At 40.0% G+C, this 140894-nt stretch overlaps 14 protein-coding genes across 24 annotated transcripts; 10 read left to right on the top strand and 4 right to left on the bottom strand.

Moving 5' to 3' along the window:
- Positions 1 to 11389: 11389 nt before the first annotated feature.
- Positions 11390 to 13119, bottom strand: LOC104422260 (expansin-A10). The gene is made up of 3 exons (XM_010034524.3): positions 12862 to 13119; positions 12464 to 12776; positions 11390 to 12346 (listed from the first exon to the last, which is right to left on the bottom strand). The coding sequence occupies exons 1-3, from the start codon at positions 12986 to 12988 to the stop codon at positions 12043 to 12045; spliced, it is 744 nt and encodes a 247-aa protein (XP_010032826.2). The 5' UTR covers positions 12989 to 13119; the 3' UTR covers positions 11390 to 12042.
- A 26069-nt stretch (positions 13120 to 39188) lies between these two features.
- On the top strand, positions 39189 to 41516 carry LOC104422258 (pentatricopeptide repeat-containing protein At4g20740). Its single transcript, XM_010034521.3, has one exon. The coding sequence runs from the start codon at positions 39349 to 39351 to the stop codon at positions 41479 to 41481; it is 2133 nt and encodes a 710-aa protein (XP_010032823.2). The 5' UTR covers positions 39189 to 39348; the 3' UTR covers positions 41482 to 41516.
- A 24-nt stretch (positions 41517 to 41540) lies between these two features.
- Positions 41541 to 45225, top strand: LOC104422255. 4 transcript variants are annotated; one of them, XR_005547100.1, is made up of 8 exons: positions 41541 to 41710; positions 42007 to 42135; positions 42273 to 42534; positions 42650 to 42922; positions 43003 to 43181; positions 43720 to 43820; positions 44177 to 44874; positions 44962 to 45225. XR_005547100.1 is itself a non-coding variant. In XM_018864082.2 (7 exons), exons 1-7 carry the CDS (start codon positions 41579 to 41581, stop codon positions 44328 to 44330), a joined length of 1140 nt encoding a protein of 379 aa, XP_018719627.2. In that variant the 5' UTR covers positions 41541 to 41578; the 3' UTR covers positions 44331 to 45225. The 4 variants fall into 4 exon arrangements, 2 of the variants coding, with proteins under 2 accessions (XP_018719627.2, XP_039159691.1); XR_005547101.1 differs by lacking the exon at positions 44962 to 45225 and having other exon boundaries at positions 43003 to 43204; positions 44177 to 44198; XM_018864082.2 differs by having other exon boundaries at positions 42650 to 42832; positions 44177 to 45225.
- Positions 45226 to 46460: 1235 nt separating this feature from the next.
- LOC108955752 lies at positions 46461 to 47548 on the bottom strand. The gene has a single exon (XM_018864083.2). The coding sequence runs from the start codon at positions 47394 to 47396 to the stop codon at positions 46584 to 46586; it is 813 nt and encodes a 270-aa protein (XP_018719628.2). The 5' UTR covers positions 47397 to 47548; the 3' UTR covers positions 46461 to 46583.
- Positions 47549 to 50639: 3091 nt separating this feature from the next.
- On the top strand, positions 50640 to 55003 carry LOC104422254. 2 transcript variants are annotated; one of them, XM_010034516.3, is made up of 9 exons: positions 50640 to 50848; positions 51191 to 51322; positions 52841 to 52943; positions 53088 to 53147; positions 53367 to 53429; positions 53532 to 53732; positions 53818 to 53929; positions 54048 to 54253; positions 54665 to 55003. In XM_010034516.3, the coding sequence occupies exons 2-9, from the start codon at positions 51213 to 51215 to the stop codon at positions 54755 to 54757; spliced, it is 948 nt and encodes a 315-aa protein (XP_010032818.1). In that variant the 5' UTR covers positions 50640 to 50848; positions 51191 to 51212; the 3' UTR covers positions 54758 to 55003. The 2 variants fall into 2 exon arrangements, with proteins under 2 accessions (XP_010032818.1, XP_010032817.1); XM_010034515.2 differs by having other exon boundaries at positions 50641 to 50848; positions 51183 to 51322.
- LOC104422253 (pentatricopeptide repeat-containing protein At5g56310) lies at positions 54665 to 57716 on the bottom strand. 2 transcript variants are annotated; one of them, XM_010034513.2, is made up of 2 exons: positions 55771 to 57716; positions 54665 to 55690 (listed from the first exon to the last, which is right to left on the bottom strand). In XM_010034513.2, exon 1 carries the CDS (start codon positions 57580 to 57582, stop codon positions 55963 to 55965), a length of 1620 nt encoding a protein of 539 aa, XP_010032815.1. In that variant the 5' UTR covers positions 57583 to 57716; the 3' UTR covers positions 54665 to 55690; positions 55771 to 55962. The 2 variants fall into 2 exon arrangements, with proteins under 2 accessions (XP_010032815.1, XP_010032816.1); XM_010034514.2 differs by having other exon boundaries at positions 55805 to 57716.
- Positions 57717 to 61490: 3774 nt separating this feature from the next.
- Positions 61491 to 66241, top strand: LOC104422252 (transcription factor Pur-alpha 1). The gene is given in 6 exon segments (XM_010034512.3): positions 61491 to 61571; positions 61574 to 61816; positions 61914 to 61961; positions 65091 to 65231; positions 65484 to 65729; positions 65818 to 66241. Coding segments are annotated over 6 exon segments (897 nt in total). The 5' UTR covers positions 61491 to 61505; the 3' UTR covers positions 65971 to 66241.
- A 5110-nt stretch (positions 66242 to 71351) lies between these two features.
- LOC104422251 (gibberellic acid methyltransferase 2) lies at positions 71352 to 75498 on the top strand. The gene is made up of 3 exons (XM_010034510.3): positions 71352 to 72081; positions 72874 to 73167; positions 75024 to 75498. Exons 1-3 carry the CDS (start codon positions 71476 to 71478, stop codon positions 75384 to 75386), a joined length of 1263 nt encoding a protein of 420 aa, XP_010032812.2. The 5' UTR covers positions 71352 to 71475; the 3' UTR covers positions 75387 to 75498.
- Positions 75499 to 78197: 2699 nt separating this feature from the next.
- Positions 78198 to 80152, bottom strand: LOC104423769 (L-ascorbate oxidase homolog). The gene is given in 4 exon segments (XM_010036220.3): positions 78198 to 78585; positions 78706 to 79795; positions 79798 to 79814; positions 79905 to 80152. Coding segments are annotated over 4 exon segments (1656 nt in total). The 3' UTR covers positions 78198 to 78284.
- A 2235-nt stretch (positions 80153 to 82387) lies between these two features.
- On the top strand, positions 82388 to 84381 carry LOC104423768 (L-ascorbate oxidase homolog). Its single transcript, XM_010036219.2, has 3 exons — positions 82388 to 82632; positions 82869 to 83978; positions 84081 to 84381. The coding sequence occupies exons 1-3, from the start codon at positions 82388 to 82390 to the stop codon at positions 84379 to 84381; spliced, it is 1656 nt and encodes a 551-aa protein (XP_010034521.2).
- A 1623-nt stretch (positions 84382 to 86004) lies between these two features.
- LOC104422248 (alpha-ketoglutarate-dependent dioxygenase alkB homolog 6) lies at positions 86005 to 89883 on the top strand. Of its 3 annotated transcripts, none has more exons than XM_010034502.3 (8): positions 86005 to 86137; positions 87395 to 87511; positions 87602 to 87662; positions 87784 to 87822; positions 88575 to 88687; positions 88916 to 89165; positions 89260 to 89306; positions 89479 to 89883. In XM_010034502.3, exons 2-8 carry the CDS (start codon positions 87404 to 87406, stop codon positions 89644 to 89646), a joined length of 786 nt encoding a protein of 261 aa, XP_010032804.2. In that variant the 5' UTR covers positions 86005 to 86137; positions 87395 to 87403; the 3' UTR covers positions 89647 to 89883. The 3 variants fall into 3 exon arrangements, with proteins under 3 accessions (XP_010032804.2, XP_010032805.2, XP_039159023.1); XM_010034503.3 differs by having other exon boundaries at positions 86022 to 86137; positions 87403 to 87511; XM_039303089.1 differs by having other exon boundaries at positions 86022 to 86137; positions 86858 to 87511.
- A 473-nt stretch (positions 89884 to 90356) lies between these two features.
- Positions 90357 to 94075, top strand: LOC104422249 (bifunctional protein FolD 2). 4 transcript variants are annotated; one of them, XM_039303104.1, is made up of 5 exons: positions 90357 to 90777; positions 91667 to 91986; positions 92312 to 92548; positions 92744 to 92795; positions 93278 to 93676. In XM_039303104.1, exons 1-5 carry the CDS (start codon positions 90594 to 90596, stop codon positions 93364 to 93366), a joined length of 882 nt encoding a protein of 293 aa, XP_039159038.1. In that variant the 5' UTR covers positions 90357 to 90593; the 3' UTR covers positions 93367 to 93676. The 4 variants fall into 4 exon arrangements, with proteins under 4 accessions (XP_039159038.1, XP_039159037.1, XP_039159035.1 ...); XM_039303103.1 differs by having other exon boundaries at positions 90363 to 90777; positions 92628 to 92795; positions 93278 to 93668; XM_039303101.1 differs by lacking the exon at positions 93278 to 93676 and adding an exon at positions 93757 to 94075 and having other exon boundaries at positions 90366 to 90777; positions 92628 to 92795.
- A 7386-nt stretch (positions 94076 to 101461) lies between these two features.
- LOC104423649 (UPF0481 protein At3g47200) lies at positions 101462 to 103304 on the top strand. Its single transcript, XM_010036112.3, has 2 exons — positions 101462 to 102164; positions 102447 to 103304. The coding sequence occupies exons 1-2, from the start codon at positions 101958 to 101960 to the stop codon at positions 103182 to 103184; spliced, it is 945 nt and encodes a 314-aa protein (XP_010034414.2). The 5' UTR covers positions 101462 to 101957; the 3' UTR covers positions 103185 to 103304.
- An 18849-nt stretch (positions 103305 to 122153) lies between these two features.
- LOC120288757 (bifunctional protein FolD 1, mitochondrial-like) lies at positions 122154 to 124068 on the top strand. The gene is made up of 3 exons (XM_039302901.1): positions 122154 to 122208; positions 123111 to 123427; positions 123751 to 124068. The coding sequence occupies exons 1-3, from the start codon at positions 122163 to 122165 to the stop codon at positions 124066 to 124068; spliced, it is 681 nt and encodes a 226-aa protein (XP_039158835.1). The 5' UTR covers positions 122154 to 122162.
- The last annotated feature ends 16826 nt before the right edge of the window (positions 124069 to 140894 follow it).

Raw genomic sequence — 140894 nt, 5'->3', positions numbered from 1 at the left:
ATGATAATCCACGAAAGTAAGCCTCTAGTCTTATATCACCATTAAGACCTATAAAACTAATACAGATATAACAAAATATTTGAAAATAGAAAGGACAGAGATGTGAAAAAAAGAGAGGGATCGGCCAAAGAAAGAAGTAAACAAAGGTGAACAACATAGGGCGGCTGCCTCCGGTGAGGCTTTTGGGAAAATCTTCGAAAAATACAAAGTATTTTAGATGAAGGAGTCGGATTTTTAAGATATGAGCGTTTCGCGACATTTGAACTGAAGGTTTGTGCTTCGTGATCGCTGTTCGGGACATTGAAAGCGGCCGTGCAGAGTCAGATGGTGAAGGGACTTGAACCAAAGGACAGAAGAGCGTCAAGTTGAAGACCCAAAAGGCGCTTTTATCTGGCTTGGTAGGATGATCGGTTTTCGCCGGCTTCATCGCATTCGTCTTCGGTAGGTTCCATTCCAACTTCAACGAGCTTTGGCACCTATTTTGGTGCTTATAGCATTCTTTGCTGATATCTAAATGTAAATTCATTGCCTTTATCCTAAAATTTTCTTAAGATCATTGTCAATTATTCTAAAATTTAAACTCTTAGATGGAATATTTAAATTTAGTATCACGTGAGACCATTGCCAACCACTTTTCCTCCAAAATCATTGTGTATATTCGATTTTGTGTTAACATGTTGCTTTCCTTATGTATGCACACTTAAAGGAGCACAACTTTCTCGCTTTATATCTCATGTATGTATCGTGGAAAACAATAACGTATCAGTTAACTACATGTACGACCAGTTTATCACAAATAGACTCAATCCGAGATGGAGTATTGATAGAGGTGGTGATATTAGACATGAGCTGCTTGCATAACTTGGACGAGAGAGGTAAAACACGAATTATAGAGAAGAAAATCCAAATACCACACAACATATTCTACTTTATACATTGTCACAAAACGATACTGATCAGCACATTTTCATCGTAATTTAATTATTTTGCATATATAATCAATTTAAGATGTTTTACGAGCATCATAAGTCAATACGCTCCATGGATATGGGGACAGCCGAGTGGATTTCTAGTCAAATTGTTCGTAAAATCCGCTCTGTCTAGTTAATATTATTTCTTCGGCTTAAAACGTTATGCTTATGTGGAGAAAGTGTTTTTGAAGGATATGATTAATTGCTTATACTTTATGGATTAATTAAAATGGGCATTCAAGCTTAGAGAATGATCAAGAATTTTTATCATTATCACTATTATTTTAAGTGAAGGGACGAGCACGAGAAAAGGTGACTAGTCGATATGTCTCAAATTTAAACTTGTGAAGATAGCTTGATGCAAGTGAATTTCCTAAAAGAAGTAGCTTTTATTGTTTGGAGAATCTTCTAGCTTGAGTAGGTTTACTAAAAAGTTTTCCTTAGCATTTGGGTTTTGTCTCGGAGTCTTTAGAGTGAGACATTATGAGATAACCCTTGTCTAGTTTTGCTTTGCGCATAATTTAGGTTTGTAAATTCTTAAGGCTACGTTTGGTAGTTATGATAAAAGTCACGATAGAATAAAATTTATCTTATTTTGTGTTTGGTTCCTATGCCAAATTGGATAAAGTCGGATATAACGAGATATAGCCTAGATAAAAATATTCCATGAGGAGGTTGGGATAAATATAAATAAGATTTCTTGTCTTCATAGTATAAAAGAATTTTTTTTTAATGGCAAACTTCTTAACTTAAAAAATTAAATTAGTAAAAATAAAATAACGTTTTGATTTTAATATTAAATAAAATTCAAAATAACCATAAAATGATGATTTTTTTCATTTATTTATATATATTTCAATTTCTTTATATTCTATAATATATATTTTGTGTGAATATATATATTTAATATCTATATTTATTACATATTTTAGGTATATTAGTATGTTTCATTATTTAATAAATAAAAAGGAAATAAAAAAGGTAGAAAAATAATTAAAATTTATAAAAATGAAGGGGGAAGAACTCCGATTTTAAATTAACAAATTTAAACTTGAAACGGATCTTTCTAATTCTCTTTGTTTCCTTGTCCTTTGTATTTCTAATTCATGTTGAAGCTTCATGACTCTTCCATAATTCTTTCTTCACATCAAACTTTCATGAAAACAAAGAGAGAGTCGAAACTCCTTATCCTTCGCAACTCTCTAATTCATGTCAAAAGCTCATGAAAGTAAAATTTCGGATCTCCTTTTTTTCCATAACTTTGTGGTTCATGTTAAAGTTTCATGAAAATGTTGAGAGAGTCAAAATATTACATCTTTTTGGAATTGCAAAGATAAATAATAATGTTCTCTCTTTTATTAGATTTGGCATGTTGATATACTTCATTGATGTTCCAATTGCCCGTTCATTTTTCTTATCACAATCGAACCTTTAGCCCTAGAATGTTGTAGTAAGCTTCTTTTCTTTTTAAGATGTAGATCGTACAATAATCATGAATTAATTGATGCAAGTTATCTTTGTTATGTGTATTTGTGATTTCTTTAATAGTTAACAATAATAATTTTCTTACGTTTTCATTTATGCATTTTTATGTTCATTTACATTGAATATTTGGTTTTGTTATTACGATCACTAAATAATGAATAGGAAATAGCAAAATCTCTAAATTTCATATATTTTCCCATTTAATTTTATCTTGATTATATATCCAAACAATCAAAAATAGCCTAAACGATTTAGCAATTGTAACTCTATAACTTCCAAATTTATAGTGGATTTCTTAGTAGAAATATCTTGTTTCGGTAATTTTGTTTGATGGTATTCTAATCATGTGTAATTTTGATACCTAGCCATAGAACATGAAAAGATTTGAGCTCTAGACCCATACAACAAAAAAGTTTTACATGACCACTGTTGACCATTCAAAAGGTTAAATTTATAAAAGAACGTGTGATTTTATATTTTGATATTCTAATGTTACTCTAGAGCATGGGAGAATTACCAAAAAAGTCTTAAACCTATTGCAATTGTGCCAATTTAGTCATAAACTTTTTTTTTGCCAATTTAGTCCTAAACCTTTTACAATTGTGCTAATTCAATCCATCTAGCCAAAATTGGCCGATCGGCATCGATGTGGACGCCGATCGGCTAGTAAACGATTTTTTTTAATAAATTTATTTTTTCGAATTTTTTAAATTTTTTTGAATTTTTTTCCTATCTTCTTTTTCCCTCGGCCGGCGCCGGCCGGTCGGCCAAAGGTGAGGGCCGGTGAGGTCAGCCTCGCCGGTCACTAGTGAGGCTCGCCCGGCCGATGGCGAGGCCACCGTCGCCTAGCCAAGGTGAGGCTCGACCTCACCCAGCCATGGCGAGGTCGAGCCTCGATAGATCTGGCAATAGCGGCCTTGCCGTCGCTGGGCGAGGCTTGCCTTCGCCAATGGCCGGTGAGGGCGAGCTTCACCTAACGATGGCGAGGCTACGTCGCCTAGCCAAGGCGAGGCCGCCGTCGGCGGGTGAGGGTCGACCTTGCCAATGGCCGGCGAGGCCATCGTCGCTAGATCCGGCGAGGCTCGACCTCGCCATGGCTAGGCGAGGACGAGCCTCACCTTGGCCGGGCGACGATGACCTCGCCGTCGCTGGGCAAGGCTCGCCTTCGCTAGTGGCCGGCAAGGCTGACCTCGCCAACCCTCGCCTCTGGGTCGGCCGCCGGCGCGCCGCAGGAAGAAGAACATAAGGAAAAAAAGAAGAAAAAAATTAGAAAAATTAAAAAAAAAAAGTTAAAAAATTCGAAAAAAATTAAAAAGAAATTATTAAAAATCGTTTGTTGGCTGGCCGGGCATCCACGCCGGGCCGATTGGCCAATTTTGGCCGGATGGACTGAATTGGCACAATTGTAAAAGGTTTAGGACTAAATTGACAAAAAAAATAAAAAGGTTTAAGACTGAATTGGCACAATTGCAATAGGTTTAGGACTTTTTGGTAATTCTCACCTAGCGCATTGTATCAATCGTCCGGCGGCAACAATCTTTTTTTTTTCTTTTCTTTTCTTTTCCTGCTGTATAGATTAAGGAAGTGAGCCGTTGAGAGTGCCTTCGGTGAGATCTTTTGATGACTACAAGGCTTGGAACTTCTGGGGTGAGATTCCTGCTGCTCTGCTGAAGTCGTCGTCATCGGAGGGCGAGGAGAGCGACTGCGGTCGCGTCTATTCTCTGTTGAAACTAACCAGATTGGGGGTCGACGAGGAGGTTTTGAGGATCTGGATGGGAATGGTCCATTGGTCGAAGAAGAGGGAATTGAAGGAGAGGTGGCAGCAGTTGCGCTCGTCCGAGCTGCAGAATGCCGCCATAGAGCGGTGATAATGTATGATCTGGCTAATCTTTACATCGATGATTAATGTCAGATCAAGGCAGCACTGGGTATATGAGTGATGATAGGCGATTGTTAGGCCTCTTTTTGTGGTCTTTGTTGAAAGATTTGTTGGCATACATGTCTTAATAGCTGATTTTCAATCAGTTTCGTAGTGATTAACGATAGAATTGATGAATGGAACCGATTTTCTACAAGTACTATTTTTTATATTCATTTGTATTTGATGTGGATGAATTATATAACTGCATTGTTTTTGTTTTAATGTATTCCAGTTTCACGAAAACCATCCTGTCTATCGATATGAATCGTAATCCTATATGGTTACATGCATGACGGACTAAAAATCATAATGTAAAATGTTATATAATTGCCCAAAAATAATATATAAAGAAAGACCCAAATGTAGTTCAAGTCTCCCTATCCTGAGCAATGGGGGCTGGATTTACAGGCCTAGCTCATGCCGCCATCTTCAGGCAGGCCTTGTTCTGGGGTCGAGCCCATCTGATGGGCCACTGCCTTAGGCCCACTTCTTATTGCTTACATTAATAAAAGCGCACCAATTAGAATAATTATTTTTTAGGGAAATACCGCTAATGCCCCCTCTAATTCGAATACCTCGAATCTTACCAAAACCCTCATATGATAAAATTCATGATAGAATAAAATTAATCAAATCTTGTGTTTGGTGTTTGCTTGAGAAAAGGGTAAAGCTGGATATAAAAGAGATATAATGAGGATATAAGGGAGATATAAGCCGGATAAATTATCCCATAAGGGAGGTGGGATAAAAATGAATTAGATTTCGAACATTCATAATAAGAAAATTATTTTTGTCAAATAACAAACTCTTAAATTAACAAAACTAAAATTATATTTCAATATAAGTAAAATTTGAATTCTAATATAAAAAAATTCAAAATAACAAAATATTTAGTTATTTTACTAATTTAATCTTATTTTTATTTTAAATTCAAATTTAGTTAATTTTATTATATAAATTCAATATAAATATATATTTATATTTATTACATATTTTAGGTAGTTTACTATTTTAGGTATATTAGTGCATTTTACTATTTAATAAAAGTTTATTAGAGAATGATGGAAAAGGAAGGAAGAAATAAAAAAAGTAAATTAATTAAAAAAGAGAGGAAAATAAAATTAAAAAATAAATAAAAATAAAGTAGGCAAAAATGTCTCTTTTACCTTCTCCTCCGTTGATATAATATGAATATATCCAATTTATTACTATAATCACTAAATAGTGGATATGATATAACAAAATTCTTGGATTTCATATCATATCCAATCTAGTCTTATCCTTATTAGAAATCCGGACAATCAAATATTGTATCGGTGCAATAAGAATACCCTTATGTCTACCACCAAAAAAAAAAAAACCATGAACTTTATCGATTGTGACACTAACACTCCAAACTTTTCTTTCGTGTCATTAGTACCCTAAACTTGTATTGATACAATAAAAAATTAGTTTTTTTTTTTTTTTTGTCCCACTAATGCAAGTTTTGGCATAGAAAAGTTTTGACCATTAATGCCATATTGTGCATAACTTAAGTTTTTTGGTGACGATATGTAATTTGAGGTATTGGTGTCACACTGAGCATAATTTAGAGTTTTTGTTGTTATCATCCATAAGTCTTCTTTATGTAATTGTTTTTATTTTGCCAAAGTGTTCCTAATACATGTCAAGTCGAACCAATCTGACTAACCGGAGTATATCTCGATTAGGCAATGGACAACATCAAACACCACGAAGTAGTAATATTCCGGTCCGAGTATTATTTCAGGAACTATCTCGAGGGACTCCTATTCAACTTAGGAAAGTGCAAAATCTATTGGGTCAAAAGTATAAATATGTTATATACATCTAAGAAGCTGTGAATAGAGAAACAGTTGACTTTGACATGGAAAGAAGCAGTCAAAACCAGTGTCCTCCAGGAGTTCTACTTTCCCTATAGAAGCCAAAAAAGTGCTTCAGGCAGCGCTGTTCCTTTCCATATCGGAGCACACCGGCGATCCTGTACCTAAGGGTGACGAATGCGTGCAGTCGGAGGACGTCCAAGCAAGCAGTTTGCGTGCCCCGGCACGCAATCTGGACCCTCAGCTCGTCCTGCACGTGAAGGCGCTGATCGACTCTACGAGGCAGTGCCGGGGGCTGTTTGAGAAGGGGGCGACACAGAGCGACGTCATGGACCAGCAGAACCGGCTCATTCTGGCGAAGGAGCACGTCCGGGAGTTTGTCCTCCCGCTGCTGAGGGCAGGCAACGATCTCGTGAGCAGCGTGGAGGTGAAGACGTTCAATACGGAGGGAAAGACGTAAGGTATGCGGTTCAAGATATGGTGCGGCAAGGTATATGTCCTTACCAGCGATTGGAAGGCGTTTGTCATGGAAAATAAACTAGGAGTCTCGGATGTCCTGAGGATATGAGCGTTTAGTGACGTTCGAACCTAAGGATTGTGCTTCGTGATTGGTCGCCGGAGGTCTCAAGCCGAGCTGGACGGAGAAGGGGCTTGAAGCGAAGGACAGGAGCAAGGTGAGTTGAAGCCCCCTCAAAAGGCGGCTCTTTGTTCGGCTGGGCAGGAGGATTGGTTTTCGCTGGCTCCGTCGCATACATCTGCAGTCGCTTCCGTCCTGATTTCATTGGGTTCCAGCGGCTATGCAATGGGCATGTTATGTTCGGCTATTATCTAATGAGAATTTTATGAGAGGACTGACAACTGTTTTAAAAATTTAAGCGGTTAAATAAATACATGATTTTAGCATTTGGATGTTCTAACACAATCTCTCAACATAGATTGGACGGAGGGAAGTGTGTCCAATACCATGTAGAATTTCATCTAACCACAATCAATTGTTCTGAAATTTCAATTGTTAGATGATTGCCTAATCTAATGTTTGAGACATTTTGAAATCCATGCCATGATATTGGTTGCCTGATTTAATATCATAAAGTGTAGAAACTCCAAGATCATTGTTGAATGTCTAACTCTCACTTTCGACTTTTGTGTTAACGTGGAAAAACCTCATTTGAAACTTTATGATTCAAACCCCACCCCTCTTTTGAATTCTAAAAGAGCGTGCCTTCAAGATCATTGTTGAATGGTATCTAACAAAATTTTTACGTGAATTCTTAAAAGAGTAGTTTATCAGGAGTTACTTGTACGATCTATCGATCATAGATGTAGTTGATCTTTTTGTAGATATATATATATTTTTTTTTTTTTAAATATTTTCTAAGTCTTGTTCTCACCTATTTTATATCTATTTTACAAACTACTGTGTTTGTTTTGTATTGTGTGTAGGTTGCAAAGCCTGTTCCCTCACTCATACGTCCCATAGGCTTATATGAGAGAAGTAAAACATGAATTATAGAGTTGGCAATGCTAGATACGATCCTTCTACATGGGCTTATATGAGAGAGGTAAAGTATGAATTACAAGGAGAAGATACATATACGATATAACATGCCACGTCCAATTTTATTTTTTGTTATGAATCAACATGAGCGTAATTCAATTATTTTATATGTAGAATCAAAAGTAAGATGTTTTTGGCCAATTCAAATTAATATGCCAACACAAATCACGAGGCCTAGGTTTTGGCTTCATGATACTTAGGCGAGGTTGACCTCACCCAGCCACAATGAGGTTGACCTTGAAGGGCACTAGCGAGGTTGCTCGCTCTCATCTTTGATTGGTCACTAGTTAGGGATAAACATGGTTCAGGTGGATGATTTCCACCCTAGAACTGAAAACTGCCATTTAAAGACCAATTCTGAAAAATTGAAATCAAGAACTGCTCATTGGTTCCATGGATCCATCTAGGAACTAGACCACCGGTCCGGTCTGGTCCAATTCTCGGGTGGGTCCATGAAGCCGGTCCCATCAAGTTTCACACATTTAGTGCAACAATTTTTAGCAAGCCAAAATAAAGCAAAAAAACAAAGAACTTTCATATTCTTAGTTGTAAAATTAGTAAAAAGATTGAACTCATATTAAAAATTGAGAGTCAAGGCCGTAAGTCAATGGGTATTGAGCTTGAAAGGTGAGACCATGAGTGAGAGATAAATGGACGATTTAGATGAGATAAGAGTGAGGCAAGAAGAATACTTAGATAATGGGTGTTGAGTTCCAAATTAAGTTTTAGGGTTTTCATTTTTCTTAAATTATTTTTTGATTGGAATTTTTCTAAAATATTTAAAAATATTTATATTATTAGTCATTCAAAATCGGGAACTAGACCATTACCCATTGGTTCCAATAAATTGAACCAAGAATTGAATCGGCTCCCTCCGGAACAACTGGTTTCGGTTCAGTCCAATCTAGTTTCGGGTGGTTTTGGGGGTTCCTACTTCTTTTGCACACCCATGTTGCCAGCCATCCTTGAGGCCGAACAATCGACTTGAGGAAGAAGAAGAAGAAGAGAGAAAAAAAGAATGAATATACAAATCTCAAAAAAATATTATAAAATTTAAAAAATTCTACAATACAAAAAATTAAGGTCGTACCAAGTTTAATCATGTTCCTTTCCTATTCTAGGAATAGAAATTTTGTGTAGTTACCAAACGCGTTCAAATGCTCAAAACTTATCTCTATAACATAATCAAAAAAATTATTTTTAAGTAGAAATTGTTCTCAAAAATGAAATGATTACCAAACACACCTTTAATCACTAAATTCCTTTTGCAAAGTAAAATTTTGATGTCTTGATGTTTTGCTTAGTTTGGTGGCTCTTGGGCAACAATACTTTGACACTTAGGGCTTGCTTGGCCAAAAAAAATTTTGTTCCTCGGAATAAAAAATTATATTCTTTGTCCTGGGAACAAAAGAAGAATAGAAACGCGTTTGGTAAAACTTTTGTTCCCAGAAATAGATTTGGAACAAAAATAAGAAGTAGAAAAAGTTTTTTTTTCTCGGGAACAATTTTTCTCTCTCCTCTTTTTTTCTTTTCTTCTTCTTCCTTTTGGCTAGTCGTTAGCCTTGGCCATGGCCGGCATCGACCACCAGCTAGACAAGGGCCGGAGACGCAAAGCGATAGCGAGCTTGGCTTTGCCGATGGCTAGGCGAGCTCGGCCTCGCTGGCCGGCATGAGGCTCGGCCTCGTCAGGCTAGGGTGAGGCCGACCTCGTGCCGCCTAGGCAAGGTCGAGCCTCACCGATGGCCTTGGTTGCTAGACGAGTCTTGTGAGGCCACTAGCGAGGCTTGACCTCGCCTAGGCTGCGCGAGGTCGTTCTCGCCGGCCCAAGGCTCACCTGGCCACCAAGGCCACCAATGAGGCTTGACCTAGCGAGGCTTCGGCGAGCTCGCCGAGATCGTCGATCGCCGGCCACGGCGATGACCGTTGATCGGCTACAAAGAGAGAAGGAAAGGAAAAAAAGAAGAAAAAAAGGAAAACTATAATAAAATTATTGAAAAATTAAAAGAAATAACAAAATTATACAAGTTTACTAAACGCATTTCTATTCCTAGAATAGAAATTTTTTGTAGTTACCAAGCATGCTCTTATACTCAGAAATTATTTAGGAATAGAAACAAAAAAAAATATATATATTTTGTTCAAAAATTATTTTCGGGGAATAGAAATAGGGCGTTTGTAACGTTTATGTTCAAAAATTGTTTGGTGGAACTCCCTAGAACAATTTTTATAGGTGTTTTAAACTTGTTCCTAAAATAGAAAAGAATAAACACATTTAGTAAACTTGTATAATTTTTTTGTTTCTTTTAATTTTTTAATATTTTTATTTTTTTTTCTTTTTTTTCCTTTTTCCTTTTGGCTAGTGACCAACCGACGAGGCTCGACGGCCTTGCCTAGCGAGGCCAAGGCTTTGGGCTAGCCATCGGCAAGGCCGAGACTCGCCGTGACTAGGCAAGGCTCGGCCTTGCTTTGCTAAGGCGATGGCTCGCCCGGCCAAGGAGGTCGAGCCTCAACGGCGTGAGGTCTTCGCCGATGGATGGCCGGGCGAGCTCGACCATGACTGGTGAGGCCTCGACGGTGGTGAGGCGGCCAAAGAAAAAGAAGAAGAAAAGAAAGAAAAAAATAGAATAAACAAAAGAAAATTGTTTTTTGAAAGTGTTTTAGAAACAAAAAACAAGTTTTTTTCTACTACTTGTTTTTGATCTAAATTTGTTCTCGAAAAAACAAGTCCCGAGGAACAAAAAAGTAAACAAATGCATTTATTTTTTTTTTTGTTCCCTGGAACAAAAAAAATAAAAATTGTGTTCATAATCAAAAATAAAAACACAAACAAACCCCTTAATTTCCAACATATGCATTTATTTAAAAAACTTCATGATAAAACAAAATATTTTTCATGAATATCATTTTTACATATCAATTAGTTTCCATCATTCAAATATTGAAAAGTCAGAAAATAACTTCTCGAAAATAGGTTTTATTCTAAAACAACATCGTTCTAAAAGTCATGCTTATGTGAAGATAGTGTATTGAAGGATATGATTGACTGCTTATTCTTTATGGACTAATTTAATCGACCATTCAAGCTCAGAGAATGATCGCGAGTTTCTTTCTTTAATTGTAAGCAAAGGGGGAGCTCGCGGAAGGGCGACCAGTGAAACTATTTAGAATATGTCTTAAGCTTTGAGTCAGTAAAGAATACCCATTCCAAGTAAATTTCCTAGTTTGAGGAGGTTGTCTTGAGGGTGAGCACTAGTCCCGGCCCAACACAGGAATCGGATTGGCCGGTTTTGCGCGATTCTCTATTTCAAATTTTTGCAACTGGCTATGACCGGTCGCGTTCTCATTCTTTGTGTAGAAACTGACCAATCGGACCAATGACCGGTATTTATTCATTTGTTTTTTCTCTCTCTAGCAGCGCAAAAGCCGCATTACAATCAAAGATCTCACGTGCATCTGCAATCGCAGCGTCCCAACCCCGAAAATACCCTTGAAATAAACTAACAAATTCTCGCCGCGTCGATCAAGACAATCACGTGGATTCCTCGTTCGAACACCCATAACTCAAAAACAGCAGCGAAAATTTCGGAACTTTTAACATCAGACAGCAACCAAGTTACACAGAATACATTAGTTTATATAGAGTTTCAAGTACACCATCATCAGCTGATCGGCTGTGTGAAAAAAAAGTCTTGTCACTGCTCAGCTTAGTGCCTTCCTGAGCTCCCGAAACAACAGAAGAAAACGAAGAAAAGAAAAACCAAAGCTAAAAGCAAAGTCTTCTTCCACAACCTCCTGCCTCTTGCTGAGAAGCGAAAGCCTTGGAATTTTACAATCGACAGTTGCATTTCATTTCATTTTCCTGGGCGGGTGACCACTCCTCATTCACCTCAGCCTAATCGATTCTTTCCGGTATATAGAAAAGTTATTTGAAAAGAGAGGCCTTCCACGCTGTGTAGAGATGATCTCCGGTGTGATAGTTATGACACAACATGACACGACACTGTGTCACACCCGTTTGAATAGAGGGCATGAGCACAAGGGGGGAACAGACTTTCGGGGCCGCTCCTAAAAGGCCTGCCCGCCCACAGGGGACTAGGACACCACATGACCAACACCACGCACATAATAAAGTCACATTGTTATGTTCAGTAGCCTATATTTGACTAGAGGAAATTAAAATTGGGCCCTTCATTGGGTTAGAAGGTGTAGATTTTTTTTTTTTTTTGGAGTTAGCTTTTCACGGTTTTTCCGGCCCCAGGGTCGGGTTTAGAATTGGGACCCGCTGAATGTCTGGCCGAAGGACCAGTTGGGCGGGGCGGCAGCGTTGGAGATTGAGATGCGGCCGTCGCTGGTGGTAACCTGGAAAGAGAGGGCCTGGCCGTTGAGGTACGAGTTGCTCTGCCAGTTCTGGCCCCAGTTCCTGGACATGGCTTGCCAGCCGGTGTTGGAGCCTTTGATGGACACCGCCACCACGTCCCCAGCGCCACCGACGTTGGTTATCAGGACGAGGTTGAAGTAGGAGTGGCCATTGACGGTGAATCTGATCCCACCCTTCCTCACACAAGAAACCCTGTACGAACACATACATCGTTAGCGTGCTTGCTGATGATGGAAGAGTTGAAAGGACTTCAATTAGTGTTTTCTGACTGAACAGAAAGTGCCATGATCTATTCAACTAGTTGCTCACCTTCTGTACTGAACAGGAACTATTCCGGCTTTGTACTGAGCGATCTGCTGGAAGACCGGCTCGGCGAGGTCGAAGTGCTCGAGAGGGGGATTACACCATCCTCCATTGTCGTTCGGGAGGCTAGGGTTAGGAGGGCAGAAATTGGTGGCAGTGATGGTGATGGAGCCGGACAAGCACCACTGGCTGTCACTCACGCACTGGATCTCGTAGCACGCTCCGCAGCTCTGCCCGTTGTTGAACAGGGCGGTGCTCAGGGCGGCCGTGTTGGTGCCGTACCCCTGGCTAATCAGATTCCCATACCCACAAGCCCCACCTGAAAGCAGATCCAAAAATATTCGTCTTAACTCAGGAACCGAAATGATGTTGCAGACAATGTGATTCTTCTGATGATAACTTACCCATTGTTCCAGAAGCATCACTGCCCCCATAGAAAGTGGCGTGGGCAGAGGTCCATCCGCTCCCATCGCTCTGGACTGTCTTCAGCAATGTCAGGAAGGCCACAATGGTGAATCCGAGAGAACCCATTTCTGGCTTTTGCAGCAAGAATTTGCAGCCCAAGATGACAGAGGGAGAGAGGGAGAGAGAGATGGAGAGAGGGAACAGCTTGGAACTTCTGAGTGAAAGGGCCTGGGAAGGAGAGAAGTGAGGAGGAAGAGGGGCCAGGTCCGTTGCTTATAAAGAAGCGGGAAGGGATGGGGAGCGGTGGGGGAATAAAATAAAGGGAGATGGAAACATGGAGGAACAGTATCTAAACTAATAACCGAAACAGAAAAAACTGCTAAAAGAAAAAAAAAAAATTAAAGCAAAGCGCTTGTCGACATGGAGCGGAGAGGACTCCAAATTTTTTTTAACTTTTCTTTTTTGGAATTCCCCATATTCTGCCTAGATTTATGATCCATCTGAGTGGACTTTTTGACCTTTTTAGTTCGTGAGGACCAAGGCACATTGGGAAGAGCCCGGTGGTTCAGCTGAAGACCGGTCAGAGGGGTGGTGGGCAATTTGGGGTGAGAGAAAGGAATTGAATTTTGATTCTTGAGGGGGGTGGGGTGGTGTTGAGATGCCCACAAGTGCATTTAATTGCAGCATTGTACTTGCTCAACTTGCCCAACAAAGTCACCTTTTAATTGCATTGAGCAGCATCTTCATGATCTCTGTTTCCACTAGGCCTGATGGCTTCAAGTAGCTGCACTAGGGGGATTGCAGTGCATTGAAAACAATAGGATCAAAAAGTGCACGATTGACTCAGATGACCTTATTCTTTTATTGTTGGTGTATAATGCCATGATCCCTATAAACTTATTGGACAGTCGACAACAATCTTTGGCAAAATGAAAAGGAAAGGAGAAAAGAAAGATATAGACTGGTGAGCGGGCTCATTTACGTTTAACAGTTATATTATGTGAAATCTATAGATCATATTGACTTTAGTTGATCTAAGATCACTTCCCTCGGATAAGTGCTACAAGAGAAAAGTTATAAAATAGCCCTTGTGAGGGAATAGGTTGCAGATGAATGGGGGGCATACATTGAAGTAGCTAAAAAGGCTTTCTCCCTTGAGAAATGGCATTCAACTGCGAGCAAGTAAAGAGTTGGTGGGGCAGTTAGCTAACCCTCGAGCTGAAACCGGATAGCCTCTCAACTTATTGCAGTCATAAACCCAATTTGAAAAAGGTTTTGAAGGTCTGGCCTTTTTCGGAGCGTGCTTAGTTAGGTTCCGCAGGGCGGCCGTCAACATTTAATACGATCATAATGAATTCACGTAGCCAGCAAGCGCATCCTGTCAGTGAATAATCGAGAGGTTGGGGAAAGGCATTGGGCCATTCAAGTTCAACCGAAAGGGAGAAAGGATAAAGGAAAAAGCAAAGGGCTTTGTCAGCCATTGAATTGCCATTATTCTTTCCTTCCTTTTTCTTCTTTTGCATGGAATGGTGACAGTTGATAGTTAAAAGGCGCTCCAACTGAAATCCATGTCAACAGATGCTGGAAAATATATTGAAAGAAAAATCAGCAATGCAAAGTAAGAGGAATCCACACTAAAGTTTCAACGGATGAGGGGCCTCTTTTTGGTCGCTTATATTCCTAGACAGATGCTCCAACTCAACGAAATGAGAGGCGGCATTGCGATATTGCAGAGCGTCCATGCTTTACAGTCGCTTTGAAGCAAAAACCAGTGTCATGTGCTGCTTTTCTCTGCCTCTAACAAAAAAGCCAAAAAAAAAAAAAAAAAAAGCAAAAGAAAACCAAAAAAGAGAAATGCAAAGTAGTAATTTGAGACGTAAGCCGCAATTAGCTGCGCAATTTGGACCTAATTAATTGACAACATGCGCAAAACGGTATTCTAATCCCCCTGATTCTTTTTTCTGGATTGAAAATATTATTTATGTGATTTTGGAGTTCTTGAGATTCTGTCTAGCTTGAGTAGAAGGAAAAAAATAAAATGTCATCACATGGTCCCATCTGGGCACATGGGGGTGTTGTGGGGCGATGAAGTATGACCCTTTTTTCTAATCTAACTTTTCATCACTAGCGTCATCAGTTTTCTGGGAATTTGTAAAGAAAGGTTTTATAATGAAGTCTTGCCATCCCCTATTGGAATTTGCACTCTTCTCTTCAAGCGTGGCGAGCCTCTTGACTATTTTTTTTTTCCTTCCTCCCTCCTTTGGGCACCGAAACTAAGAACGAGCAGGAAACTTATTGCCTCAAATTCAGGATCTTCTGAGATTAGGTAAAAAAGGTGGCCTGCATGTGGCAAACCAACCCAGCTTAAACTAAGCTGAACTGCTCTCTCTCTCTCTCGTTTCTTTAAGAGAAGAAGAACCTTTTCAGTCATCTCTTTTTGGCCGCCTTAGCTGTTTCTACATGATGCTTGCGAGTTGCTGTCCTTAGTTCTCTCTGGATAATTCTCCTAGACTCACTCAAGCTTTACAGCGAACTCAAGGCTCCGGCGTGCGAGGATACAGCCATGCATAAGTGCAAATGCCGCGTGTCGTGGGCGCGCACGCGCGAGTGGCGCGCCTTTTCATCCTTAAGCTTTTCGATCTAATGATTATTAGTAGTTGCTGTTAGTTAAAGAGATTGCACATGACTCCTTCATGGGCCATGCCTTGTCTGGAAAACTGGCATCCCGAGTGCCCTTTTTACGGTCGTGTAGTCAGCTTCCCGTTTCTTTTCATCAGGTCATTAATCAGAGATTCGTGAAAGTTGCATGCTCGGAGGAGTAATTTATGCGTTTAGAAATTGGAACGACATCATTTTTGAAGTTTTGCTGGGCAACTTCAGCTCTAATTGTTCTCGGAATGCGTGAGGACCTTTAGGAGGTGAATCCAAGATCGACCCTGAACAAGCGAGACCTTCTGGCATCTTTCTTAATCGAATTCAACGGTCGATCTGAACAACTCGAGATAATCCCAAGCAAGATTACTAGGTGGTGTCCCACGCCTTACACGCCCGTTCGCCACTTTTTTTTTTTATCAACTCTTCCCCCTCCTGCGTGAGACAAGCGGTAGCTCGATGTTCCCCTTGATGTAAAGCCTTGACCGGGGGAATAGTGAATTGAGTAACGACATTTGAGATTAACTAAAGACGAAAGGCGTGGCCGATATTTGCGGGAGCTGCACATGCATCCTCACTCATCCTCCTCATGTAAGGATCCAAACGAGACTTTAGAGTATTGACATGACCAAATTGAATGGATATTCTAAATTTGAAATGGATTCATTGTATATTTCTTGGCAAAATAGCTATAAATGAATAAAATCAAAGGATGAGTTTTATCTATTTATTCATTGTTGCTCTTATTTGAGCGAAGGTTGCATCATTCATAAGAATATGCCTAAACACCACATCAAAGATTTTTAGTAGCAATTGGCCGAAAGATCTACACCAAAGTTTTGCACAAGGAATTAGAAACTACATTAACAAAATTGAAAATTTTAGGACAAAATTGACTTCCGTGTGATAGATCTAGGACAAATTATGTAATCATCCTCTTTTAATATAAATAGCTATGTACTCAATTTGAATAAAGCCACGACTCGTGGCTCCTAACTCAGCCGAATCTTCTGTTTGTGCGGTGCCAATGAAAGCATTTATTCATTGCTACGAATAATCCAACTACTGATTACTTAAATGATTCAAATCATCAGTAGCGGTGCCCAATCGCGTGTTGACCAAGATGTCACATGGAGTTCATTAGGATCTTGTCATGCGTTTACCAATAGATGCTTCCATCAACAGTTTGTCATAAGATCTCCCCTTGATTTCTATTCTCCTTTTTTTTAAGACTACAGTCATCACATGGGAGATATGAAATCATGGACGCATCGCAAAATTCGGACCCAAACACTACTATTTTCTGAAATCGAAAGCTTGATCGTCAAGGTCACATGAATCTTTCAAGAATGTCAGAGCGATCTTCCCTTAATCTAATGCAGACCCTTAAATAAGATCGACATGGAAATGGAACAGATGTGTTTTATCTGTACGCAATGGTACGACGTCGACTTCTCGAAACCTCCCTCAGATCGCATGAAAAACTTATCGTACGTTTCGTTCATGGAGAGTAGCGATCGATTCACATGATCCTCGAGCACCTTCATTTATTGCTCCGTGCCTTCACGGTCTTCGATGTGCTATTTCTCTTTGTTTTTATTCGAATAGAATAGCGAACATCGTTAGCTAGTGGACAAGGTTCCTTGACCAAAACCCTAATCATGAAAGTGGGTGTGTATATATATAGGTCAACGAGCACATTAACCAACATGTTGGCGCACCTAATTTATTAGGAGAACAAGCAGTAAGTGCCATGGAAAAAAAGCAAAAGAAGGGTAATGATATTAGATAGTTAACGAGGAATTCTTCATATTCTCTCATTTGAAAAGTTGCCCCTCCAATAGAGTAGTGACCTTCTCTCTTGCTAAGAAGAAACCTTATTCGACCAAATCGCGGGTTCGACAGGCAATTAATATTACGAGGACTCTACACATAGAGCCGGCCAATGGAGATTCTAGTAACTGGCTAAAGAAAGCCTCCAGGACAAGAAAAAGAGCGCGTGCACGTACTTACACGACCTTATATTCCGTGTGGACATATGTATAAATACGTATTTGGATCAGGGTCCAAGTGAAATGAATCCACTGCAACCGTTAATTGTGCAGGCCTTACATTGAGGGGAGACGTATTGACCTTGATCATTTTATATCCACGAATCTGGATTTGCTTAATCTCATCCACAAGAGTTTGGTGCGATGGCATCAATCAAAACCGGTGGCCAGAGAGACAAAAAATATAGACCATGCAGAGCGAGAATGTCGTGACCGAAAAAGAAATTCTCTCTCATTAACTCAAACACCCTCTTAACTTCTTGTTTAGCCAAAGTTTTCCATATAATAGTTGAGATTTAAACTTGGGCAATACCCTTCTGTTAAGTTAACCAGTGAAAACTTAATGGTTGATGCTTTGAAGAAGGATAATCCACATTTAAAATGGTTTACATAGACATTTTATGCCAGCCCTCCAAAAAAAAAAAGTACAAAGCTGTAGGAGTATAATTCATAAATCACATGTAGACACATTCTCCTTCTAACGAAGGATGTAAATCGTCCTTGAGGCCTGAAGTGACAATGTGAACTCACCTCTTTGTTCATCTCATGCATGAGATGAACAAAGAAAGCTGTGAATTCAAGCATAACATGTCACAACTTCTTTTCAAGTGAAAAACCTCCAGAAGCTTTCTTCATATACAAAACGATATAGGCACGTTGCGTAGCTTAACTATGATCTATCTTATGTGAAGAGACTTCCTAACTGCTAGTATATAGGTAGAGTTACGACGATAAGATCGCTGATCTTGAATCTTCGAATCACATGTGGTGCAAAATAGTTACGGTTTGATGCAAACTTTTTGTGATGAAATCAAAACTTTTATGAAGGGAATCGTTAGCAATAATTGTCCATCCTCACCAAGAACAAAATATAATGCAGGCAGAAGATGTCATGTCCTTTTCTTTGTAAGATAAGATGCTTCCCACAGCCGCCTATGTTCGTTGCATTAACTAGACTGATGTCCATATACAATTCTGAAGTTGGAGGACTTTTGTTTATGGCGATTAGACTTTGTCGACTTTGAGGAGAGGAATATCTCTTACACCATAGTTAGTTGTTTTCATGAGTAATGAAAGAAGAAACCTACGACTTTTTTTTGTTATTATAAAGACCTACGACTTCAGGGGTCGGTCTTCTGTCGTGTTATTAGCTATATGTTATGAAAGAGAGAGAGAGAGAGAGAGTCATGGAGTCATGGGCTTCACATAAAACTTTTGTGGTAGGTTCGCATATTGATTTACTCATGTTCTCCAAGTGATTCTTCTCCTATTTGGTCCTTCCAAGCACCTCCACCTTCTCGCGACCCTCGCCTGTTCGATATCTTGTTCGCCAATTGCAAACTAAGCTCTGCACTAACATATATGTCCTAATTTTAACATTATCCGCATATGAACTTGTTTATGTAGAGGATATTTAGTCTAGACAGTGAAATACACGAATTAGTTTACGCAGAACGTTTTGTCCTCTTTAAAATACATTGAGAGTTTTTCCAAAATTTCAAGGTCACATGAGCTTGAATTGGAAGTCACGCGAGCTTGAAAGTAGGGTTGTGCCCTCTATCTCGAACCGGAGATAGACCTCTGAGGGTGATGGCGCGTCCTTGAAATTGTGATGGTGGTTGTCGCTTTGGTTGCAGGAGGTTTAGGTGTGGCTCGCTTTGGGCCCTATGTGTTTGCTTATCTTTTCAGTCCATTTGTCATTTTTTTTTTATTGACTTCACATTTTTATTGTTAAGTAAAGGTTCCATCTGTTTCATGAAAAATGAATGATTTGATAATATTTTCCTAAAATGATCAATCATGTCTCTTACAAAAATGAATGCATGAATAATGTTTTCATCGTTCACAAAAATATTTGAATGTAAATTGTTGTCAATAATGAAAATATTTCTTATTAACTAATTATTTCAAGCGATATAAACAATCTTATTTAGAAAAATGCTTCCCAAATTATTCATTTTCAATAAAACATTTGGAGTATAAAGCTCCTTTTGTTTTACGAAAAATGCGACATTTTTGGAAAATATTTTCCAAAAAATGACAATATTGAATATTTTCCAATGTTTGGTTGCAACATGAATATGAATTGGAAAATATTTTTCGTCGTTTGGTATAGAAAATTTGATTTGATTCTCTTAAATAGACACATACTATTCAAGTGCTAATAACTTACACATGGGTGATCGATAAATAGGGTATGGGCACTAAGGTCCACGGTCCGGCCTCATTGGACTTTGACCTAGGGATTAGGGCACGATCACCTAGGTCCTGGTGCAACCTCGATGGACCTAAGCATGAGCATTGGAGCCCAAGGCACAGCTTTTATGGACATGAGCGGTGTTGGGGATTTGAGTTCGGGCACCAGTGTCTTAAGCTTGACCTCAATAGACCTAGGTGTAGGTGCTAGGGGCCGAGGCATGGGCATCCAGGTTCCAAGCCCAGCCTCAATGGACTTGGGCCTCAGTGCTTGGGACTAGCGTTGGGGTTTCCGTGCCCATGCACAGATGCTTAGTCATATTTTGAAAAATTATCTTCAATCATATGTTGATTAGAAAATATTTTTTGTTAACTTATTATTTTAAGCAAATCAAACATTGAAAAATGAAGAAAATGTTTTCAACGAAACAAACAAAGCCTAAGATAGGAAAAATAAATATAAATACTTGAGTAATTTTTGAAAACCAATAGCTGTGAGAGAGTTTTCTCTGAAATTTGCCACCGAATTTTCTTTGAAATCTCCTTAATGCGGTAGTTTTGTGTCATGGCCTGGCAATTCCTTAGCCATGGAATAACCCGTGTGGCACTTGGTGAGTGGAGAATACCTAGCCAATCTTCTTTCTGTAGTTGTTCCTAACAAGAATACATTGAATAATATCCTTGTACCAGATTATATCATGCCTAGTTTTGTTCGGGTGTTTAATCCATCGAGTGAGACATGCAAAATACTTTAGGCACAACAATTGGTTTAGATTTGCCATGGCTTCATTAGGAGAGCTATATCAGCTCCCAACTAGTTTGTGCATAGGAGGTTGATCCAGTATTCAAAGTTCCATAGAAATATAATCATTTTTCCTAGAACTCTGACTATCAACTGTCGTGACGCTACTCTCAAGACTAGTTGCATCATCCCATCTACATCACTCACTCTTCAGCCAATAACCCTAAGTTTCACTTACAATAGTACATGAGTACAAGAGAATCCTTGTATCACTCCAGTCCGTGATACTTGCTTCTACGATGGTATTAACTTAGACGAAATCCTTTACAATGCACAAGTCTGCTAGTAAGGTAAGGATTCCGAGCTGTCGTGCTCAGGCAAAAATGGCTACTTACCACCACCAGCAACTGGGATACGAGAAATGGCATAGGATCACGGACAGGTCCACATCGTTCATGCCGATTCAGTTGAAATCGAGTGGGCCGGTTTGGCCAAATTGTGGGCGGTTTCAGCTGCAAACACGGCATAGGATCATGAACCAGACTGGGAATCAGGCCGGTACTTGATCAAACCTTAGTCGGCTGGATCGTGGGGTTCGACAAGAAATTGATATCGTGAGGACTCTACACACACAGCCGGCCGGTGGAGATTCTAGTAACTGGCAAAAGAAAGCCTTCGGGATGAGAAAAAAGAGAGTGCGTGCGTGCCTAGACGACCTTATATTCCACATGGACTGCATGGGTAAATACTTATCTGGCTTAGGGACTACATGGATCAAATCCACCGTGACTGTTAATTGCGTAGGCCCGACATTGAGGGTAGACGTGATCACAACGTATTCGCTCTGCATGATTAATAGACCCTTTTCTCTCTCTTGCCTCGGTCTTGATAGGTGGCATCAGATGCCACCCCACCAAAACTCGTGGACGAGTTAAGCAAATCCGGACTCATGGATATAAAATGATCATGGTCATTATTCACGTCTAGAGGTGGCAAACTGAGTCTTAGGCCCATATATGACCCATTTAAATCATAAATGGGTCATATATGGTTCACTTGTTTTTTGAAGAGACTAGTTAAATAGGTTTAAAAATTAAAGACTTAAGATGTGTGGGTCTTAAGTGGATCTTAAATAGGTTAGATTTAGAATTCATTTTCAACCAAACCACCCAATCTCCTCTTCCCTCTTTAACTTTATAAAAAAAATATTTTTTTTATAAAAATCGAAATTATAATTATTTTTTATTTTAATTTTCTTCTTTTTTTTTTTTTTTCTTTATTCTTCCTTCTTCCAAAGTGGTTGGCACGGTGACCGACTAGGCGAGCCTTGAGCTCCGGCGTCGGGCGAGCTCGAGCTCGCCGGATCGGTAAGGCTTGAACTCGCCGATGTCCGGCGAGGCTCTCGAGCCTCGCTAGATTCGGTGAGGAGCGAGCTCGAGCTCACCGAATCTAGCAAGGCGAAGGCTTGAGCTTGGCCGAACTCACGTCGGTGTCGGCGAGCCAGGCAAGCTCGCTTGTGGTCGGTCACCATCTGTCGTTGTAGTTGACAGCCAGCCAAAGAAGAAGAAGAAGAAGAAAAAAAAAGAGAAAAGGAAAAAAGATTAAAAATTATATTCTCAAAAAGTAAAAATAAAAATATTTAAAAATTAATTTTAAAAAATAAAAAATAATTAAAATTCGATTTTAAAAAAATTATTTTAAAAATTATAAAAATTTCCCATTAAATTTGTGTTGTATAACAACATTTTAGCAATACCATTTAAAATATATATATAGATATATATATAAATAGATATATATATATATATATATAAATAGATATATATATATATATATATATATATATATATATATAAGTTTTTTTAGATTTCATTAAATGGGTTGGGTATGGGTCAAGTGTGGGTTGAGTCGGGTATTGGTCGGAGTGCGGGTAAGTCGGGTATGGGTCAAAATTTGCGCTGTAATAAATGGGTCATAAACGGGTTAAATGGGTCGATTTAGGTTGGACCATTTTTGACCCGACCCAAACCAGACTCGACCCAACCCACCCGTTTAACAGGTCTACTCGCTCTTTGCTTTGGTTTGTTCTTGCCTTGGTAATTGATTTTCTTCTTCACACGTCCACGAATGATGCCTTAGACAGTACCTCGTCTTATTAAGGCAATAAGAGAAGTGCTAATCAACAACTTTAATACAAGATTTATCATGCGTGCAGTAAGTTTTCCACTAATAGGAGTATTGAAATAACACGTACGGCTGCATTGAAAGAGCTAAAAATTGTGTTCTCGTATAATTAGTCTTTGGTTTCTTTTGGTTGAGCTTTGTGTCGAGCTATTAATTTTTTAATAATGGAAATGAATCTTGTTCACCAATATCTTTAGAGTTATAATTGAGGACAGATAATTCGATTTACTTGTCTGTAGAAAGTAGCATTTTCTTCTTATCTGAAAGTCAGACCCTAGCAATCCAAACTTATATTTCCACCTCATAAAAAAAAAAAGTGGGCGAAAAAGTGGTTCTAAATGTATCGTTTACTGATAGTAGTTGCCTCATACAATTTTTCCTCGTGAATCGGGGGACTATTTCATGGAAAATGGTTGATTTCTTTGTATCAATTGAGTGGATGTCGGCCGTCCCTCAGTTCTCAACGTTCTAATTTAACCGGTGTCCTAAACCTCTTATGCTTGCCACGAGCCCATTTCCACAAATTACACCCCAAAAATTTAACTCCTCGGTCATTGAGAAGTGCCCCGTTCTCGCCCTTCAGCAGTCAAATCTTTCATAACAAGAGTAAAATCATGTCAAATGCGATGAAGAAGCCATTTTCAATTGAAATCAAAAATATAAAAAACCACCCATATGCATCATCTTCCATGACGGTAAGAAGTTGGGTTTCGTTGAAATCAAAACATAAATACGCATCCGCATCTACATTTGATTTTTTTTTTTTTTTGGTCGAAAAAGAAGTGACTATTACTTAATTAAAGAGAAGTCTTACAAACCACATAAGGGGAAAGATCTGCGCATAATATATTCCATTTGATTGAAAGCAGAACATAAAACTCGTGCATCATCTTCCCAAACCAAGCTAAAGACATTACAGAACTATATTTTTTTCCCCAGATGACAGTTGTGCCAGGCATTTTTGACACTTTCATCTAGCGGTCGGGGCAAGCCAACAACCAAGAAATCCAAGCAGTGGTGACAGTGAAGATGACGAAGTACCCACGGCGAGGGTGGCGTACAGGGCCCGCCTACTGCGGCCTCCCCTCCTCCCAGCGCCGCCCTCTACTTCCGCTAATGGCCGCCTCAGCAGGCCCTCGACGGCCTCCAGCTCCGCGTACCTCTGCATGAGGCGCAGCATGAGCATGACGAAGCTGACGAGGTGGAGGCCGGCAGTCATGAATACCAGCGCCACCACCTTCCAAGCAACCAAGCAGTGCAGCTCGGACGGAGACACAAACACCAGCACGCACGCGATCACGACGTGCAGGCCCGCCATTTGCCGCAACAGTGGCCAGAAGCCACTGATGGAAGCCCTCAAGTGGCGGGCCATGGTTTCGAGCTCTTCCTGGCTCATTGACAACAGCGTTTCCTCCGTCAGCATCGAAAGAGAGATGCGGTGAAACGTGAAGAGAGGCGTGAGAGCAGCAGAGGAGGTGGGGGAGAGAGAGAGTGAGAGGGCCCGAAGGAGGAGGAGGAGGATAGCAAAGTTGTCTCTGCGGGAGAAGAAAGAGAACAAGGGAAGAGAGCGAGGTCAATGCAGAACTGCGCACAGGGGAATATAAAGGGCAAAGAAGCCTATTGCATTGCGAAAAAAGCGAAACCGAAAGAACAGAGGATATGCTCCGATTTTTGTTTTTTTCTTCCTTTTCTAAACTTTGGTTATACTCTCTCAATTCGTCCAAAATCAATCAAAACATTATATATTTACGGTTTTAGACTCAGTCTAAATTTGATTGGTTATCATGGGCATTGGTGGAATCTCAAATAATGAATTGAAATATTACTGTATCGATCAATCTTAAGTATTTTGTATCTTTTAAATTACTTTTTATTATTTCAGCGTGATGAATTATTGAAAACCCATCGCACAAAATTCATTATTTTGCAACAACATGAAAAAAAAAAAAAAAGCGGGCACTTTGATAGTGATAAAAAGAAACCCATTTAATTAAGGGTGAAGTGCACTAAAAGTTCTAAAATTTGTCACGAGAGAACAATTGAGTTTTAACATTTTCAAAAAATGTAATCAGGTTCTAAAACTTGTCTTGTAAGTATAATCGAGTTCTAAAATTTTCAAAAAATGTAATCGAGTTTTAAAACTTGTTACAAAAGTATAATCAAGTCTTAAAATTGTGAAATGATGAAATCAATAGAAAGACTTAATTAGATCAATTCAACAAGTTTAACCATTGGTTTACACTTTTTGAAAGTTTTAGAATTCGATTGTACTTTTGTGACGTGTTTTAGAACTTGATTACATTTTTTGAAAATTTTAAAATTCGATTACACTTACATAACAAGTTTTAACAATTCCAATACATTTCTCACTTTAATTAAAGTTCCATATTTTTCTAGGAGGGTCTATCTTGCATGAACCAATATCATTTGGCACCCACGATGTTTATATGAAGCAATTTGATTAGAAATTAGAAAACAAATCTATGTATCATAAATACTATCAAACATATCTTAGGTGGCATAATTATTGTCAAACAAATCTTCATCGAAAAATCTATGTTTCGACTTTAGAGTACTAGCGCTTGTGGGAGACTACCACTCTATTATTCTTTAATCTTTTTTTTTCCAAAAAATCTACACAACTTTAACGGAAAAAATATATGTGGGACGACCAAGATCTCGTACATTGCATTAGCCTTCTAACTAATGTTCCAGCATTTAAATTTCTTGAGCATTTCACCATTTCCTATTTTTTTCAGTACTTCAAATCAAGTCAGAGATAACTTGAATCAAATGAATAATATTATATGTTATATTTATTATAATAAGAAAATCTCAAGATAATTGTAAAATTTAAAGATTGAAATTCTAAATACTAACATATCAATAAGCTAAATATAATTCATGTGTGTCACCAAGTTCATAACATAATTAGGAATTAAGATAGTTTTAATTAAGGGTGTGAGAATCAAATTGGAAAACCGAACCGAAATTAGATCCTAATTAAATTTTCATGTATTTTTGGTTCAGTTTGAGTTTTGGTTTAGATAAATAAAATAAAAAAACCATTTTCACTGGTTTAGATAGTTTCAGTTCGGTTGATTAACCAAACCAAATTGAAAGTCGCACATCCTTTTGATCTTATAATTTGCATGATCTCTCTCCTTCGTCATTACACCTATTCTTAATATTAAGAAAAAGAAAACTCAAAAATTTACCCAAATCGAGTGTTCAGTTTGGATTACATTCGGTTCGAGATGCGATTCAATTTAAAATTAATACACAGTCAAACAGTTTGGTTCGGTTTGAATTTTTCAGAAAATTCGAACCGTAAACACCCGTAATTTTAATTACACCAGCACACTTCACACTTTAACCCGCCTTTTTTTTTTTTTTTTTTTTCATTCTTTCAATTTGTTCCATCATTTTCCCTCAACAGCTGTCTCTGTCTACCGGCATTTCTTGGACACAGCTGGCCCGGAATCGGAATTTGCGCAGAGGTTTTCTCCAGGCAGTCTAACAGACGTTTGACTGTCCTTTCTGGTGAAAAGATGCAGCGCAATGCTTGCCTTGTGTCCTGACAATGGTCACACAGTTTCCATTCGCGAGGGCAAGATGGAGTACCCCTTGGCCGTTCTCGAAATGGAATTAGAAACTCGATTTTGCACGATAAAGCATGCCAGTGCATGCATGCACCATTCCATTCCCATGTCAGATGAATATTAAAGAACATAGTGATGACCTAATCAATGATAAACTGATTTGACCAAAGAAAATGATTAATTGATTTGGCTTAATAACCCAGAAAGTGGTATCTACAATTTTGAGTTAGCTATGAAATGGTGCCCATTGCAAGAAAATATCAACTTTTCAATTTGCAAACAACATTGTCTATTAAAAAAACATGTATCGTAAATTACCAATTAGGATAGTGTGGAGTGTTGAAATACAAGATCGAAAGAACTTGAGATCAACAATCATAAAAATATAAGATCAAAAGAACTTGAGATCAACAATCATAAAATTATAAAATCTCAAAATTTGGAGTTAGGTGTAAAATGGTGACCGTTTGGAAGACCTTACCTTAGAATCTACAAATAAAATTTTTATATTCAAAGTCCATGTATTGTAAATATCTAATTAGAAAACAGGATTGGTGCATTTAGTTTGCTAACGAGTGAAAGTCCTAGATATTCGTTGGTCAAATAAGATTTAAATGAATATGAGAAGAAGAGCAAAGATATATAAAGTCTCTGAGTTATGATATGAGCAATCATAGGTATATAATAGTTGAGCCACGTCATCTAAGTACTTCACTTACTTGCTTCAATTTTACGTTCACGGTGTTGTTATATAGCAATAAACCACTTCAATTAGCTGCATTAGTCTTGAAAAGTTGGTGATTCAGACTTATCCATCTCTATACTCCATTGCGTGGCAACAAATTGGGCAAGATATGGATTTGTTTTGTGGAGATTGTCATTGCATTCTTTAAATTTCTTGAGCATTTTACCGTTGCCCCCTTTTTTTTGCCGGTATTTCCAGTCAAGTCAGAGATGAATTGAATGAGTAATATTCTACATTACATATATTACATAAAGAAAAATCTCAAGATAATTAATAATGTAAGAATAGATTAAACATAAAAGAAAATAGAAAAATGTTAGGGAAGTGAAAAGAGCATTATTGAAAGCATTATTTACATGAAATATTTTAAATTCCATGTAAAAAGATTAGTTCAAACATTTTTCACACTTATAGTCATGAAAAATATATATTCATCATTTAACAAAATGAATACAATTACCAAAATTAACACTTGAATCCTTATTTATACAACTTAAAGCATCAATAAATTCAACTTGAGCAAAGAAATCTAAGTAAACTCAAAAATCAAAATCATGATCATTTCTAAGTATTCAACATTGATATTTATTTAAAAATTTATAGTATATTGAATTTGTTTGATTACATTTTTTTGCTTCAATTCCCCTTTCAATATTTTACATAGCTTAACCTTTTCATTGTGCTAGCCAAATTTCAATTTACCAGATAAGTGTATATTGTATCTAATAGAGCTAGCGAGGGAAAAAGAGAATAGTACAGAGGGTAAAGATTGAGGGGGTGCATCCTGAAAATTGGAGGGAGGGGCAGAGGGAGGGTCAGTATTGAAGGCAAATACGGAGGGGAATATTTTTGACTGATTTTGACTCCAGAATATGTGAAACAAATTTATGCTAAACTTAAATTTGACATTCACTCAACCATTAGTTACTTACGAGCGATTCAATCGCATCACTAGCCAACAAGTTTCATTTTCAGGGCTAGTATAATTGATATTTTCATAGATTAAATTTTTTGATCAAGAATTCGGATAAATCGAGTAGGTGTTGGACTGCTCAATTGAGCTTTCCAAGTAATTGAGTAACACTCGATTATAATCGATAATCAATGAGATGTATTTTGTGTATGGATAGGCACTGGTCATTCAGTAATGCAACCTGAGCAAATCCTTCTCTTTCACGGACTGGTGATTCTCTGCCAAAAATCCCCCGAAGTCCACATTACCAACTAAAGTAGATCTGGAACTCGCATGCCTGGAAAGCGTCGGCAGGGCCAAGATGCCTACCGATGAAGTTTCTATTGCAAGCTGGGCTTAGCTGTTGGCACCCTCCGTAGGTCCGCCGAGTTGATATTTGCTCCATTTCAGAGAAACGCATACGAACCTTGAAGACTTCTCAGAGAAGGCACAGTCTCAACAGCGCTTGTGCGGCACCATGGACGTCAGTGGATTTGATGAATAATGTATACCATGCAAGGGAAGAAAGAAAGGCTCGTGTTTAGATTTCTCCCAAACAACATTAAAAGAGAATCAACTGTTACGGCCTGAGCACAAAAAGTTTAGAAGCAGCCATGTGCAATGGAGGAACATAAATTTCTAAGCATTTAATTTTTCTTTTTATAATCTAGTTTTCGATAGAACATCTACTTTTGTCGGGGAGTGTATTCTTCAAGATTTATATTGGGCAAGAAAAACAGGACAAATTGCACCATGAAATGGTGACGAGATCCATTTGCTGGGAGACCATCTTTTGGCAGGGAGTCATGTGCCAAACGCACGGCTGATCGCCTGAGTGGGCGGAAGATCAAATTAGAGAGGTCGGTACCGAAGATATCATCGTCCTTTTTAACCCTCTTGCCTTCTTACTTCGAGACAGGAGATCACAAGGACGAAACGAGAAACAGATTCTAGACAGACAAAAAAAGCAATGATTTTCTCCATATACGTGGGCATTGCAGAGAACAGGTTAAAGCAAGCAAAGCTTCTGGTGCAGCTTTCGTTTTCTCCCCACCATTTGCCAACCTTCCATTGGACAATACATCCATGTGGCTCTGGTAAATGGTTCTCCAAGGACCGAAAGTTTTGTTTCTTCTGAATTCAGGTCGAACCGAGCAGCTTAGGAAACGTTTTGGTTTTTGCGAGTGTTCTAGCGGTACCGTCCCATTTAAAAAGAGTCGGTGCCCTGCCAGCCTTTCAATTTGCCAAGGGAATGGGTAAATTGCTTAGCCGGTTTCCCTTGAAAATTTGGAAGGAAAATATCTCTTAAGACTGCGTTTGGCGATCAAGACAAAATTCAAAATAGGATAAAACTTATTATATCATACGTTTGGTGTTTGTTCAAGATAGGATAAAATCGCATATAAATGAAATATAAACCAAATAAAATTATCTCATAGGGAGATGGAATAAAGACAAATATGATTTCTAACATGCATAATATGAATTTTTTTCTCAAATAACAAATTTCTTAAATTAACAAATTAAAATTATATTTCAATATAAATAATATTTGAATTCTAATATAAGAAATTCAAAATAACGAAAGATACAAATTTAGTTTTATAATATAATTTTAGTTTATTTATATATTCAAATTTAATTCTATTTTATAATACAAATTCAATATATATATTTATTACATATTTGGGTGTTTTAGTATTTTAGGTATATTAGTGCAATTTTCCATTTAATAAAATTTTGTTAGAAAATGATAGAAGGGGAAGAAAGAAATAAAAAATAAATTAATTTAAAAAGATAGGAAAATAAAAATAAAAATAAAGTAGACAAGAGTGTCACAAGAGATTTTTACTATCTCTATTTGTAAAATTTGTGATTTATATAAGCGCATATACCAAACAATATATATAATATGATGTGAATATATCTAATTGCAAATCACCAAATAATGGATGAGATATAACAAAATTCCCTAGATTTTATATCATATCCTATTTAGTCTTATTCTGATTAGAAATCCAGCCGATCAAGTGTAGCCTAATAGGATGATCGAGAGATCCTTATACGATAAAGATAAAATAAAGAAAGTGTTAAAAGTGAAGAAAACCAATAAAATACCTATAATAATACAAATTTTATGATTCATAACTATTCTCACGATTACCAATTGAGTGACCATGATCAAGAGCTCATACAAGGATTCACTATAAAGATTACTATTACTAAATTCCGTCACACCTAGCACCGAGTCCCTTTATTCTTCTCTTTTTAATCAATCTCATTTTCTTACAGTAGCAAAATCGCCGAGTTGCTGCATTTGACTAGAATAATCTTCAGCATAGACAAAGAAATCTAAAATTATCCAAATATTTGGATAACTAAAGTAAATTATACGAGAGTTTTAGACTATTTAAAATGACCATGATCATTTTATATCCATGAATCTGGATTTGCCTAACTCGTCCATGAGTTTGGTGCGGTGGCATCTGATGCCACCTATCAAGACCGAGGCAAGAGAGAGAAAAGTGTATATTAATTATGCAGAGCGAATACGTTGTGAACTTGTGAGTGAAAAAGAAATTTTCTCTTGCAAACTCAAAAACCCTGTTGAACTTTAGTCAAAATTTTCCATGAACTAGTTGAGATTTAAATTCGGGCACTACCCTTCTGTTAAGTTAACCGATGAAAAAACATAATCTTTAAATAATTAACATAGACATTAAACCAAGGATATGAATCATCCTTGAGGCCTAAAGTGAGAATGTGAGCTTTCCCTCTTTATTCATGTCATGTACGAGATGAACAAAGAAAGTTGTGAATTCAAGCATATCAGTATCACAACTTTTCAAGCAAAAACATCCAAAGGCTTTCTTCATATACAGAACAATACAAGCACGTCGCATTGCCTAATTATGACCTATCTCGTTTGAAGAAATTTCCGAACTGTTAGCATTTTGATAGGGCGGTGGTGATGGGATCGTCAATCTTGAATCTTTGGATTGCAAGTGATGTAGGGTAGTTATGCCTCATATGCAAACGTTATGTGATGAAAGCGAAACTTTTACGGCGACCCTCAAAGGCAATCGTCAGCACTAGTCATCCATACCCACCACTTTAGCAAGAACATAATATAATGCGAGCAAAAGATGTCATGTCCTATCCTTTCCTTTGTGAGGTAAGATGCTTCCCAAAGCCGGCTCATGTTCGTTATACAAACTAAACTAATGTCAAAAGACAATTATGAAGGAGGATTTTGTTTATGGCGATTAGATCTTGTCGACTTTGATGAGTGGAATATTTATAACGGTAGGATATGTGACCCTTTGCCCTCTAATACCAATTGTTGGATATGTGACCCTTTGCTCTAATACACCTTGTAGGGTATGCGGAAGCGATGTGATAGTTACACGAGAGAAATGTAATAGACAACTCAAAACACTCGTTATACTAAATTGCGATACATAAGACTCTGAATGAACACTCTTACACCACATGTAAAAGAGTCAAAATAAACTAGCTAATACAATCACACTCAATTATTCTATCTTCCCTTCTTGATCACGGAGAGATAACTCGCTCACATAGGGCTACTCTCTCTATCTAGCTGTGTTGCCTTTCATTTGAAGCTTACCTTTGCACTTGGTGACTTGAGGCCCTCTCTGGCCTGAGGATTCTAGTGCAAGCTATCCTCTTAAGTGAGTCTTTGTGTCCCATGCGCCATGCAGAAGTCTCTTAATCTTAACAAGTCAAAAGTAGAGAGATGGCATGTATGCCTCATGCCATCACCCTTTGCCACTTCCAACTCATGTGTTAAATGTTGAGCCCACATGTCTTCATGCATGCTATATTCTCCTTTGTGTTGCCAACTCCTTTCCTTGATCAATATGGGCTTCTTGAAGATACATATCTCTGGCGGCTTGAAGAACTTCATGCATCATGCTTACTCTTGGCAAAAAACTAATAAAAACAAAATCAATTTTACTTATTTTCTAACAGCCTCCCTTAAAATTGATTTTGAAAATCAAAAACACCAAGCATATGTCTTCAATTTTTGGAACGAACCTAGCTTCAATGATTTTGTCAGGATATTTGCATTTGATCTTTGGATCTTCAAAAATCAAGCTCAACTTCACCATCTTTACCAACTCATGAATATGGTGATACTTAATGTTGATATGATTGCTCCTGCCATGAAAAATAGGGTTTTTGGCTAATGCAATTGCCGACTTGTTATCACACATCAATTTAATAGGACCTTTTTGTTCATGCATCAATTCAACAAAGCATCCTACAAAGCTATATCGCTTGACATGCTACCGAAGCTACTGCTATGTATTCAACTCAAGCTGTCAAGAATGCAATAACTTGTTTTTTTTTTTTAGGACCAAGAAATTACTCTTGATCTAAGAAAGAAGGCATATCTAGAAATACATTTCCGTGTCTCAATATCACTTGTCCAACCATTGCTTGTATACCCCACTAAGCTGAAATTGTCAGTGTAAGAATATAAAATTCCATGATCATGAGTTCCATTGACGTACCATAGAATTCTTTTTGCCGCCTACAAATGTGACTGGTATGGTTTCTTCATGAACCAAGTAATAATTCCCATGCCATAAGTAATATCCAGCCTAGTGGAAGTCAAATATCTTAAATTGTCAACAATGCTTTTAAAATAAGTGGAATTTATCAATTCACTTGTTCCTTCTTTCTTCAGCTCCAACCATTCTGCTAGGGGAGTTCAAATTGATTTGAGCGATTCCATATTAAGTTGCTTCAAAATGTCATTACATATTTCCGCTGTGAGATAAATATGCCTTCATTTGTCTGCTTCACTTTAAGGCCGAGAAAATATGACATCAATCCCAAATCTATCATCTCAAACTGATTAGTCATGGCCTAACTTAATTCTACAAACATCTTTTCACAGTTTCTGTAAATATCAAGTCATCAACATAAAGGCATATAATTATAAGATCACCATCATGATTTGACTTGATATAGTGTATGCTCATATGGGCACTTTTGAAACCATGCTCCAACAAGTATGTGTCAATCCTAATGTACTAAGCTCGAGGTGCCCATTTTAGCCCGTACAATACTTTCTTTAGTTTGTACACTTGATTTTCACACCCTTTCTTCTCATACTCTCCACATATACTTCCCCATCAAGGAAACCGTTAAGAAATGTTGATTTCACATCCATTTGATGGATCTTCCAACGATTCTAAGCAAGTGCTAATATCATCCGAATGGTATCCATTTGAGCCATTGATGCAAATATGTCAAAGTAATCAATACCTGGCTTTTGCTTGTAACCTTTCACGACTAGTCTGGCTTTATGACAATCCACCCGACCGTCAGTTTTATATTTTGTCGTGTACATGCACTTGACACCTACAGCCTTCTTACTAGATGGCAAAGAAGTTAGCACTCATGTGTCATTCTTTTCAATGGAGTGGATTTTTTCATCAATTGCTTGATCCACTTCTTATCTACAATTGCATCATCATAGGATATTGGGTCACATTTTGCAAATAAACAAAAATTCACCATCATTTCATTAGTGATTTCATCATCGTCACTATCATAATCTCTTGTAACCACATAATCCTTGAATTTAATTGGCATCTTCTACAATCATTGCGAATGATGAATCAACGGTTCTACAGTCATTGCTGGTGAAGAGGATGAACTACTAGGCAAAAGTGATGGATCTTCAGTTGAAGATTTTTCTGTCTCTTCCGCCAATGGTTCATCTTCAATAGGATTACTTTTCTGGTCAACCTTTTGGTTCTAGTCCTAGGCTTCATATTCAAAAAATTGAACATCCTTGCTAATAATTACCTTCCCTATGACTGGATTGTATAGCCTATAATCCTTAATCACCTCACAATAGCCAATGAAAATGCACTTTTGGCTTTTGTCATCCAACTTTTTCCTAAATACTTGTAGGAACGAAACATTTGGCTTGTTGCCACTCCAAGCCTTTTCTAGAGTTCTTCTAAGAACGCTCCTTATTGGACATTTGTTTAGCACAAATACAGCATAAGCAATGGCTTCTGCCTAAAACTTCTTTAGTAATGCTTTATCCTTTAGCATACTCCTCGCTATTTTAGAAATTGTTCTATTATGCTATTTTGCTGAGGAGTATAGCTAGTAGTCAACTAAGGTTTCACTTCATGAATTTTACAGAATTAATCTAATTCACTGAAAGTAAATTCTTCACCACTATCTAATCTTAACGTCTTTGAATTAAAGTCACCATGTTTCTCAACATAGACTTTGAATTCTTTAAATTTGCCAAAAGCTTCGGACTTTTCTCTCAAGAAATATAACCATGTTTTTCTAGTAAAATCATCGACAAAAATTAGTGTATACCTTTTTTGTCTAACTGATTCCACATCAACAAGACCACAAATGTCCATATGTGCCAATAACAAAGGTTGCTTGGCTCTTCTAGCTTTTCCAACTAGAAAGGATTCTCAATGCTTTTTTTTTTCCAATGAGACATCCTTCACATGGACGATCTGGACTATCAATCAAAGGCGTGCTAGTCACCATCTTTTTCCGGACCAGTAATTTTAGTCCATGAGAATTTAGATGACCAAAGCAAAGATGCCATAGCCACTTGCTATCTTTTGTCATCGCTTGAAAACTCAACAAAATCTTTGTTTGAAGGGGTAGAGGGAACATCCAATTCTTTGTCATCTATGCCGTAGTGATCAACTTATTGTTTACACCTCTGATGGTGCAAACTCCATTTTCAATGTTAACTTTGTAGCCTTATTTAGAAAGTTGCGCAACACTTAACAAATTCCAAAAAAAGTCTCGACACAAAATAAACATCCGCAACAATAACGTTAGTACCATTTTTAGAGCTGATATCAATGTTACCTTTGCCTATCATGGTAATTTTTTATTTATTTCTAAAGTTGACTTCACCACGAAATGTCTCATCTAACTACGAAAATATCTCATTTCAGCCACACATGTGATTATTGCACCCAGTATCGAGGTACCAAATATTAGCGTCCATGGCGCTTGAGTCATTCGTTTTGCATGCTAACACCACGTTTTCATTAGCATCAACATCATGTACATGTTTTGGCTACTCGTGCCCCATATTTGCTCAACATTCGGATTTGTAATGTCCGAATTTGTTAAACTTAAAACACTTGACTTTTGACTTGTCATGTATTTTATACCTTCCAGTGGAATTTAGATTTCCACCATGACCTCAGGCACCATAACAACCTCCTCGATTTGAGTGAGTGACCTGACTTTGTAGCGCTTGCTCGGGGTCTAAATCAATGGACTTTTGATTCATTCTTTGCTCATGCAGGCATAATGAACCCATCAACCGCTTTAACGTCATGGTTGATATATCTTGGCCTTCTTCGATCACCGCAACAACGTAGTCAAATATGTTAGTCAAAGACCTCAAGATTTTTTCAACCACTTGTACATCCTAGAGTTCTTCACCATTAACCCTCAATTGGTAAACAACGGTTTGTACACGATCAAAGTATGCCAATATAGATTCCGAGTCATTCATGCGTAAAGAGTCAAAATCTCCTCGAAGTGTTTGGAGTCGCACTGGCCTAACACGATCATTGCCTTTATAGGATTTTTGCAAAATATCCCACACTACTTTTGCGGTCTCTGCCCTCAATATTTTTTTTTCAAATATCGATTCCTCTATGACTTGAAAGATTACATACAATATTTTCTAATATTTATTTCGGGGTTCACCAACAATTCTTTCTCCTCTTTCCTCAAAGCATTGAATTCTTCTGCATCAACCACTTTGGTGTAGTCATTCTCCACCAGATTCCACAAATCTTGCGATTTAAAAAGAACTTTCATCCATATAGATTAGTTGTTTTCAACTTTGGAAATCACAATTGAACGGAATTGGTGGATGCCATTGTTAGTTCCGAGACCAATTGTTGGAATCAAAAGGATAAAGATTTGTGGAAACTCGCATGCAAAACATAACAAAAAAAGGAGATGAATGAAAAGAGATGAACGACACAAGACAATAAGATGTTTAGTATGTAGTCGGATGCAATACAAAGCTAAGAATAAACTTTTCTCTACAGGTTAGAAAAGTTCACTCTCTCTCGATCTCTCTCTGTTTTTTTCAGAAGCGATCTCTGTTTTCCCTACATCCCTTGTACCAAGTAAACGTATATATAAGGAGAAGACCACCGCCTGGTGAAGCGGCAAAGGTTTTTTGGTGCAGGCTGTCCTCCAAAGTGAGTCTTCGTGTCCCATACATCATGTAGAAGTCTCTCACTGTTGACAAGCCAAAAGTAGAGAGATGACATGTATGCCTCATGCCATAACCCTTTGCCACGTCCAGCTCGTGTGTTCAATGTTGGGCCCACACACTTGTCTTCATGCATGCTATATTCTCCTTTGTGTTGCCAGCTCCTTTCCTTGATCAACGCGGGCTTCTTGAAGACACCTATCTTTGCTGGTTTGAAGAGTTCATGCATCATGCTTACTCCTGGCCAAAAAACTAATAAAAACAAAATCAATTTTACTTATTTTCTAACACTTACGTCCAAGCAAATACTTTCCACATGTCATTTTCCCCCATTTTGCCAAAATATGTGAAATTACTTCTGTTGAAAATTCATTGATGGCATTTCGAGGGACAAGTTAGAGAGTTAAGCGGATGCAATATGTGTCCCTGAAATTGCTTGTTTCACTATTAAATTTTTCGTTTTATTTTTGGGCATTTAGTTCTAATTGCGTCGACACTGAAATACATAAAATACAAACAAAAATAGTGGTTATAGTTATTAGAGGCCCATCTTGTTTTGCTTTCCCGTAAAAATCCAAAATAATATTCAAATTTCAGTAAATCATAAAAACATAATGCGTGAATCTACGTGTCAATATTTGACTGGCATGAAAATTTCAAGAGTTTCGGACTTGAAAGAGTCGTAATGCGGTCAAGAGTTTCGGACTTGAAAGAGTCGTAATGCGGTCACCGTAACATTTCGATCAATAAATAACAAGTAAAAGTTATTTCTTTTAGTCTTGGATTCTTAATTTTGGAGAAGAAAATCAACATATTCTGTTTTCAGTTTCGTTGAATTAACAATTGGTCGGAAACTTGAGACTGAGAGACCTCCTTAATTTAGATAGGAGCTTTTTAGTCTTGGATTTATTTAGAATTTCACCCAAAAAAAAATAAGCAACAACTTTTTTGTTTTCTTTTTTCCAGTTTCATTGCATTAATAGGTTGAAAAGTTGAGACCGAGAGCGCGTGAGTTAAAAAAGAGGTTGGGAAGAAAAAGGGACTCTGAATATTAAAAGAGGAAGACGTTGAGAGGGAAATCAGGCGATGAGAATCAATAAAACCTTATGTTTTCGTTTTCTTTAGCGTTCATGGAGACCACACAAGCGAAAGTCAATAATTAATTATTGAAGATTACGGTTTTTTCTTTGTAAAATAAAAGAGTCGAGAGACGTGACCAACTTAACAATGTCCTCTGAAAAGTTGCTGAAAAGGCCGCCATAAATTCAATACACAAGGTCCAAATGAATCGTTCTATTTAAGAATCGCCGCAATACCACCAAAATGCTAAAAATCTATAAGCTTATTCATTACACGGTATTCATGTGTTATTACTACGAGCAAATTTGACCTCCTAAGCTTGTGGGTTGGAAAGTATAATCATGCATTACTAAGGTACTGGCATGGAAGAAGAAGATTTTATGAAATAGATGGAGGAGGTCTATTGAATTTCGCATTTTTGGCATCATTTGATACATAAATAAGAAATAGAGAGAGATCCCTTAATTCATGAGACGGAGAAAGTTTAATCACGATATCGTTGAGATGGATAATTGTTCAAAAAGTCAAAAATTAATTATATAGTAATTAATTCAATCATAAACATTTTAATTTTATCAATTTTATCATAAGCCTGGCAATTTATCAATTTAGTCCTATATTTTCTAACAAGTTATTAATATAGTTATTTCAGTCAATTTTAGACAAAAATCACTAATAGGAATGATTTTTACAATTTTTTTTCCTTTCCTTTTTTCTTTTCTTTTCTTTAATTGGATTTCCGACATGCAGGGCCTACTTAGGGTGTGTTTCCTTTAAATTCCCAAAGAGTTTTATGCTTTCAAAGCCTCTTGATGAAAATTCTGAGTGTTTGGCAAAAAGTTTTGAGACCTCTTTGGCCGAATGCTGATTTTGGCAAAGCTTAAGACAAGAATGCTACTCCATCAATTAATGAAATTTGACCAGCTGCCTTTTTTGTCCTCAAAATCTTATTAAAAAGTTCACTTTTGCCTCATTTGAAAAAATAAAACCCTACTTCTCTGCTCCCGGTTCCTTTTGTTTCACTCAACGCTTATTTTGCTTCGCAATGTTACCATGCTTGTTCGCTTTCATCTTCTGCGATGTTTGCCTAATTAGAGTGGCCTGTGCTTAGTCCATGTCGTGGCCGCATTTATCCTCATTCACCCACACCCATGTGGTGAAGTCCAAAACTCCCTTTCTGGCCTCAAGCGTGAGAAAATTTCCACCCATCATGGACTGCTATGTGATGTTGCCAATTTCCATGATTTCCCACTCTGGCGCCTTAAGAAATGTTGCCGATTTCTTAGCCGAGAAGTTGGTACTTTGAGGGGAAATGCTGATGAGCCGAAGGAGATCACTCATTCATTAATTATCAATTATGATAGTATCTTAGCTCCTTTAGGTTAAAAGCCTTTGACTTTCCCAAATGCCAAACTAAACACACCCTTAAATTACGTGCTTTGCCATCATAGGCATCGACCATGATTGAAAGAGAATTCAAGATAAGTAAAATATGATAGGTTATTTTTTTTAAATAAAAAATTTCCTCGCATGGTAAAGGGGCGGAGGCGCCACCTATCATTATTACTATTTATCCCTTTTCCCTTCTATCGTCTAGTTTGTTTCCTTGTTACTTTTTAAATTTTTTTCATTTTCTCCTTCTTACTATGATTAATTCCTTTTGATTTTACAATCAAAGTAAGGGCATTGCAGTGAACTTTCAAAAGATCAGGGGCACATTATAAATTTGCCGAATTTGCAGGATGGATGTGCGCCCGCAGCCGACACCATCAATGGGGGAGAGTATGAGATTGAAATTTTTTTGGATGAGAATTTGGCCGAAAGTCATAGTGGAGGGGTACAATTGAAATGGACTCCAAAATATAGGGTGCACATTGCAATTTCAAAAATTGTAAACCTCAAGAAGCAAATTCCTACAACCTAAGCTGCGCTCGCCGGCCGTCTCTCCTCCACTCTCTAAGCCGTCCGACGGCGGCGGCGGCGGCGACGCCACCAGAAGGACTCCAGATGCCGCCCAACCACCGTCCGGCGCCGGAGCCCTTCAAGCCTTACTTCTTCTACGGCCACCGCAAGTCCTCCCAGAACCGCCCCGTCGTGTACGGCGGCCTCTTCTCCTCCCGCAAGGCCATCGCCGCCCGGCGAAGCCCGAGACCCACGAGCCCTCCGGCCCCCTTCCACCTCCACGAATGGGACCCGGACCACCACGGCGCCCTCCAATCTCCGCCGCCGGCGCCCGAGCCTGCCTCCTCCCTCGCCGCCTCGCGCCGCCTCTCTCCGATCGCCCGGTTCATCGTCGACGCGTTCCGCCGGAACCGCGGCGACTGGGGCCCGCCCGTCGTCGCCGAGGTGCTCAAGGCGGAGAATAACGCCACGATCGCCTCCAAGTTCTTTGCTTGGGCAGGTAGGCAAAAGGGTTATAGGCATGACTATGCTGCCTATAATGCACTTGCTTATTGCTTGAATAGGAACGACAAGTTCCGGGCTGCTGACCAGGTGCCCGAGTTGATGGACTCGCATTGGAAGCCGCCTAGTGAGAAGCAATTCGAGATTTTGATTAGGATGCATGCGGATGCCAGGAGGGGATTGAGGCTTTACTATGTGTATGAGAAGATGAAGAAGTTCGGCGTGAAGCCACGTGTTTTCTTGTATAACAAGATTATTGATGGGTTGGTGAGGACTGATCATTTGGATCTGGCATTGTCTGTTTACGATGATTTTAGGTTTGATGGCCTAGTTGAGGATAGCGTCACTTACATGATCCTGATAAAAGGATTGTGTAAGGCAGGGAGGATTAATGAAATGATGGAGATTTTGGCTAAAATGAGAGCAAACTTGTGCAAGCCGGATGTTTTTGCATACACGGCAATGGTTAAGATATTGGTTTCGGAGGGGAATTTAGACGGATGCTTAGGGGTGTGGGAGGAAATGAAGAGAGATGGTGTCAAGGCTGATGTTATGGCATATGGAACCTTGGTTACGGGATTGTGTAAAGGAAAGAGAACGGACAAGGCCTTTGAGCTGTTTCAGGAGATGAAAGCAAAATGTTTTTTAATTGATCGGGCGATTTATGGCGTATTAGTTGAGTCATTTGTTGCATGTGGCAAAGTTGAATCTGCTTGTGGCTTGTTGAAGGATTTAATTGACTTAGGATATCAGGCTGACTTGCGGATCTATAACGCTCTTATTGAAGGCTTGTGTAGTGTCAAGCATGTTGATAAGGCTCACAAGCTTTTCTTTATAATGTTGCAGGATGATCTTTGGCCAGATTTCAGGACAGTTAATCCCATTCTGGTTTCTTACGCTGAGATGAGAAGAATGGAGGATTTCAGCAAGTTGCTGATGCAGATGGAGAAGTTTGGATTTTCTGTGATGAACGATCTCTCCAGTTTCTTCTCATCTTTCGTTTGTGTGGAAGAGAGGATACCAATAGCTTTAGATGTTTTCAGGGACTTGAAAGTAAAAGGTTACTGCAGCGTGTCGATCTACAATATCCTGTTGGGGGCTTTGAAAAAGTCTGGGGATGTGAAATTAGTAATGTCTCTATTTGATGAAATGAAGAGCACCCAAATCAAGCCCAATTCCTTGACTTACAGTATCACAATCGAATGTCTTGTTGCGCTCGGGGAAATAAAAGAGGCGTGCACATTTTATAATAAGATAATGGAGATGTCGTGTCTCCCCTCTATAGATGCATATTGTTCTCTTGCTAAAGGACTCAGCAAAATCGGGGAGATTGATGCGACTATGATGCTCATCCGTGATTGCCTGGCCAGTGTTATGAGTGGACCCATGGAGTTCAAATACTCTCTGACGATTCTCCATGCAACTAAGTCAGGGCAGGCTGAGAAAGTGGTTGAAGTCCTGGATGAGATGGTGCAAGAGGGCTTCCCTCCAAGTGATGTTGCATTCTGTGCTGTCATCTCTGGATTTTGTAAGCATGGGACAATAGAAGAAGCTAGAAAAGTCTTTTCAAGTATGCAACAGCACAAACTTTTGAAGGAATCAGATGCAATTGTTTATGAGGACATGCTGGTTGAACACATGCAGAAGAAGACTGCAGACCTAGTTTTATCGGGATTGAAATTTTTTGGCTTGGAAAGAAAATTGAAAGCAAAGGAATGTAACCTGTTGCCTTTGTGATGATACATGGGTTCTATGTTCATTCTACCACCACTATATTTAAAGGCTTCTTAGCAACGCAATATGGGATGGGCTTCCTAGCTTTGTGATCACTAGGATGGCCTCAATGAAATGCAAGGCAGTTTCTGGATCCTTGAGGTTTCACATTGGTCTACTGCCCTATGCCAGTACCCCTTTATTGAGGGTTGACTTGATGTTGATATCTGCTGCTATTGCACCATCACTTAAGGTGAGCCAACATGACTTTGGAATTACCTATATGTTGCCTTGAAATAGTTTGGTTATTCAATTGACATATATCTTTTATGATCTTCACGTGATTTGTATTGCAAGTAGATGATGAACTGGTGTTCCACACCTGTATCTCTGTTGCAATTGCTTTCGAAGCAGGAAAATGGAAATGACATTACTATCTTTGAATTTATATTCCAAAATGTCATAGAAAGTATTATCTTAGTTTTGCACCTCCTATAGGTTTGCCATCTATGTGGACTGAGTATGTTTCATCCATTCCTTTTCTGATAGAAATTACTGCAAAGCAAGGGACATGATGTGGAAGTGCATATACAGCTCAAGAATGCTTTGCATCCCAAATGGGCACACACTACAGCTGAAGCAATGCTGCAAATGTCGAGAATTATGCACTTGGATGAGGTATGCATGTCTTCTTCTGTGTGGCCCTTTGGCTAAATATTACCTATACTATAGATAAGGGATCACAAAAATATCTGAGTAGGTACTAATGTGAGTGAGTGTTACTAATATGAGTTGATTGACTCTCTAACACGCAGGCTGAACTCTATTTTTGCGAGGATGATAGCTGTTCACCCATGGGATACTACACCCAGAAAAATGAACTGGAAGCTCTAAATTCTATGCTTTCTCATGTCAATAGCTCGTTTCTGGATGATACTTGCTCTCACAAGGACGTCCTGCAAGATTTGCGGGAAGCAATTATTCAGCTGATCTGTGACTTTGGGGAAAAGAACATTACAGAAACCAGAGTCATCAACTCCCAGAATTGTGACAAGGAAAACTTTCTATTACAGTGGGGTGAAAATTACAGAAACCAGTCATTTGTTGTTCATATTTGCAGATTCGGTTTAATGGACTTCTGTTTCACTCTGTTTGGGTTCCTCCTCATCACTCATTTGCTCTATTTTGACAGCTGCTATCATGCAGTATGGCAAAGTTGATTCTGCAACAAACACATTAAAGTTCCGCATGTCAAGACCATGTCACGCAGGAGAACAGTTCTATCTTATTTGCGGGAACTTCTCCAGTTTGCATCTAATTACCTTTTATGGATTCATGCCTCAAATGGATAACCCATATGACGTCGTCCAACTGGGCAATTCCAATTTCATCATATTCATTTGGGATGAAATGTTGTATTTCTTGGACAATATGCAGAATAGTTCTATTCCAAACGAAACAGGATGTAAATGGAAGTGTTCACATTTGCTCCTATTTATGGCTTATATGCATTGGTAGGATGTGATTTCAATCCTCTTTGTGCAGATATAGATGGTTCTCAGGATGTTTGTTCTGATGAATTGGACGCATCCAGTGGCACAACTCATATGGTGAGGGGTACTTGGTTTTCAGACAACCATAGCAACTTCCATTATGGCTTGCCAGTTCCATTGCTGACCCATTTTAGAAGAGCTCGGGAGGATTTCCTGGATGCTGATTCTCCTGTATGATTGCTTCTCTTCTTCCTGTGAGTTTAATTTAATAAGATTTAGCGCGTGGCCTTTTGTGATCCATTGAACCTTTTACCTCAAATGTCCATAAGAACGTGTCCAGTCCTCAACAAGACGATCATACAAAAAAGCATTGCTCAACCATTAACTAAATCCAAATGGAAAATAGAGTGAATTCATGAATATTACTGATTGCATCTTATCCGTCTAAGCATAAGATAAATGCATCTTATGATTGTTGGAATGTATTTTCTACATGTAGGCTTGAGTCTTAAGATATCTCTCTAGTGAGTACCTTTTAGTTTATGATTGCTTCCATGCCAATACCCATTTTTTGAGCTTGTCTGAAAATCAATATCATTTGTAATATTGTATGTGGGTAAGACTACAAGAGAACGATGACGATTGGAAAAGGAAAATAAATAGTCTCTTGCCCATTTGAGTTGGCTATTGATTTGGTGATTAATTTTCTACTGTGACTTGAGTCTGTCATGTAATTGCAATGTTCATTTTTTTCTCTTCATGTAAGCAGCTGCAGGAGAAGCTAAAGATAGAAATTGAGGTTCTTGAGGACCTCTCCTTGACTTTCAGTGGGATGATGGAAAACCTTGGTGAGGTGGATAGTGTGTCCGGGTAAATAGCCTTCTCTGGAAACTCTTCAGGAAACTATTCACCTACTTTTCCAGAAAACATGTGAAATTTCTGGCTCTTAGCCTGTGCATACTCACGCATTTACCCATATGCTAATAATGGCCCTTGTACAATTTGGAAGAAAATCTTGCAAAAGTTACATTTTCTTGAAATCCTTTTCAGGACGTCCTTGCTGATAGAAAAAGTTAATTGGCATATGATAATCTACAATATAGAGTCTTTGAACTGATTTTAGTTAGAATAATTTGACATCCAAGCATCTTTAATATGTGACCACTGTCTGTACTACATCAGGAATAGATTTCATTTTGTGTGTGATTGATGATTTGACTTTGCAGGGAGAAAATGGATTGGGATGTGAAGCTTGCGGTGGAGTACAGAAATCTTCAGAGGATGATTTCCTTGATCTTGAGCTCATGTTATGCCAGTCGCAAGTTGGTTGAGGACGACCGTTGTAAATCGATAGCCAAGGACAACAGTAGCCCTTTTTAGTGGAGAGGAATTGCTTGAATTTGAAAGCGTCGCTCTTTACAAACTGAGCCTTGTCTTCATATCAGAGAAAAGTGGAGGTCGGAACCTAAGGCTGACCTTGTGAGGATCTGGCAATGATTTCATGTCTCATGCCTCATACGGTCATTGTTCAGCACACCTTCTGAGCTACCAGTCTCTGTGTCTCGAGCAGTAAATTATTGCATATGGAGCTCATGGTAGTCAGCACGAAGGCTTGAGTTTTTGGCGATCTTCTCCAGATGTCTGGTAAATGAAGATGTGTTGCTCGGGAGCTTTTCATCTGTAAAACTACAGAGTTTTTGGTGACTGTAAAAATAAGCAGGATATGCACATTCGACCAGTTTTGTCCTCTCCATGTGCTCTAGTTTAAAGTCGTACCCACACCCATCTGAAGATCTTCCTCTCGAGCAAGGTCTCTCCATTATTTTCACCATGGATGTTCTCTTTGTTGACTGAAGAGTATCACCTCGAATTATTTCTTGAATGGTCGACAGCGGAAGCTAAAGCAGTGCTCTCGACATCGGAGGTCCGAAGATTATGCAGGTTAGAACAAGAAATGCCGGAGACATTGCTGAAAAGATGGACTGGGAAGAGTCTCCGGAAGATGGGAGAGGTCCGAAGATTATGCAGGTTAGAACAAGAAATGCTGGAGACATTGCTGAAAAGATGGACTGGGAAGAGTCTCCGGAAGATGGGAAGTACAATAACAGACATGGTGTACAAAAATAACTAAGGAACTTCTTCTCAGAGATGGCAGCCATAACTTATTAAGGGAGACTGTAATGTTTTGACCGACTCTTCAGGATCAGTTGTTAAGGGATAGGTAAAAAAATCTGATAATTCACGCATTAAGAAAATAATTCTCTTTGAATTTTTTGATCCTGACTGAACAGAGTGGTGTAATGAAAATTGCCTCAAGATATCACCTAACCGCAATACCAAAGCCGAAACAGAAGTGACAAAATAGTTATTAAGTCTGGGGGACTGTCCCTTTCTTGTGCAAAAATATTCCTAGCATGTTCTGGAACTTCTTTGTTCTAGTTTTCTGAGCATGGTAGGCACTTTCCACGACGCCATTAACTTGGACGAAACTCGTCTACGAATGCGTATGCCCGCTAGCAATGGTGAAAGGATTGCGGGCTCTCGTGCTTAGGCAACGATGCTGCTAGCCACTGGGACACAAGAAACGGCATAGGATGACAGACCGGTCTGCATCGTCTGCGATTGAAATCGAGCGGACTGGTTTGGCCAAGTTGTGACTGGTCTCATCTACAAACGGCGTAAGATCATGGACTGGATCGAGAGTCAGGCCAGTACTTGATCGAACCGGTTGGATAGCCTGGTTTTGGTAGGCCTATGGGTTTAAAGCCTACAGTATAGAATAGTGATATATTTGGGAAAAGTACAAAAATAAATAAATGTATTGTATTAATATTAATATTAATTTAACTTTTTAATTTGACCAATTTAGTCATAAATCTTTTGTATTTGTATAAAATTAAGTCCGGTAGGCCAATTTTGGCCAACAATCACTAGTATAAACACCAATCATTCTATATAGCATGACCATTACTAATACGGACAAATTTTTAATTTTTTTGAATTTTTTATTATTTTTTGTGGCTAGAGACTCTTGACGGCTGCAATGGAAAAATTAGAAAAGAAAAAATATTAAAAAATTATAAAATTTGTGCTCATTAGGGACAGTTACACCATGTAGGACAACCAGCGTCAATGTCGACGACTGTTTATCAAAATTGGCTGAATGAACTCAATTGACACAAATGCAAAAGTTTAAGACTAAATTAATCAATCAAAAATTTTATGATTAAATTTGTAACGATGCAATATGTTTAAAATATTTTTGGTGCATTTCTTCCCAATATATTCACCAGCAAGAAATAATATGTAACATGGATGTGGTACGTGAATTGCTAACAGAAAAATCGAGGGCGGGCAAACTATCTAATTTCTTTGCTTTCTTTCAAATCCTATGTCCCATAATACATTGCACAAAAATCAGATTACATGGAAACTCCTCGTGCAAAACTTGCACCAAAGGTCAAGCCATGATCGAACAGTTCCATCGGGCATCCACGCAAATTCATTCTATTAGATCAAATCGATCCCCATTTCAGAAAACTGTAACATTCCATATAGGACCTTATAAAAACGACCCCTTACATAGTTTCTGCGTCGCGATTCGCTACCAGTCCATCCGACATACAAACGTTCTTAGCTATAACGTCTCGTCGGCCAGTCCGCGGCGGAAGCGCCCCGGCTCACATCCAGCGGCTCCACCGCGATCGGCTTCATCACACAGTACCCGGACGTCTTAGAGCATGAGCCACCCCTTATCCTCCGGCAAATTTCATCACCATCATGCTTCAGGTCCGTACTAATCTGTCTCTCTTCTCTCCTCCTCATGAAGCTCAACTTCTCTTTACTCGCTTTCCTCCTCACCGGCACCGGCATGGCCTCTAGGCCCATCAGCTTGGCCACCACCCCTGGCTTGCACCAGATCACCCTCTCCCCTGCCAGGATCGGCGGCAAGAGGCTCGGCCTCTCGTACCTGGCGTCGTTCCGGGACCTGTCGCGTGGCCCGCCCCCGAGGTCCCAGTCGCAGCAGACCGACCTCCTGGCCGGCAATCTCCCCTCGGGGCACTCCGAGTTCCGGAACGAGGACCGGTACATGGCGTCCTTCCCATCGAGGGAGAATCGCGGGTACTGGTTCAGCGCGTTCCTGGCGCACCGCAAGATGTCAGAGTTGTTCACGCAGGACATCCTCCTCTGGGGCGCGTCCAGCTTCGCCCTCCGGGCGATCTCTTCCTCCAGCTCCAGCTGCAGTATCATCTCCTCCAGCGTGTGCCCGTCCCCGCCGACCAGGCTCGGGGAACCGATGATCAAGGGCTCCTTGGGGGCGGTGCGGTCGTTCCTGCCTTGGCTGAGGATCGAGGTGGAGGTGTCGCCGTGGCAGAAGGTCCCCACGCCTTTCTTCATCTTGGCACCGAGGTAGTTCTTGAGGAGGAAGAAGGAGAGGTCCTTCATTGACCGAGCGGCATTTGAGAGAGGGGGCTTGAGTCCTGGAGATGGGGAGGAACGTTTTGAGGTTGAAGTAGACAAAAAGAAATTGGAGCTTGTCTAGCTTTGATGATGATGTTCAGAAAGCTCAGGAATTGTGTGAATTAGAGCGGTGTTGGAGGTTGCTGTCATTCACATGACACAGTCACAAGTTGTTTCGCTTTACATTTAGGGAAGAAGAGGGGCTCTCATCTCATTAGATCAACATGGGTTGAGGTGGCTTTAAATGTGACCTTTGAATTTAATTCACTGAAATATTATCCATTTTGATCCGTCTTATATCGAGTCTCGCGGTTTTGTCTTTTGACATACAGGTGAGCACTTACCTAGGAGATCACTCATCTTGGAAGTGCTTCCATTTGAGCACGAAGCTAAACATTGCCATTTACGTAAAAAGACATCTTCTTGAGTTAATTTCAATTTTTACATATATATTTCATAATGATGCTCCACATGTTCAGTACATAATTTGGTTTATATGTGCTCATTTTTCTGTCCTAGAAGTTTGCCAAGAGTCGTTTCTTGTCCGGGCCTTCTAGATTCGACGACTACTCCCAGCCTTTATCAAATCACGTCGTTACATTAAAGACTGTGCGGGCTGAATTTGGTGGAGTGCTATGAAACATTTACTCAGAATTTAAAGTTCTTTGCCTTTTAGGGTGGACCTGCATCAAACGGTGGTTGCATTGCATGTCTCCTCGGACATGTCCGCATCGACGCATTCACATCATCCTAACAATCGGAGGAATTGCAGTCTCCATGATGGTCAAGCTGTGCCCATCAAGGGAGAGATCATTAGCAGCTGCAACCGAATCAGTGTCGTGGGCGAGTGTGAAGAGAGCCTCGCTTGCCTTCGATGCAATCCCAAGCTTATACCAAATTAGGAGGAAACGTTCATTCAAGAAAGGTCTGCATATATCACTATGATAGCCTTTTAGCTCAATGGTAGAAGTAGGGGTGAGCATGATTCCAGGATATACAAATTGGGTTCCAAATTCTAAATATTGAAAAATCCATTTTGATGGATAAGTTCTGGATTCTAAGTAGGTGGAGATTAAAACTTCGATCTAGAGGTTGAACCTTGGAACTTGGAATAAGTTTTTGTGTTTTTCTTTTTTAGTTTCTATCTTTTGATATCCTACAATATTTCATGACATCTTATGATAAGTGTATAATCCGAAATCACTAGTTTAATTTTCTATTTTATGACCGAGACTTTTTTCTTAATATTTCATTGTTTTTGTACGTCTAAATGTAAATTTTGGTCAATTGATTGATTATTAAAAATGATGAATTACTATATTTTTTAATTAATAATACAAATAAAACCTAGGAAAACTGGAATCTAGAATTGACCTTAAAACCTATAAGAGGGTAAGTTTTAGGTTTCAAAATATTCATGATAGATTTCAGGTTTTGAAAAATGATGAATTTACTCCAATAAGTAGATTTTAAGTTTCAGGTGAAACTTATATTGAATGTGGAATCACTCACCCTTAAGTTAAAGGATGGGATCTAAATCCAGTAGACTTGAAAAACAAAGAATTCAATGCAACCCTCTTTGACATACCAAGTTAGTGTTTAGAGTCCTTTTCCTTTTACTTCTCAGCATTGATGCCAGCGATACTAAATCTCACATAATTAACTAAATTATGCGACACTTTTTAAGTGGTAAGTTAAATCGGTTGGCACATTTGAGCAACAAAATAATGCGTAATATCGCTCGGTGAGCACTTTTGCTAGGACGAGATTTAATTTTTTTAACATTGTTCTTCCATTTCTTTTTATTTCTGAGCTGCTAGTTCAAGCGAAGTAACAATTGGCAAACTTCTTTTTCAAAAAAGCATATATGAACATATATATTTAGATGCCATTGAAATTTTTTTAGCATACTGCACTATGCCGATACGCAAAAAAGTGTCACGGTCCAGACTCATGCCACTCTCGAAATCATGGGGCGTGCATTGTCGTCACACGCGAGTTAGGGGCGAACATGGGTCGAGGGGGCTGGGCCTTAAGATTAACTGTCTGGAATCTTTAGGCCCATCTAGATTCCCAATAGGCCTGGACCGAACTAAATGATGCCCGAACTTTTATCTTTTAAAATAAAAAAAAAGTCCAATTAGTTTTTGTTTTTTCTGACCTTAGTACATCTTTTGAATTTACAAAATAAATTAATCCGAGGACCTCAATTTCAACTGGGGTAAAACAATTGGTCCGAATGGAGTTACAAAAGCCGTGAGTAGAATATTGAAATCTCATTTGGAGTCGAATGCCCTATGGCTAAAGGCCAAGGCCATATTTGGCCTCAAAAATCACTTTTTCAACATGTTTTTTTGGTCACTTTTCATAATTTGTACCTTTTTTTGAACAGCGTAATTTGTACCTTTACTGGCACAAAATTTTCTCACCTATTTGATTTTCAATTATTTATGTAAATTTTTTATGACTTTACTAGAGTTTTTTTTGGATAATAATTTCATATATAACTTTTGTTTTCATGTTTCGTATTTTTCAATAAACTATATTTATTTATTATTATTTCGGGCTGGTTTTTTCGGGGCTCCGGTCTGTTTTTCTCTCACCCCCTTTGAACATTTCAAGTGAGATAGTAAATAAAAAGGAGCTTGACAGAGGTTCTTTTAGTGCAAAACTCATATCATAAAGTAATTCAATTTTATTCATTTAAACTTGATGGTAGGAAAAACGACAAAAAGATCTTTTATATGGTGATTACAAACCATTTATCGATGACTTGGACTGAGTCCAATTCTTATTAATTCCCCATTTGATTTTTAAAATTTGATATGAAATTCCCAACACATATATACTAGTAATTTTAAAAATAATAATAATTAGTAGCAAATTGATAAATTTTAATCCAAAAATGATTAAACGTAAAAGCATTTGAGTATTGTTGATTCAGATTTTTGGAATTTCTACTAATTGAAAGGAGAAAATTAATATATAACTCATGACTAATATATTTATCTATTATCTATTAATGAAATTCTTTACGAGATAAAAATTAAGTTTGGAGTAAAATATATTGAGAGCTTATCAATTTGTGGTTTTCATATTAATTGAAGAAATATTTTGTGACAAAAGGACATTGAAATTTTTGCCTTTTACCACACTTTAGCATAATTCCATTTTTTTTCCCCTTGTCCAAATAAATGAGGAGCAACTGAACAAAACGGCGACCTCGCCAGGAAAGATCGCGGGACAAAAATCACAATAAATAAAATAAAAATAAAAAAAAGGAAAATTGCATCTTCCCAGGCTCGAAGCATCAGCAGCTCCTCCAAAATCCATCGGAAGGATTTGCGTGCAAAGGCGCTGCGCTCGTCGACCGACCGATTTCCCATCCCCAATACCCGCGGCGATTGCCATCCCCAATCGCTCTCGCTTCCGCGCTGGTAATCTCTCTGCAATCCGATCTCGTTTCGCCTTCCGACTCGCACTCCATCCGATTCGATTCGATTCGATTCGACACGAGTTGGAAGTTGTCGCAGCGTCGAATCGCCTTCATCTGGCGATGCTGCTCACATCTTATAGGCTCACGTTGCTCGCGATTGATCGTCCAATGCTCGATGATTTCACTTTGCCCCGTCGAGTTCATCTGTTCCTAGATAGATTTCAGATTCGTGTTTTTTCACTTGATGTATGTAATCAGAATCGGAACTTAATCGATCGGCACGTCCATTTCGCGTTTGTCTGAGGATTTTTTTTTTTTGGTGGCGTCGGTTGAAGTTTTCTAGGTTTTTCTGAGGCGTTGGGACGATGAAGGAAGCTTTGGCGGTGGCGTTGTTGTTGTTGGCTGCGCTGATTCCTTCGGCATGCTCTTCGGCTGCTTCCGGTTCTGCTTTTCTCTGGTCCAGACACTACGAACCGTAAGTTTTTCGTGTTTTATGATGCCTCGTCGCACCATTGGATGCAGATGGTGAACTTTTGATTATGTATGGGAAACGGCTTCCGTGACCTTGTGCCTGCAATTTCAGTTCCACCATATCAGTTTTCGAGCTCGCGCCTCTATTTTGTCAGTGTGGTCATTAATTTAATAGGAAATTAAAGCTGGAGAGGAAATAGTTCTGAAGAGTTTGCGTAGTTTATGCTGCTACTTTTTATGCATGTTTACATCAGTTAAAATTTTCTGACTAGATCTTTGCAAATCATGCCATCGATAGTGAGAAGCTGGCTGTTAACAATATTGTTGGGGACCGTGTTCTCTTAATATAAATCTGAAATCAATAGATGAATCAATAGTTAGGGCTGCTCTTCTGTTGCGTGACTATGCTGGAGATAGATAGATACTCACTTGATAATGCTTTGTCAATTCTTCTTCAAATAGTACTTTTATTTTTGTGGCAAATATGCATCTGAATGCTGAATCATTAATAGACATATACCAAGAGAATGTAACTTGACCATGTCTACAATTGGCACAAAATCAAAATACCGTATGTAGATGCCAGTTTATACTGCAATTCAGAAAAAAATTCCTTGGTCAGATCTTGTCTTTTTCTTTTCTTTTTAATCTCTAGCTAGTCAAATCATAAATCCTGCCGTGCTTTGTTTATGTCAGAGTGTTTGTAATTGTCTTCTAAGCTGCTGGTTTGTGCTTCACTGGTAGATTTCTTCGTTTGCTTCTTTGATAAGTGTAAGAGAGTGTGCGTGCACGCGCGTGGATGTGTGCATACTTGACATTCTATCAAGATTTTTATCCTTGGACAAGACTTTAGGTGCAACGCCTTTTAATTCTCTGAGAAACTCTTTAGTTCCTCGATAAACAAAATTTGCCATGGTATTCACCATTTGGGAAAAATCTCTTTCCATTGCCTATGAGCATCTAGATAATGTCTGATAATTGTTTATTGAAAAAGGACTATTTTCACCTCCTTTCAAGTCCACCATCTTATTCTAAGACATTTGAAGCTTTTGTTATAGGGAAGACGTAGACAATGATAATGACATATCTTGAGTGAAAAACTGCCCATTGCATGTAGTATTTGTTGCATAATCTTGCAGCACAAATAAATTGAGCACTTAGGTTTTCCTTGTGGAGATGATACATAATTAGAAGTTAATAAGTTCTCTCGTCCTCTTCTCCCAAAAGTACTTTCCCTTGCCAACTGTTCTTGAGGTAGTTGTGGTTGCGAAAATACAAGGAAGACAGCTGTATTGATGTAACGCATGCATATCTCTTCAAGCATTTTAGATTTTGCTAACAACGATGATTGGATGCTCCTCAAGTGATCGACACATCGTAAAACATTTCCTATATTTTCACCTGGAGAGATTTGACATATTTCTCATTATTTTAACACTTCTCGTGCCTTGTTGTCTTGCTTCCTTTGTGTGGGTCACTTCTGGATATCCAGATATCTTACGGATGTCTATAAATGTCACAGGTTTTCCACTGATGGAATCAGGGAACTTGTAAACTATCAGACCATATCTCCAAAGGATCTGGCCAAGTCAATTCTTTCAAAGGGCGGGTGGTCGGACTTCTTGGTACTTGATTCCTGTATTGTGATTCTTAGACTGATGATGCAACAATAGCAGCTTATTTTTTATTTCTTCTCAGAATTCAAGAAAGAAGTATGTTGTTTTATACTGGTTTACTTACTGCTTTGTTCTTTTTATGTTCCAATGTAGTGCTTGGGAAAGAAAAGTCAGCAGCCTGTGGATGTCGCTCTAGTTTTTCTTGGTAGAGAGGTTAGAATTCTTAAACTTATTTTGATTTGACTTCTCATTTAGAATAGTGGAATTCCTTTTCCTTAGCATGCATTAAACTTTGTATTTTTGCATATGATGCATATAGTTTTCCCTCCTTCAGGCATTTGACATGTCATTGATTTTAGGATGCGCTGCAAAACCTTTTAATATTGACTTTGTGTTGCTCATTTTTGTTATGTTATGTTTATTTTCCAACAGGTGCAATCTTTGGATATCTCTGCTAACAACCATGCGGATCCAGCTCTAGTAGACTTGCTTAAGGTAAACAAGGCCTACTTTGTAAAATGGATATTGTGGCTCGAAACCAATCAGACTTTGAATGGTTCGATTGTGCAGTTGATCAAAAGTTCAAATCTTTAACAGGTCTCTTTCACAAGGTCTAATTTTTCAATGGCGTTTCCCTATGTTGCTGCCATTGAGGAGGAGACAGTGGAAACTTCGTTAATATCTGGTTTCACCGAAACTTGTGGACAAGGTTTAGATACCAGTAGCATTGCTCTTCTGGGATCATGCTCCTTAAAGGGGGACAATTATCATAAACTTTCTGACCTGCAATCACTCAATGTAAGCCAAACAATCATTCAAGCTGGCATTTGTAAATTCCATAACTCCTGCAAATTACTTATGTCTCTATTCAAATGATGAATAGGATTATCTAGCCTCCAGAAAGGAACAGAGGCCTGAGGGGAAGGCAGATCTTGTCATGTTTTGCCATGAGGCACCTGGCCTTTCATCTGAATCTGATGTACCGCCTTCAGAAAGTATGGTTTTAAGGTTTCAAAAATAAAGATATCTTATAAAGATCATTTCAATCTACTTCTATATACTGTATATATTTCCCTAGAGAATGCTTAGAAGTATCTTTTATGAGCTTTGCAGGCGAAATTTTTTCTGAACTTCTTCTATCCATGGAGCAGTCTGGGCAGAAATTCGCTTCTCTCTATGTTTCGCGTCCTTATAGTTCAATTCAGTATCCTTCTTCTCGGGAACTAGAAAGGTTTCTTGCTGAAGGCGGTGCATTGACCAATATAACATGCGATGGAGTTTGCCAGATCAAATCATCACTCCTTGAAGGAGTTTTTGTTGTAAGTTCTTGCAGGTTTCCTCGATGTGCTTGCGCCTTTGTTTTTGAATGTCCCTTTTTTCCTTTTAAAGTTTCATGCGCTGTCGCATTTTTATAGTGCCTGTTGCATGAGAGTATGAATTGAATTGTTTTAGGCTCCATTGCTGCTGTACCTATGATATATAGTAACGATTAGCATGATGCGATAACCCCTCCCCCCTACCCCTTTTTCCTCCTGTTTCTGGTGAATTTTATTTTGGCTTTATGTTTTTCGTTAGAATTGGGGTCTGTCCATCCCATACGATGACCGACTCCAATGCTATCATTTATGTTTAATGGAGATTGCTCTTTTTCTCCCCCAACCTCATCCTCTTAACTCTTTACCTCATTTGAAGTATCACATCTTTATACCAGTGCTTCTTTGGTGCTTCAGGGGCTTGTGTTGCTTATAATCTTAATATCCGGCCTCTGTTGCATGGCGGGCATTCAAACTCCAACAAGATTTGAGGCGCCTAAAGAGTCGTGAGTTCTCAGTTCCAGTCTTTTGTCTTGGCAATGTGGCCGCTGGATGTTTAATGAAAGGTGCCCACTAGGTTAATATTTGTGATTGCCTGTCCTGCCTATATTCGTTAAATGGTTGTATCTGCCATTTTAATTAGTTTGGTCGTTTTGTACCCTTCGGATCACTTAAACTCTATTTCAGGAATCATAAATGAGTATTTGAGGGCCTGTAGATGAAAGAACCATCTCAATATGTCCAGATTGATTTTCATTTTTTGCATTGATCTAAATTTTAACGCTTTGATCTTTCCAAATCCAAAACTGCTGGAAACTTCTACTATTCTCATGTATATTTTACATAATTTTGTGAAATACGAATAATATTATAAATTCGACTGGAAGTACAAAAATACCTTTTGTTTTTGCTTTAAGTGGAAAAAAAAAAAACTTAAAGCTATCTTGGATAAGCTAATTACCTTCAACTTTCTTGCTGAAAAAATAAATCCAACGTGAAGAAATATGGCACTAAAACAACTACAAGGTAACATATGCTTGTGAGTCATTTGGGGACTATTTGTATTGGTGTGTATACTACTTGCCATGTTATTGTCTCAAAAGCCCGTTCGCAGCAGACTTCTTAGCCAGTACATAAGTATATGCTTCCTCATGAGAGAATGCTGCAGAGCGAAAGCTAATGTGAGACTAGTTTCCCCATGCGATGACCAACAAACCAAACAATTTTCAGTTTGACTGGACTTCTGCTGTTTTAGACATGGAAGAGTGCCGTAAATCTGAGCCAGATTGATTCCAAGTCAAGTTGCTCAGACTGATTCCAAGTTTAAGTTTGCACCACCAGCTCCTCAAGCGTGGAAAGTACCCGCCTTTAGCCGCACTTAGCCATTCGGCTGATATGAATCGCCATGGAGATGTCCTTCTTCCCTAATGTTATCCTATATGCCTGAACAATAATGAAAAAAAAGGTGAGCTGGGATTGAGATTAGCTGGGAACAGATAACTATGATATAAATTAGACCCCACCAACTGAACATTATGGATTTCCACGAATTATCACCCCGTCCAGCAGACGCAGCAAGAATGACTACATTGCAGTCAAACTCCAACAGCAGCCTCAACTTGTCGAGCTTGAGCATAGCTATCGGGAGTGATCACTGATTTCGCGGCTTAGAACTGTCAATTCAGCAGCACCTTTAATGACTTTGAGGCAGCAAATCACGTGAACTCATCTGGACCTCCCTCTGCCCTCATTTGTCCGTCTATCGTGCACAGTACTTCATTAATCACATCTGCCGGATGGTTGGACAAGTCTTCTGCTGCAAACTCATGAACTTTGTTGTTCAGTTCTATGGAACTCTTACCAGGCATCTTCTCAGTGCCTAGGGCCCTCATCGCCTTCCTTATCGACCCAGATTCGTTCCATCTTCCCAGACCAGCGTATGTGTTAGATAGAAGTGAAAAGTTACCACTGTTCTCAGGCTCCAAGCGCATCAAATGCTGCAGAGCCTGCTCTCCAAGATCAGGATCGCCATAGACATTAGAAGCAGCAAGAAGCGATCCCCATATGGCAGCATTCGCTTCAAAGGGCATGCTCTTAACCAGCTGCTCTGCCTCTTGTAAATAACCACCCCGTCCAAGTAAATCGACCATGCAGCCGTACTGCTCGATCTTTGGGTCAATCCCGTACCTCAAGTGCATCACGGTAAAGAACCCTTGACCCAGCTTGACCATCCCGCTGTGGCTACAAGCGGAGAGTACTGCCGTGAAAGTGATCTCATTGGGCTTAACTTTAGTCCTTTCCATCCCGGAGAACATTTCCAGGGCTTCTCTTCCCATGCCATGTACGGCCAGCCCTGCGATCATAGTCGTCCAACTCACTACAGTCCTCTCCATCATGCCTTCAAAGACTTGACGAGCCTTCCTGATGTTGCCTGATTTCGCGAACGTGTCTATAAGTGCATTGTTAAGCTGCACAGTTCGATTTAGCCCATGTCGGTCGATGTAGCTATCGATCCATTCACCAAGTGCAAGTGCACCCAGCTGCGCGCAAGCAGACAGCACTGCCAACATCGAGACTTCATCCGGCTCTATGCCCTCGAGCAACATTCTCTTAAAGACTTCAATCGCCTCGCCTGGCCTATTCCACTGAGCATATCCTCCGATCACAGCAGTCCAAGTAATCAAATTCCTCTCAGGCATTCGCTCGAACAACTCCCGGGCACTCTCCAAACAGCCAGCCTTGGCATAGCCAGCGATCATCGCGTTCCACAGCGCGGCACTCCCGGAACTCAATCCATCGAACACCTTCCGCGCATCGGAAATGCACCCGCCCGAGCAGTACATCCGAACGAGGGCCGTGGCCACGTGAGCATCCGAGTCCAGCCCGATCCCCACGCTCTGGCCGTGAATCTGCCTCCCTACTCCGACCGCGGACAGCCGAACCGCAGCTCTCAACGCGAAGGGAAGGGAGTAGGAGTCGGGCCGCAGACCCGAGGCCCGAATCCCGCCGAACAGACGGACGGCCATCTCGGCGGAGCCCGCGTCGGGGAGGGCCCGGATCACGGCGTTGTAGAGGTACACGTCGGGGCGGGCGCTGCGGGCGAAGACCGCCATCGCGTAATCGGAGAGGCCCAGAGAGAAGCAGCGGCCGATGAAGTGGCCGAGGTGGACGTTGTCCCGGTCGAGGCCCCTCGGGACCATGAACCCGTGGGTCCCGCGGAGGCGCTTGAGGTCGCCGCACCGGCGGAGCAGGGAGAGGAGGGACGGAGGTTCCGGCGACGCGGCGGCGGCGGAGGAGGAGGGAGGCGGCGACTTGGGGAGGAAGGGCCGGAGCATCCTCGGCCTCACGCCTAACTTGGCCGCGCCGCCATCGCCAGCATGACCGTCGCCAACCACGATCGCTCAGCCATCGCCCATCTCCTCAAATCGCCATGGAAGGTGTAGACTGTAGAGAACGGAAAAGATTACAGTGTTTGGCCCCGTTTGGTTGGACTTTCCCAAGGGGCTTTGGGCCCCGAAAGCCCCTTGGGGAAAATTTTTGTGTTTGACAAAACTAATGCTCTTTGGTGGAATGTGGGCATTCCACAGGCTGTATCTTTGGGTAGAGAGCTGCTTTCAGCTTTGGCATTCGAGAGTTACTCTTCATTCTTCTTCTTCACGGTCTTCCTTCCTCGTTCGGTTCTTCTTCCCCGCCCGAGTTGGCCGAGTTTCGCGGTTGACGCGCTCGCCCGCAAGAGGGTCGCCGGATGCCTCGCCCGAGGTCGCGCAACCTCGGGCGAGGTGGCCGAGGTCGGGCGACCTCGGGCATCGCCGGGTCGAGCGACCGTGCAACGCGCTGAGGTCGCACGGCCCTGGCGACGCCCTGGGTCGCGTGACTCAGGGCGTCGCCTGAGGTCGGCGCCACCGAGGCAACCTCAGGCGAGCTGCTCCCCGCCACCGCCACTGCCTCCCCGCCACCACCAGCGCCACTGCCTCCTCGCCGCCACAGGCGCCACCGCCACCGCCCGCACCCCCACGATCACCGCCTGCATCTCCTCCTCCCTTTTCGTTTTTCATTTTTCTTTTTATTTTGAAATAGCTTTGCAAAGCATACACAAAAAATTGATTTCCAAACACACTTCCTTCCCAAAATGCTCATTCTCTCAAGGATACTTGGGGAAATGCAAAGCTATTTCCCCAAAGTTGAACCAAACGGGGCCTTGTGCGAGAGAACAGCGAATCACAAGAAATCCATAGAGAACGGGAAGAAAATGGGCATGAACAATAGGATTTTTAGTTGAATTAATTAGTTAATAAAAAATATTTTTATTCTGAATAATAATTTATATTCAAATATTTTTATTAATCTTTTTTTAAATATAAAATAATTCATTTTTAACGAAACGAAAGAAGGTTAATTACCCATACTTTTTCCATTCCATTTTTTAGAAATGTGAAGACTACAAAATATCGGTCTTTTCGGGACTTCATATGATCGTTAAGTTCTTTATTCTTCAATTCTAATTCTAATTGGTTTAGTTGGGACTTAGTTGGGTGGGGGGGGCGGGGGGGATTGACTCCACTCGAGACGCAAAGGAACCACATTGTCATACCGACCCACCCATGATTTACTTTCAAGATGGGCAACTCGGTCCTCAAGGCTAGAGAGAAATTCAAACAGGAGTAACTATGAAGTATGAATCACGTCAACCAATATCATATTTGTACTTTTTTTCCATAAAAAAATATTATTATAAACAATTTAGAGGATTCTTACGCTGCATACATGACTACTGATATAGATAGATTTGATTTACATGATCCATAAATTATTACGATATTATTCTGCACAGGAAGCTCATATTCTAATATTTCTTGAAATTTTTTCAAAAAAATATAAGTTACACACTTCACTAACCACTCGCATGCTTTTATTTACTTTTTATTATTATTTTATTTGCAAAATATCGTTCCAATATATCTCTAGACAAAGCCCTATTTTCCAAAAAATCAAATCACCATGTCCTGTGGATACTTTGCATCTCAAGGTTTGGCTTTTCGATTGAGTTGAAGAGTTTTGAGCGCATGCCCGTAAACATTTAGGAGATTAGGTTTAAGGAAAAAAATGACATTTTTGTAAGTCGAAACATAAGTAGGGGTGATTAATTATCAAGCAGTCTAGTTCCCACCTAAGAATTGGGAATTGGTGGAACTAGTTTGGCCCAAGTCCTAAGTAGGTAAAATTTCCCATGAGATGAATTACATTAAGGGTTTGTTTGGTAACTATTCCGTTTTCATGAACAATTTATACTTAGAAATTATTATTTTTATGCTATTCATTGGATAAGTTTTTAAGCATTTTAAGATGTTTGATAACAGTTTAAAATTTATTTTCTCAAAATAGAAATGCATTTGGTAATTACTCAATTCTTTTGTGTTTTAGAATTTTTTAAATTTTTAAATAATTTTTCCCTTTTTTTTCTTCCTTTTCTCCTTCTCCTTCTTTCTTTAGTTAGTTGTTGGCAATCGGCTAGACAAGGGGTGGAAGCCTTGCCAGAGTGTTGTTGGCCCTCAACAAAACCGAGCCTTATCACCTCGAGTCTTGCGACGACTGGGGGAGACTAGATATCACCTTGGCTAAGTGAGGTTAACCTTGCTTTGATATGGTGAGGCCGAGCTCACCCATGCTCAATTCTGGAGTTATTTCTAAGAACAAAAAAAGTTAGCAAATAAATTTATCTTCTTTTTTGGTTTTAGGGAATAAAAGAATATAATCAAGTATTATTTGGTCAATTAGCAAACAAGGCATAAGTCTAAAAAACAACCCTTTCTTAGAAGCCAAGTGGAAAAATTTCCCTTGCTTGTCCTCAAAGTCCCGGTGTTGATTATATGACTACCTCTTCCACCCCATTTTATATAAACAAAAACCTCTACAAAATCTTTCAAACTTCTCTGCTAAGTTAAGAAAAGATTCAAAAGTATGTAGCCAAGGACTTTATTATGCACTACTTTAGTTGTGAAGAAATTAAGGATTAAGTTTAGCTTGTAGTATTTTATAGATTTGTAATAAAATTACGAAAAGTACAAAAAGAATTAATCCGGTCTAGATTAGTAGTTTCGCCCTTAAAACTTGATTGAAATTCACCGATTTTAATTTTATATAATTGGGAATCGGACTAGTGATCTCGGGAACCTCTCACGACCGGTTGGTTTAGTCCAGTCCAAATAATTCCTTTTGGACAGTAGAAGATGCAAATGTAAAGTGATGTAAATTAATTTAAGCATTCAATATTCTAATAATAGTACATCGATTTTCTCGTAATTATGCAATTTTTGGTAATTGGCATGCTCGCCCTTTTCCTTAATCTTACAGTTCCCCACTTCTTACTGGGAGCCTCTGACAGGCCGCCACGTGTCGCCCCCATTTTCACTCCCCTTGTCGCTCTCCCGTAACTCTCGGATTGGTTAGTAACCGAAGACGAAGATGATGACGATGGCGATGGCGGTTCCGGCTCCACCCGCGCCGGGTCGTTAAATTCAATCGCCGGATTCCAGCTTCCCTTCCTCCGATCGACATCGAATCTCCGAATCGGATCGCCCCTTCCCGATCTCCGTCCGAACGCGTGCATTGGTCCCCGTCGACGGCGGCAGATCGGCTGAATCCGCCGCTCGGCGACTGCGAAACGCGAGAGAGAATGAACGGCGAATGCGCGCGCTCCGACCGTGCGCGGCGACGGCGGGGCGGGGGAGGTGAGAGTCCGACGCCAGGCCCGAACCCACCGGCGCCGTGAGCGACCGAGCGAGCGGCGGCGACGCGGCGACGGCGACGACTTGAGTGGCGTTTCAGTACGAAATAGATAATTACTCATTTTGGATAGAGGAGAGAGAGAGGAGAGAGGAGAGAGAGAGAGTGTGTGTGTAAATAAAAAGCTGGGATTTTTGAGTTAAAAATAAGACGAAAGCGTTCACACTTGGCCATGGGACTTGGTCGTCTATCTTCTTCTTCTTCTTCTCCTTCTTCGTCAGCGCGCTCCTCGATTCTCATCCGAACCCTAATTGGCGACGAGGGCTGCGGCGATCCGGTGGCGGCTGCGTCCTCCGCCTCGGCCCCGCGCCTCTGCTAGGCGGGCTCGGCCGATTCCCGGTCTTGCAACCGTCGCGGGGCGACGGGTCGGGAGGGGGAAGGGAATCGAGGCTTGTGATTCCGTTCCTCGGAGGGTGGGGAATTTAGGGGGCGGGGTGCGGTCGTGGGAGGAGGGGGTTTTCGTGGAGGGAGTGGGATGGAGGGGAATTCGGGTGGAGGAGGAGGAGGAGGAGGAGGAGGAGGAGGAGGAGGAGGGGTTGTCGGGGAGGAGGGAACGACGTGGAATTGATGTGCAAGACGCTGCAAGTGGAGCACAAGCTCTTCTACTTCGATCTGAAGGAGAACCCTCGCGGGCGCTACCTCAAGATCTCCGAGAAGACCTCGGCCACGCGGTCCACCATCATCGTGCCCTTCTCCGGCATCTCCTGGTTCCTGGATCTCTTCAACTACTACGTCAGTACCGACGATCAGGAGGCCTCCAGCAAGGAATTGCAGCTCGACACCAAGGCATTGTTTTCTTTTTTTTTTAATCGGGGCGTTCTGTTCCTTGTTGTCTGTCGTTTTCGGTGTTTGCATTGCTTGAATTGCCTGTTGTTGGTTGCAGGTGTTCTACTTTGATGTTGGCGAGAATCGGCGGGGGCGCTTTTTGAGGGTAATTCCGCTCTTGGGTCTTCATTCGTTTGGGTTTTCGGTGCTGATTGGACTTGCGGTCATTGAATTTGCTTATCATCTTGATCCGTGGCTTTATCTCCTCCGCTTATTGGTTCTAATATGTCTTCAGAGTCTGCAGTTCTGTGATTGCCTTGAGCTGGCAATTCATTTCCTTTTAATTAAATTAGTTGAAGTATAAACTATTAAAAGGCCATCCACAGTCCGAGTATCTAGCCACTGTCACTAAGCTCTTTGGATCTTCCATTTATCAGGCTGAGTAGATTTTGCTTTGTGCATACCGCATTCTTAAATTTGGATGAGCAGGGTTGCATTCAGTAATGGGGCATGTTGCTCCAGAATGAACCTTAATTTGCACCAAATGCTTGTACCTTTAAATGCTTTCTATTGGTGGTATTTTCAAATAATTATGGTTTTTTTAGAGTAATAATAAAACAATGTTAAATAGATTTTCCAAATGTAGGATCTCTTTTAGTTTATTCCTAGAGGGAAGAATAAGTATCTTTTCCTTTTGATAGTTAACATCTTGCAGGCTTAGCAGTTGGCATTTATATAAAGTTATTTGTCTGATTCCCATCATTGTCGGACTATACTTTTGGACAGTCTAGCTACATGGAAGGGCTGGGGACCTCTTACAAATATGGAAGTTTGTTATCTAGGTCTAGAGAAGAGTGGAACTACATAATTTGATAATATGAAAGAGTTCCTGATTGGATGATTCATTGTTATCTTTTCCTTTCGATAGTTAACAACTTGCAGGCTTAGTATTTGGCGCAAATTTGAAGTTTTTGTCTGGTTCTCATTATTGTTGGATTATACTTTTGGACAGTCTAACTACATGGAATTGCAGGGGACCTCTTACAAATATGGAAGTTTGTTATCTAGGTCTAGAGAAGAGTAGAACTATATAATTTGATAATATGAAAGATTTCCTGATGAATGACTCAATGGATAATAGAATTGGATCTACATTATAGTGTTCCTGTCTATATTCACACACTAAATTAGTGTCAAAACTCTTAATATAGTGCATGAAATTCTGACAGTTTTTCGTGCTCTGACTAGAATTGTTTGACCTGCATTGTCACATACATGTATTTAGTCCTTCCGGATTCATATTTCCAAGTTGACATAAATGGTGCTTGGCTGAAAAGTTCTGCAACCTCGGCTGCTGCAAGTCTTTTCCTGATACGTCCAGCTTGCACCTAAGAATGCAAATATGAACCATTATCTAAATAGAATGCATCTGAAATGTCTTAATGAAAGGACCAGTAGGATGATTAGAATGGTAGACTATAAAGGTTCTTTCCAGAAACTGAAAAACTTTGTTGGGAAGGAGGATGATTCGAACATTATTTAATGCAATCCGTTATCAGTTTCTCGTAACAAATCAAAATGATGTGTGACTACATTAGAAGTGAACTTTTACCATTCAAATGATACTGTTTGATTTTTCGATAGGTAAAAAGAAATTGTAAATATGCTCTCTTGCTTTGAATTTGTTCTTTTCCTCTGACCCAGCTAATTGAGACTTGCACTTTCAAAGTTTAGTCTCTTTTATAAGTTTGTATGCAAAGACACGGATCATAATCATTTTTAATCATCATCTGGAATTTGCAAGCTTCTGCTACATGGCACAACCTTTATCTCCTAGACTTTTAGGATTATGCAAAACAATGTTAATGCAGCTGTACTTCCTATTATGTGAGATGCTGTTGCAAGTTTATTTTGGGAGGTTATTTTCTCATCCAGGAGCAGTTGGTCCATGAGTTGTGTGGTAGAGTAGTGTCTTCATGTATCAGGCAGCTAGGAATGCAGTTTTGCTTTTATGGTCATTCCCACTGGCATAACTGTTTTTCTTGCTGAAAGGATGAACTATGGTTTCTAAAGGCATGGTCACAGCAATACAGAAAAGAAAGTAGGGTAAGGAATATTGGTCATCTAAAATTCAGTGAGATAGGGGCGGCCTTCTATGGATATATCAGTTGGAATAAGAGACATCACTAGAATTTTTTGGCAACCAGATATGTCCTGTATGCTGGAATCTTCGGGGAAAGGACCGTATTCTATGGGAATTGAGAAACTTGTCTTTGAGAATATTTAGAGACACAGTGTTGAAGTATGAGTAACATTCATTATCAAAGTCAGGCAATTACTTTTCTTTGGGAATAGCGTGAATGTTGATATTAGTTGTTCAGATAACTTATATAATATGAATTGAACGAGTATTTCAGATCTTAAATGGTTGGGGAATTAGTAGACAATATCTGTTGCCTGCATGCAAGAGAGAGGAAAGAATTAGGAAGAGGACTTAACTAGTTGGTGACCATTGGGTGCCGCATGTTCGCAATGGATAGAACTTATTAACTAGTCTTCTCGGTTGATTGGGAAGGATTATGAGTCATCCTGCTAAAGGTTGTGGTGAAATATAGAAGAAATGAAAAGATTGGTTGCTCCAACTATGCAGGCATGTTAAGATCTATTATGATACTAGCAATCCTGTGCCAGCAGCCAATGCTTTAATTGACTGATTTAGTGATAAATGATTCTGGTTATATCTGTCCACTGGATCCTTTTGCTTTTTGTGGATTTAGTTATTTGTCCTTTTTGGACTCCCTAGTTGAAGATCAAAGATGTTCTTTGGTTTATCGAGATCTCTCCCTATTCTGTTTCTTTTGCCACAAATGTTGTTACTCTTCAGGATGATGTTCAAGTTTTCTTGTTGCGCTATAAGGCATGGTTGGTGCTTGTATGAATTCCGTGAAGTTTTGTAGAAATACTGCCAACTGTTCTAAAAGTTTAAATTGTTAAGATGAAGATGCGGTTTAATAGTTAGATACCCTAGTACTTCAGCTCATGCATAGGCTAGACTTTGGCTTAAGATTAAAACGTGGTAATGTATAATTGTGAGTAGGAATATGAAAAGATTTGAACTCAAGAGTCCTGCTCCGATGCCATCTAAAATTTCATGGGATCATTGCTGACCATTGTAAAAGTTAAGTTATTAGATGAATGTGTAATTTAATAGTTAAATACTAACATTTTTTTTTTTTTTTTTTTTGGGTTAGAGCTTGCATGAAGAAGGAAATAACTTTTATATAATTTTATGTAGGTATCTGAAGCTTCAGTGAGTAGAAACCGGAGCACTATCATTGTACCTGCAGGTAGCACCCGTGATGAAGGTTGGGCAACTTTCAGAAATATCTTGGCTGAGATTAATGAAGCATCAACGCTTTTCATACTTCCCAACCAGGTATAGTATGATTTTGACCCATAAAAAAAAATGGTTATAGTATGACTCGTCATAGCTAGGAGTTCTTAATGACCTGCCCATGCTCTGTTTTAAGAAAAATATGTTGAATTTCTCTTATGCTTGTGGATATTCCATGTTCTTTTTTCCTATTCAATTGCTTTAGGCTTTTTCTTTTCTTGTCTCGAGGGAACTCACTTTTTTTTTTTTTCCGGGATGCTCCCTTGGCCTTCCTGATCATGTGGTCTGAAGCAGCAAAGTTCTGAGCCTACAGGAAGTCTTGTTGGGTTTTCAGATGATGTAGGTGCAGGCTTCATATCTGGTCATAGTGGACAATCTGCCCCGGCTTCTTCTGATTTGAATGTGGACAGATCGGCAGAATTGCCAGCACAGGATGAGATTGGTAACATGGGAGTGTCGAAGGTAATTAGAGTTGACCAGAAGAAGTTTTTCTTTGATCTAGGGAGCAACAACAGAGGCCATTTCCTGAGGATATCTGAGGTAATCTAAAACTATTTGCGATGTGTCATTAAGAAACTTAGTGATATTAAACTAACAAAGTGAGTGTTGGGATGGTATGTGAATGCAGGTTGCAGGCACCGACAGGTCTTCCATCATTCTTCCGCTTGCAGGTTTGAAGCAGTTCCATGAAATATTAGGTCACTTTGTGGAAATTACAAAGGACCGGCTTGAAGGGATGACAGGTGCAATTGTGCGAACCGTGGACCCCCTGCAAAGATGAATGTTTAAACCTGCAGGGTTGGGCAAAGAGTGAAAAAAATTCTGCAAAGGGACGTACTCAAGCTGGAAATAAGTGCTTTTCTAGGGTGTGCTGATGATTTTCTTTTGTTATTTTATTTTCTTGATTCTGTGGTGAAGGATGAGAATAATCTGATTTATGTGTTTGATCAACAATAAATTGGGGGGTGGATAGCAGAAATAACAAGATGGAAGTGTGAATGTGTGGGATGGATTCATTAATAATATTCGTTGCAGATGTGTTTCACTCCTCCTGTAATCATCTTCATTATCAATCATTCAAGATCCTGCACGAGGGCTACGAAAAGTGGGATTTGTAGTTCATGGCTGCTGCATTCATGCCCAGAACATGTCCTTTGCATTCACGTTAGAATGCTTGATTGCAATACCTGCTTCCGTGAATGGCAGGAGCGAACTCGTGGGATTTTATATGTTGCCCTTTACGGGCACCAAGGGAAATGTCTATTCTATCGATCCTATTGATATCACCGACCGCAGAAGTGAATAGCCGAATCTTATTGCTAAATGGTTGTGCTCTTCCTATTCTTTTGGAGTGGCCATATGATGACTCCAACTGCTGCAACTAATGCTTCTCCTCTGACCATTACGAGACTGGTTTTATTCAGATGAGATGCTTCAATGTTCCGATCCAAAGCTCCTCGGGAGTGAGGTAGCCAAGTAGTTGTTGGTGTGAACAGTAATAACTGGTTCCTCCAGGTGTTTCTTATGTCAATGTATAGCATGAGTCTGGCTCATTCCTCAGAGGCTGGATGCAAAAATTGCCGACGGGCCTGTGGGGGTAGGAGGACTCGGTCTAAAAGGCAGCCTCTAACTGAGGAAAGGTTTTCCTTGGTTATTATCCCGTTCCGCTGCTAAATCCTCGTTTTATTCCACAATTCATATGATCCGCTCGAGTGCACGGAAGTTGCTTTTGCCTTCCATAGACCATGAAAATGAAACTAACAATTTATGATAAGGTATCCAATGAATTCGACACGAGAGCTAATACATGCCATCGACGCGGTCGCTGGTGTTGACGGGCCACCAAGTAGTGCGGTGAACTTAGTCACTGGGAGCTAATAATACGTCCAATTGGTCGACAGTGCATTGAATACTTGAATGTCCTAGTCTTCGACCAACTTTTTGTCACGCTCAAAATGTCTTCCACCGTCGACCATGAGCTGGAATTCCAGTAGTCCTATCTTTAGGATTGCTAAGACGGTGACATGGCTGCGTGCATCAGATATGGACGATTCCTCCGTTCTACATCCATCCTTCGTCGCGGGACATCTTTTCGCTCATATAGCATTCAACCTATAAAACATCATTTTATGGCAGCCAAAAGTCATGTATTTTTCCGAACATGAACTACTGCGAACATGCGTTGTTACAGCCATCTTCACCTCGATGGGAACTCAGTTTACTTACGGTTTCTGAATTAGAGTGTAGATTGCTAAAGTTGGGTCTTCGATGGCACTTTGAGTACGTCCATCATTGTAGCCGAGGCAGCAACTAGGTCGTTCAGATGACGGGTAAATTGCACGTTGTTTTGACCAATTAGGAGTATAAACAGAATGCGGCGTAAGATGATTCCTTACGTGATCTCCCTTACTAGACAAAAGGTCCACTGCCATTTTCATGAACGCGAAAAAGGGTTTGTGGGCAAGGTTGGGACCTACCTTACTATCTATTGCCATGTTTGGTATAAGGCACCAAGGAATAGTAAATAATCCACTGGCTAGCCCGTCACTGCAGCCCCACCACGTGCAAGTGGTGAAGCCCAAGACTGGCGATACTCTCATGCTCAAGCCTGTCCTTCGTAGATAATCAAGTTTCCTAAGGTCGAGCGTCGACTGGGAAATCAAACTCGTGACCATCGATTTCCAAATCAAGCCTTGGACCACCCCCACCAACTTGTTGTAATAGTGCTGAAATGATCTCGCAACAGAATGTACCAGGTCTCAAAAAGAATGAAGAGTCGGCCACAAACTTTTGTTTCAAAAGCGAAGATGGATATGTTAACGTCACGTTTCATGTGCATTCTTCAGTATCTGAAAATAAAAGCTGGAAGAAAAGTCAGTTCAAATAGACAGCATTACGGTCTCTCTCTCTCTCTCTCTCTCTCTCTCTCTCTCACATGTGGGGGACCGCCAGACCGGATGCAAAGGACCCATTACAGGAACAAGGAAAAGGATGTGAAGAAAACAGTGGGATTGAGGGGTTAACATTCAAAAGGAGTGACAGTCCACAGCAAATGCTGATAGAAACTGCTCATAAGATTTTGACAATGCCAGTGGAATGATAGAGAGGTACATGGAGCCCGTTCATGGTTGCCATCTCCTGTGTATGTGAGAGAGAGAGAGAGAGAGAGAGGACACTGTGCGCGTGCGTGCGTGTGCGCCAATTAGTTCACATGAGTCTTACAATTGTAGCACCACCATACCAAATAATAGGTGGGGTCAACTCTCTCCTGGAAAGATCCTTTTCACCGGGAGATTGGCCCAAGTACTATTCTGTTGAACAGTATCCAATTTGTCGTAAAATTGGTGTCTCTTTTTATCTCGCTGGAAATGATCGGAGCTGGCATGTTTCCTCTCTCTGCTCTAATCTGCAAAGCAAGTGGAGCGTGTGTACAATGTGCATGTCCCAGCAGTTTCGACTTGTTGAATGATCTGGAAAGACTGGAATGTGTCCCCAGCTGATCACCAGGCCATTTGATTCTCGCCCAAACTTGATGTTTTGCTCTCCACTCACTGCTTTGGAATGTGACAACTCCTACTTCTTAATAAGGGACTCAGGACCACCTCTCTCTCTCTCTCTCTCTCTCTCTCAGAGTTAAATCCCTTTCAAGCACAAAAGTTTTCTCTTCCCCAGCTTTTCATGGAGAATCTTCATGGAACTTCAAGCGCGGCAGTCTTTCGCTCCTTTAGGTGATGTAACATTTGAAAGCTTCGAAAATCAGGATATGAGGCATGTCATGAACAAATAACAAAATCACTTTGATGCGTAGTCTTCAATTTTCACATAATTTGTTGGCTGCTAAAGGTACACTGTCCCTGCAGCATAATCAAGAATTTACAGCTAGGACATAATGCTGTTAACATTTTCATGATAACTTTTGAGTCATTGATTCATTTATTGCAAATGAATACCCATTTTAAGGTGTTTACAACCTGAAAAGAAAGATGGTAGTAGTTGGTCCAAGAAACTTGAATTTTCATCGTTGTGGAATCCAAGGCTTTCTTCACGGCATTGTAGGAGTTTTCCTAATCGGAAATAACCGTGTTTAGCACATCATCCTGTGCAATTGTTCAGAGTTGAACCCTTTTAAGAAGTACTTAAGAAAAACTTTGTTTTATAGTATATACTTAAGACAAATCTTGTGTATGATTCCAACACTTCCTTTCCTTTTGAGTTCTCGTTTTTCCCTTTTATTATGATAGTATAGAACTGGCAGCATAACCTGAATGATAAAAGATCAATTAGGCACCCACGCACAAGCAATATACATCGGACTTTATCTGTATGACTAGCAATCCAGGCTGATCGAAAGGGATTGACATCCAAATTGTTAATGTGACCCTACGAGCTACTGTTCCAACGTGGTGATTTTGCAACAGAGAGAGAGAGAGAGAGAGCTGCTTTATCTAATTCCTGGCTTGCCAGCTAGGCTTTGGCGAAATGCTCCATTTGGACAAAGAACACTTTGCACTACCATGGCATTCAACACCAAGTTGATTGAGAGGAAAGCATCAATATCTACATCCTATCTTCGTTTTTCGTTTTATTTACGCGTGCAAACTGTTCTTCCCTAGTGCTTTTCCACTTAGTTGGGCTTTTCTGTTGGCACAGAAAATTCTTAAAACTACTGATGCCCAGATGTGCTGGTATGAGTTGTTTCTGTCCCAGATATAAATGGGCATATTGCCGTCCTGGAATCTTTTTTTCCCCGACCGTTTCCTAATTGTTCAAACAAGAAGAAAGTAAATGCCACACGGCAGAGCTAATTAACAGATCCCAGATATAAATGGGCATATTGCCGTCTTGGAATCGCTTTTTCCCCGATCGTTTCATAATTGTTCAAACGAGAAGAAAGTAAATGCCACACGGCAGAGCTAATTAACAGCTCACCATTTGCCAAAGTTCTTGGTGCATATGAATCTCGAAGGTAAAAGAAGGCTGGTGTGGACGAACAACGGTACGAGCTGGGACAGAGATCTCATTATTGAGCAAAATACAGCGATGCCTTTGATCCGTTTTACTGATTCTTGAGTGAGCAGAATCTTTGATGCTTGAATGGAGAGACTCCGAATTCTTGTAGGTCCGCTGATCAAGTCTTTCGAAAGAATTAAGAGACTGATACCATATCCAAGGGTTTTAGGCCAAAAATCATAACCTTTTCATGAGATACATAACTTGTTCTAGCGACCTCCTTGGCAATCTGCACACAAAAAAAAATGATCATCAACGAGAAATCTTTATCTTCTGTCAACATTACCAGTACCCTCTTCCAGTCTCTCAGAGTCCTTTAAGTAATTACATTGAATCGCCATGGTGGAATTCAGGCGCGAACATCATTATGTACTGTTAGATAAGAGTGAAATGAGAAAGGCTACTAATATCCAGAGAAGAGTGGATCGCAGGAATCTGATTGGCTCTCTTGATTCCTATGCGATCTTCTTGTGAATGCTTCGCAATACAAACCAGGGAACCAAAAGGCCAATCTCCAAATTGTACGGATTCAGTACCTGAACAGAATCCAACCATTCATTTCACATGACATGTAGTATATGCAGTTGTCTACTCATATTCCCCCATTCCGTGTTTCTTTACGCGAGTGGAAAATCAGATGATCTCGACATCGCATGTAATTCTTCTTGATCCGATCATCTTATGTTTGCCATCGATTAGAGTTTTGTGGAATCTCTTGAGCTGAGTAATTGTATCTTGATAATCCTACTTAGGGACTTCGTAGTAAATAGGCGAGGCGAATCACGAATTGGCTGTTGAGCCACCCAATTTATTCTTTCAATCTGTTCTCTGCTATATCAAATCGATTACAGATCAAGACAGGAGGGGGGTGCTAGATTCGTTTTTACGAGAATTCATATGATTATACATGTAAAATACCATGATTTGTCATGTCAAACATGCGAAATATAAGATAATTTTAGGTACTCTAGAAGCACAACGCATTTATCTACCCGGCCCGACCTGAGTCAGTCATCTTCACCTGTCGAGTGGTTAAAAGTCTCTTTTATCTCTAGAGACAATAATATCTGATCATACATGAATTTAGAGACACCACACGCTATAATGGGACGGTTACCAATCCCTCCTTATATAGAATGACTCTAAAGCAATAGTTTGAGCCACAAGAGTGGGGGAGAGAGAGAGAGAGAGAGAGAGAGAGATAGAGATAGAGAGAGGCTTATACACCTTCCTGAGAGAGTCTTCAGGTGTCTTTCATCCTGCTGAGGTAGAAACAATGGAATCGCCGCCGTTCAGTTCGACGATGGTATCATCAGCATCGGCCAAGGATGTCGCGTCGGAGCCCAACAGTAGTGCAATAGAGTGGCACAGCAGGCGCTGGACGTGGGGAGGGCCAATAAGCCTCCACAGAGTGCTGTGCATGCAAGGCGGCGACGATGATGGGAGCTATGCGAAGAACTCCGACGCACCCGCGTCCGCAGTCACCCTATCGAAGCCCTTGCTCTTGAATGCCATACAGTCCATGAAGCTCTTCCTCGCGTCGAAGCATGACGATTCACTGAGGATTGCCGATCTAGGCTGCGCCACGGGGTACAACACCTTGGCCACGGTCAACATGGTGGTGGAGGGCCTGAGGAAGAGGTACGTGGAGGAGCTGGGGTTCGAGCCTGAGTTTGAGGCCTTCTTCTCCGACCTCCCGTCGAACGATTTCAATTACTTGTTCAGGACGTTGAGTGGGGTGGTGCCTGCTGATTGTAGCAGGGAGATGAGCAGGCGCCGCTACTTTGCAGCCGGCGTGCCTGGGTCATTCTATCACCGCCTCTTCCCGAGGGCAAAGCTTCATGTGGCCGTGAGCTTGAGCGCCTTGCACTGGCTCTCTCAGGTGATGATATTTCTTCACTCTTACCTCCTCTGTACCATTCATAGGCATGGTATCTGGCGTTCAAATCATCAATCTGATTTTACCATCTGAAATCCTCATAGTTTCCCTTACTTCAATGAACTTATTGTCACTATACTTCATAGTCCTCCAAGCGTTTCCCTCCTTCCCGTGGCCTGCAAAATCCATTCGATGTGCATAGTTAAGTCGCCTGAGCTCATCCGTTACAGTTCAGACTATCGTTGCGGATGTAGAAATTTAGATTGAGGAGCAAAATCGAAAGTCAGTAATCGCGCAATACCCTAGCCTCGAATGAAACATGATAACTTCATATGAAATTTCATAGATTGAAGCACAAGAATAAAAAGCATATGCCGGCTGAAAACCGAAGTCAACTTCAAGTGGCCGAGGAGGATGACAGCCCTCGCCAGCCTCCCAAGTTCTGATCGGGCAAATCACACGTAACTCTGAGCAAAAATAGCAAGAACAGCCTTCACGTTTCTTCTTCTTGCTTTGTTTTTCTTTTTCCTGACCAGCCCAAACCCTCCGGTCCCTTCACCACTAGGCCTTGCACCTAGTGGCTTCTTGCTTTCTTTTTCAAAGGGGCATTCCTCTATGATCCTTCCGGGACCGATTCCCTCGTCGCCGCAATAACGTACATTTTATCATAACTCCTGTAAGAAATACGGTAGCATACTTCTGGTTTGAAACTGGGTGGGATCAATGGAAACCTAATGGTATCACTTTTTCAAGTCTGCAGAAGCATAGCTTATGAACTTGTCTCTCTTTAGGCAGATACCAGAAGAAGTCACGAACAAGAGCTCGCCGGCGTGGAACAGGGGGAGGGCATGGATCGACGGGGCCAAGGACGAGGTGGTGGAGGCCTATGCTAGGCAGTCTGAGGAGGACCTGGACGACTTCTTGCGGTGCCGGAAGGAAGAGATCGTGGAAGGCGGGATGCTGTTCATGCTGATGGGAGGGCGGCCAAGCTCCCGACAGCCCTGCGACCAGTTGGGCGATCTGGACTCGCGAGACAAGCACCCCTTCACCACCTCCATGGACCAAGCTTGGCAGGAACTCCTGGACGAGGTACGCGCATCGCCTCTTTGCATATAGTTACGCACGCGCGATTGACTAGCCGACACACACACCGTCCTTGTCATGATGCTGCACTGCGTGCACGATCCCATACGCCAGTCCTATCTCTTGCCGTTTCGCGTCGAGCTTGAAGACATTCGCACATGCATCATCACCGTGTCTTCTCCCGCAAATGCGATGCGATGTCCCTGCTCTGCTTTCTCCGACTTCGTAGCCGGAATGACATCAGAACATGCGCTTTCCTTTGCTATTTTAGGAGTCTTTGTCTCTGGAGAGGCTGTATGTGATGCATGGTCAGTCGTTCGAGGTTTTCTTCTGTCATTCTAGGTTTTCTCCATTCGCGCGGTGCATGGGTATATGACGAGTAATATGCGGTAAATCTCAAGTAAAATAAAGAAAAAAAAGATGTATGTAATCTATTGAAAAATGACCTCTACTTCTTTTTTTTTTTTTTTTCAACAATTGGAGTATTATTTAATGGGGTTAATACCACGAAAAACCCTAAACTTGTACATATACGACAAATCTACTCCAAACTAATTTTTTTTACTATAAAAAATCCCAAACTAGTACATCTTTGACAAATTTACCAAGAATTTGTATATTTATGATAAATTTACCTTTGTTAGTTTTCGTTAAATTATACTGTCAAATCGCTGAGTTAGATAATACGTGACATTTGACCGATATACCAATTTAGAATTTTATTATTTGTTTGTCACAATTGTATCCTATTTTTTTTTAGTTTTTTGTGGTATTAATCCAACTTAATAAAGGGTGCCTTGTCACAAATATACCAATTTGAATTTTTTGGCCTTCAAAAAATTACTATGAGGTAAATTATGTCACAAATGTACAAGTTTTGGATGTTTTGTAGTCATTTTGAGTAAATTATCATAAATGTATTGATTTAGGGTTTTTTAGTGTATGAACTCTTATTTAAATTGAAGTATTCACAATTTTTCAAAATGTAATGATAAATTGGCATAGCATTGATATAGGATTCATCATGATTTTTAATGATTAAACTTTAATAATTACATTAAAAAAATCAATGAATTTTTGTATTGCAAAAGGGAGGATTTTAAAGAGAATTTGAAAAAACTTGCATAGAAACTAAGAATTACACTGAATATCCGGTAGCCAGGGTGAGGCCGCATTTGCCAGCCTCACCGATTTGGCTCCGTCACCGGTGGCTACCCAAGCATAATAAAATGATATTCGAGTCTCGCCGGTAAGGTAACAAACATAGTGATGTATCACCATCTTACACCCAGCCATTGTCGGAAGGTTATTAAAAAGATTCTAAACCTATTATACCGTCATCAATTCAATTAAAAACTTTTCAATTGAGTTGATTTAGTTCTAAATTTTTTTAATGATTTTCCAATATAGTCATTCAAGCCAATTTTGCTAAAAATTATTGACATGGTGTTCTTATTAGCACTAATTATGGCATCGCGGCCCTTGCTTGTGGTTAGCGACCGGTGGAGGGAAATAGAAAAAAAAATAATAAAGAAAAAAAAGAAAAAAAAGGGGGAAAAATAAATTCATAAACCTTTTTAAAAAATTTAAAAATCGTTCATGATATCAATGGTCAGTGTTGATTGGATTATCATGTCAATAATTTCTTGCTAAAATTGATTAGAATGACTATATTGAAAAATTGTAATAAGATTTAGGACTATATTGATTAGATTGAAAAGTTTATGACTAAATTGACGGTTATACAATATTATAACTTTCTAGACAATTTTACTGTCATCCTATATGTAATTTACCTATATGCATTTTCCATACTTTCTCAAATTATTTCAAGAAAATTTTGGCAACTTGGTGTGCAAAAGGGTTTGATAGATGAAGAGGCCAGAGACGGGTTCAACATCCCGGCGTACATGAGGAGCACGGAGGAAGTGGAGAGAGCCATGGCCAAGTGCGGCGGCTTCGAGATCCAGAGGATGGAGTACCGGCGGATCAGGGAGCACTCCGAGGAGAAGCAGGAGGAGTGGTCCCGCGACCCGGCCTCGTACGGCCGGTCCAAGGCCAACCTGGTCAGGGCCACCCTCGGGCCCATCGTCGAGGCGCACCTCGGCCGGCCCCTCGCCCGCGAGCTCTTCGACCGCTTCCAGAGGCGGGTCTCCACCGATCTCGGCCTCCTGGCGAAGACCTGCTTCTATGGGGTTATAGTGGTCTGCGCCATCCGGAAATGAAGACGGTCGAGCTTGTGTTTATTTGTGTTTGGTCGCGGACCATCTAATATTTAATTTTTCGAGGGAGACTATAATGTCGGAATTCGAGAAAAGAAATGGCCAATATATCTTTTTCTCCCTTTCTTTTTTCAATATTTGGAGGGATGCAAATGTCGTTTGCTCCCTCGTTTTGGCGTGAGTAGTAAAAAAGCACAGCATCTTGCGTACGGTCTTTGCATGAACTTGTAAGTCTTTGGAGAGGGGAACACTTCTAGAAAATCGAGGGTGGATTTTGGTATATTATCATACGTGGAAATTGAAATAGCTAGGAAAAATATTGGATTTTTAATAAAGGCCTAATCATGAAAACAAAAACAAAAAACAAAAACAAAACAAGAATGATGCTCATTTTATCAAAGAAAAAAGAATAAAAAAATCGAAATTTGTTCTTGTGTAGTAAATTTACCCCATCTCAAACTTGTATATATATATGACATTTACTTTAAATTTATATTGTGTGATATATTTAGCATATGTTATAATCGTTAACGAAAGTAGGTATAAGTCTTATTTGGCTGTTTACATGGATAATAGAAAGCAAACGCTATTGCTGACAAGATATTCACGAGGTAAAAATATTTCAACTCATCGTATCTCCGCACCTGTCCCTGACCTTCGCCATTTCGAGAGAAAAGACATTCCTCGTGCCTTGTACGAACGCCATGAACGTCGGATCAGTCGCTTCATCGCAAGGTTGGCCAGGAGGGGCTTGCTTTGCATGTTGGGTTGGATTTCCTTGGCCCTTTCTTCCTTGCTACAAGATGGCTGATCTTGAACTTCAGCAATCTTCTTCCAGGCTCCAGAACCACCAGGCCTGAAGTCCAAAAGCTCTGATCTTGACGATGACGAAAGTTCCTCCGTCACCGAGCAGATAGCTTTGGGTCTACCTATTACATGCTCCAAGACAGCCTTAAAGAACTCGAATCTAGTCATCCTGTTAACAATTTTCTGCGTATAATACGGTCGCTGCTGAATTCCATGCTTCGTTCTGCTTGATCTGGTTCCACAAGAATAGTCCCTTTGGCTTCTCGTTAGTGGCTTCCCAAGCAACAGGAATCGCTATTCAGTTCTTTCACCTGTCAAGAATACAGTGATATATCACCATCTTATGCTATTAGTAATTAAACCAAATTCATTGGAAGTTGCCAATTAAGCGAAGAGATTGTTGATTCACTAAATAAGTTGGTGACTTTAATGGCTGTCTATCGGTTACCCGCTTGCAGGCGTCTGCAAAAACAAGGATGGAGCTCTCTTTGATGGGTTTGTGAGCCGGATCGTTGCCTCATCTGCTGTAGTCACCGAAACCTCTACAATAAGGGAAGCCTTGCTCTGGTTGAAAAGGAAAAGAAGCACACGAACTGGACAAGAAAGAGGCGTGCTTGCACCTGCTCAGTCAACATTGTTGGCTTCGGATAGCTTGTCTGCAGTAGAGTTTATAATGGGCCGGGCAAGCAAAGCCAACATGGGCTGTTCAATCTATAGTCAAAGACTGCCAATCTCTGCTAGGCGAGCTGAAGGACGTGGTCCTCTGTTTTCAGCCGAGGATATATAATCAAGCCACTGGGTCGCCAAACCCACTGAACCGGTTCCCTCTTGATGTTTGGATATCGAAACCTTATGTTTTTCGTCAATGCCGAGTTAGTAATGAAAATATCGTTAATTCTGACCAAAAAAAGAAAAAAAGATCGGGCTTGCCAATTTACAAGATCAATTTTGACGTCAGTTCGGCTCTCAATACCGGTGCACGGATTTAAGAGTCTGTATTGTATTGTTATTTTCAACAATATCTTCTTGGAATGCTACATATATTTAATGAGTCATATATCAAATTTATAAGGTGAAATACCAAAAAGTTTATTCGTCTCATTCTCTTCGAGTCGTGTGACTGTTTTCATCTTCAAACATTCTAAATCAACAATTCACCTTAAGATTCATAGACTATCATGTACTCCACATCTTATAGTCATCGCATGCATTTTTTTTCATCTTTTCTCAAATTGTTTCAGCAAATAGTTTCAGGATGGAGGAGGAAGTGGAGAGAGCGATGGCCAAGTGGGGGTGGGTTTGAGATCCAAAGGGCGGAGGTTGGGGAAGGATCGCAGAGCACCTCGAGGAGAAGCAAGAGGAGGAGCGGCCTGAGACCCGCCATCCCGCAGCAGTCCAAGGCCAACCTGGCTGGGGGACGCGCTCGGGCGCAACACGGAGGCCAACCTCGGGCTGTCCCTCCTCCCACAGGCTCTCCTACTGTTTCCAGAGACGGGTCTCCTCCGATCCAAGCCTCCTTGCGGAAACTTGCTTCTATTTTTGTATTCATGAAGGAAGAGAATGGATTTTGAATGCTTAATCAATTTGAATTTAATATGAGGAAGCATAGTTTCCAAAAGAACAGTTGAAGAATGGCTTAGGAGTTCGTGACATTCAAACAAATATTGAGATTCCTAAGTACGTAGGATCAGGGCCGTCGCTCTATTTTGTAGGCGGCAAGCCCTTGCTTGCCCCTCCCTGACCCCGTCCTCGGACATACGTTGCCCATATCGCAAATCCTATGATGCCGCACGGAGCAATCGCAGGGATTCATGCCTGAGTTTTCTTGGGATATGTTAGATCGATGCGCTGTCACGTCGTGGATTCTATGTTCAGACATATCATGTCCAATTTTGCGACCGTACATTAAATTCGATTTAGATTAGATTACAGAACGATAGAAGAGAATGATACCAATATGAAACAGAGATCAGAAAATTGTATTAGAGTTCACATATGCTCGAGAAATATCGAAAAGTGGCTCGATACATTCGCTCTCTCTACTGCCACCACTTTTGTTTCTAGGTACGAGATTCTCAGGACAAAGCAAACACTTTAGATGGTGTAAGGGGCGGGCAGTGGCAAGCCGACGACGGAACCGCAGAGTGGGGCGTTGTCGGGGAGGTTGTACTCGTCCCTGAGGGATCGCTCCGGCGAGAGGACGCTGATATACATCTCCTGGCCCAAGTACCTCCTCTCCAGCAGCTCCGACCTCAAGTTCCACATGCCGGCGTTGTCGAACGTCAACATGATCGCTGCCCACGACTTGGGGAACACCTGGACGGTGTGCCTGCTCACGGCGTCGAGGAGGTTGTAGCTCTTCCTCTTCTCTGGGGTCCACCTACCAGGCTCGACGCTGAAATCACACGAGAATGGAAAACAATGTGAATTGAGTTGTTCAATCAATGTCTGAGTAGTAGTAAACTTGACGCGGTTGTCGTTGCACGACGACGGGCATAAGCGAAAGAGTACTCACGCGACGGCAAAGAAAGAGTAGCCATCGAGGTGCCACGACTGGATGCTCTTCTCGTGGTTCTCAAAGATGATCTCGACAAAGGTCCTGAAGGTGATGTTCCCCACATTTGGCTCCAAGGTCACCAACTTAGGCTCTTGCTCCGGTGGGCTGTCGGGGATCACGTCGTACTTGAAGACCTTGTCGGCAGTTCCAAAGTACTCGGCGAACTTGAGCGGGGTGGTGGGATTGACGTGTGAGACACCATTGATGGCATAGCGGAGCTTGCCGCCAGCCCTGGAAGCCGAGTTCACAAGCTTGATGGTGCGGGTTATGTTGATCTGGCCGTAGTGGTAGGATCCTTGAGGGTTAGGCCTTGCGGCGCTGGCGGTCAAGTTCCATCGGAAGGATCGGAACTGATTGAGCGACCACGCCCAGCCCTCGGGAGCCTTAGGGAGGACAGTGGAGGCAGGTCCCTTGCCGTTGGTGTAGCGGAGGATGCGCGTGGCGGTGATCACTTCCTTGGTGAACCGGGTGGAGGCGACCATGTAGTAGTCACGGGGCTCCTGATCGGCGGTCACGAGCACGCTAAAGCACTGCCCGACGTGGACATCGAGGGACTCGTAGACGTTCTGGACGACGTGTGATCCTTCCATCTCGACCAGCTTCATCGGGTGCCCTTGGATCCGGAAGTTCAGGGAGTTCTTCAAACCGACATTGCAAATCCGGTACTTGTAGGTCTTTCCGGGCTTCATGGTGAAGACGGGCTCGTCGCCGCCGGGGCCTTTCCCGGACTTGCCATTGATGACGACGCCGTCAGGCCTGGCGAGGGATCGGCCGCTGTCCAGGAAGGTCTTGAGCTGTTTGTGGGTCTTGGAGTACCAGTCGCCAATGAGAACGGTGTAGTCGTCCTCAGGGTCGGCATAGGGGACGGGGATGAGCAGGCGGCTGTTCACGCGGAGGCCGCCAAAACCGCCGGCCGCGCGGTGGGTAGAGGTGGTGGGGTAGTAGAAGTAGCTTCCGATCTGATCCTTCACCTGGAAGTGATAGGTGAAGTTCTGTCCTGGCAGGATAGGGCAATTGGTCCCCAGCGTTCCATCTTGCCAGGAGTTTTCCTGTGCTGGACGCCGCTCCTGCATCGACAAAATAACCCGCGTTTAGTCCGATCGAAAGGTTCAGATTACCTGGTACTATAAAGCAAAGGCGGGGAAGCGGGCGGCGACCATGTCAACAGGAATGGCTCGTCGAGGTGGTTGAAGACGTTGACGACAATGTTGTTGTTGGAGGTGGAGTTGATGTTGGGGCCGGGGAACTGGCCATTGATGAGGATGCCCTGCTGGGGGACGCCGAGGGGCGAGATGGTGCCGTACGTGACGTTCCACGTGAAATAGAAGTAGGGATCCTCGGCCCTCGCCACGGTGGCGGCTCCGGCCAGGAGGCACAGTAGCGACGCTAGCGTCACCGTGTTCATCCTCTCACCACCGCCCTCCTTATAAAATCCTTACACCCTGTTACACGAAGGTCGGTCTGTGTTTTTTTTTCCTATCTCTTCTTTCGGAAGAAGAATTATTTCCTTCTTCTTCTTGCCTCCATCGTGGTGCTGAGCCATCCCTATTTATAACGCCCTTTGCCAAATCGCGTCTTGCCTTCTTTACCTCTCGTCCATCGACAATCTCTCCGCGCCTCCCGTTTTTCCTCTCTCTCTCTCTCCCCGTCGTCTTGAATTGCGCTTGGCCGGTTTCGTTGTTCCGCTCTCTAAAATTAGAAAACATTTAGGCCATTGCAGGTCTCGGGAGGAGACAACTATGATGAGGTCAACGAGTTTCGCGACAGGCGATTAGGACTTGATCGACGCCGTGCGCCCCTCCTCCCCCTTGATCGTGTCGGGCGGCGGAACTGACCAGGGATTTTTGTGGGTTCGAATTTGATGAGACGCGAACGAAGATGGAAATGTAATAAATTTTGATTTCACATGATGAGAGAGGATCGTGTAGAATTTAATGTGGATGGAAAGAAATGATGAGCTATCTGAATTATATTGAGCTGGCTCTTGTCAATTAATTTGCTGTCATTTCCTCTACCAAAATAGATTCAATTTGTTGCTAGTGTAGGATACATTTATCATCTCTCTTGTTATTATTTCCTAACAAAAATAGAATATACACGCCCACTTTTCATATTTCATGCGATTGGATCAAAAGATATACGGAGGAAATTAAAATAAATAGATGACAAGCTTTGATCTGACATGCAATGTCATTTTTTCACTTTAAATTGGTGCAACGTGATTTCTGAATTTTGCATAACATGTAATATTATCCTTAAACTTTTAACTTGTTCAATATGGTCCTTGAACTATAGGTAAATGTTTAGTGTAATCCCTAAATTATATAAAAAAAATTGAAAATTTAGGGAGAATATCGATTGAACCAAAATTTAGGGATCGCATTGAATAAAATAAAAGTTCAGGAACAACATTGCATGTTGACCAAAGTTTAGGAACCATATTGATTAAATTAAAAGTTAAATGATAAAATTGTAAATTCAATTAATGTTCATTTACCATTTATGTCATTTTCTCATCGCAAAATGATGACCCCATTCTAGTATATTTAGTCTAACTTATCATGAAGGAGTATCATTAACTTGCTGTCATTTCCTCTACCAAAATAGATTCAATTTGTTGCTACTGTAGGATACATTTATCATCTCTGTTGTTATTATTTCCTAACAAAAATAGATTACGACGCTATACACGCCCACTTTTCATTTTTCATGCGATTGGATCAAAAGATATATTGAGGAAATTAAAATAAATGGATGCCAAGCTTTGATCTGATATGTAATGTCATTTTTCACTTTAAATTGGTGCAACGTGATTTCTGAATTTTGACATAATGTGTATGTTATCCTTAAACTTTTAACTTGTTCAATATGATCCTTAAACTATAGGTAAATTTTTAGTGTAATCTCTAAATTATATAAAAAAAAAAAAATTGAAAGTTTAGGGAGAATATCAAATATTGAACCAAAATTTAGGAACCATATTGATTGCGTTGAATAAAGTAAAAGTTCATGAATAACATTGTATGTTAGACCAAAGTTTAGGAACCATATTGATTAAATTAAAAGTTAAAAGATAACATTGTAAATTCAATTAATGTTCATTTACCATTTATGTTATTTATGTCAATGTATATTTAGTCTAACTTATCATGGAGTATCCTTATACTAGGACTGAATTCTTCCAAGGTAAGCCACCATTTTCATTAATCAACATTCTATCTCGTCTCGGAGAAAATAGATGATCAATAATTAGAAATTCAAATACCTTTTTCTTTCCTTTTATACTTTAGGCACCATGAACCTCATGGGGGAAGAGAGAGAGAGGGAGAGAGAGAGAGAGGTGTCCTAGGTCCTAGGAAATCACGACGAAAACAGATGGTGGAAATGAGAGCACAAGACAGGAGGAAAGGCTAGAGAATTTAGCGGGACTTCAACGGTTGACATTGTCAACGCGTCGGTATTAGTCTCAAATATATAAGAGAGAGGCATGAACTTGGAGGGTAAAAACCAGAGCGAGTCTTCTTCTTCCTGATACCCCCAGATAGAACCAAAGATCAGATAGACAGACAGATCCATGGAAACCCGGAGACGGGAAGAGAAAACCAAGTTCCCGACAAGGAAGCCGAGAGACAATCAAGACATGGGCCTACGGATCCCGATCCTGTTCCTGTGCCTCTCGGCCTGGGCCGCGGTGGCTCGAGGCGAGGATCCTTACTTGTTCTTCACGTGGAACATCACCTACGGCACGGTCTCGCCCCTGGGGGTCCCCCAGCAGGCCATACTCATCAACGGCCAGTTCCCGGGGCCAAACATCAACTCCACCTCCAACAATAACATCGTCGTCAACGTCTTCAACCACCTCGACGAGCCGTTCCTGATCACATGGTAAAATGAACTGACTCCCGTCAAGCACCTAACACGTGCTTGTTAGCGCGAATTCTTTTCATTCAATGCATTTCTTCCTAGTTTATATGTGGTACCATACTATCCCATTAAGATTTTCTTTATGACGTCATTTATAAATAAGATTGTTTTACAATGAAAACATAAATTCGAATTTAATTGGTATGAGATGATAATAATAATTCAATGCTTATTATTACCCTTTTTTTTGGCCCTAGGAACGGAGTGCAACAAAGAAAGAACTCTTGGCAAGATGGCGTGCTTGGGACCAACTGTCCAATCCCTCCAGGAAAGAACTACACCTACCATTTCCAAGTGAAGGATCAAATTGGAAGCTACTTCTACTACCCAAGCACTGCCATGCACCGCGCTGCCGGTGGCTTCGGCGGCCTTCGCATCAACAGCCGGTTGCTCATCCCGGTCCCGTACGCCGACCCCGAGGACGATTATACGGTCATGATCGGCGACTGGTACACCAAGTCGCACACCCAACTTAAGAGCTTCTTGGACAGTGGCCGAGCACTCGGCCGACCTGACGGGGTCCTCATCAACGGGAAATCGAACAAGAGCCGAGGAAAAGACGAGCCCCTCTTCACGATGAAACCCGGCAAGACCTACAAGTATAGGATATGCAACGTCGGCCTCAAGAACTCCCTCAACTTCAGGATTCAAGACCACCCGATGAAGCTCGTCGAGATGGAAGGATCTCACACGGTCCAGAACAACTACGAGTCGCTCGACGTCCATGTCGGGCAGTGCTTCGGCGTCTTGGTTACGGCCGACAAAAAGCCTAAGGACTACTTGATGGTCGCTTCGACCCGCTTCACCAAGACCGTGCTCACCACCACCGCCGTTGTCAGCTATACGAATGGCAAGGGACAGGCTTCACCTGAGATCCCGAAAGCACCAGTCGGATGGGCTTGGTCGCTCAACCAGTTCAGATCCTTCCGATGGAACCTGACCGCCAGCGCCGCCAGGCCCAACCCTCAGGGATCCTACCACTACGGCCACATCAACATCACTCGCACCATCAAGCTCGTCAACTCGGCCTCTAAGGTCAACGACAAGCTCCGCTACGCCATCAACGGCGTCTCCCACGAGGAGCCCAAGACCCCGCTCAAGCTCGCGGAGTACTACAATGTGGTCGACAAGGTCTTCAAGTACAATGCGATCCAGGACGACCCGCCCGCCACCGTCGGCGACAAGGTCACAGTGGAGCCTAACGTGGCCAACATCACGTTCCGCACATTTGTTGAGATCATCCTGGAGAATCACGAGAACTCCATCCAGTCGTGGCACCTCGATGGCTACTCCTTCTTCGCGGTCGCGTAAGTTGACCACAGATCTTCCTATTTTCCCTAACATGTCTCGATTGAACGTTGTTTTCCCGCTGACATCTAACCGTGCGAAATCCAATGTGTTCTCGTCAGGATCGAGCCCGGGAGGTGGACGCCGGACAAGAGGAAGAACTACAACCTCCTTGACGCGGTGAGCAGGCACACGGTCCCGGTGTTCCCCAAGTCGTGGGCGGCGATCATGCTGACGTTCGACAACGCCGGGATCTGGAACCTGAGGTCGGAGCTGCTCGAACGGCGGTACTTGGGACAGCAAATGTACCTCAGCGTCCTGTCGCCGGAGCGGTCCCTGAGGGACGAGTACAACATTCCCGACAACGCATTGCTCTGCGGGATCGTCAAGGACATGCCCAAGCCTCCACCTTACTCCATATAGAGAGAGAGCTCTGTGATTTTTTGTTTTGCCTTTTGGGTTTTTTCTTTTCTAATTATAATGGCGATGGGAAAGAGATGAGGAGTGACTAGGAGGATTGAGAGAACGGAGGGAAGAGATGGGGGGAGAAATCAATTTTGTTCTAATACAATTATCTAAGCAAAAAAGATCATAAGTTCGGTGCAAGAGGTTTTTCGGATGCGTACGTTTGATCTTTCTGGTAATCTCATTCCGGAAATCGTTTGGTTATTCTAGAAGAACGAGTATTTATTTTGTAAGTTCATTGCGTGCGAATGATGGAATTTTTATTGAAGTCACATGCATACATGTATTCTCATATAAAAGTACGAGTATTTTACTAATAGAGTTTTTTTTTATCCGTTACTAACAGTCATATACAATGATTTAATTTACTAGTATCTTATTCTACATTGATTAAATAATTTGATGAATAGACCTTTGAATAGACCTTTGCCTAGAATGCTATCAATTTGTATACTTTTTTTCCTAATGAAACATAGGTTTGAATCAAGCTAGACAAATCAAATGTTAAGAATTCATCCATCATGTTTGATCGATTCTGATTTTTAACTATTGAATTCGAGCATACATATCGCAAGGGAAAAGTCACGACCCCATCGAGATGAATGACGCGATCGCTTAGGTGGGACCCAAGCAATAACTTCTCTCCATATTTTTCTAACTTTATGCTAATGTATTGTCGCATCATTGCCATGCATCAACTTTTGGCGCATGGCAATGTAACTTGGATTCCATCTGATTCATAAAAGTGAATCATTTAAAAAAACATTCTCAAAAGTGACCCATTGTATTGCTTTAAAAAATTACTAAATGAAAAATATTTTAATTATCGACGATAACTTATATCTAAATATCTTTGTGAATAATGAAATTATTTTTCATTTTATTAATGTTTTGAAACGATCATTTTTGAAAAAATATTATTTAAATCTTAATTTTTTTCCGAAAAGAAATTGATTGCACGTATTAAATAAATGAAGATTTAATTGCGAGAAAAGAAAATAAAGGACCACAGAAGCAGCATGGTGCGTTTGTGAAGACTTTTTGAAAGTCCTTGAGAAAATATAAAAGCCTTTGAGTCAAGAGTGTTTTTCAAAATGCAAAATGTGTTTGGTAAATTTATTTGTGAAAGTAAAGTATACATGTGCAAAATAATATTTGGGTAAATTAAATTTGTAAAATACTTTTATTATTAGAAAAAGGAAAGTTGGCCGGCTAAGGCTTCGCCGTGACCGCTGGCCAAGGCTTCACTGTTACCACCGGCCAGCCGCGCCGGTGAAGGGTAGGCGATCCGGCGAGGGTCGCGCGACCCTCGCCGCGCCATCGCGCAACCCACTGTGCCGCGAAGGTCATCACGAGGTCACGGACGATCTAGGTCGCGGCGAGGTCCTAGGTCACCTGGGTCGCCGCGACCTCCGGCGACCTCCGTGACCCATATCTATTTGGGCAAATGGGCTTTGGGTACCCAAAGGTACTTGGCAAAGCTGGTGCCAAATCCTCTACAGAAACAGAGAGACAGAATGTCGCCGTTTCGATGTTCTGGGCCTCCGAGAACTTATTTCCATCCGATTCGCTCAAGGATATCCCACTTTTCTTGATATCTCGCTTTTCTTGATCTCTCTTGAAACCCGTTTGCTTGCCCTCGTTCTCCCAAAGTTTCCAGCGTCGGAAAGGCGGAAGCTTGCGAAGGAATCGGGCACAAACCTATCGTTCCCAGGTTCTTAACTGTGATTCCGCCTACGTCGGTTCATGGGTCGGTCGAATTACGCATGAACGATGGATGTGGAATGGACTGCGGACATGTTGTATGAAGCTCCGAGCAGAGCTGCTGTATCATATGAACGCCGTGGCCAGTGCTCGAGTGTCGTGTGTGATGTTGTTCAATTGGGTTTTTGTTCTCTGCACTGCTCGATTGCGAAACGCGGCAGCTCGTGGGGCTTTTGAATTTTGCCGAGCAATGTCGGAGAAATTAGGAGCATGATTGCTTTTAGTGGATGTCGGACTGATTTTATATGAATATGGGCGGTTCTAGTCTGGATTGACAGTCTGGAGAGGCTACAGTTCTAAGTAGAGTTTAGTGCCATTGTCATTTTGTGCATTGGATATCGGGTTGTCTCGGTTTGTTTCTTGCTTTTCAGTTCGCAAGTAGTTATTTTTTGTGCTAAACTTCTAGTTCTGATTTCTTTTCAAGTGAGAAGTCATCCTACCTTCTTCACAATGCTTTTTTTTAAACCTCATGGATGGCCATATTTGTCCAAATTCATCACTTTGGCACTCGGATCATGCTTTTCATAGCTAACAAATGTCTTGTGGTGCAAGTTCTTAGATATTAGACCAAAATGCCTCCCTGGCTTAGTCTCATTCTCAAAGTTGTTCCTCTTGAAGTTGCAGAAGTCTGCCCTATACCTCACCGTCACCCTGTTTCACTCTCCTGCAGCTGCAGATAAAAGAATTTCACAATAAGCATGCCCTTAAAGCCAAAATGGTGTACTTTTGCGAACATGTGTGTGAGACTGAAAATGAGCCACATGAGGAGGGCTCCATTGGCTAAAAAGCAACTAAAGTCTTGGAATGTTTAATTATCAAACCAATAAGGTTTAATTTTCAAGGGTATAAATGAAACTTAAGAGGGCAATGGGTATTCACATTTTTTGGAAATTGTTTTGGGCTTATTTTTAGAGTGGGTCTTTTGTTTCAAAATTATCATCAAGGGCAGAGTTTCCTCCTTGGAAGTCAAAACAAGTTGTCCATCCTCACGAAGATACACATTTTGGCCATGTCAGAAACTTTCTTATCTTCTGTGTGTTGATTTTATCTTTTGAAGCCTAAACCGTGTGAGAAGTTGGCACTTTTGATCATTTCAAGTAATTTCTAGGGGCAAAAATCTTTTAAGATTATCATCCTCAGGTAGAAATCATTTTTTCAAACTTTATTTGCTTTCCACTGATGTTTCCCCTATCAATTCCTTTGAAAGGTGAGCAGAATGAAATCAAAGAGGAATCTTGATAATTTTGTAGTTGGAACTGTGCCAACTGTCATTTATGTTCCAGACTTTGTCACTGATAGTGAAGAAACGCAGCTGCTAGATAAAGTATGGTTCAATACATGGTTGTTCTATCCTACCGTGCTCATGTCTAATTGTGATCTCATCTGTAATGCTGAGTATCGAGTACCTGTGCAGGTATACAACTCTCCAGCATCAAAGTGGAAATCTTTGAAGAACAGGAGGCTGCAGAATTGGGGTTCGTATATCTACCATATCTGTGCGTGTGCATATCTGCGCATGTGGTTTTTTCATACAAATAAAGATGTTCAATGAATCCTTATGGTGATCATAACATCATTTATGATGGTTCCTGACAGGTGGCATCGTCCATGAAAAAGGTCTTCTTCCCCAAGAATGTAAGTTGAGATCAATTGAACGATGTCTTTGATACCCAGCCCATTCAGAATTCAACTATTGTAATGCATGGTTTTGAGTTATTTTTTTTTTTTTTTTTGGGTGACAAGTATAGATCTTGGGTTTGTTTGCTCATAGCTCACCTTAAAAACTGCCACCATTTTCATTAGAACAGGAATATTCTGACACTTATTTTTATGGCCATATCATGCTTTCTCCTCATAAGTGTTATAATGATGGAATTTTTGTTCTTGCTGCATTTGAGTATGTTTTGAGCTTCAGAGAGTAGATCCGTACTTACTAAAACTGTTTACAAATGTCTGCAAGTATGGATTTAAATTTTGTAAGGAAATTACATTGGTCCTTCTCATAGTTGGCATAAAAAAAAAAAAAACAAGTAGCAAATAGTACTAGAGGTAAATTAAATAGATATAGTTGATTTTGAAATTTCTAAAGTGTTTTGGTGAGAGCAGCAGCTTCAGCATTGTGGTTGGTGGACTGGTGGTCATCATGCAATTATTTTGGGACATCAATAGGAAAAGAGAAAAAAAACTGAATAGTTGAAAATCTCAAATCAAATGCAGGGAAACTGCTGGTAAAGGAGGGTTGTTGCTTTGCTCGGCCTTGGTTGATTGTTAGTTGCTACTCTATACAGGCTGTATTGTTGCTTTGTTCACCATTGTGACTAAGCAGTTTCCCTCTCCCTCCCTCCCTCCCTCCCTTCCTTCTCTCTCTCTCTATCTCTCTCTTGCAGTGCCTCCGTGGTTGAAGAAGGTTACTGAAAAAGTATCTGAAGAATCAGGGTTGTTTCCTTCAACAATAAATCATGTCCTCATTAATGAATACCTTACGGACCAAGGCATAATGGTTTGTACTGAATTTTATGTTTTTTACTTTCAATGATTTAGAATCAATGTGTCGCTTAGAAGATACTGAAATGTTCTATTGAAAGAGCTTCGATACTTTCTACTTTCTGTACTGGGATCCATGACACTGCATAATGTTAGAATGGGCTATTTGTCTGTTTTATGTGTTAGTGACTTTCAGCTGCAAATTGCATTTTACTTATTATCGCCATTTGTTTGTATTACGCAGCCACACCAAGATGGGCCTGCTTATTATCCAGTTGTAGCAATCTTGTCTCTTGGATCAGCTGCGGTAATGGACTTTGTTCCTCATCCTAGTTTGAGGATGTCCCCTGATACATCTGGCGGTGGTTGTGAGGATAACGAGCTTAATGGGGCTTCTGACTCGGGATCTAACAAATGGTTGAATAACCATCGTCCCTTTTCTGTTGTGTTGATGCCTCGCAGTTTGTTGATATTTAAGGATGATGCATACTCCAGTGAGTGCCTAATTGATACAATTCTTATTGTGCGTTTAATTTTCTCATCTTGCTTCCTTGCTGAAAAATCTGACAATGTATACCTGCACTGCAGGTTATCTACATGGCATAAGAGATAGTTCGATACATCAGTATGACGGGGTAAGATTATTAGCTAGGGTGTGTCACTTGACCACAGATATGGGATTTAGTAGTGGATATTACTTTCTATCTGTTAAGAAAATGTCCAAAGTACCATCTTACAGCTGTCCTGATTCGGCAGTAAAATGGTATATGCCAGTTTAGTCTTATGATTTCCTTTTTCCATGTCCAGGCCGTGAATGAATGCGAAGCTGTCGGGCCTCAGCCGCCATCAGTTTCGGAAGAAGGAGATGAAGCTGTGAGCAGTGGCAATGGCAAATGTATTCATAGGACCGGCACTAGAATATCATTGACATGTCGACTAGTGTTGAAAGTTCACCATAAGCTATTCAAGTTTTAGATATCCTCGCTCCACATGAACTCTCTCTCCCTCTCTCCAAACTTAGAAGTATGGTTTTTCATAGCTCAGAAGCCTCTGTTTAAATGAAAATTTTGACATTGTAGCGACGGTCATCGACAAACAGAGAGAAAAAGTTCTTGAATCACGGATGTGTTTACGGTGCAGTGGCCTTCTGGTCGGATGAGCTTCTGCATCTATGGAAGGAATTCTAACTATGCATATATTGGGCCTTTCAAAGTCAAACTACTGGTGACTTTCAACAGAAGAAAAACCTCAGCATGTTTATTTCTGGTTTCCAGTTCATCTTCCTTAAACTGCCCAAGAGTCATTACTGTGAAACGGCATCCACCTCGTCCCTGATTGAGATGCTTAAAATTAGTAAATTGCTCACAAAAAATCCTATACATTTTTCTCGAAGGACATTAATATCTAATTTTTATTTTGTCTCATCAATAATCTTAAGCTTGTACCATTTACCCAATAAAACCTTTCGTTAGATTTTGTTTATGGTAATCGTTAAAGCCTGACATGATAATATTTCTAGATAATATCAAACTAACGAATTTGAGACAGTAACGAACACACATATAGTCACGTGAGATTTTTAATGGTCATGGTCATGCGAGCTGCCACGCCGGATTTCAAATGGCCAGATGGATAGAAAGCATTTTTCGATCATCGATGCAAGTTCGGAATATCCGTGAGTCGAAAAAAAAGTTTAGAATAATGGTGTTCATGAAAAAGGGTTTTGAGATTTTTTGTGGGATTTTTCTGGGAAAAGGATGGAGCTAAAAATTGCCGACTTCCTTCAGGATCTGGAGGTCCCCGTCATCAAGGTTGGAACTTTAGAAATTGCGAAGAAGAACCTGCGACGCCCATCCCAAGTTATCTGAAGCATTCAGTGGTCGAGCGAGCCGGCCGGCGACGCCTATCCTAGAGCGCGCACAATGCGAGGCCTGTGGGCGGCGAGCTGGCGGTCGCTGGGAAGGAAGACCCTCCACTCGTCGACGTCTTCATCATCGCCTTCTTCGTCTTCGCTGTCTTCGAATTTGAAGCTGCTCGGCCCGAACCTCCCCGACGTTTGGATGGTGCCCGGCCCCAGCTCCAGCGCCTTCCGTTCCCAGTCTTCAGGTATCGTCCTTCCCGCGACCGGCCCGCCACCCTTTTTGCCACCTGCGGCGATGAGCCTGGACTTGCTCTCGGGCGTGTGAAACGCGTGTTACTCGAGTCTGTTGGGGTCGCTTCGAGGGTTGACGTGAGTGTCCTCTGCACGTTGCCTCTGCTTTTCCGTTGTCGGAGACTTGTTCTCCATGTTTCGTTCGGCGGCATGCTGATTGCCTTGAAGCGGTTTTTGGGTTCGGGTGTTTTGGCTTTCGACGTCGTAGTTTTGATCGTGAGGTGTAGCTGTCGTCGTCGTCGTCGTCGTCTGTTTCGGATTCATTAGCGATCCTATGAAGTAGAATGGTGAATCCAGTGTCGACTGTAAGTTGTTGAATCCTGCGAAAAAAATGACGGGTTTTTCTTTTTGGTACTAGAAAAAGGTTGGGTTCTTCTTGAGTGAAGCTGAGACACAACTTTCCTCGGTAACTTTTGTGACTTCTGCATATAAAACTTGTTGGGGATAAAATTGATCTGTGCATATGTAGGAAAAGCAGAAGCGAAAGCAAGCGTAGGACTACGTTTGAAAATCGTCTTTTTACTATGCTTTTGTGTCATTGACATATGAAGGACCACAAAATGCTTCAGTGGATCTGATGGACTTTTTCGTAACAAGAGTCACTCTCCAAAAGCACTAAAGATTTCAGTGAGATGGTTGGGGATGGTTTCTATAGAACTCTTTTGAGAATTAGGAATTCCATGCAATCCAAGTTGTAAGGTTGATTATTCTACCTGTGGACTTTTGGTAGCTTGTTTTCTTGTAGCTCTATATACGGTGTTTGAGCAGGACTACTTGCTTCTTTGCTTGCTTCATTTACCTTGTGCATAGCACACTAACCTGTTTTGTGATTTTTACTTGAAGCAGCCAATGGGCAAACTGCTAATGTAATAAACGGGAAGCCTATTGCAAGAGCTATTAGAGCAGGAATAGCCAATGAAATTTGCAGAATGAAGGAAACCATTGTAAAATCCCCAGGATTGGCTATTGTGTTGGTTGGCGGAAGAAGGGATTCACGAACTTTTATTCGTGTCAAGTTAAAAGCTTGTGAAGAAGTTGGGATAACAACCTATGTAGAGGAGTTACCTGAAGAATGTACAGAAGATGAAGTTCTGCGTGTTGTTTCCAGATTAAATAACAACCCATCAGTTAATGGTATTATTGTGCAACTCCCTTTACCACAAGTAATTTCTACAGCTAGACTTATGCTTCATTCCCATTTCTCTTTTGAATCTCTTGGGTAATCTGTATCAAACAAGTCTGCTTAATTCATTGTTGCCAATGGAACATTCGCTATGTTCCGACACATTCCATAGAGTAATTCAATAGTGTAACCTGTACATAATTTGTTTCCAATACTATACTTATTAATTTTCTGATGTGGACGATGATGCAATGACTAGAGCTCCTCATCTACTAGAAAAATTTCAATGAGATATTACCATTCTTTTAACACATCTTGTAAGGAAATATTTACAATTATGCCACCTCAATGTGATGTTTGCCCAGCATGTGGATGAGGAGAGAATCATCAATTTTGTGAGCCCAGAGAAAGACGTGGATGGCTTCCATCCCCTCAATATGGGAAACCTTGCCATGAAAGGAAGGGAGCCACTTTTTATTCCTTGTGCTCCTAAGAGTTGTATTGAGTTGCTGTTGAGGTCTGGTGTGGAAATCATGGGAAAGAGAGCTGTGGTAGTCGGGAGAAGCAAGATTGTTGGGTTGCCCACTTCTTTGTTATTGCAGGTAAGCATGCCTTTTTCGGCGTTTTCTGGTTGTTTAAGGTGCTCTCATATCATCCTCTTCTAATATATTCCTCTGGTAGAGGCACCATGCAACAGTCAGCACAGTACATTCTTTCACCAAAAATCCAGAACAGATTACAAGTGAAGCCGACATTGTGATTGCTGATGTGGGGATACCCAATTTAATCCGTGGCAGTTGGCTAAAACCGGGAGCTGTTGTAGTGGATATGGGGACCAATCAAGTTCAGGTAGAAATACTGAAAGTTCAGCACCAATGGCATTCTCAAACTGTGTGGCCTCACTTGAATGCAAATTTGGATTGTAATGTGCATTGACCTTTATAAGTAAGATATAGGTTATAGGATGCTGTGGCTTCTATCTTTCATGTTGAAAAGATTGGAAAAGCAGTGCAGGACTCTTTTTATTAGGGAAAATTAAAAAAATCACACTAAGCTTTCTCTTGGTTGGCACTTACAACCTCTACACTACACTTTGTGTCATAAGGTGTCATCAACCAGCTTAGACTTTTTACCTTGAAGTTTAACACCATTCCAGAAAGTACGGTAACTGGAGGGTGCAAAGATTAGCTCTTTTGAAACCTTAAGATATGTCGTGTGAGGTCTTGAAATTAGAGGGTGCAAGGTGTAGGATTTGAAGTTAGAGGCTGCCAAGGTATAACTATGGAAAATTTGAGAGTAGTTTTTGTCTTTTTGCCTTTTTATTGTTTCAGGGGGTCTTGTACCTGTGATCTACTCAATGCATGTATGCAGATATGCTGCACTACGCTCAGGGAAGAGGTGTTTGAGGGGGAAGGCTTAAAAGTAAAGTGGGTCTTTCAGAAAAGAAATGATGAGTGAACAGTCAAGGATAGACAAAGGGCAAAGCCTTAGAAGATGTAAAGTCTGCTTGCTGGATTTCCATATGAAAGCTTTGATTCAAGGTCACTAAAATTAGCAAATAGATTTAGAACTGTAAGGTCCTCACTCTGACGGAGGGGAGCTTCAACTCACAGTTAGGTTTGATGTATAAATGCTCATTAAGGCTGATGATCCCATTTAAGTAGCTGCTGTGGTAGAAGTGGTCATTTAACAGGTGGTTTTCTGAGAACGAATGATAGTTCCTCAGTCCCGCTTGAAAGAACTAGCTTGCTCTGCTCCATTTCCATTTTGAGCAATTTACTTCGTAGAATTAAGAGTTTGTAATGTCCAGGATCCTGGCATTGATCAAGGTTTCCACATCACGGGAGACGTTTGCTATGAAGAAGCAATCAAAGTTGTGTCAGCCATTACTCCTGTGCCAGGAGGCGTGGGACCAGTGACAATTGCTATGCTTCTGTCTAATACTCTCGACTCTGCTAAGCGTGCATTCGGATTCATATGAAAGCTGAGGTTGGTCCCCTGGTATAATTTTTGTGAAGGCAAAGGTGTTTTCATTTTTCTTTGCCAATCTCTATTTGTCAATGACAATCTTTGCAAAATCTCTCCTGTAGTTCAATATTTCACTGATCAGAGTCTGGTTTTTCGAATCACTTAATCCCACACTTTCTTATAATGGTAATATAAAGGAAAGAGATGAGTATGCCATATGTAAAATGAGTTTGCTTCATCCGTAAGTTGACTCTCTGAACCGCTCAAAATGAATAATGCTACTTATACCGATAACGGTTCACAAATTGGTGTACCGAGTGATGTAGCATACTTCTAGCGGATCTAGAAGGTCATATGCACATGTTTAGAGGCCCATCTGTCACGTTGCTCTCTTTAGGCTGGAATTGAAAATCTGTTCTGTCAATTAGTATGGCAATTTCAGTAAGCTATTCTCACTATACTTTGCAATATCGTTTTTATTTTTTTATTTTTAATACTTTTCTTTATTTTCTAAGAACTTCCTTCCATCGGGGAAAATGAACCTGCAATGAAAGTAGCATTTTATAATTATTTCCGTTGGTGTGGGAAGTTTGGGGACTTTGATTGGTAAGAAAAAGGTACATCGAGAGACTTTGTAGATGACTATACCAAACACGGTCTCTAGATTTCGTGCTCTTTGCTATTGAATGCCTCCTCTCGATTTCTCTTGTGGGGATGAATATGGCTTAACATGATAAAATTTATGTTTAATTTCTCTATTTCTCTCGTTTTCTGAATGGTTTGGAAAGTAAACCGTTCTAACGTAATTTGATTTTTCTATTTCTGAAAAGTATTTCTATTCCAAAAATTGATTTGGAGGAGAAATCAGAAGCTAGAAATTGTAGCTTCTCAGTTTCTAAAATAGAAATAGAAATTATTTCATTTTCTCCATCCTTCCTCGTTCACAGATGTCGACTCCTTCTCCTCACTTCTTACCCTTGCTTTTTCTTCCTTCTCCTCACTTCAACCAAAAAGCCTAGCGTTGTCAACTCCAAAGCTGTCCATCCTCGCCGTCGACTCTGAATCCATCCTTCTTGCCACTGTGGACTCCAATGCCGTCACTGTCCTCTTGCCGGTCAGATCGTCGCTCATCTCACCGTCGCCATCCTCAGACCGTCCAATTTGCTCCGGTCGTCCCGTCGAACCTGTCTCCTCCGTCTGTATCCCCTTTCCGCTCTTGATTCCGAAACTCTAGTCACCGTCGCCCATCTCCGTCGTTATTCAGTTCGCTCGCATCCGTGTTCGTTTGCGTTCTTCTCTGGAACTTCCCATCGTGATTCCTCACGAGGTTCGATCGATCCTTCCCTTCTCGCCTCTCTTATCATGTTTCGACTTTCATTTTGCAGATTCGATTTCGATTTCCCTGTTGCTTGTTGAACAGGGATGGGGGATTTTATGTTCTCGGTGTTTTGTCTTACATTTTTCCCTCTTCCGGAATAGTTGCTGGTGGATTTCGCCTCTTTCTTGGTTGTTCTGCACTTGTGCTATGCAAACGAATGGTTGATGTTTGTGCAGCGAGTTCGTACATGGATTTCGTCTGGGCTGCTTTGTTTTCGGTGGGGTGGGGTGGTTTTGGATGTGAATCCAAGGCTCGTGTTGGGGTTGATCGAGATTTTCGGTGATGGAAAATGGGTATGTGAATGTGAGAGCGAATGTGAATGGTTGGTGTTTGTGCGGCGAGTTCTTATGTAGATTTCGTTCGGGCTGCTCTGTTTCTCAGTGGGGGTGGGGAATAGAGAGAATTTTTACAACAGGAAAAGAGAAAGGAACGATGGGGGTGGGGTAGGTTGGTTTGGATGTGAATCTAAGGCTCGTGTCGGGGTTGATCGAGATTTCCGGCGATGGATAACGGGTACGCGAACGGTTGTTTGTGCGGCGAGTTCGTACATGGATTTCGACTGTGCTGGTTTGTTTATGAGATTGCCATATGCTGGTATTCTCTTTATAATGTTGATACAAACCTTCTAGCTTATTATGCATGTGAGAGTAGTGGTGAATGTGAAATCAAGATATGGAGCGATTTTTGCAATGATGATTGTCATTCAAGCAGGTTCTAATTGCAGGAGAGACTTTATCTTCATCTAGACCTAGTTTTTGCATCTATGTTGAAAAGAATAAATGAAAGAATCATTAAGGTTTTCTCCACTCAAGCTCATTCCTCATGTTCCTTAAGTCCTTTTATATCTCCTGACTTTCCTTTCCCATCGTATAGTTGCATTTTGGAGTAAGTTTTTGAGATATCCAAAACACTAAGAAATGTTTCTCATCTCATCCTTAATGCTACTGGACCAAGGCTACCGGACCAAGGCTACTGGACCAAGGCTACTGGAATGCAGTTATTGTAATCCTCTTTATATTTGAGTGCGAATCGATTTGCTGAAGCAGTCTCATCATGCAACACTCATTTTTTCAACATATTGGTACTTGCTATCATGCATTTTGTGCAATAAAGCATTCACTGTTGTATCATAAATTTCACCCTTTAGCTTTATAAGAGAACATAACTCATTTTGGCTTCTAATAATCTTATGATGCTTTTTATGAAGATAACTTGTTTTTGCTTTAGTAATACACACGAAATAATGGATTGCTGATTTTATATGCCTCTTGAAGATACGATTTCCACATATGTAACTGTTTTTCTTGTTATTTGTTGTTCTTTAACTTCTAATTTCAGCTTACCCTTCATGTCTTCGAAAACAGATTTTACATCTGAACCACAAGCACCAAGAAGAGCGAGGTAAAAGGATGGGGACAACATGATTCCTAGAAATAGAAATTTTATTTTGTTATCAAACGGATTTCTAATTCAGAAATAGAAATTTTGAATTGTTATCAAACGGGTTTCTTTGCTCAGAAACTTGTCAGGGGAATAGAAATCGAGAAATCAATTTCTGGCTAGAAATCAATTTCAGTTTCAGAAATTTTGTCATACGTATCCTATATATCCGCTTCTCAACATCACAACAATGGTAAAGATCCTACAGATGGAGCTCAAACTGAGGCTGCATTTGGTTGGGCTTTGATATGGGCTTTAAAGCTCTAAATATCTTTAGGCAAATGCTGAAGGGCTAAGTGACTATTTGTAATAAATTTATCCTCCATTAATTATTCATTAAATTGTATTAATACCACAAAAAAAAAACCACAAATTAGTAAGTGACAAACGAAAGGTTCACCTATCAACTGCATGTGTCATGCAATTTAGCAATGCGAGTCTCTTGATATGAGCCACAATTATTCTTATCGAGAATGCTAAGAGAGAGGAAGGAGAGCTTCAGAACTTACAATGCTCTTGAGAGTGTGTTATGCGTTTGGTCTTGGTTACAACCAGGAAGTATTCGTAAGTGCGATTGTGATGGACCAATTTTCTCTCCCTTGAGCGTTGATATGTTTTTTTTTTTTTTTGGAGGAACCGGCTTGTAGCCACAGCCGCACCGTAAACCCCTGGGTGACACTTAGCGGAGGACCCACCACCCCGAGTCACACTTAATACACCGACGCTCCCAGGTTTTGAACCTTCACCTCTAGGCTGAGGATCGCAGGGGCCTTATCCGCGCGGAGCCACCGCGGCGGTGGTTGAGCGTTGATATGTTCATCTTTGTATAAACAATGAATCCTCGCCATATTTCCCAGAGATTGACGATAAAAAATTGCCTAAAGATGCACTATATATATTTTATTTCCTTCTTTCTCCCATCTATTCAAATCTCCAGCAAATTCTTGAGTAAATTTCAAATGTGCGTCTGCAAGTTGGAAAGCAAAATTTATTTCCTTTTCCTTTTGAGTGCTGATAGAATATGTTCTTACGTTTTTGCCAATTTTCTTCCTAATGACATCACTTCCTTTTTGAGTGCTGATAGAATATGTTCCTACCTTTTTGCCAATTTCCTTCCTAACGACATCACTTCCCAAAAGTTACAGAAAAAGTGTCGAAAAAGTTCTAAATCTTTTGCGTTTGTGCCAATTTAATCATATTTCCTCGAGATTGACGACTGAAAATTGCCTAAAGATGCGCTATTCCACACACTTTCCATCTTTATATATATATATATATATATATATTCTCTTTGTTTATTTTTTTTCTTTCTCCCATCTATTCAAATCTCCAGCAAATTCTTGAATAAATTTCGATTGTGCGTCTGCAAGTTGGAAAGCAAAATTTATTTCCTTTTCCTTTTTGGGTGCTAATAGAATATGTTCCTACCTTTTTGCCAATTTCCTTCCTAACAACCTCACTTCCCAAAAGTTACAGAAAAAGTGTCGAAAAAATTCTAAATCTTTTGCATTTGTGCCAATTTAGTCATATTTCCCGAGATTGATGACCGAAAATTGCCTAAAGATGCGCTATTCCACACACACTTTCCATCTTTATTTCCTTCTTTCTCCCATTTATTCAAATCTCTAGCAAATTCTTGAGTAAATTTTGATTGTGCATCTGCAAGTTGGAAAGAAAAATTTATTTCCTTTTCCTTTATGGGTGCTGATAGAATATGTTCCTACCTTTTTGCCAATTTCCTTCCTAATGACCTCACTTCCCAAAAGTTATAGAAAAAATGTCAAAAAAGTTCTAAATCTTTTGCATTTGTGTCAATTTAATCATATTTCCCGAGATTGACGACCGAAAATTGCCTAAAGATGTGCTATTCACACACACTTTCCATCTTGTATGTATGTATGTATGTATGTATGTATGTATGTATGTATGTATGTATGTATGTATTCTCTTTGTTTATTTTATTTCCTTCTTTCTCCCATCTATTCAAATCTCCAGCAAAATTCTTGAGTAAATTTCGATTGTGCGTCTACAAGTTGGAAAGCAAAATTTATTTCCTTTTCCTTTTTGAGTGCTGATAGAATATGTTCCTACCTTTTTGCCAATTTCCTTCCTAATGACCTCACTTCTCAAAAGTTACAGAAAAAGTGTCAAAAAAGTTCTAAATCTTTTGCATTTGTGCCAATTTAATCATATTTCCCTAAGATTGACGACCGAAAATTGCCTAAAGATGCGCTATTCCACACACACTTTCCATCTTTATATATATATATTTATTTATTTATTTATTTATTTATTTCCTTCTTTCTCCCATCTATTCAAATCTCTAGCAAATTCTTGAGTAAATTTTGATTGTGCGTCTGCAAGTTGAAAAGCAAAATTTATTTCCTTTTCCTTTTTGGGTGCTGATAGAATATGTTGCTACCTTTTTGCCAATTTCCTTCCTAATGACCCCACTTCCCAAAAGTTACAGAAAAAGTGTCGAAAAAGTTCTAAATTTTTTGCATTTGTGCCAATTTAGTCATAAACATCTTCATAGTACTAATTTAGTCTTGAACCTTTTCACTAGTACCAATTCAATCATTTCCAACTAATTTTAGTTGGATTTTGCTGAAGAGGCGCTGGTGGGCTGACGTGGCACAATTGGCGATGACATGAATAGTTTAATAATATTTTAATATCTTTTAGATTTATATTTTAATTTATATTTTTAATTTTCTTTTTTCTTCTCCTCCTCCTTCTTCAAGTCAGTCGTCGAACCTTGACGATCGGCCAAAGACGACACTTGGTGAGGCTCGAGCACTTGCTAGAGGTCGCGAGGGTTGCTTGCGCTGGGCGTGAGGCTACCTCAAGGCCGCCTAGGTTGCAAGGGTGGCCTCGCACTGGGCTGGTGAGGCCCGACCTCATTAGATCCAGCGAGGTCAAGCCTTGCCCGGCCACTAGCGAGGGCTCGAGCCTTGCCAGTGGCTGATAAGGCTTGCCAAAGGCCATCGAGGTCGATCTCAACCTTGTTGGTTGTCGCCATTGGCCGCCGCAAGGTCCGGCACCGGTTGGAAGAAGGAGAATCGGAAGGAAAAGAAAAAAGAAAAGAAAAGGAAAAGGAAAAAGAAAAGGAAAAGGAAAAAGAAGAAGAAGATAAAATAAAAAACAAAAAAACAAAAAAATTGAAAAAAATTGAAAAAAATATTAAAATTATATTAAACAGTTGTTCACGTTAGTACCGATCGTGCTACATCAGCCGACAATGCCTAGTTAACAAAACCAGGCCAAAATTAGCTAGAAAGACTGAATTGGCACCAAATCAAAAGGTTTATGACTATATTTACACTAGTGAAAGGTTTAGAACTAAATTGATACTAATATAAAAAGTTTAGGACTTTTTTGACACTTTTCCTAAAAAATGACCGGTCATTTCTTCATTACATGTAATCTTCAGCTTGTCAAGCGAGGTGAGGCCGAGTCCATTAAAAGGGATTAGGCTTGTGAGGTCCTAATGAGTTTTGAGGTCTCAACTCAAGTTCATTTATCATGTCAGACCTACACGAATCTATTTTACAACTAGATCAATTCAAAATAAATTTATCCACGGACGTGTTTTTGTGATGCCTGAATGCAATGTAGAATGCAGATACATTATGCATATTAATATGTTTATTTAAGGATTGAGTTCGATATCTAATTTTCTTATTCGATAAATAATTAAACGGGATCGTTTGTATTTAGATGTTGATAAAAGCAAATAGCGAGTATTATTTGCATTTTATACTCGCTATTTGCATTTTATCAAAACTATTTTAAGTGCTTTGTTTTTGTGTAAAGGCCGAACCAAATGCAATCCTAATGAGGGAAGAGAAAAGACGAGAATGTCGAAGAGGAATGCTATGCTAGAAATATCAAAGGAGGACGGCGCAAAATATGCTCCCATTTTTCCGCTTTATTTTTCAATTCTTTTTTTATTTCTTTTGAAGCAAATACCACTTCAGACTATGCTTATTGTGATACAAAAATAACTTACAAAATATCCTAAAGTTATTTTTGTATCACCGTAAATCCTAAACTTGCCCACTACCACATAATATTCCAAATTTTTTTTTTTGGTCATGAAAAAACTTACACATCATTTATTTCAATTTCATTTAGGGTTAATAAATAAAAGAGTAAATTTAGAATTTCAAGAGTGCGCATGACAAAATTTGTGTCTCCGGATGAGTTTTTGAGCAAATAAACGAATTTGATAACAACTCAAAATTTTTATTTCTGGAATAGAAAATCATTTAATAACAAAATAAAATTTTTATTTCTAGGGGGTGGTAGGTGGCGGGCAAGCGGCGTTCAACGACCGATGGTTGGTGCTTGGTGTTCGCGATTGGTGGCGGACATCGGTGGTCTACGGCGGGACGTCCGACGTCACATGGGCGGTGAGTGAGCAGTGGGCGGTAACGGGAGTGAACGATAAGAAGAGTTCTCATTTTTTCATTTTTGTTCCAAAATATAAATATAAAAATTTTAGCTTATACCACCGGCCGCGGTGACTCCACTAGATAAGGCTTACGATGAAACTTAAGCAAAGGGGAGGAGTTCGAACCCATATTGGAGGCGCTTAGGTGTCTTAAAGTGTGACGCGGGGGTGGTGGGTCCCGCTACGTGTCACCCAGGGGGAGGCGCTAGGTGTCTTAAGTGTGACGCCGGGGGTTCTTGTTCACGTAGGACTGATAAAAAAAAAAAAAAGTGACCAGCGTTGGGCTTGGTCGACCCCGAACCGCACGCACTCTTCCCATTCTCTCTCTCTCTCTCTCTCTCCCCCAGAACAGAAACTTGTGGAACCTCTGAAACCCCCGAAACATGTTACCTCCGCCGCCCCAACTGGACCCGAACGAGACCAACTGGATCGTTCATGTCAATGCGAACCTCAAGTGCATGCCCGGCGACAAGCAACAGTACTGGAAGTATCCGTCCATCTACAAGGTCCCCCCCTTCATCACCGACCTCAACCCCAAGGCCTACCGGCCGCAGGTTGTCTCTTTCGGCCCCTACCACTGCAACGATGACCACCTCCGTCCAATGGAGGAGACAAGCACCGCGCACTCCTCCACTTCCTGAACCGGTGCGGGAAGTCCCTCGACCGCTTCTTCGATTCCCTGAAGGAGGTGGTGCGTGAGCTCGAGGACAGCTATGGCAAGCTGGACTCGAAGTGGAAGGAGGGCACGGGGGGCCGGTTCCTCGAGCTGATGATCACAGACGGCTGCTTCATGCTCGAGATCATGAGGACTGCGATAGGGGAGAAGAATGACTATGCGCCCAATGACCCCATCTTCGGCATCCACAGGCTAGAATGCATAGCCCCGTATATAAGCCGGGACATGCTGCTGCTGGAGAATCAGCTGCCGATTCTAGTGCTATACAAGCTGGTTGCCGTCGAGAACAATGGCAAGGAGGTTAGTTTCTTCGATTTCACTCCGTCATTAGAGAGATTATTGCGTGCGTGAAACAGCTATAGGTTCACCTAACAATTCATCTTGATTATCTCAGATAGATCTCACATGAAATCCATTAAATTTAATATTCTAAACGTTTATGATGCATGGTTCGAGATCAGTTAATAATTTAATTATTAAATCTATTACCTCAATAAGGGGATTTTTTTTTTCCTTTTATGCGGCTAGTATCGACAAAACAATACTCGCATTCAATGCACTGACTTCACTCCAACAACACAGGATGACGTCAACGAGCTCGTCCGAAAGTTCTACTTCCCCGATGAGAAAAGAAAGTTCACGGTGTTGGGCAGACGCCTACATGTCTTGGACGTCTTCAGGAAAGGCCTGCTGATGAAACCCGAGGAGGTCCAGCACGAATGGGAATTATATATGGGGCCTGAGGACATGAAGAAGATATATGCCAAGAAGACCGAGCCGATAATCCGGTCGGCCATTGAGCTCAACGAGGCCGGGATCAAGTTCAAGGAGAGCACCAACAGCCTCAAGGACATCTCCTTTGCTAGCGGGGTCCTGAAGCTCCCAGTTATCATAGTGGATGACACCACTGAGTCCATGTTCCTCAACGCCATGACGTTCGAGCGCTTGCACAGCAAGGCTTGGAACGAAGTCACATCCTACGTCACCTTCATGGACAAAATCATCAACAATGAGCAGGATGTCGCCCTGCTCCACACCCAAGGCATCATCCATAATGATTTCGGAAGCGACAAGGCGGTCGCCACACTATTCAACTCTCTCTGCACGGAAGTGACGCTCCCATCCAACGAAAACCTCGATGGCGTGCAACAGAGGATCAGCGAGCACTGCAAGAAGGACTGGAACTTGTGGAGGGCTCATCTCAAACGCAAGTACTTCAGGAGTCCTTGGACTATGTTGTCTCTCGCCGCCGCCATCTTCCTCTTCGCTCTCACTATAATGCAGGCCGTGTATACCGTGCTCAGATATCATGTAAAATGATTTCCTTTTCCTTCTTCTTTTTTTTCCATTTTTCGTTGTTTCTCCTAATGCCTGATGCTCGATTATTATTTGTTGATTGGCTGTTGATTGTTGTCATCAATGATTTTCCTCCTGTTTTCAGTCGTGCCTAAATGTTACGAGCGATAGACATTTGGCTGTTTATATATCATTATTAGATGATGATTCTCTTGTTTCGGTCTTTTTCATTTTTGTCCAATTTGGATAGGTATTCAGAAGGACGATCACGTTCTATGCATGTTACGCCTCGATTCTCGAACGCGTGTCCATTCCTCTCTGGTTGATAGAAATTTTGCAACTTCTCAGGACGAGTCGCCGACCCTTTCAATTGCATATACGGAAACGAATAATAAATCCTCTGACATCAACAGCTTGGGATAAAAAAGTAGGACAACAAATTCACCAATAAAACACATCTTTATATATATACTGAGTCATGTACAAAAATCTATGGTCAAAAGACTACAAAAGACTAGTCCTCCAAAAAGAAGCGATCCTAACTGACTTACACTTCCGATCACCTCAGCACAGCTCCAGGTCCTCCACTTTACAGTCCTGAAAATTTAGCCCACGACAGGGTGAGATATAAATCTCAATGAATTCACGCTTTAAATTCCAATTAGGAGGGAAATATGCCAAGAAGCGTCCTAACTACACAATCATACAACCACGGAGACTTACCTCGTTTCAAATCCTCCCTACAAGTTAGTACAATTCATATTACAGACAGCCACAAAAGCATGAGCAACAATTAAGCTCAATTCACTGGAACGCTACTCTCAATTCTCAAACTAATATAGGGGTCTTGATTATAGGGCCAAATCATGATGACACGTCCCATACCATGTCATATAATTTTGTCTCATAATCCAACACATTCAACTCAATTTATCATGCATTCCTAGTTTTGATTTCGACATATAGCACGGCCTACTCTCTGTTCAGCGGTCTTCTGGCATTGCCAAGCATAGTATCCATCAGATGACTTTCTCGAAGGAGCACAGGTTCAGAATCTACTGCGACTGGGTTCTTGTTGTCTAGGGGTATCCCATATAAGGGTAACGTCCAGCTTAACAGCCCGGGATGGGTTCTCTTAACCAACATACGATCATTCAAGCTCGGCCCAAGACCCCGTGTATTGCACTCAAATGCCTCAATTAAAATGGTGAACCTAGCCTTTTTCTTCTTATTAGAAATACATGGTAAAATAGTCGTGTGTGGGTACACGGTCAATTTACACCAGAAAAATTGATATCATTCATTTTTAAAATCCCACTATTTTATATAGTACTCAAAACTATTTTCGATGTCAAAATCCGACACTCGGAATTTTCTAAATAAATAACAAAGTTCACAAAATTTTTGAATAAATGACCAAAAATTCAATCAGCACTCAATTTGCATAAATTAATACTCAATTGTAGAAATTAACCACATCATTGCAATTAGCACGAAATTCGGTCATCGGCTATCCGCCTAATTTTCGGAAAATAAATAAATAAATAAATAATTAATTAAATAATTACGGAAATTAATTAAATAAATCGATTTAAATTCTAAAAATACTAACTTATGCAAAAATCACTAAATTAAATATCAAAACGGGCCCGAAAATTCTGAACCAATCTAAATAAATAATACGATTTATCTAGACCTTAACTAAACCATTTTAACCACCTAACATGCATAATTGAATAATTAAATTGCTAATCTAATTTAACTAACAACATAATCTCTAATTAATTTAATCTAAACACCCTTAAACGTCATTAGCTTACTAAGAAGAGTTTAGTGCATAAACTCACCGGTTAAAAACGAGAACCGGTTTACCACGATAGCGGCGCGACGGCGGCCGAAACTCAAGATTGCGGCGGTGCCAATGGGGCTCGGACCAGGCCTAAAAGCAGCCCAACAAATCTCAGTAAAAACTGAGATTTGTTATTGAGTTGGGCTGGGCTTGCTTTGCGGGCTTGGGCTGCTGAACCTGCGGGCTGATTTCGAGTTGGCTGGAAATGGGTTGGACTGCAGAGAACGGGCTGGAAATTTCGTGGGCTGAAGCTCACGGCTGAAGATGGGCTTCAAAAGGCGTGGGCTGTTGCTGAGGAATTGGGCCGAAGACGTTGGATGGCTGACCGAATCGCTGGAGAGAAGACGCGGACGTGCGAGGCGGTGGAGAAGCAGACGAAGATGGATGAAGGTCGGGACGCTGGCAGCTGCTTCGGTCAACACCTGGGCTTCACCTAGAGAATTCTGCCGAAGTTTGACTGAGGAAAAACAAAAGATGGTGGAGCAAGAGCGAGCTGGCAGCGTGAGAACACTTCGGTGGAGCTGCAGGGGAATTGGACGCTGGCTTTGGTGGAAATTTGGGGCTGCTTCAGTCAACTAAAACCTCATGGTTGACTTGAGGAAACAAAAGGTGGTGGGGAGCAGGCGTCGAAGGCAGAGGGAAGTAAATGAAGAAAAATGAAAGAGATGCAGCGGTTCCTCGAGGCCGAGATGCGAGAGAAATTGAGAATGAAAGCAAAGCAACTGGCTTCGGTTGAAGAAAAATAAGGGAAAGCAAAAACAAAAGAGATAAAGGATGAAAGAGAAATCGTGGAGATGAGTTCGGCGATGCAAGCTTGTCCGAGAAGATTGAACAAGAAAGGGACAAATTCAACACCTATTATCCCTTCCATTAAATTCTTGTCCCCTCTAATTCTTTCTTGAATAGATTTTCCATAATTAATCCAAATTGAAGTCCCAATTTTCAGCCCCATGCCTATTTTCGAATTTCACTCAAATAATCTTAAATTTCTTTACCAATTCTCCAAATCGAGGTCCAATTTCGCCAAGGAAAAAGCCCATAAAATTTTCTGCAAGTTCCCAACACCCAAAGGCTCAGCTTGGGAGTCCAAATTTCCTTCGACTTAGCTTCCCATCCGAATTTCCATTAATTTTCCGCAATGTCCGAATAAATTTTCCGTAAAAATCTCGGAATCTCCGAAAATTTCTGGAAGATGAGTCGACGTTTAAAATAGATCATGACACAAAAGAACTTTCAATTTTGAAATCGGGTTCAAATTCGCGGTTAATTTCAATCTAACGAGATTTTAGCGTGACTTAATCTATCGGGTAGCTTTTAGGAATTTTTAGTGCAATTGACCCGTGATCACTTTATCTTGAGTCACAATGTACATTTTCAATACATTGGCAACTCTCGCTTGTCGTGAAAATCTCGGAATTTCAAATACGGATACTGGGTACAAAAATGACAGAAAAATCGGTTTAGTGCCGTTCGACAGGAATTTTGCAATTAGATAGAATCACCCACACACTAATCACATACCTCCATTGAATTGACCTATCTCTGGTCTTTGATTGATTTTTTGACGGTGCCGTAATGACTCTTGTAAATTAGCACGATCGAACAGTCGATTTCAGTCGAATTCTCAAGTCTATTGCGTTTAGATTCTTTACTGACTTTCTCAGATAATTTAGTTATCTCATAAGTAAATCAGCTTAGAGAATGGCACTATCGGCGCGTCAATGAAATGCCCAATTTATTTAATTGAAAACAAATTCTAAAAATTTAGGGTGTCACAAGGCAAATGAAATCTTCCATTCCAACATTTTCTTTTTGATTAAATTTTGTTGACGTTGTGGTCAATTTATCTAGAAAAGCCAAGACTCCACAAGTTTGTAGAACTATAGTACGTAGTTAGAGTCCGGTGTTTTCTGGCTTAGTTGGTGGTTGTTAGAAGTAATGGCAAAAAACCTGTCCAACATGTAAAATGAAGCAAATTTCTTTGTTTGTGACAGAGATTCTTAGCAAAAGAGTCGATTAGGAAGAACTATAAAAAAGGCTTCATGCTCATTCATACATGTTTAGCCCAACTACAACTCCATATATCCCTTGCATAAAAATATTTTGATAATAATGGTCGTTCGTTTCGTAGAAAATATCACGTTTCTGAAAATATTTTCTAGGAAGTCGTTTTTCAAGAAAATGACTATATTTTCCGATATTCGGTTGAAACGCAAACTTTGAATGGAAAATATTTTCCACTATTCATTAGTTAATTTAATTATTTGGGAAAATGATCATTTTTAATTGATCACAAAATTAGTTTTATTTTTTGTATATTTTGAAAAATGAATTTTTAATTATTTGTATTTTTAAAAACTTGAAATTTTATTATTTTATTATTTTATTAATTTTCCTTTTTCTTTCCTTCCTCCTTCCTCCTCCTTCTTCCACCTCCTTCCTCCGCCGCCGCATGCTTGACGATGGCTGACTCGCCCTACGTCCGACCAAGACGCGGTCACCGATCCGACAAAACTCTAGCGAGCTCGAGGCTCGGCCGATCCAAGCGAGTTGCGAGTTGCCGAGCTCGAGCTTGCCGGATCTGGCGGCGGAGCTCGGGCTCGCCTAGATCGAGAGCCCGAGCTCGCCGCGATTCCAATGAACTGGGGCAAGCTCGAGCGAGGCCCGAGCCCCGCCGGCTCGCTAGATTTGGCAAGGCAAGCTGGCTCGTGGTTGGTTGCCGACCACAGGGTGCCGGTTGCCACCGTGATCGCGACCGGCCAAGGCCAAGGAAGAAGATGAAAAGGAAAGGAAGAAAGAAAAAAGAAAAGGAAAAAAATTAAAAACTAGATTTAAAAAAATAAAAAGAAAAAAGAAGAAGAAAGTATAAAAAGAAAAAGAACATGTGTTTGGTGAAAAGAAGTAAGGTGGAAAAGTTATGGAAAATGTTTTCCACTTTTGAAAAGTAGAAAATATTTTCCTCACTTTTAAAGATTGTTTTTTTTTTCAATGATGGAAAACATTTTCCTTGCTTAGTTCATTTTTAATGAAACGAATATTGAAAAAGCCGAAAAATATTTTCCTAGAAGTCATTTTTCGTGAAACAAATAGAGCATAAAACAATAAAACAAGCTTCAAAAGCTCCTTCCTTTTTCCTTGCTGAGTAAATCCCCACAGACATACACACTTCCACATTAACACTAAAAGCCAACAGTGGTGTCAGGGCGTCATTCGGTTGGCATTGAGCATGAGTCCTATCCACCCCTACTAAAATCTTCACCATATATCCAACACCAAAACGATGGCCAACTCTATCTCACTATTGTTCTTACTTTCGATGAAAATAACTACATTTATTCACTAATGCATTAAAATGATTACTTTCTTGATCACAAGATTTAAGCGACGTCGTGGAGAAAGGATACAAGGTTCCATAGGAAGGTACAATCTTCTGGCAGAGCAACCACAAAAAGTTGCAAGGACTTTGTATGTCATCCAACAAGCACTCTTGGAAACAATGTTTCCGCAAACCATTGGAGGAAAAACTGCAAAGACGTGTTCTAAGATAATGTGGAAGCCAAAGAATGTATGAAATTAAATTATGTGAAAAAACAAAACCACCAGAGAAACAAGACAATCAACAATAAGGAAAAATTTGCACGATTCAGACCAACCACCAACAGCCACTCCACGGGAAGGGTCAACTGCAAATAATTAGGTAATTATCAATTGGAGAATTATAGAACTACAATTGCTTATAACGCTCAAGTGTTTCCCTGTTTAAGATTATACCCAAACCCATAGTATTTCACCTGACGTAATTGCTCGATAAACAAATCATTGAAAACTTGAAACACTCGTGTCTTCACGAAGAAAATGTCTCGATTGGATGAAGGATTCTCTTCACAAGCTTCACCCGATGCTGACATCTCCTTTGTACTCCCAACGAAAATAGAACTTCACTTTAAGGCTTGAAGAAGTCAACGGCCCACACAGCCCACGCAAACCCATGTTTCTCTCCTCTTCTGACGAGCACCAACATACGAGCTCGGTTTTTTTTTTTTTTCGGCTGTAAGGAGTTCCAGTTAATGGACGGCTTGGATAAGATTACAACAACCAACTCTCCGCGTTCCAATCCAAATAGGATGAGTTTGCTGGGTTTTAATCCAACAACCATCTTTCAATCAAATCGGATTTTGTATACGGCTTAAACTCATAATATAATTTAAGAATATACTAAAAGAAGTGTTTCAAGACTCGACAAAGACACAAACCATTAGATTTCAGTCTCTTCAAAATATTAAAATAAACAAATATGAGACCCTCAAACAATAATGTTGAAGATTAAAATGACGAGTAGATCAAATGGGGGCTTATGGAGATGATATCAGGGGAGTAGAAATTTTAGATGCGATGTTTATTAAGGAACACAATCCTATTATCAGCCCTCTAGAAGAATTTAAGGATTTAAAAATCATGTTAGTGAGTGAATTTATTAGCTCAAGCGTATGAGAAAAGACTAATGCTTTATGATGAAGATTCCGTTGAGAGTGACTTTCAGTCTAAAATAAATGTGGGGTCTCATAAATCTAAAAAGGGTTCAAGGAGTGGAAAATAAAAGAGGAGAAGAAACCTCTTAAAAGGACCAAAAAAAAAAAAAAAAAATCTAACCTGTAGTATTTGCAATAATATAAATAAATTAAAAAAGATTGTTGGTTTCCTAAATAAATCTCAATATCCTCGTGTAAAAGGTAAGCCACATAGAAAAAAATTGTTGATTGAAAACAGATTATCGAGATAATTATGCTGAAGAAAAAGAAAATACAGACAATATGTTCACTGGAAGCCAAGCGGCAAATGTCGAAAAAAATTATACATGTTATATTGATAGTGGTGTAGTAATCATAGATGTGCGATAAACTACGTCCTACAATCTTGATCTACCATTTCCGGTGGGGCAACAGTGGCGCCCGGTGGAAAATCCCGATGAATCTCGACTTTCAGTTAGTGAAAGTACTCAGGTTTCCCAAAGGGTATATTTTGTATCATTAGTTCTTAACGCAACAATGTTGGGCGCATAAACGTTAGAGGGTAAATGATATTTTAGAGTTTGTAGCCATGACAGCAACTTGAAAGGGAGAGAACTGCAATGCCCTGGTGAGCTCTATTGCTTTTGAGGGACGATTTTCTTTACTGAGCAGAAATTAAGTAGATGAAGAATCCATAGCTATATAAAAATACCCTAAGAGAATTTATTTAAGTTGTTCTCTAAGTACGCCTATTAAGATCCTATATTGCTAGAATAGCCTTCTCCTCATTATATATGTGTGGGTATAAACTGATGGCGCTTTCTCCATAATAGTGGTCGTCACTTAAGTAAAAATTAATTTTTTACAAGTTAACTAAGTCGAATATCGACTTTAATTTACTTTCTCCTAATAAATTTGTAATTTGAGTTCTTAGTTGAGATATTTAAGAGCAACTTTAGACAAACTTGTCGAGTGCTTTCAAAATAACATGAATCCTTTATCTAGTACAAGAAAATATTAGATGGTGTTGAATCCTCATATGAATCATGCTCTACCCCGCTTATTGATCGCCATGTGCCCAGATGGTGGCTCACTTTTAGTCTCTTGTCTCTCTCTTATGTGCGGTGCATTTCTCTTCTTCTTCTTCCTTTCTTCCTTTTAGCGTCAATAGCGATGCCCATGGAGCCTCCACCACCAACCACCGCAGCCTCAGGTTGGCTTTGCGTGATTGTGAATTTAATTTGTTTTCTATTTCCCCTTGTGGAGTTAGGGGAGGGTTCATATAGAGTTTCTTCCTATTGAAGTTTTGCTTGCTCTGATTCTAAATTGATGAGAAAAATTTGACTTTCTTAAGCATTTTAAATGGTTGTGGAATTAAAAAGGGAGGTTTTAATGTGCATTTTGATTTCTTCATTGGATAGCGATTCCCTTCGCAGCAGCGCCAATATTTAGTTTGACTTATAAAATTGACTTTGCAATACTAGTTTGACTTTGATTTAAGTTTTAATTTATCTTTTTGCTAGAATCATTTTTTTCTCCATATGAAACCAATAAAAGTTCTTGAATTTGACATAAGATGATTATAACTTTGTCTTGTTCATCATCTAAAAATTGATTCATGAGAAATTATATGATTGCCATATCTTATCGGAAAATCACTCTTTGTGAAATATATATTTTTTCATTACATCATATGTATTTTTGAAAGAAGGGCTTGAGTACTAAAAGGAGACCTCGAGTAAGAAATTTAGATTATTTAAAAGGTAAAAGTTATATATCTAATGTCATGTCAAATATGGGAAGTCCTTGCCAAAACCACATTACATGTACTCAAATATGTGGATGGCAAGCAATGCAATTTGATTCCCGCGTTATTCATGGGACATTTCCTAAACACTTTTTATCTTCACTGGGACATAAGGAAGTGACACATCCTCACTTGGGCACTACCACACACTCTTCCCATTTCTCTTTCTCTCTCTCTAAATTCACCATTTGTCACATCTTTCAGCTTGATTGGTTTATGGAAAGTTGATCCACAAAATAATATATTAATTCAATTGTTCATGGAATTAGCCATTTTCCGGTTAAGTCAACATCTTGTATAAGATTTTTGTGTTTACTATTTATTAATTATAGCAATCACAGAAAATTCAAGAATTCTTTGATTAGAGCTTCTTATAAGATAAATGTAGAAACTCACCATATCTTCCAATTAAATCAATACGAAATCGTAAGAAAATTGTACGAGGAGCGATAGAAAACATGAAATATTTATGTGGTTCAATTCGAGTATCGATACTTACACTACAGGAAAAGCTAGCTAGAAAAAATTCCACAAACCAATCCAATGATTACAAAGTGACAATGGCTAACAAGTTTGAGCGTTTTCAATACTTAAAAAGAAGACCTTTTTATTGTTTTCGTCCTTTTATATTTTCTTTTTTTGTGGCATAAAATCAATAAAAAATTGAACCCTTCTCTTTATATGATCAACAGTAGCATCGCTTGTACGGCCTTAGTGACAGCCTTCTAGAGGAGTCAATCTCTCGATTGATCACTCTTGGGTCTTTACATAAGTGCCACCGCCCCAAAGAAATTAGATAAAGTAATGTGACAACCTTTCTCTTGGCTGAACTCCTGCAACATGACTCCCGTAGGTATTCAGTCAAGAATTCCAGTCCGCCTCATCCAATTTGGGTCGGATCTCATGCATGAGCTGAAACTCGAGATATCTTTCAAGAGAACTCTTGATTGGAGCTCATAAACATGCGCAGTCAATTATATTTAAATGGTCTGAAGTTAAAAAAATGAAAAATAAAACCCACATTAATATTTAGTTTAACTTAAAAACTTGACTCTACCTCTATGATTTGACTTTGATTTGAATTCAAATATATCTTTTGCTTAAACTAGTTTTTCTCCATTTGAAATCTGTGGACATTTTTGAATTTCACACAACATGGTTACAACTCCTCTTGTGCGCCATCTAAATTTAAATTATGAAAAGTTATATGATTGTCATGAGCTAACCATGCATAAATATTACTAGAACGTAACTCATTATGAAGTTTTTTCCCTACAAGTAATGTATATACGGGAGAAGGGCGTCGAGTACCTAAAACAAGACATCAAACAAGAAATCTGGCATATCCCAAACATACAAGGTAAAAATTATTACCAAATAAAACAAAAAGTACTATTATAAATCTAATGTCACGTCAAATATCAACTATGCCAAGTTCACACCTCAATTAGCATTATATGTACTCTCAAACGATCATTCTATTTTAGGCAGACACTTGTGAAATTCATCAAATTCAAAGGCTTATCACGAGATGTCATGCTTTGTGTGCATACAATTCATTTCCTATGGCTTCCATGGGACATGCTTAAACACGTTTCTCTTTACCTTGTGCAAAAAAAGTGATTTATACAGGGGACCGTCAAGCAGGTAAATCCGGTTGAAATTTATTCGACCCAAATTGATCAATTTAATTTGTTTTGACCAATTTCTTTGCTATACTAACAGAACGACTCACATGAGACCCACACTCGACTTGACCTAAGATCTATTTTAGCAACTTTTTTTCTCCTTAAATTGTTGTTTGTGTGTATTTTGTGAGCTCGTGTCACGCCCCGAATCTCGAGCGTGCGCATATCCCTCGGTGGTCGATCAAATTACGACATTCTCAGGACACGTTGCTAACCTAATTGATTCATGTACATGCGGAAGCGAAATGATTCATGTACATGCGGAAGCGAAATAAACAATCTCTAGACAACAATCAAACATGTGATAGGAAAATAGGACAACCAATTTTCACAAAACTTATTTTATAAGCAAACTGAGTTTATATACACAAGAGTTTAAACCAAAAAGGAGCTATTGAGCTATCTAAACTCCAGGCTCTACAGCCATGGGTTCCGGGTCCACCATGACACCATTAGGAGTGTCGAAATCCATGGGATGCCCTACTTCCCACTCCCTAGTCCCAACGGGAGGCCCATCGAAATCTTGCAGGGGACCCTTCCGACCCCCTTGAGGAAAGCCAATGAACCACGTTATGAATCGATGAGGTACCAACTGGGGTAAGCCTTTATCGACCTAGATTGTGGACTCAACTAACTCTCTGGTCAAGGTGGTGCCGGGGATAGGGAAAAAGGTGTGCTCAAAATCCATCATCTGCGGGACCCCATTTTGTACTTGTTGTACCTCTATCTAAGGATCTGAAAATTGTAAACCATAATAGGGTGAGACAATGTTTTAGCGAGTTTACACCTTAAACCCTGATTAGGAAGATAATTCACCTAGAGGCAACCTAAGCACACATCATATAAGACTTACCTCGCCTCAGCACCGCCTTGCACATTTGTACAGCTCATATACATATGCATATAGCAAACATATTTAACAACTGCAACACTGCACATCAATCATCAAATATTCACATGGGTCCCGATTATAAGGCCAAATTGTTATGACATGTTCTATTCCATGTCACACAATTATGTTCCATAATCAGACATGACTATCTCAATCATTCACATGTGTCCCAGTTCTTATGACCCATCGGCTATGTCCAACTCAACAGTCGGCAATCCTCTGGCATAACTAGGCATCGTCTTGCCCCATCGAGCACGACAACATCTACCTCTAGATGGCATTCTCGAAGGAGCATTGATCCGGTCTCTGCTGCGATTCTGCATCTGTTGATATGGGGTATTCCCTATGGGAGCATCGCCCACCGACTTTCATCGGGTGACAGGTTTTTATAGTGATCACATGCACATCAAATCTTGGCTAAAGATATCGTGCTTTGCACTCAAATGCCTTAATTTCAAGTAATGTACTTAGTCTATTTTTCTTCATATTAAAAACACCTGGTAAAATAATTGTGCATGGACACACAGTTAGATTGAACCATAAAATGTGGTGTCTTCTCCTTTAAAAATTCCACGATTTTATATAGTACTTAAAATCCTTTTGGTGTAAAAAACCGACACTTAGTATTTTTCTAATTAAATACCAAAATTCCATGTTTCTGAAATAATAATTCAAAAATCATCACTCACCATCCAATTGCATAAATTAGCAATCAATTGCACAAACCAACAATACCACGACGATTAGCATGAAATTCTGACAACCCGCTATCCCGGTATAATTTTCACTAATTAATAAATAATTAAATAAATTGCATTTAAATAAATAAATTGCAAAACGATTAAATTAAACCACTAAATTAAATTATCATAAGCTAACCTAGGTGCACTAATTAAATTAATCTCCTAAGCTAACTAATTAATCTAACCATTCTAACTAATTTAATCTAATTGGCTAGCTAAATCATCTAACTAACTAATTTGCTTAACCAAACCAATTTTGACTAACCTAGTTACATAAACTAACTAACACTAATCCCTCATTAGGCTAACTAACCCCTCACTAAGCGTAATTAGCCTCATAATTAGGGATTAGAATGTAAACTCACCGGTTTAACGAGCCAACGAGTTCATGGCGACGGCGACGCGAAGGCGAGCAAGACTCGGGCCTATGTCAACACCAAAGGAGGCTCAGAAGGGCCCGAAAAAGACCCGGCAAGCCTTAGCTCTAAGCTGGAACTTCGGTTCGGCTCAAGGGGTTGGTCGTAGGCTTGGCTCGGCCAACGGTGCGGGGAACGGCGAGACGGTTAGGTGGCGACAAGTTGGCGGCTGGAGCAAAGCTGGGACGACTGAGGTAGTTGGCGAAGGGGCTGGTCGACGATCGAGCAGGGCTTGGCAAACGGCGGTGCATGGGCAGTTAGGCTCAGGCGCGGGGATGGCGCGCAGTCTGGCTCATCCAGCAGCCATTTTCCCCTCATAATCTTCTCAAACAAGCCAAGTTTGATTTCCAAATGTTGCAGCCACCACAGCCCTACGAATTTCACCCATTCCCCTCAAGCTCTTCACAAAAATCAATTCAATTTCACACCAAATAACCTCCATTTAATGGCCACACATGCCATGGTAGCAGCCCACACAAATTTCTTGCATTCCCTTCACCAATTAACTCACTTTGGAGGCCAAAAATACATTTAATTTTGCCCCTCCGAATTTCTTGAATTTAAATTGCCCAATTTTGAATTTTCGTTGAAAGTCCAGGCTCGTCGAAAATTCTTCAAAAGATGAGTTGACGTTCCAAAATAAATCGTGACACATTGGAACTTTCGATTCCGAAACTATGTTCAATTTCGTGGTTAATTCAATCGGACACGATTTTAAGGTGACCTAACCTACTTGATAGCTTTTAGAATTTTTAGCGCGTTTGACCGTGGTCGATTATTTTCGATCCACATTGTGCATCTCGATTTATTGTCGATTCTCGATTGTCATAAAAATCTCAAGGTTTCAATTACGGCGCAGTACAGAATCGACAGGAAAATCGATTTAGTGCTGTTTGACATGAATTTTGCAATTAGGTTGAATCACCAATAATTTAATTACGTGCTTGTCGAATCGACCTATCTCCGGTCTCTAATCGATTTTAACGATATCGTATTAACCCTTGCCGATTAGCACGGTCGAGCAATCAATTTCTAATCGAATTCTCAAGTCGGTCTCGTTTATATTCCTTAATGGCTTTACTTGATAGATTAGTTATCTCGTAAGTGATTAGTTCAGAGAAAAAAGACCATAGGCGCGTCGATGAAAAGCCAATTTCATATAATTAGTACAAGGTCGAAAATCAGGATGTCACAGCTCGAACTTTTGTACGGGTTATTCAGGAAATCCAACCTATATTGAGGTTGTTTCTAATAGGAAATAAGAATAAACAACAATTTTTATCCCCGGGATTCGAAAAATTTTGTCCCGGAGATTCAAAGATTTTTTGCACTGGACCCGAACGAGACCAACTGGATCGCTCATGTCAACGAGAATCTCAAGTGCAGGCCCACCGCCGGGCAACGGGACTGGAAGAACCCGTCTATCTACAGGGTCCCCGCCTCCATCACAGGCCTCAACCCCAAGGCCCACCAGCCGCAGGTCGTCTCTTTCGGTCCCTGCCACCACGACGGCCCCCGCCTCCACCGAATGGAGAAACACAAGCAGCGCTAATGGGAGGTTTGCAGCCATAATGCAGATACCCCAACCCTGCATCACCAACAGAGAAAACTTAATGGAATGTGTTGTGTAAGCTCAACTCGTGGAAATGTGAGCAAAGGTTTTTATCAATCTACTTTATGTACCTTGAGCTGCATCATTTGCGATTTGTAGCCTTTGGCTCCAGCTCAGAACATAAGGCTTGTGTGCTGCTGGAGACTAGAGAAATAAGGAGCTTCAAAAACGTTAAAGATGTAAAATCCTGCTCACTATTGTCCTCGTCCGCTGAGAAAGTTAAGTTTATCTCCATGGTGCTATTAATGAATATGATACTTGACCAATTAATGCAAAAACCTGAACTATCAAAGAACGTTGAGAAAGAAATATATTTCGATGCATGTTGTGCTGTCACATATTGAGAGTCTAAGAGATACTTGACCTGGCAAGAATATGCAAAAAGGAGCATCAAACTGGACTAATGTGGGTGAACATTTTAATTGGGCATGAATTCGTGAATCAACGCCCATGTTTTCAAGTTCTTTGCAATGTCCGATAAGTGAAGCTAGATTTCTACGATGAACGACAATAAGGAGTTGCACTTACGCATCAAGGTATCGGAGCAAATATTGCCCTATATTTCTCTTTCATTCTATATTGAAACAAGATCAATGTAGATTCTTATGAATTCATTAAGTGGCTTGGTTTAATACTTAAAGTGTTCTTTTCTTGTGGGAACACGCAAGACGTGCACACATTTACTAGCTCACATGACATGTGGTAAAAGATTTGTTAGATTACTCGGCCGATAGATATAAAGTAATTTTTGTCCTTTCATTGCAAAGCAGCAGTTTCTTTCTTCAATATTGTCTCTCACTGAGTTCATAGGCAGATATGGTACATGCAAAACCTTGAAGTGCTATCATATCATCAAAGAAAATCACATCGTCCACAATTACAAAACCCAAAAAGAAGGTTTTGGAGCACATCGAGCACTGTCTCGTGGGACCTTTTCACAGGCATATATCCAAATCATAAGCAGCGATCGTGAAGGGTGAAGCAGAACATAATCCCTTGATCCATCAGGTACCTTGCCTAAAAAGAGTCGAGCATTCCTTCAGCTCCAACAGCACGTGCGTTCATGTTCAGCCTCTCGTTCGCAGTCATGGCCAAGCACGGCATTGCTGCCTCGACTAGTTTCAAGCGGATGCGGCGCTGAACCGCCCTTGTAGCCTCTGATCCATGATGCTCTCTATATCCTCTTGTTCGATGAGAGGCGATACTGATTGGATGAGGTGAGTGCTGCTCTTCGGGATTCTCATTATGGCCATGGCCAGGTGGCTAGTACTTAGGTGGTTGTGGTTGGCAAAGATTGTCAAGATGACTGGGTTTATAAAACAGATAGTATCATAATGAAAGAAATTCATTTTTCCTGTGCTTCATTATAGAGGGGTTCACATGGATAACTGACCAACGCTAGCTATCAACGTCTTGATAGCTGTACAGTTTGTAGCCTTGTAAAGAGGGGCCAAAGTGTCTATTGAACTCACCGTTCACTCATTTATTCACAAAGCTATAAATGCAACAACCTTAATATACAACACTCGCAATTTGAAGTCACAAGGGCAGACTTTGCACATAAAGTTTTCAAATCTGTTCGATCCAATAATCAACTTTACAAGGAAGGTGGACATGATAACCTTTATAGATGAAGTATGGTTAACGAGCACTCGGAGCGCTATCAACGTCAATTAAGGTCATCTCAAAAGACTCACTTCGTCTCTTACTATTTCCCATTCCTTGGCTTCTTCCTGAACTGATCTCTGCTGTCAAGCATTCTTTTAGTTCCGACAGAGCACGGTCTACATCTGGCCTTTGGACCGCTATCATCGACACACGCAACATGGTTATTTCCACCGCTTTCCATGCAGAATTGATGCTGAATTGGCCATTTAACCTCGGATCGACAATGCTCTGGATGTCCCCTCTTTCTATGAGTGGAGTCACCCGGTGAAGTATGTGTATGCTGCTGCCCTCTGAACTTCTTATAATTGCAGGGTGGCCTGTGATTAACTCAAATAACTACGCCAAAGCTGTACACATCTCTTCTTGCCCAAGTTTGCAGATGAATGAAACCTGAGATTCAAAAGGAATTGTTGCTTTGATTAGTACAATGATAGCCGAAATTGCCTTTCAAAATCGTACCTACATACGTGTATCCAACATAAACATGTATGAATAAAATGTATAGGCCTCTCTTGATGGTCTATATTAGTACATTTATTCTGCTTCTTAAGTGGAATAGTATTTGTATTCAAAGTTGTCGGTTAGAGTTGCTTACTCTGGATCAAGATAACCAGGCATTCCTGCAAGGCGAGTCGAAATATGAGACTGAAGCTCTGTTACAAATGCCTTCGATAATCCAAAATCAGCAATCTTCGCTTGCAAGTTTTTGTTTAGTAAAATATTGGACGTCTTTAAATCTCTATGAACAATGGGGGCTTTGCAACGATTGTGCAGGTACTCCAACCCTGCACCACCAGCGAAAAAGGAAACTTCATGAAATGTATTGTGTTGCTCAACTTGTGGAAATGTGAACAAAGATTTCATCAATTTACTTTATGTACCTTGAGCTGCATTGATTGCGATTTGTCGTCTCTGGCTCCAACTCAAAACATTCGGGTTTTGTGCTGCTTGAAAGTAGAGGATTAAGGAAGTATTCCAATCATGAAAGATATAAAACCCTGTTCACCATCTTGTTCATTCACTGAGAAAGTTAATTTTTATTTCCAATGTGTTTTTATTGACTACGTAACTTGACCGATTAATCCAAAGGCCTGAACTGTCAAAGAACAGAGTTGAGATAAAATATAACTCGACACTTGTCGTGCTGTCATATAACGAGAGTCTAAGCGATGCTTTATCTGGTTAGAATTTGGAGAAGGAAATATCAGGCAAACCTGACAAATGTTGCCGAACATTTCCATTGAACATGAATTCATAAATCAGTGCCATGTTTTCATATTCTTCGCAATATCCGAACCTCAGGAGTTGCACCTGCACATCAAGGTTTCAGAGCTTGCCATGAGTAGAACGCCCAAAAGATCGAGAACATGATGTCGATTCTAGTTGCACTAATTTTCCGAACCTCTACGTGAAGCTCCTTGTAGCCTTGCTTTGATGATTGAGATAACATTTATACCGCAACTTCAGTGCCATCATTAAGTTTGCGGAAGTAAACTTTCCCAAACCCTTCTAAAGTTATCAATAATTCTCGTAGCCTCAGTAGATGTAAAAAGTCGATTTTTTGACAAATTTAATGTCCCAATAAATCCTCTAGTAGAGTTGGTAGTCATAGTAGTAGCACTAGTAGTAACATCTGGAGAAATGAAAAGGCAATTAAGTAACCTGGACAGAGTTATCGGGTCATGATCTTCAGTATGATAGTATATGCATTCACTGCAAACAGAACTATTTTGAAGAAGTATGTAATTGACTTATTCTAAGAAAAGACCGTGTCATGGAAAACAAACCAAATAGAGTGAAGCATGTTACCTCAACCAAATGAAGTATACCTAGAAATGACTTTATTTACACTTGTGGGTAAGCCTTGTTGCAATTATGATATCATTAATCAATAACATGTGCAAAGTTTTTGAACATGAAACGGTGATGACATAGAAACGTGATTACTCGAGCGAAAACAAGTTGGTGTGTCATGTTCACTTTTCCCAGGCCCAATTGTAGGAAGGGCCACGAGCAATTGGACCAGTTAAACCAGTTTGGGGTTCAAATCTGGACTGACAAAATCACATGTAAAACTTTTGATATTCCTTGCACATGCAATATGCAAAAGAGTTACTTTGGATTTATCTTCTTCTGATTATCCACAATACTGCAAGAGCTCCCGATAAAATCAAGACCAGAACGGCTGCAACTGATGGATGATTGGAGCAATAGAGAGGCCCTTTTTCTTTGGCTGCACATTGCTGATCTGACAATTGTCGGATCGGCAAAGATTTGGATTTCCATATAAGCTGTCAAAAAATGTCGATGGTACATGTCACAGCCGAAAGATTAGCCCATGAATTCATGGATATCCCACCCTCTGTATGTATTGCATGCATAGGAAGAAGAAGCAGAATAAGCGATTAAATGTAATATTACAACAGTGTGGAAATGAGCGAACCTTAGTAGCAACGTTCCATCTGCCTTCTTCTTCAAGAGAGTTCGAGGAACAGAGCCGTTCAAGTTGTTTCCGCTTAAATTCCTGCTATTATTCATGATTAAAAGTTTGATAATATTTTTTAGGGTAGGAATTGAATTAAGGATCCGTCGGTCATTGAGAAAAGAAGAATAATTTCACAAAATATCCTGTACATTTTTCTCAATGGACATTAATACCTAATTTTTTTTTTGTCTCACCAATAATCTTAAACTTGTACCTTTTACCCAATAAGATCTTTCGTTGGACTTTGTATATGGTTAGGGTTAATACCCTGAAAAACCTCAAACTGGTACACCTGTGACAAATATACCCCAAACTATTTTTTTGACCATAAAAAACTCCAAACTGATACACCTATAACAAATTTACCCCGACTGACCATAAAAAAACCCTAAACTTGTACATTTATGACAAATTTACCCCAAACTAATTTATTCGACCGCAAAAAACCCAAAACTAATAAATTTGTAACAAATATACCATCCGCTAAATTGGATTAATATCACAAAAAAATCACAAAAATTGTAAACTATGACAAATGGAGCGTAAAATCCCAAATTGGTATATCAATTAACTGTCACGTGTCATTTAACTTAATATTTTAACAGTAAAATTTAACAAAAATTAACCGAGGGTAAATTTGTCACAAGTGTACTAGTTTTGGGTAAATTTATCAAAGGTATACCAGTTTGGGGTTTTTTGTGGTAAAAAAAATAGTTTTGGGTAAATTTGTCACAGATATACCAGTTTGGGTTTTTGGTATTAACTCTTATGGTTATTGTTAAAACATGATAATATTTTTAGATAATATTAAACTAATGAATTTGAGAAGGTAATGAACACACGTATAATCACGTCAGATTTTTAATGATCACCCAAGCTGTCGCGTCAAATTTCAAACGGTCAGATGGATGGAAAGCATTTTTGATCATCGATGCAAGTTCTTAATATTCATGAGTCGAAAAAAAAGTTAGAACAATGGTGCTCATGAAAAAAAGTTTTAAGATTTTTTTGTGGGATTTTTCTGGGAAAAGGATGGAGCTAAAAATTGCCGACTTCCTTCAGGATCTGGAGGTCCCCCTCATAAAGGTTGGAACTTTAGAAATTGCGAAGTAGAACCTGCGACGCCCATCCCAAGTTATCCGAAGCATTCAGTGGTTGAGCGAGCCGGCCGGCGACGCCTATCCTAGAGCACGTACAATGCGAGGCCCGTGGGCGGCGAGCTGGCGGTCGCTGGGAAGGAAGACCCTCCACTCGTCGACGTCTTCATCATCGCCTTCTTCGTCTTCGCTGTCTTCGCATTTGAAGCTGCTGGGCCCGAACCCCCCGACGTTTGGATGGTGCCCTGCCCCAACTCCAGCGCCTTCCGTTCCCAGTCTTCAGGTATCGTCCTTCCCGCGACCGGCCCGCCACCCTTTTGCCACCTGTGGCGATGAGCCTGGACTTGCTCTCGGGCGTGTGAAAGGCGTGTTACTCGAGTCTGTTGGGGTCGCTTCGAGGGTTGACGTGAGTGTCCTCTGCACGTTGCCTCTTCTTTTCCGTTGTCGGAGACTTGTTCTCCATGTTTCGTTCGGCAGCATGCTGATTGCCTTGAAGCGGTTTTTGGGTTCGGGTGTTTTGGCTTTCGATGTCGTAGTTTTGATCGTGAGGTGCAGCTGTCCTCGTCGTCGTTGTGTTTCGGATTCATTAGCGATCCTATGAAGTATAATGGTGAATCCAGTGCCGACTGTAAGTTGTTGAATCCTGCCAAAAAAAAAAAAAAAAATGATGGGTTTATCTTCTTTGTATTAGAAAAAGGTTGGGTTCTTCTTGAGTGAAGTTGAGACACAACTTTCCTCGGTAACTTTTGTGACTTCTGCATATAAAACTTGTTGGGGATAAAATTAATCTGTGCATATGTAGGAAAAGCAGAAGCGAAAGCAGGCGTAGGACTACTTTCGAAAATCATCTTTTTACTATGCTTTCGTGTGCATCGACATATGAAGGACCACAAAATGCTTCCTTGGATCTGATGGACTTTTTCGTAACAGGAGTCACTCTCCAAAAGCACTAAAGATTTCAGTGAGATGGTTGGAAATGGTTTCTATAGAACTCTTTTGAGAATTAGGAATTCCATACGATCCAAGTTGTAAGGTTGATTATTCTACCTGTGGAGTTTCGGTAACTTGCTGTCTTGTAGCTCTATATAAGGTGCTTGAGCAGGACTATTTCCCTTGCTTCTTTGCTTGCTTCATTTACCTTGTGCATAGCACACTAACCTGTTTTATGATTTTTACTTGAAGCAGCAAATGGGCAAACTGCTAATGTAATAAATGGGAAATCTATCGCAAGAGCTATTAGAGCAGGAATAGCCAATGAAATTTGCAGAATGAAGGAAACCATTGTAAAATCCCCAGGATTGGCTATCGTGTTGGTTGGTGGAAGAAGGGATTCACGAACTTTTATTCGTGTCAAGTTAAAAGCTTGTGAAGAAGTTGGGATAACGACCTATGTAGAGGAGTTGCCTGAAGAATGTACAGAAGATGAAGTTCTGCACGTTGTTTCCAGATTAAATAATAACCCATCAGTTAATGGTATTATTGTGCAGCTCCCTTTGCCACAAGTAATTTCTACAGCTAGACTTATGCTTCATTCCCATTTCTCTTTTGAATCTCTTGGGTAATCTGCATCAAACAAGTCTGCCTAATTCATTGTTGCCAATGGAACATTCGCATGTTCCGACACATTCTGTAGAGTAATTGAATGGTGTAACCTGTACATAATCGTTTTTCAATACTATATCTTTTAATCTTCCATTGTGGAGGATGATGCAATGACTAGAGCTCCTCATTGACTTGAAAAATTTCAATAAGATATTACCATTCTTTTAACACATCTTGTAAGGAAATATTTACAATTATGCCACCTAATGTGATGTTTGCCCAGCATGTGGATGAGGAGAGAATCATCAATTTTGTGAGCCCAGAGAAAGACGTGGATGGCTTCCATCCCCTCAATATGGGAAACCTTGCCATGAAAGGAAGGGAGCCACTTTTTATTCCTTGTGCTCCTAAGAGTTGTATTGAGTTGTTGTTGAGGTCTGGTGTGGAAATCATGGGAAAGAGAGCTGTGGTTGTTGGGAGAAGCAAGATCGTTGGGTTACCCACTTCTTTGCTATTGCACGTAAGCATGCCTTTTTCTGCATTTCTCTGGTTGTTTGAGGTGCTCTCCATATCATCCTCTTCTAATGTATTCCTGTGGTAGCGGCACCATGCAACAGTCAGCACAGTACATTCTTTCACCAAAAATCCAGAACAGATTACAAGAGAAGCTGATATTGTGATTGCTGATGTGGGGATACCTAATTTAATCCGTGGCAGTTGGCTAAAACCGGGAGCTGTTGTAGTGGATATGGGGACCAATCAAGTTCAGGTAGAAATACTGAAAGTTAGCACCAATGGCCTTCTCAAACTGTGTGGCCTTACTTGAATGCAAATTTGGATTGTAATGTGTGTTGACCTTTATAAGTAAGATATAGGTTATAGGATGCTGTGGTTTCTATCTTTCATGTTGAAAAAATTGGAAAAGCAGGGGCGGTACTCTTTTTGTTAGGGAAAATTAAAAAAATTACACTAAGCTTTCTCTTGGTTGGCACTTACAACCTCTACCCCACTTTTTGTGTCATAAGGTGTCATTAGCTTAGACTTTCTACCTTGAAGTTTAACACCATTCCAAAAGTACGGAAACTGGAGGGTGCAAAGATTAGCTCTTTTGAAACCTCAAGATATGTCATGTGAGGTCTTGAAATTAGAGGGTGCAAGGTGTAGGATTTGAAGTTAGAGGCTGCCAAGGTGTAACTATGGAAAATTTGAGGGTGGTTTTGTCTTTTTGCTTTTTTATTGTTTCAGGTGGTCTTGTACCTGTGATCTACTCAATGCATGTATGCAGATATGCTGCACTATGCTCAGGGAAGAGATGTTTGAGGGGGAAGGCTTAAAAGAAAAGTGGGTCTTTCAGAAAAGAAATGATGAGTGAACAATCAAGGATTGAGAAAGGGCAAAGCCTTAGAAAATGTTAGGTCTGCTTGCTGGATTTCCTTATGAAAGCTTTGATTCATGGTCACTAAAATTAGCAAATAGATCTAGAACTGTAAGGTCCTCACTCTGACAGAGGGGAGCTTCAAATCACAGTTAGGGTTGATGTATAAATGCTCATTAATGTCGATAATCTTGTGTAAGTAGCTCCTGCGGTATAAGTGGTCACTTAACATGTAGTTTCCTGAGAACTAATGATTGTTCCTCAGTCCCACTCGAAAGAACTAGCTTGCTCTGCTCTGTTTCCATTTTGAGCAATTTACTGTCATGGAGGATCCTGGCATTGACCAAGGTTCCCGCATCATAGGAGACGTTTGCTATGAAGAAGCAATCAAAGTTGTGTCAGCCATTACTCCCGTGCCAGGAGGCGTTGGACCAGTGACAATTGCTATGCCTCTGTCTAATACTCTCGACTCTGCTAAGCGTGCATTCGGATTCAAATGAAAGCTGAGGTTGGTCCCCCAGTATAGCTTTTGTAAAGGCAAAGGTGTTTCATTTTTCCTTGCCAATCTCTATTTGTCAATGACTATCTTTGCAAAATCTCTCCTGTAGTTCAATATTTCACCGATCAGAGTCTGGTTTTTCGAATCACTTAATCCCATACTTTCTTTTAATGGTAATATAAAGGAAGTATGCCATATGTAAAATGAGTTTGCTTCATCCGTTAGTTGACTCTCTGAACCGCTCAAAATGAACGATGCTATTTATACTGATACCGGTTCACAAATTGGTGTACCTAGTGATGTGGCATACTTTTAGCGGATCTTGAAGGTGACATGTGCATGTTTAGAGGCCCATCTGTCATGTTGCTCTCTTTAGGCTGGAATTCGCAATCTGTTATATTGATTAGTATGACAATTTTGGTAAGCTATGCTTAGTATACTTTGCAATATCAATTTTTTTTTTCTTTTTTTACTTTTCTTTACTTTCTAAGAACTTCCTTTCCATCGGGGAAAAGGAACCTGCAATGAAAGTAGCATGGTATAATTATTTCCGTTGGTGTGGGAAGTTTGGGGACTTTGATTGGTAAGAAAAAGGTACACCGAGAGAGTTTGTAGATGACTATGCCAAACACGGCCTCCAGATTTCGTGCTCTTTGCTATTGAATGCCTCCTCTCGATTTCTCTTGTGGGGATGAATATTATATCCGCTTCTCAACATCACAGCAATGGTAAAAATCCGGAAGATGTAGCTCAAATTGGGGCTGCATTTGGTTGGGCTTCGATATGGGCTTTAAAGCTCTAAATATCTTTAGGAAAATGCTGAAGGGCTGGGTGACTATTTTTGGGAGTACATTGGAAACTGATTTTTTTTTTTTGTAAGTTACATTTGAAAACTGATTGATACCACAAAAAAACAAAAATTGAAATATTTATGACAAATTTACTCCAAAGTAATTTAAATCCTAAAATGATACATTTATAACAAATTTATCCTTCATTAATTATTCATTAAATTGTATTAATACCACAAAAAAAAAACCACAAATTAGTAAGTGACAAATGAAAGGTTCGCCTATCAACTGCGTGTGTCATGCAATTCAGTGATGCAAGTCTCTTGATATGAGCCACAATTATTCTTATCGAGAATGCTAAAAGAGAGGAAGGAGAGCTTTGGAACTTACAATGTGAACTTACATTTGGTCTTGAGAATGTGTTATGCGTTTGGTCTTGGTTACGACCAGGAAGTATTCGTAAGTGTGATTGTTATGGACCAATTTTCTCTTCCTTGAGCGTTGATATGTTCCTCTCTTTATAAACAATGAATCCTCGCCATATTTCCCCAAGATTGAGGACCGAAAATTGCCTAAAGATGAGCTATTCCACACACACTTTCCATCTTTTTATTTATTTATTTATTTATATATCTCTTTGTTTATTTTATTTCCTTCTTTCTCCCATCTATTCAAATCTCTAGCAAATTCTTGAGTAAATTTTGATTCTGCCTCTGCAAGTTGGAAAGCAAAATTTATTTCCTTTTCCTTTTTGGGTGCTGGTAGAATATGTTGCCACCTTTTTGCCAATTTCCTTCCTAAAGACCTCACTTCCCAAAAGTTACAGAAAAAGTGTCAAAAAAGTTCTAAACCTTTTCCATTGATGCCGATTTAGTCATAAACCTCTTCATAGTACTAATTAGTCATGAACCTTTTCACTTAGTACCAATTCAATCATTTTCAACTAATTTTGGCCGGATTTTGTTGACGACATGGACAACTTTTAATAATATTTTAGTATCTTTTAGATTTAGATTTTATTTTTTTCATTTTCATTTTCTTTTTTCTTCTCCTCCTCCTTCAAGTCGGTCGTCGGACCTTGACGATCAGCCAAAGACGACACTCGGCGAGGCTCGAGCACTTGCCAGAGGTTGTGAGGGTTGCTTGCGTTGGGTGGCGAGGCTAGCTTGAGGCTGCCTAGGCCACGAGGGTGGCCTTGCGTTGGGCTGGTGAGGCCCGACCTCCCTAGATCTAGCGAGGTCAAGCCTTGCTTGGCCACTAGCGAGGACTCGAGCCTTGCTAGTGGCTAGTAAGGCTCGCCAAAGGCCGGCGAGGTCGATCTCAACCTCGTTGGTTGTCGCCATTGGCCGATCACCGAGGTTTGGCAACCGGTTATAAGAAGGAGAAGGAGAAGGAAAAAAGAAAAAGAAAAAGAAAAGGAAAAGGAAAAAGAAGAAGAAAAAATAAAATAAAAACAAAAGACAAAATTTTTTTTGAAAAAAATATTAAAATTTTTATTAAACAGTTGTCCACATTAGTACTAGCCGTGCTATGACAGCCGACCAATGCCCGGTTAGCAAAATCTGGCCAAAATTAGCTATAAGGACTGAATTGACACCAAATCAAAAGGTTTAGGACTAAATTGACACCAGTGAAAGGTTTAGAACTAAATCGATACTAATACAAAAAGTTTAGGACTTTTTTGACACTTTTCTTCAAAAATGACTGGTCATTTCTTCATTGCATGTAATCTTCAGCTTGTCAATCGAGGTGCGGCCGAGTCCATTAAAAAGGATCAGGCTTGTGAGGTTCTAATGAGTTTTGAGGTCTTAGCTCAAGTTCATTTATCATGTCGGACCAACACGAATCCATTTTACAACTAGACCAATTCAAAATAAATTTATCCACGGACGTGTTTTTGTAGAATGCAGATACATTATGCAATATTGATATGTTTATTTAAGGATCGAGTTTGATCTCTAATTTTCTTATTTAATAAATGATTAAACGGGATCGTTTGTATTTAGATGTTGATAAAAGCAAATAGCGAGTATTATCTGCATTTTATCAAAACTATTTTAAGTGCTTTGTTTTTGTGTAAAGGCCGAACCAAATGCAATCCTAGTGAAGGAAGAGAAAGATGAGAATGTCGAAGAGGAATGCTGCGCTAGAAATATCAAAGGAGGACGGCCCAAAATATGTTCCATTTTTCCGCTTTATTTTTCATTTTTTTTTAATTTCTTTTGAAGCAAATACCACTTCAAACTATGCTTATTATGATACAAAATATCCTAAAGTTATTTTTGTATCACCGTAAATCCTAAACATACCCACTACCACATAATATTCCATTTTTTTTTGTCATGAAAAAACTTACACATCATTTATTTCAATTTCATTTAGGGTTAATAAAGAAAATAGTAAATTTATAATTTTTAGGGTGTGCATGACAAAATTTGTGTTCTCGAACGACTTTTTGAGCAAAGAAACGGGTTTGATAACGACTCAAAATTTTTGTTTCTAGAATAGAAATTCATTTGATAACAAAATAAAATTTCTATTTCTAAGGGGTGGCAGGTGGCAGCTAGTCGGCATTCAATGACCGGTGGTTGGCGCTTGGCATCTGGCAACCGGTGGCGGGCATTTGATAGTTTGCAGCGAATGTCCGGCATCCCATGGGCGGTGGGTGAGCGGTGGGCGGTAACGGGAGTGAAAGATAACAAGAGTTCTCATTTTTTTCATTTTTGTTCCAAAAATATAAAAATAAAAAGTTTTAGCTTATGATTTCTGCTCCAAATTTATTTTTGGAATAGAAATATGTTCCATAATTAGAAAAATGAAATTACGTTACCAAACGGATTTCTATTTCAAACAATTTTCAAGGAATAGAAAATCAAAGAAAATAGAGAAATATAAATTTTGTTATGCGCACCTTTAGTCATATTGGCACAAGCCACCAAGCCTTTGGTGCCAACTTAACCACAATAAAGTCCAATCATCAATAATGCACACGTGGGCCCTACAAAAAGGTCAATAAACTCCTAGTCCGTTTAAACCTGTTTGATATAATAATTTATGTTCCTGAAACAATTATTTCTATTCTTTTGTTTCAGGGCATGAAAAAAGAATAGAAATTTGTTTAATAAATTTTTTGTTCCCGAGAATAGATTTGGAATAAAAATAAGAAGTAGAAAAAAGTAATTTCTTATTCCCAAGAACAATTCCTAAGAATCAAAAGAACAAAAACAAATAACTTATTTTTTCTTCTCCTCTCTTCTTCTCTTTTCTTCTTCTCTTTCCTTTTCTTCTTCTTCCTTTTGGCTGGTTGCCAACCTTGGCCATGGTTGGCGCCGGCGACTAGCCGATGAGGGTCGACGACCTCATCGGAGCGTCATTGGCCCCTGGCGACGCCGAGGTTCGTTGGCTTGAGCCTTGCCGTGGTTGGGCAAGGCTCGGCCTCACCTTGGTCGAGCGAGGTCAACCTCGCCCAGATCGAGCGAGGCCGAGCTCACTTGGCCAAAGGCGAGGCCAAGCCTGGCCGTGGCCAGGATAGCCTTCGGCGAGCTGGTTGGACCTTGCCTTGAAAGAAAAAGAAAAAAAGAAAAGAGAAAAGAGAAAAATAAGAAAATATAATAAAATTATTAAAAAATTAAAAGAAATTTAAAAATTTAAAAATCCTACCAAACACATTTTAATCCTAAGAATAAAAATTTTATGGAGTTATCATACGTGTTCTTTGGTTCAGAAATTGTTTTCGAGAATAAAATAAAAAAATCATTTCAAATAAAAAATTATTCCCCGTAATAGAAGTATTACCAAGTGTGCCCTTAGTCATTAACTCGCAGTTAGCTTCTTGTATTTGTCTAGTCCCATGGCCAATTTCTATAAAGCTAGAGACCTTGCTCCTCCTTCGATTTTCAAGGCCTTCTTGTTTCTCAATGACTTCGCCTAGAAGAGTCCACGGTAAAGGTTCTTCTTTAGTTCCACTTCACTTTCTTATTTGTTATTTTACTTGTGGTAGAGGTGATGTTAATGGCGATGATTCAACTCAATTGAGCGACCGCTACTTGCTTCTGATGTGCTGCGTTCAATTTTCGATTTTTTCTGTGCCAATTATTTTATCATAGCTAGACCAAAGCGTAGTTTCAGGAAATCCACAGGCAGTTTTGCTGTTTCTTTTGAGCGCTTTAGCTATAAGTTAGTCTGCTAAGTGTCTTTTTCCCCCTAGTCGATCAATAGGGAAAAGACTGTTGGAGAAAACTTTCTTGCGTGTTTTGAAGCTGACAAAACGTTTCCATCAATCTAGTCTGAAGACTTACAGACTCTTTCGTCAAAGTTTGAAGACCGTCGGACTGTCAGACTCAAGATTCAAAGTCTATCCTCATTGATAGTTTCTAGACCGTTGAAGAAGACTTATCCATAATTGAGTATTTCGTTAAGGATTTAATTCTATCGACTGAAGAAAATCTCTCGGCTGGATATAACATCTTGGAATCTATTATTCATTTCAATTCGGGTAATTTAGATTCGTTGATTGACGAAGCATACTTGGAAGGTTCTACTTATGGAAACCTAGATCCTGATTGTATGGGCGAGCATGATTGGTGGGCTATCGTCATATTCCTTAAATAACTCGAAATCTCTTTAATTGATTCTATCCAACGAGTAGATTGGAAGAGCTCTTTTGGTAAGTGCCAACGGTTATGATGGCATGGAGGAGTATATAAGGAAGACGTTCTAGTTATTCGAGTGTGTGCGCGATAGAGAAATTCCAAAGTTTGAAGCTCTTTGTTCTTTATCGATTCAATTGTTGAGCGTGAACTTGTACTCAAAAGAGAGTTTATGCTTCTATGAGACCTTGAGGAAGTGTAGTAGAGTCTCTACACTGTGGAATCAAGGAAGAACTATACTGTAACAAATCTTTTGATTCTTAGTGAAATTCGGTGGGCTATCAGTGCGGAAGAGTGGACGTAAGCTTAGATTAAGCTGAACTACTATAAACCTTGTGTTCTTATTCTCTTCCCTAAGCTCTTTTACTTTGATCGTAACTCTATCTGATTATTAGAGTCTAATTTCCTTTTCATAATCTATTGCTAAATAGAGTTGGTTTAAAAGCAAAATTTTATACTTTACTCTGCAAAATTTGTTTTCGCACCTATTCACCCCCTCTAAGTGCTCGTACTAGCTTTCACAAAGACGAGATGCTGAGTGTTTTATTTATTTATTTTCCTCATGTACTATTTTTTTTTTTTTTTTTTTTTTTTTTGCTTATTTTTTGGCTGGGTAAAGGTGTTGTATGGTTCCTCTTTGTTTCCAGCTCCACGCAGCACGATGATGCAGTATGCTCGGAAAGAATGCGGGTCTTATGTTTGAAGGTATAACGAATGCATCGAGGGGATAACCTTTCTCACGAAGTGGAAGTGCTCCAAAAATAAATAAAAAAGATATGGAAGATTGCCTTCGTCAATTCTAAGCCTTCTTGAGCAAGCTCTTTCTGTTTCGTCATGAGACTTTGTACTTAATCTGGTTCCCATAATTTTTTGGTGATCGTTCAGCGAGGTATTTGAATTGATGATGGCGGTTTTGTATATCAGGAAATGATATAAATCTGGCCATTTACAATTTGCTAGTGTGGCATTCTCAGCTAGTCTAGATATATCTGTTGCTAATATGACCCCCTTTGGATGTTTAATGAGTTATTCGCGTTCAACTAGAAACGTGGTTCGAAACACAGGAACTTGTGCATATCATGGAGTCATCACTTTGGTTTGATGCAAGGGTTCTTGGAATCGTTTAGTATGTTTGTTAAAATATGTCTCGAGTTTAAGTCAATGCGAAATTCCGAATATTCCGAATTGGATATGTTGCGGACGTTCGAAATTGAGCAAAGAAGATCTGAAGATCAACTTCCCAAAATTCGAATCCGCATTGAAGAATTTGGCTGCTAAAATAGGAAAGTTCAACTTTGACTTGGACTTGGATTTTGTTTAAAACATACAGAAATATGTTTTGGATAAAATCGTTTAAGATAAGAAATAGAATCCTATGAGAAGTTGGCAAAAGAATAAGTGTCTTACTTATATATATATGGCCGTGGGTGGTTGGAGGTTGATCATGAAGAATTGGTCTTGAAGCATCGTCTCGTCGTCGAGTGCTTGGGAGGGGTTTTTCTTTGTCATTCTTGTTTATGAATTACATCCAAGAAGATTTAGTGGTCAAACAAATTAAATCTTGTGGTAAGATTTGCGTATAATTCCTTCGTGAGATCGAGAAATTATTTCTTGAGGAATTTCGAGGCTAAACATTATGTGCGGTGTTAGGTGTAATTGGGGCTTGGGAAACACCAAGAGAGTATTTGAGTGACTCGAGTGTGTAATTTCCTTGTATCGCTTGATCTATAGTGAAATTCATCATTGCTCTCCTCGTGGACGTAGGTCTTTACGATCAAATCACGTAAATCTGGTGTTCGATTTATTTTCTTATTATATCTATATTATTGTTCGATCGCTCACCTTTTTGCAACAATTGATATCAGAGCCAGGTTTGGCTAAGTTGAAGTGAATCGATGGCGACAAAAGAAGTAAAAGTGAGAATTGACAGATTTGATGGGAATGATTTTAATTTCTGAAAGATGTAGATTGAAGATTATCTTTACCGGATAAAACTACACCTGCCCTTATCTGAGGAGAAACCGGAGTCAATGAAGCAAGCTGTTGGGATTTGCTAGATAGACGAGCTATGGGTGTTATTCGGTTGACATTGGCTCGTAATGTTGCGTTTAACATCTTGAAGAAGAAGACCACTGCTGATTTAATGCAAGCCTTATCAGATATGTACAAGAAGCCCTCTGCGATCAACAAAGTCTATTTGATGCGAGGTCTGTTTAATTTGAAGATGAGCGAAGGTGCGTCAGTTGCAGATCATATCAATGAATTCAATGTAATCGTTAATCAATTGAGTTCAATTAAGATTAACTTTGAAGATGAGGTACGTGCTTTGATTCTCTGATCCTCATTGCCTGATAGTTGGAATACTATTGTTACCGCTATTAGTAATTCCTTTGGGTCAACAAGTTTGACGTTTGATGGGGTTCAAGATTTGATTCTGAGCGAGGACATTCGCAAAAGAGAATTGACGAACCTGTATCTGCTGTTTTAGTAGGTGAAAATAGAGGAAGATCTAGAACACATGTGGGTAAGAGTAGTACTAATATGAACATGCGTAGTCAATCTAGGATCGGTGATGTTGTCTATTGGAGCTGTGGCAAGAGGGGGCATCTTAAAAGAAATTGCCTTAAGCTGAAGAATGAGAAGGGTAAGGGAATTATAGTTGATTCTGCAGATAATGTTGCAGTTGTAGCAGATAATACTGATTATGTTTTATCTGTCACTAATGATTCATCGTTTGATGGATGGATTATGGATTCTGGTTGTTCTTTTCATGTCACACCAAATAGAAACTGGTTTATTACTTATCAGTGCATGGATAGTAGTAAAGTACAGTTGGGGAACAACATTGAATGCGATATCGTTGGTGTTGGCAATGTTAGAATCAAAATAAATGATGGTATCGTGAGGACATTGATTGGAGTAAGGCATGTTCTAGAGTTGAAGAAGAACTTAATTTCCTTGAGTGTCCTAGATTTAGCTGAGTATTGATATATTTCAGAATGTGGAATTCTGAAAATTGTTCTAGGTGCTTCGATAATAATGAAAGGAATCAAGCACAGTGGCTTGTATGAGCTTCAAGGTGAGACAGTGAAAAATTTCATTACGGAGACATCGGATGCATCTGTTTGAGAGTTTGAATTGTGGCATATGCATTTAGGGCACATTGGCGAGAAAAGCGTGAAGGTTTTAAGTGAAAGAAATCTGCTATGTGGTTATGTTCCTAATGAACTGAATGTATGCAAGTATTGTGATTTAGGTCAACAATGGAAAGTGCAGTTCAATATAATTGTCAAAGAAACCACGAAAATTGCAGAGTTAATTCACTTGAATGTTTGCAGGTTGTTGCGGTTTCCTTCGAGAAAGAGTGCTAGATATATGCTAATAATTGTTGATGACTACTTGATGAAGATGTGGGTATTTGAGCTTAGGCACAAGTTTGATGCTGTTGTCAAGATCAAGCAGTTGATTGCTTTGATCGAAAAGGAGACTAGTAAGATGATCAAATAGATGCGGATTGATAATAGTATGGAGTTTTGTTTGAAGATGTTAAACGAATTCTGCATGAAGGAAGGTATAGTGAAATACCGCACTAATACTAATGAACCATAGTATGCTGCGGAATTGATGAGCAAAACGTTGCTAGAGATGGCCCATAAAATGCTCTTTAGTGCTAGTATGGCTAGGAGATTCCTAGCGGATGTGCTAAGTACGGTGTGCTACCTGATGAATAGATTCCCATCGACTGCAATTGGATATGGGACTCCCGAAGAAGTGTGGTCAGGTCACGTTGTTGATTATTCTGTTCTTAGAATATTTGGTTGTCCATGTTATATTCGAGCGAGTGATGGTAAGCTTGATGAAAGGATAAGAAAGTGCATATTCCTAGGCTATGCACGAGGTCAGAGGGGTGATCGATTGTGGTGCCAGGAGTTAGATTCACCTATTATCAGTAGAGAAGTTACTTTTGACGAGTCTCCAGTACTTCTGGCTAGGAGTGATTATAGTAGCATTCAAACGGATCTGAACGGTGATCAGCTTGAGGTGGAGTTGCAACTAGAAACTCCTGAGGTAGCGTGTACAGGTACTAGCAAAGTAATTGACACGGATGGTGCTTGTAGCGAGGTGGAGCTTATAGAGCCAACGGTTGCTATAACTATTGAAATGAACAAGGTAAGTATTCAATCTCCTGACAGATATGGATGCAACAATGGTTTTGCTTTATCTGCGGTTGAGAAGGTTGCGTCGGAAAATCCTCGCGAATAAGTTAAATGTGCATGTGAAGTTGGTATTTTGATGAGGTCCTCGGTTATGGCGAAGTTCAAACAAGGTTTGAACTTAGATAATATCTATGGCGGTTGAGCCCATCGGGGGCTATGGAAGAGTAGCAGTAGAGTTTGAATTTTTTGCGAAGCGATTGTGACTTGGCTCAAACGTCGAGCCAATGTGGAGATTATTAAAATATGTCTCGAGTTTAAGCCAATGCGAAATTCCGAATATTCCGAATTGAATATGTTGCGGACGTTCGAAATTGAGCAAAGAAGATCTGAAGATCAACTTTCCAAAATTCAAATCTGCGTTGGAGAATTTGGCTGTTAAAATAGGAAAGTCCAACTTTGACTTGAACTTGAATTTTGTTTAAAATATACAGAGATATGTTTTGGATAAAATCGTTTAAGATAGGAAACATAATCCTATTAGAAGTCGGCAAAAAAACAAGGGTCTCACTTATATATATATATTTGTGGCCATGGGTGGTAGAAGGTTGATTATGAAGAATTGGTCTTGAAGCGCCGTCTTGTCGTCGAGTGCTTGGGAGCTTGGGAGGGATTTTTCTTTGTCGTTTTTGTTTGTGAATTACATCCAAGAAGATTTAGTGTTCAAGCAAATTAAATCTTGTGATAAGATTTGCGTGTAATTCCTTCATGAGATTGAGAGATTATTTCTTGAGGAATTTCGGGACTAAACATTGCGTGCGTTGTTGGGTGTAATTGGGGCTTAGGAAATATCGAGAGAGTGTTTGAGTGACTCGAGTGTGTAATCTCCTTGTATTGCTTGATTTATAGTGAAATTCGTCGCTACTCTCCTCGTGGACGTAGGTCTTTACGACCAAACCACGTAAATCCGGTGTCCGATTTATTTTCTTTTTCTGTCTATATTATTGTTCGATTGCTCGCCTTTCGCAACATGTTTGTGACGTGCTGTAAGAAATCTAGCGGGAGTATGTAATAGCATTTGTTTTGAATGTTGTATAGTGAGGTCCTGCTCTTTCCTATCCTTTAGTGACAATGATAGCATGAATAGGGCGGAAAGTACTTGTCCTCATATGATTCCCCTGAAAAGTACATTTTCCTTAGAGTATTATCTTATGTGTTAGAGTCGTGGGATGCAGCGCGCATGATGTATAGGTAAAGCACCGTCTTCACATGCTTGAGAAAGCTTTCTTCCTAATGCAACTCGAGATATAAATTTATGTACATGTACATCGTAGATATTGTGGGGACTTTGATATGAGAAGTATCCAAGGGTGTTTTTTTTAACAATTCTAGATTCTGAACTTATTTTCCTTGTAAGTGCTAAGAATTCTAGGATAACTTGATTCATTGACAATAGTACGAAATTAACAGCCATGAAGTAGTAGACGGTGTGTCCTAGATGCATGTGTGCCTTAGATTTGGAAGATAGAATTGTTAAGTTTCCCTTCAGCTCTGTTCGATATTTAGATGAGGACACAAGACTGCCGCAGAGAATTCTTCCGGTAGTTGCTGTCCATTGAAATTCAAGCAAACATCTTTGATGTCTTAATTTGTGCAGAAATACCCTTTAATGTTGAGAAACAGAGATTCCCCGAATATCTCACAGTTCTCCGTGGCCTCTTTGGCAGCGAAGTTGAAACAAATAATGCAGGAAACAAAGAAGTGAAAGGCCTAGCCAAACGTTGAGTGACGCGCAGAATTTACCTTCAGTCTGCTTGCGTATATGGAAATTAAGAAGTTGTATGCTCATGCCATCTTCAGATAGGCTTTTAAGTTTCTTTGGAAGATTTTCATGGCCATATGTTGTTCGAACTATGGTGAAGCATGTATATCATCCGGTTGCAGCAAACCCGACCTATGGAACTCAGAGTGTGTATTAACTAGATTTAGCCTCCAACTTTAATCAGGTGAAACCTGAAAATAAAAGGGCTTACGTTTTCTTTATCCTTCCCCATTTGGCTTCCATTACCTTCGAAGCTGAGTTGCTGCTGCGCAGAACAGGATCTACCATTCACTGAATGAGTAGCTGTAAAGCGATTTTTGGCTAAATGATCGTTGATACCAAATCCTCCACTGTTTTAGATTCAATGGCAATCAAAGAGCTTTAACTTAGTGCTCAGAGATTAATCTCTCATCTCTCTATGAATCTATCTGTAGGCTAAATGCAGACTGAAAACGCCTTAGCAAATTGCAAACTTCGGCATATAAGGGCATCAATGTCCTCTTGCAACCTAACGAAGATGCTTCTGCAGCCGATTTGTAGGCGCACTTGCAGGTTTCAAACAGTGATTTTATTAAAGCTGTGTGAATTCTAAAGAAATTGGACTATAATGTCGTCGATGGAATCTGCAAGACGAATCGTTCATCATTTGGAGGGTAAAGTAACAGATTTAGTTCTCTAAGTTTCAGCATTTGTACAATTTGCTCTTCTATTTTGTAATCAAGTCGTCTTAACTCTTTTGATTGTACAATCAAGTTTTTTGTTTACCCATTCTAACTAATACCGTCAAATTGAGATTTTTTTTTCTTGTTTTTCCTACTCATTTGGTAGCAAATCAGCAGCAAATTTCATCTTTAATAACGTAAGCAATATCACAGTGTAATTAATTTCAACCTCAATTGAGAGCTCATCAATTGATCCAACCCAAATGCTTACTCCCACAAGCAAAGGCTGATTTCTGCTACATTTTGATTCAATAGGTTCAGATTGAAGACATTGATTCTATAGGGAAGTTGTCCATTCAATGAATTAGTTGTCGATTTCATGGTTGCTGATTGATCACTAAGATGTTGATTTACAAGTTTGTTGTCAACTTTGAGTCTGCTAATAAACTACCTAGCAACAAGAGGTTGTTCTAGTCTACTACCATTGCTGTTGGTTGATCTTCCATGATGGTTATTCAGCTTCCAAAGTTGGTGGATGAATTTGGAGGGTCTAATCCTAATTACTATGCATTCGGTTTTATTTAAATGCCTTTAGTTCTAGTTATCAAGCATTAAGTCCTAGTTATTATGCGTTTTAATTGTGTTGTGGTTTCAAGTAAGTCTTGGTTTTATGAGTACGACGGTTCAAGATTCATAATTAGATAACTGTCTATAGTCATTATGATTTCTTAGAATTCTGAGAGTCATTTTTGTTTGCTTAGAAGATTCCCTCTAAAAATCAAGGTGCTATCTTATTTTGTGCACAGAAGACTTGAATTTGATGAATACGGGAGATTTTCCTCAAGTAAGTGAATATTTATCTTCGGTTCTATATCCAATTCCATTGGTGATGAACCCAAAATTCATTATTTTTGGCTGGTGATATTCTTTTAGGTCTTGGTGGTGAACTTTATCTCTCTCAAAGTCCTTTATCCTTACAAGATGCCGCGACCTTCCCAAAGGCGAACCACCAAAAGAAAGCTAATAAATCAATAAGCTGGTACAAATGACTACTCATTGAAGTGATAGTACCATTGCTTAGCACAGATTCTTATAAACCCATGCCAATCGTAACTCTGGGGTTTTAATTAAATAGATTAAACATGCGATTTAGTTTATAATGGAGCTGCCATTCATTTATTAGTAGTTGATTAGAATTTCAAGTAAAATAAGGGAGAAGTTACTCAATTTTATGAGCTGACTGAGCATATATATTATTGGAAAGTCACTCTTTGTGAAATATTGTTTGTTCTTTTTGCTACATAAGATATAAAACACACACACACACACATGGGCATTGAGTGCTAAAAAGGAGACCTCAATTAAGAAATTTATATCATCCCAAAGGTAAAAGTTATAAATTTAATATCACATCAAATATTTGAAGTCCGTCACATTACATGCACTCAATTCAATATGTGGATAGCGGTGTGCATGCAATTCGGTTTCCACATTTGTCGCGAGACATACCTAAACACTTTTTGTCTTTATCTGGTGCCCAAAAAATTGACACACTCCTCATTGGGCACCCCCAGACACTCTTCCCATATTAATTTGATTGGCTTAAATGAGTCACTCTTCCCACATTAATTTGATTGGTTTAAATGAGTCACTTTTGAATTAAGTCAACATCTTTTATGAGATTTTCATGGTTACTGTTTAAGTGCTTATTAATAATAGTGATGTTGGAATGCCAAGTGAAACACCATAGGAATAAAATATTTTATGTCTTTTGAAGTTCTTTAGCCCATCTGAAATTGTGTAAACTCTCTATCACGACTCTCCTAAAGTGAATCCTGAGGGATTTAACTAATTGTTAGGCAGACACCTATAACTCTCTTGCAAAATGGCTCTTATGTTGTGTCACAGGTTCTCCCAAATCTTATTGACTGCAACTTAATTTCTCATTTTTGGGATAAGTATTCAACGAGTGTCATAGTTTTCATACAACAATTGTTAGAAAACTTCTTTGATGTTTTGAAGTTGAGAAAAGTTATCCAAAGTCTATTATGAAGATTTCTAGACTTTAGTGTCAAAGTCTGAAGATTGTTAGACCTTAGTATCAAAGTCTGTTATATACTAGAAGTCTGCTCACCTTGACAAATTCCAGATTGAATGCTATTGAAGAATGAAGATTTATCCAGATGCGAGATTTTGTTTATCTCTTCAGGAGTTTGGTTCGTATGGCTTATGGATGGCTTTCTGGTTGGATATATCACCTACGAGATTAGTTATCTTTATTGGAATCAATTTAGATATATCAATTTTTTTCGAAGGCAAGTAAATTTGGAAAGAATCTACTTATGGAAACTAAGATCATGATTGTATGGGCGAACATGATTGACGGGCTTTTATCATAATCTTCAAATGGCTCGAGATCTCCTTAATTGATTCTGTTCAATGGATAGATTGTAAGAATTCATTTGGAAAGTGCCAACGATTAAGAAGGCATGAAGGAGTATTTAAGGTGGACTCTCTAGTTGTTCGATAGAGTGCGTGAAAGAAAAATTTCAAAGTCTGAAGCTTACCATTTTCTTGTCATTCGATATTTCGAGTTCAAAGTTATACTCAAAAGAGAGAGAATCTTATAGTGTGACTTTGTGAAAGAGTAGTAGAAACTCTTCACTGTGAAGTTGAGATCATAAGGCTGTAAAATCTCTTTTGATTCTTAGTGGAATCCAGCCAAGAGGTTGTCAGCGTGGAGAGTGGACAGAGGCTTAATCTAAGCCGAACCACTATAAATTATGTGTTCTTATTATCTTTCCTAAACTCCTTTATTTTGTTTGTAGTTCTATTTAACTGCTAAAGTCTGAACTCGCTCAAAGTCTATTGTTCTTCAGACTCAGTTTTAGAAGCAAAATATTTCCTCTGTTACTTGCAAAAAATTGTCTTCACACCTATTCACTCACCTCTAGGTGTTCATACTAGCACTTACAATTAGTATCAGAGCCTGTGTGCTTATTTTATTGAAGTGTTTTTACTTCTAAGTTAAAGATCTATGGCTAGTATTTTGATTCCAGGATTGGTTGAAGGTCAAAGCAATACCAGACCTCCTTACTTTGAAATCATATGAAGACATCAATTAGAGAAACTCAGAGGATTATGCCTCTATCGGTAGACGAATTAGTAGGTACACTTCAATCATATGAAGTGGAGTAGATCAATGAGGAAGAAGATTCAAGAGTTAAAAAGTCAATTGTTTTAAAATCTAACAATGATTATGATAATATAGATTTAGATGACGATATGGATGATGAGGAGTTAGCGCTTATGATTAAGAAGTTTAGAAAGTTGAATAGGAAGGGAAGAAGATTCAACTGGAAAAAGCAAAGCACGCACAATTTTCAGAAGAGACCGACTGAAGATAATGAAACTAGAAAAGATGTAATATGTTTCGAATGCAAGAAAAATGGGCATATCATACCTAACTATCCTC

The sequence above is a fragment of the Eucalyptus grandis genome, chromosome 10, assembly GCF_016545825.1.
Source record: "Eucalyptus grandis isolate ANBG69807.140 chromosome 10, ASM1654582v1, whole genome shotgun sequence".
NCBI classification, from domain to species: domain Eukaryota; kingdom Viridiplantae; phylum Streptophyta; class Magnoliopsida; order Myrtales; family Myrtaceae; genus Eucalyptus; species Eucalyptus grandis.
This window is presented reverse-complemented; position numbering and strand designations above follow the sequence as displayed.

Bases quoted from the DNA above. Each gene is read 5' to 3' on its own strand.
- LOC104422260 (XM_010034524.3), bottom strand. From the start codon at position 12,988: ATGGGTTCTCTCGGATTCACCATTGTGGCCTTCCTGACATTGCTGAAG. The intron at 12,777-12,861 runs GTAAGTTATCAT...ATCTGCTTTCAG, and splicing joins TGATGCTTCTGGAACAATGG to GTGGGGCTTGTGGGTATGGG. The intron at 12,347-12,463 runs GTGAGCAACTAG...GTGTTCGTACAG, and splicing joins GTTCCTGTTCAGTACAGAAG to GGTTTCTTGTGTGAGGAAGG.
- LOC104422258 (XM_010034521.3), top strand. From the start codon at position 39,349: ATGCCGCCCAACCACCGTCCGGCGCCGGAGCCCTTCAAGCCTTACTTC.
- LOC104422255 (XM_039303757.1), top strand. From the start codon at position 41,579: ATGGCCTCAATGAAATGCAAGGCAGTTTCTGGATCCTTGAGGTTTCAC. The intron at 42,136-42,272 runs GTATGCATGTCT...TCTAACACGCAG, and splicing joins GAATTATGCACTTGGATGAG to GCTGAACTCTATTTTTGCGA. The intron at 43,821-44,176 runs GTAAATAGCCTT...TTGACTTTGCAG, and splicing joins GAGGTGGATAGTGTGTCCGG to GGAGAAAATGGATTGGGATG.
- LOC108955752 (XM_018864083.2), bottom strand. From the start codon at position 47,396: ATGAAGGACCTCTCCTTCTTCCTCCTCAAGAACTACCTCGGTGCCAAG.
- LOC104422254 (XM_010034516.3), top strand. From the start codon at position 51,213: ATGAAGGAAGCTTTGGCGGTGGCGTTGTTGTTGTTGGCTGCGCTGATT. The intron at 53,930-54,047 runs GTATGGTTTTAA...TGAGCTTTGCAG, and splicing joins TGATGTACCGCCTTCAGAAA to GCGAAATTTTTTCTGAACTT. The intron at 54,254-54,664 runs GTAAGTTCTTGC...TTGGTGCTTCAG, and splicing joins TCCTTGAAGGAGTTTTTGTT to GGGCTTGTGTTGCTTATAAT.
- LOC104422253 (XM_010034513.2), bottom strand. From the start codon at position 57,582: ATGCTCCGGCCCTTCCTCCCCAAGTCGCCGCCTCCCTCCTCCTCCGCC.
- LOC104422251 (XM_010034510.3), top strand. From the start codon at position 71,476: ATGGAATCGCCGCCGTTCAGTTCGACGATGGTATCATCAGCATCGGCC. The intron at 72,082-72,873 runs GTGATGATATTT...CTCTTTAGGCAG, and splicing joins CCTTGCACTGGCTCTCTCAG to ATACCAGAAGAAGTCACGAA. The intron at 73,168-75,023 runs GTACGCGCATCG...GGTGTGCAAAAG, and splicing joins GGCAGGAACTCCTGGACGAG to GGTTTGATAGATGAAGAGGC.
- LOC104423768 (XM_010036219.2), top strand. From the start codon at position 82,388: ATGGGCCTACGGATCCCGATCCTGTTCCTGTGCCTCTCGGCCTGGGCC. The intron at 82,633-82,868 runs GTAAAATGAACT...TTTTGGCCCTAG, and splicing joins GAGCCGTTCCTGATCACATG to GAACGGAGTGCAACAAAGAA. The intron at 83,979-84,080 runs GTAAGTTGACCA...TGTTCTCGTCAG, and splicing joins TACTCCTTCTTCGCGGTCGC to GATCGAGCCCGGGAGGTGGA.
- LOC104422248 (XM_010034502.3), top strand. From the start codon at position 87,404: ATGAAATCAAAGAGGAATCTTGATAATTTTGTAGTTGGAACTGTGCCA. The intron at 87,663-87,783 runs GTTCGTATATCT...GGTTCCTGACAG, and splicing joins CAGGAGGCTGCAGAATTGGG to GTGGCATCGTCCATGAAAAA. The intron at 87,823-88,574 runs GTAAGTTGAGAT...TCTCTCTTGCAG, and splicing joins AGGTCTTCTTCCCCAAGAAT to TGCCTCCGTGGTTGAAGAAG.
- LOC104422249 (XM_039303101.1), top strand. From the start codon at position 90,594: ATGCGAGGCCTGTGGGCGGCGAGCTGGCGGTCGCTGGGAAGGAAGACC. The intron at 90,778-91,666 runs GTATCGTCCTTC...TTTTACTTGAAG, and splicing joins CTTCCGTTCCCAGTCTTCAG to CAGCCAATGGGCAAACTGCT. The intron at 91,987-92,311 runs GTAATTTCTACA...ATGTTTGCCCAG, and splicing joins TGCAACTCCCTTTACCACAA to CATGTGGATGAGGAGAGAAT.
- LOC104423649 (XM_010036112.3), top strand. From the start codon at position 101,958: ATGATCACAGACGGCTGCTTCATGCTCGAGATCATGAGGACTGCGATA. The intron at 102,165-102,446 runs GTTAGTTTCTTC...CCAACAACACAG, and splicing joins TCGAGAACAATGGCAAGGAG to GATGACGTCAACGAGCTCGT.
- LOC120288757 (XM_039302901.1), top strand. From the start codon at position 122,163: ATGGTGCCCTGCCCCAACTCCAGCGCCTTCCGTTCCCAGTCTTCAG. The intron at 122,209-123,110 runs GTATCGTCCTTC...TACTTGAAGCAG, and splicing joins CTTCCGTTCCCAGTCTTCAG to CAAATGGGCAAACTGCTAAT. The intron at 123,428-123,750 runs GTAATTTCTACA...ATGTTTGCCCAG, and splicing joins TGCAGCTCCCTTTGCCACAA to CATGTGGATGAGGAGAGAAT.